We start from the raw sequence: 121,896 nt of genomic DNA, 5'->3' as shown, positions 1-121,896 counted from the left end.
ACCTCACAGGGTTGTTGTGAGGATAAAATGGAGGAGAAGAGATCGATGGAAGCCCCTTCGGGTCCCCCTTGGGGGGAAAAGGAGGTGAACAAATTGATTTTTTTTTTTAAATTAAACCAGAATCTAGATGAACTTCTGTGAAGGTTTCAAGGCCGGACCAAGCCTAGATTCTAGAAGTTGATCCAATGTAAAAGAAACAGTGATGCTGTCAATCCAAAGCCAAATACGGGGTTATCTTTTAAACACGAGGTTCTCACAAGCAGGTTATTTGATTTAAAGAGCAGATGATAGATACATTTCGTTGCTTTCGATTAGAGGATGTGAGCGCGGAGGGGGGCTTTTGAGGGCAGCATTTGTGTGGGGGGGGAGCCCTAGAAAATCCCTCCCCCCCGAAAACTAGTTTGGCAGACGGTAGCTAAAAGACAATTCATTAATCTCTCCCTTCTTTCTCCAACGAAACTCTTTAAAGCGGCAAAGCCTAACCACTCTTGCTAGGGAGTAAATCCCGCTGGACTCTGAGCAAACAGCAGCAGTAATTCTGCCTGGATGCGCTGAGCCCACTCGCCGGTTTCTGTTTAAAATCGCGATATCTGTTTCCTCTCCTTCCTGAACTGATCCTTCTGCATAATGGCCAGCAGCCTACAAGAGTTTATGCAATCCTGAAGCCCCCTTTCTGCTCGCCAGTGAACCAGCAGAGAATTTAGAGCGGATTTCCATTCCCACTCCCCCCACCCCAAACCGTTTGAAACGACGGATTTAAGCACTTGGACTTGAAAATCACTTCCGTTGAAATCGACAAAATATGCTTGCAAATACGTGGGGTTTAGGAGCATCTCGGCGGAAGGATCCTTTCCTGAGCCATTTCCATTATATCCTTTGCCTCCCAAGGAGAAGCCGGCAGCAACAGCTGGTCTACTGAAGTTTCTAGGACGCTCGGTTCGCGGAAATCGCTTTCTGAATAGGTGGACGCTATTTCCGAGAACTGAAGCATCTAGATGCACCTACACTTGGAACTGTGATATGAATCACAGGTTGCCCCTCAAGCCTGAGTGTTTTTCTTTGGGTCCTTATCCCCGGGGAAGATCTCCTTGATTTTGCTTCTACCAGTCCCCGAGAATCTGGGTTGGGCACACGGTATTAGACCCAATGAATGTGACCGGTTTATGCCTCCACCGAATACTTCAACCAGCCAGACCCCCCAATCAATGAACCCTGCATCGGGATGGATGGATTGGTGTGGGGGTGCGCTGGAGGTTCGCTGCTGTCCCTCTCCTCTCCGAAATCTGCGCCCTCCAGAACTGCCAAAAGCAGCAAAGGGGGGGAACTCCTGAGCTCCTGGCAGGAGCAGCGGAGGAATCCAGCTGCTCCTTTGCTGGGCCCTCTCTTGCTCCGCCCGCTGCTCTGCTCTGCTGGGGGGGGCAGTGGGGGGTCCTCTCCTCTCCTCTCCCCTCTCTAGAGCCGGGGGGCTGGGCGCCCGCGGTCCTCGGGCGGCCGCGAAGGGGAAAGGGGGTGTGTCGCGGCGGGCGGTGACGTCACCCCTCCGCCCAGCCAGTGAGAGGCTACCCTTTGGGAGGCCGGTTCCAATAGGAAGCGAGCTGGCGGCTGAGTGGCATTCAGGCCCGGCTGGAGGGAAGCTGGACTGAGGCGTGAAGTTGCGCTGAAAAGCCCCTTCGGCTACCCAGAAGTTTCTGAGGCGTCGCTGCGAGCGCCGTTCGGGCTGGCGAGAGGCGCGGATCCCTCCCCAGCAGAGGCCGGGCCAGCCCGACGGACCCCGGGAGGGAGGGAGGCGGGGGTGGGCGGGGCGAGGATGGGGAGGCCCGGCGCGGGGGCGGGCGAGGAGAAGTTGGCCACCTTTGGCGGCGCCGCCTCGGGCTTGTCATGAAGAGCCTCACCTCGGACGCAGGTAGGTGGCGGAGAGGCCAGGTGGGGGGACTGAGGAGGCCGGGCTCAGCCCCAGCGAGGGGCCGGGGGCGGGGGAGGCGCCTGCCGCTCTCCCGGGGCTCGTCCACCTGTAAGGCAAGCAAGAGCCACAGTCCGGGAGCGCCGTCGAGGCTGAGGCCATTGGGGGCAGGGAGGAGGGGAGGGGAGGGGAGCCAGTGGGCGAGAGCGCTCGCGGAAGTTCATCCCCTGCAGCTGCTGCCGCTGCCGCTGCCACCGACGTGGTCCTTCTCGAAGGCGCTCCCGGACCCCTGCTCTTCTCCTCCCTTAGGGACAGGCGCCGGGCCCAGGGCTTCCGGTCTTGAGAGGTCCTCATTCAGACCCGTCTGGGCGGCCCAGGGCCGGCATCTCCACCTTGGATGTGCTTTGCGTTGCCCCCAAGGGCCCTATCCGCAGAGGGACAGCGCTGCCATTCCCGTGGCAAAGGAAGGACTGGCTCGCCCTCGGTGGCCCCTCCAGCTGCTTGTTGTGGCTCCGGTGGCGGGGCAGAAGCCAATCTGAGGGTTAGGCCTCTGTCTCGAGAGCTAAACGCAGGGACAAAAAGAGGCGCCGCCGATCGTATGGTCCACAGGGGTCGCCGTCCTCAAGGCACTTAAGCCAGAGAGCGCGACTTTCAAAACTCAGTTCAGCTGAAGTCGAATCAAAGCAGGCCGGCCAACGGGGGCTCTCCGGATCTGGCGCAGTCTTTGCCCCCCCCCCCTTTGCTTTGTTACAATTGAGGGTGAATCCTTGTGTGCCTGTTTTTCTCCCCAGGACCTTTCTGCTAGGAAGAAGCGAGAGAACCCCTCTGACAAAAAATCACGACCTGTCAACGAAGTTAAAACGTTATAATAACGATGGGGGGGGGGGGGGGAATCCTCGGGGAAGTAGCTCCTGCTCCTATAAAACGGACGAGAACCGCTAAATCATTTTTGTGCTCTTTCAGGAGGGGATCTGGGCGGATTAGGTCTCCAATACAGTATTTTTAAATATATATATATTGCGAAACTGAAATTAGGCTTTGTGTTTTGATGGAGTTATAAGGGGACTGTTGCAACCATTTGTTTTCCTCCAATGTCCCCCCTCCTCATTGGGCACTTCTTGAAGGGATCGCCCTTAAAAGACCAATTAGCATTCTTTCTCCTGTTGTCCATTCCCTTTCCTACAGGTGGGGGGGGGGAGGGGAGGGGAGGGGGAGACCCATCTGCTGTAGGAGCCGCTCAGTCCTCCTGTGCCTGTTTGTTTGGGGAAGTAAGCCCCTGCCAGGGTTGCCGCTTCAGTTCCTCTGGGCCGGGTCTCCCTTAGGCGTCTCAGAGCCCGCGTTTCCTTGAGCTCTCCTTTCCCTGATGCCAGTGCTGTTGTCTTCGCAGTTGCCCGGAGGAAGCTGTCATGGTCGCCTGACCTCCCAAGGCCGGTCCCTTTCTGCAGCAAGCCTGAAGATTGTCAAGAGAAGGATGAGTCAGAGAGGGCCCGGGTGGTGGTGGCGGCGGCGCTGCTGCTGCTGATGTCTCGTTTGCAAGGAGTTACATTTGCAGCAGCCATGTGGGGCAGGAAACCCGAAGGAACCACCTCCTGGTTGGGCGACTGAGACCTAACTCAAACTTGAAGCTCTGCCGGTCGCGGCTGGAGTCTCGCTTTTCCTGCTCCTCTATAATCAACTCCTACCAAAAAAAAAAAAAAAAAAACCCGAGGGTTTTTATTACTCTTACTGTTACCAGTTCGTGATTGAGCGGTTCGTTCCCTCTGCATTTCCCAGCCTGGCCCGGCCTTCTCCCAGATGACTTAGTGGTTGGCGTGTTGGGTTTAACACACATAAAATGGTTTGTTTGAACTGACCATCGCTGGCCTCTTTTGGATGCCTCGGTGGAGCTTAAGCTGTCGGAAAGAAGGGGGAAGAAACCACCATGAAAGAGAAGTCCAAAAATGCTGCCCGGACGAGACGGGAGAAAGAAAACAGCGAGTTCTACGAACTGGCCAAGCTGCTGCCTTTGCCGTCGGCCATTACCTCGCAGCTGGACAAGGCCTCCATCATCCGACTCACCACCAGCTATTTAAAAATGCGCGTGGTCTTCCCAGAAGGTAGGTGCTTCATTCGGGAGTCTCCCCTCCACCGCACTTTGGGGAGCCGCCGGGGAGATGGTTTCTGGAGCGCTCCCTCCTTCCCGCCCCGGTAAACACTTTCCCCTTCGGTACATAGAATGTGTTTGGCTGGGGAGCCACCAGCGCCTTTGTCAACACGTCAAAGCTCAGAGCTCAGCTGCCGGTTCCTCTAAAACAAACAATGTGCGCCCCACTCCCCCCCCACTCTGCCTGCCACACACCGCCGCCGCAGAAAGCCGGGCATTCCTGGCCCAGCCACGTGTATGGCCCAAAAGGACGCTTCGCCCATATTTATTATAGATAATACATGAAGGGGGAGGGAAGAAGCGGGCAAGGAATTAATACAGCGCTAAATATTTACTTAGAGCTGAGCGCAGTCCTGCTTTCTGCACCGAGCCACACGCAGAAGCAACGGCGTTCCGGGAGGGGGGGCGGGAAGGGGCAATAAAGTCCTCTAAATATGTATGAACTCGGCGCATCTGGATCTGAGGTTTCCGATTTCGACTAGGAATGAATCGAAGCGAGCGACAAAGGGACAACCCCACTCTTGCCTTCGCCGCCAAATTCTGCCTTGGGAGCGGGGCCCCGTTGGCCTGAAGGTCTGGGGAAGGGGAAGGAGAGTCAAAGAAGGCAGAATCCCTCGCCCTTCGCCGCCTGTGGTCAAACACCTCGCAGACCACGCTTACTCGGAAGTTAAGTCTCACGGAGTGCCGTGGGATTTACTCCCAAGTAAGAGTGGGTAGGCTGGCAGCCTCGCGCCGGCGTTGAAGGCCGGAGTCTTATTTCAGATTAAGGTGTAATTTTTCGATAATGCGCATTTGGGGAAGTCTGATCTCTTGCGAGGGTCTTCTGTGGAGGACCCAATCCGAAACACGTTCGGAAGGCATCTCGGCGCACATTTCCGTAGGAATGAAACGTATTAAAATCGGTGGGTCTTACATGTGGGCTTTGACCTAGAATGACGATCTCAATCAGGTTCTGTTGAAGCCTCCCCCAGCCTCGAAAAGGTATGTGTAGGATCGGGAGGTTAACATATTTCTCACTGTTGTGAATCGCTGTGAATTTTCCGACAAATGAGAAGCTAAAAGACCTGGTTAATGCCCCAGGATCCGTGAATTTAAAAAAACAAACAAACAACCCAGTGTGGGAGGAGTCAATAAATACCAGCTGGGTATTTCATATTAAGACTGGAATCACAATAGATTTAGGGAAACATTTTGTACAGAGAAATTCTCCCGGTGGAATTAAGGAAAACAAATCATTAGGACACATGCAGCGTTAAGGACAAAAGCGGAGTTACACGCCAAAAAGCCTAATGTTTGAAGCCGCGGACATTTTTGCAATTAATAGGAAAGGAAATACCGCTGGGCTAGGGTTGGTTTTTCTTTTTCTCACCCCCCCCCCCTCTTGTTAATCCAAACTTTAACCAATGACTTCTTAGGAGCCTTATTTTAAGAGCCTCCGTCTCCCACGTTCGTATGTATATAGAAGAAAGTTTAAGCAATGTAAGCGTAGCTTACTTCCAAGCAAGTCTGCAGGCCTAAGCACACTTACTCGGAAGGAAGTTCCACGGAACTCAGCGAAATTATCAAGTCAAATGCGTTTAAAGTAGTATACTTAAGTATACTAAAGTAGTGTAATAAAGAATTGCAACGTAGTTAGTGCTATACAATATAATTTCATAATGATAAGCATGTTATGTTTTAGCATCAATTATTTAAATCCCTCAGCTTTCGAGGGGAGAGAGGAGTAAAGAGCACATTTAAACGTCTTGGTGAAAGCGCTGAGAGCCTCGAACCTCTTAACATTTCCCTGGAAGGAAGTTCCATGGAGCTTACTCAGGAGTGCAGGATAAGATTCCTCTGCAAGGTGCTTAGCTTTGACAGGATGGTGCCCGTACTTAGACCTGACAGTTCCCTTACTCCCATACCTATCTCTGATGCCATTTATGTTTGTTTAGCGACGCTCAGAGCCTTTTAGAAGGAGGTCCCATTTCTTTAGCATTCCGTCGTTTCCAAACAGCGAGATTTTTTTATATACATGAGAGAGACTAAACCAGTCTACTCAGAAGTAAGTTCCATTGCATTCAACGGGCATTACTTCCGGGGAAGCGCTTTTAGGATTTCAGCCGTCGTCTCCCGAGCGCTGTGAAATATAAAGGAAAGCCGTGTGCGTGGGAGGAAGTTCCTTCGATTTCCAGGGGATTTACTTCTAGGCGGGAGATCCAGACCACTTTCTCTGTGGATTTCTTCCGGACAGCCAGCCAGCGCCTTGCTCTCTTGTCGGAATCGACGGGATTAAACGAGGGCTGGATCATGCCCTCTGCATCGGGAAGCACCGAGAGAGGACAAGCGCGCGAGGCGCGGGCGCGGGCAGCCACGTGTGGTGTGTGGGATCAGGGACTGTAATGACAGGGCCTGACGCTGCCGAGGCGATTAAGTTGTCATGTGCGGAATCCCCCTTTCGAGACCTTTTCTGGTGGACGCAGTTTATTTTTTTAGGGCATTTCCCCCTAATTGTCCGCGCGGGCCGGCTGGCGGCGAGCCGGTGAGACCCGTGGGGTCTTACCCCGGCTGATGAGCCTTGCATGCCCGCTTCCGCGGCCTCTGCGGGCCACCTTCAGGGCGTGCTTTGCAGCAGGTCTGGTCAATTACAGGCGCCTCCGTCGCGGGCGTGTTTGATCAAAAGAAGCATATGGTGCTGCTTGTCGGCGGCGGGTAATCGGGGGCGGGGGGAGCCAAGATCTTCTGTCCCAGCTCCCCTTGGCTCCCGCGCGGCGGCCGGCTGCCTGGAAAAAGAAGGCACCAGGGAGATTGTGTGGCCAAGTGCAAAGACAGCCAGAGCTGGAGCTGGCAGCAGCAGATGCTGCACTTGGCGCCTCACGAGAAGCAGCAGCGGCGTGGTTTTGGGCCCGGGAGGCGCTTGGCCTGGCCCAGGGCTGGCTCAGGAGAGGCTCCGTGGGTTCTCCTGCTCTCCCCCCTCCTCGGACGAACCCTTTTTTATTCCTGCCTTTCTACCCGAGCCGCAAATCCACGGACATAATTTGGCACAGAATTAGGTACCTTTAGGCGCCATCCTAAATGCACAGGGCAGGTAAATCTCATTGAACTCCGCGGAGCAAAAAGTGTCAGCTAGGGCTGTGCATGTGCCGGGACTGAGACGCCTGGCTGTTTCCAGAGAAGTGGGTGGGACATGCGCCTTGCAACGGGATCCTAGCCGTGTTTACTCGGAAGTAAGTCTCAGGGATTTCAGAGGGCTTCTCTTGTTTCCAAGGACGGTTTCAGCCTTTGGGCTGTTTTTAATGTCTGGTTTATTTACCTAAGAAAGTCGCGAGGTTAGAATCTGCCTGGGTGGTCTGGAGGAGTAAGGAAGTTTAGGAAGGTCACTTTAAACCCCAGGATGCGACCCGCAAATTAGTTAAGTAATAATTATAAGCCCATCTGTTCCATTGAAGCAGAGGAGGCCGTCGGCTTCAGTTCGACGACACCTGGCTTAATAGGTTTGAGGACAGCTGAAACCGCCCCCTCTCCTGTTATTAGGCAGTCTGGGCCTCTCCTCTTGCACCACCTATCAAGAGCAGCCTGACTGAAGGTTATGGAGGGAGGCCAATACATTTATCCCTGCGTTTCAAGGGACTGTCTTGGATCGAAGTTTCCAAACGCTTCAATTGCCAAAAAATTTGATTTGGAAGCAAAGGAACTACGGCTTACTGGGTACGAATTTGGGTTGTTTGGTTCTTGAAGGCAAGCCAGAGAGTTTGTTGTCCCTCTACCGAGGGCCTAGCCCTGGTGTTTTGGTTTTTTTAAAGACCCATCTGAAACGGACCGAATCTGGAGTGCTCGGGTTGGCAGGCGGTAGACTGTGGTAGTTGGAAGCAGCAGTTTCAGGACAGATGGACTGTCTGTGGCGAGAATAAAGGGGCTTGGCAAAGGGTCATGCAGGGCAGGAATGGAATCCCAGGCCGCTTGAATCTACCGTCTCTTTTCCCCAGTCCCGAGCTGTCTTAGAGAACGCGAATCCACACCGACCTGCTGCCGTAAAGTCACTTCAGAGCTGAGTCGCTCCTTATGGGAAGATGACTTGATCCTATTGTTAGTGGAGAAGGAGCCTTGCCGAAATCTGTTAAGTAGGCTTGAAGGTGAGGAGCTTTGCCTGGCTTCCTCCTTTGGGATGGGCGATGACGCAAGGAGCGGATGGAATTGGCAGGCGGGACAAGAGGATGGCGCAACGGTGACGCCAGGCTTGGTTTCCTACGTCAGCGACCTCTTAGATGACCACCTGTTTATCTCTCTGGCCCGCCTGTTAGGGAGCCAAGGGAGCAATAACGGGGTTTTTGAGACAAGAAGAAGCTTCCCATTCAGTTGTACGCATGCGATTTGTGGGTCCATCCACATTCTGAACAGGCCACCGAGATCCCCCTCATTAATTAATTAATTTATTCTCCCCTCTTTTGAACTGAGCGTTGAACCTAAATTATTTTAACATAATTTTTATTTGAAAAAAAAGGGGGGGGGGAACCCACTACGGACAATGTGTTCATTTTGAAACCACTCACCCTCGACAACAAAAGAAAATTGTGATCTTTACAAATTATTACACAGCTCTCTGTTTAGGGCATAGTAATCAGCGTCTTCAGAAGGAGAGGTCCCAGGATATATGTCCACACGGGTGTTGTTGCACCTGTTAAATTGAGCAGGCACTGGAGAGCGAAGGGTCAGCACGCCCTAGAAATCCCACAACCCCAGAGGCGTCGCAGTGGACTGGGCTCGAGGACGGGCACTGAGCTCCTGGGTGCGTCTACTCAGAAGCAAGCAGCACCCAGGATTGACCCTTGACAGCGTTGCTTTAAACGGACGCGGAGAAGTTTACAGTGTGCCTGTTTAGGGGCAGCAGGCGGAACAAGGAGCCCGTGGCCTGTTCTTATTAAGGGCAGGTAGAGGGGAGGCTGAGCAGGCAGGCGAGCCATGCCCAGCCTTTGTGCGGGCGGTTCTCCAGGTGGCCTGGCCGGGCTCTGAGAAAGAAGCGTCCATAGCAGAGAAAACCCATTGAGATCTCAGGGGCGTGCGTATTTCCTCGTCCTTATTGGCCTGAGATGAAGGAAGCATTTCCCCACCGCCGCCATCCACTTTCACGATTGCAATTTCATAATCCTGTAACGGACTCCCTAAAGACGGAATAAATAAATAAATGGGGTGTGTGGGTTTGTTGTGTTTTCTCCCCCCCCCTTGGTTTTGAAGAATTCTGGAGGCCGGAATGGCGTGACCCGGCAGGTAGCCCTCTCTCTTGAAAAACTTCCAGATGGATTGGGGGAGGGCGGGCACGTCCCCTGGGATTAAAGGAAAATGCCCTTGGAAGCGCCTTTACTGATGAATTAATCGCTCCGAATTTGGTGGAGCTTCCTTCTACATCCGCCTAGCTGATGCATTTTCACTTTCTCGTTAGCTTCGAAGCAGCTAAAATGACGCGCTAGTAATTTTAGCAAGGAGAACAAGTACAGTCCACCGAATAAGCTCCCCCTCTCTTCATTCCCTCCCCCTTCCTTTCACCTCTCTCTAAAAAAAAACACAATAAAAACTAAATAAAACTCATAAGGTACCTTAAAGATCAGCAGGTTTGGAGAGGGATCTTAAATCGTTCTGCTCAGGTCTATTCAGCTCTCAGGAAAGTGCTGATTATTGTGGCAGAAACTTCTTTCGAAGAGATCTTTCATCAAGGCTGTCTTTCAGAAGAATAAAAGCGGGACAGGTCATCTTCATTATACATTATTTGACGCGTTTTTTTAAAAAGTTAACTACTTACGGGATGTTTGTTGTTTTAACGTATGTTAGTTGGTGCTCAAAATTAATAAAAGTTCTTTTAAAAACACACAGAAGTGAAAGGGATTTTTTGGCTCCATTCCAATCTTCAAATAAATCCGATTGATTCCCTGCTGGTCAGATTTGCCTCTTTGTTAAGGAAAGGAAGAAAGGACCGCGACTGAAATCCACCCAGCCTCACTCCAAAGCATTTAAACATGCGCTGGGGGCTTCGTCTTTAGTTAAAATAAAAGGGTGGGGTACGGACTGAACAAGAAGTCTCTCCATTGGGTTTGATTCCTCCTTCTTACAGCCAGGCCGCTTGTTACTATGCAGAGGCTGAAGATCGTTTAGCGTTTCAGTAGCCATAATTGTGTTTTATTTTCAGAAGTAAGTGAGGGGGTGGGGAGGAGGAGAGAGAGAAGAAACCTGTTTCCCACGTGGATCGGTGATTTAATGCTGTTTTTCCTAGCTGCTAGGGGGAAATGATTGAGCATTGGGTTTCAGTGTTTATTTTCTTGCAGACGTTTTTCTCATTTGAAAGCCTTCAAGCTGCCTGCCCTTGCTTAATTCTGGTTTTGATGTGGCCTTGAAATGCGAAATGCAGAACAAAAGCCCTCGCTTAACTGTTGCAAAAGCAGATTTATGGCGGAGAGAGGAAAAGAAAGAGAGATCGGATTGATTGGCCGAAGCGGCAGTTTCTTTGGAAAACGCCGCCCGGCTCATCCGAGTCAAAATGAGGATCGTTTGATTATTTCTGCGGATTTGGAGTAATTAGCACGTGGGGGGGGGGGGTGTTGATTCATCCTGCCCCTCCCTCTTGACCGATTTTTGGGCCAAACGTGGAAATCCCGCATCTGTTGTTGTTGTGAGAACCGCCGGATGAGCTGTAACATTTTATAGCCCGATGAAATCGGCGTTTGCCTGTTCTCCTGAAATACCGCGCGCCTCTCTGATGAGGAATCCATCTCGCTTTCTCTGCTCTTCTCCTTAGGGCGTTGTTTATTTGGATAAAACGGATGGTATAGAAACATTAAATGGGGGGGGGGGCGGGTTTGCGGCAAATTAACCCATTCGGTTTGCTTTGGTTTTCAGACAAGCAGTTGAGCAGGATTTGTGTGCGCGTTCCACGGTTTTTCTCTAGGTAGGAATGGGTTGGCTTTTTCTGGGAAAGGGTGACCACGTCGTACCTCCCTGGTTGGAGAGATACCGGTAGGCTGCAATCAGGCACGCTACATAATGCAGTTTCAATCCACTTTCAATGCAGTTTCCAAATGGAATTTAGTGTGTGAACTGGCAGAATCCAGTTTGAAAGTGCAATGAAAATGGACTGAAACTGCTTTAAAATCACCTGTTTTGAATCACCTGGCTCGGTTTAGAGTTGAAGGTGCTCCCAGTAAATCTCCCAGTAAATCTTACCCTGATTCTCAGCACAACAAGAAATCTGGTGTCATGACTGAGGTTATTTGCAACATAAGTTGTATGGAAAGGGACAGTCCGAGCCAGTTTGTATGATTCTGCCGGGCTTGAATCGGGTCAGAAAGCTGTTGAGGCAGGCCACCTCAGACTTGGCCTAGCTGTGTGGGCTTCTCACTGGTCTTTGGATTGGTCATCACCGATCTTGGATTTGTGTCCTAGATTTCAAGTCGAGTAAAAGTCAAGTCCTTGGTTTTCCTGCTTTGGGTTCTTGGTGGGTCAGATAAGAATGAATCTGAAGAGATGAGAAGGTTTCTCTCTGGGCACCAGAAGGGTGATTTCTTGCAGCCCAAGAACTATCTGCCCTGAAAACAGCCTGAAGACCAAGTTCAACTGGTAGAGCTCGGGGAAGGTGCTCTTGGGTTAAATGTAAAACAAACAAATAATTTGCCTTGGAAACACATAAGCTTTTTCACAGTATCCCTGACCCTCTGCGTTTCCTTGTTAAGAGGGAAAAATGCTGTTCAAACAAAACACAAAGATGATCGGACTCCAATGGTAACAAGAGAAAGAAATTTTACTTACAAAAATCGAAGCACATCAAACGTGACGTATTTTTTTTAGCTACATTTGGTTTTCAATTAACTTCAAAAAGGTTAACTTGCTACAACTCCGAGCCCAGGGAAGAGAGAGAAAAGAGGTCCCATATAAGATAAAACACAGAAGACAAGCAATAGCCAAAGAGGCTCAAAATCTAACCGATGAGAGGGTGGAGCCAAATGCCCAATATACCTGAGTGAGAGAATTGTCTTAACCCTTTCCCTCCCAGATACCCTTGTATACAGAGTTACAAATATCCAACATCCTTTCTAAAGGTAGCATGCAAGAGTTCTCAAGATTCAGCTTACCTAGGTTTTCAAATCTATCTCTTGGTAGATGCTTGGCCACTATCTCTTCCGTTGAACAGTACTCCACCTGGTTATGCTTTTCTCACTGAGGTAATGCACTAAGTGAAATTTCACTCCAATGTGCTCAGTGCATGTGGCCATTTTTTTTTAAATAGACAAATCTTAATACAGCTCTGGCTTTTGCTCATCAACTCCATTGGTAACTGGTCTAGCCATAACAGTTCTCTGTCATACAAGTACCCACTTGTGGATTTATATTCTGAGCTGTTTCCTGCTCAGTCAGCATCCATGTAACCAACCAATTGCTTTTTGATTGCTGGTGGATGACAATTTAATTTCAAATCTAAAATTCCTCTTACATATCTAGCCACCCTTTTTACTACAGCCTACTCTTTCTAGCTAGGTGCACCTGTCTTTCTACTAAGGATGCATTAATGGGTCTTAGTGGTGCTTAGGTGCAGCAGTTTTCCTATGGTGAGTCTGTACTGATTGTCAGAGGTTCATTTATTTAGTGTTCTTAAGAAAGTCAGTTTCTATACGTGTTGTCATTGTGTTGACATTTTAGATCTTTTTTTTTTGTTTCACTCATGTGCTGTCTGTTTGAGTCTATACAGCCCCTTTGGCAGTTTGCAGACTAAATTCAACTGTTTTGGGTCTATAAAACCTTCTGGATACTCCATGTACAGATCTTCCTGGAGGCTGGATCTCCCCATGAAGAAATGCTGTCTTCACATAGATGTTTGACCTGCATCTTCTTGGACACTGATATGATCAAAAGTAATCTGACTGTACTGTTTCACTGCCAGTGCAAAGGTTTCATCAAAGTCCTCCTGATCATATTTTTGTGAAAAGCCTTTAGCAAGTCATCTTACTTTGTAGCATTCCACATTTCCATCTGCATTTTGTTTGATTTTAAACACCCACTTGCATCCAATAAGATTATTTCCTAGTAGTTGCTTTGTCAAGGTCCACATTTTAATTTTGTGTAGAGCATCAGTCTCCTCTTGTGCTGCCTTCTTCCACCTACAGGCTTCAGCTGGTGGCATCTGTTCTACTTCCTTCCAGGTGGAAGGTTCAGATGGTAACAACAACTTTGTAAGATAGGATGAGCACGAGGTTGGTATGCCTTTTGATCATGATGAGCATCAGAGGTGTTGTCCTGGATTTTCATCTGCTGTCATAGAGCTGTCCTGTCCACCAGTCTTCTCATTTGCTTCCTCTTCCTGTATTGTAGTGCTCTGAGTCTCTGGCATGACTGCTTCTGAATCTGAGTTCTTGGTTTTTGTGTTTTGTTCTGATGTTTCATCTCTGCAGGGGAGGGATGGTGGCTCATTGGTAGAGCATCTGCTTGGGAAGCAGAAGGTCCCAGGTTCAATCCCTGGCATCTCCAAAAAAGGGTCCAGGCAAATAGGTGTGAAAAGCCTCAGCTTGAGACCCTGGAGAGCCGCTGCCAGTCTGAGAAGACAATACTGACCTTGATGGACCAAAGGTCTGATTCAGTATAAGGCAGCTTCATATGTTCATATGCACAGTGGTTCAGGTCCAAGAGCTGGCACAATTATCCGCCTTTTCTGAGTCACATTATTCAGTCCTTCTCTACTGGCTCCACTTCCATCAAAGTGAATCACATACCTGATATAGACTTTAGCTGTTTTGGGGTCCAGGCAGCACTCCATCATATCCCACAAAAAAAACACTTTCTCTGGTTCTGGGATCTAATTTTTGTCTTTCCTCCTTGGGTTCAAACATTAAAGCCTTGCTACCAAATACTCCAATGTGTCCCTTGCCTGGCACCTTGCCATGCCATATCCAGTAAGGTATATGTGTGCTCCTTTTTGTGGGCAGTCTGTTCTGGAGATAGGCTGCAGTCAGAATTGCTTCATCCCACCATTTATTTGGTAAATCTGCATGCATGAACGTCCATTTGCTCATCTCCAGTAAAGTTCTCAGTTCCCTTTCAGCAGTGCCATTCTGCTCAGGTTTAAAGCTAATGAACTTCCTGTGCAGGATGCCTTTCTCTGCCAAGAAGGTTTGTGAGTGATGCAATATAAACTCACCTGTATCTGCCTGTAGCATTTGAGACTTTCTTCCAAAATTGTTAAAAACCATAGCAATGTCTCTTTTGAGGAATTTGTGAACTTTACTCTTTTGCATCAGAAGATATGCAACTGAACACCTCAAGAAATCACCAAGAAAGTTTAAAGATATCTATTTCCACCATTTGTTGTCTAATGCAGATGCAATCAATAAATTAAAACTTGGTTCAGGCATGTACAGGACATCTCCAACTTCATTTAGGAAATTTGTGTAAGGTGTCCTACAGCATAAAGTACCTTGAATCTGTATGCATTCGTCATGAGTAATTTTTATTTCCACTTTCTGACTTTAAGTTTAACGAAGAAATCTTTGCAGTGTGTGCTGTGGCTAGATGTTCCACTGCCTAATAGTGTGAATGCACAATAAGGCTTATACTCAGAATTAGACTTTGTTGGTCTTAAAGGTGCCATTGAGTTCAAATTTTGTTCTGTTGCTTTCTTCAGACCAACATGGCTACCCAACTGAATGCTTATTCTTTTTCAAGTCTGATTCAGCATCATCATAAATAAGGCTTTTCTGGTCAATTAGGTTTGTTTTTAAACCCCCTTTTTTTCTTGATATGACCTATCATGCTTTTTGATTTTTAAAAATGCCTGTCTGTTTACAGGTTGTGTACTGTTCCTGTGCATCTTAACAAAACTACAGTTAGCTGGTGGCTCTCTACAGTACTTTGCAAAATGATCCCTTTGGTTGCAATTAAAGCAACACAACAGTTGGTTTTTCTCCCTTTCTCTGAGTGGATTACTAGATTTTCAAACACCTGTCTCAGTCACGATATATATTTTCCACAATTTTCTCTGTTAATGTAACCTCATTTTGCAAAGTTTTATTATCTGTACTCCTTATAGTTTAATACTAGTAAACTCAAAAGACTCTTCTAGCCTCTTAAGCATTTCTTTTGTTGTCTGGGAATCTGAAACAGGAAAGTCTTACTGTCGTCCAATGATCCCATAGTAATGTTCTTGGCAATCCCATTTTTGATTATTCAAGAATATAATTACTTGCCTTTCTCTGTTGGTTTTTCTTTCTCTAGGATTCTAGCAGCTCCTTTTGCTTCAAGGAGTATATGAAATCCTTTAAGCCAGCTTCTATAATTCCCAGCAGTAACTTTTGGGATCTCCAAATATCTGCTTGATTCAGCCATCCTTATAACAGCAACATGGAGAAGAACAACAGAATATTTTAAAGATTAAAAAAAATAACAAATACTTAAAAACCTTTTTAAAAGTAAGCTTAATCTAAGCTTCTGATAGACTCTGGGCCTATAACCTATTAGGGTAAAATTTAAAAAAAGTATTGGAAGCAGTTTTTCCTCTAAGCTGAGTCTGTGAGATCTAGCTCACAGTTTTTTAGCCTCTGACACATTTTTGGCTTAGCTCAGAAAAAATGGCCCCAGAGCAAACTAATATATGCAGTAGCCAAATCACTTGCTTACAACTTTAATGCCAGTAGCTCATGAAGCAGAATTTTTGCTCACAAGTCTTAGAAGGAATACTGTTTAGAAGAACAGAAGCTTTTTCACAGAATCCCTGACCCTCCACATTTCCTGATGAAGGAGAAAAATGCTGTTCAAACAAATCACAAAGATGATCTGACTCCAAAGGTAATAAGAGGAAGAAATTTTACTTAAAAAAATTGAAGCACATCATATGTGACATATTCATTTACGTACATTTAACTTAATGTGAACAATTAACTTCAAAAAGATTAACTTGCTACAGCACCAATCCCAGGGAAGAAAGGGAAGAGAGGTTCTATATAAGATAAAACACAGAAGACAAGCAACAGCCAAAGAGGCTCAAAAACTAACTGATGAGAGGGTGGGGCCAATTGCCCAGTATACCGGAATGAGAGAATTCTCTCAACCCTTCCCCACCCCCCACAGATACTCTTGCATGCAGAGTTACTATAACCAACAGGTGACTCACATGAATAAGGAAGGGGGGGCATGCCTCTGCAAACCTAAGGGTATCACAAGCCTTGCCTACATTTGTGCTCTTAGAGTGGCTGACCTGAGTCTGTAAGAGGAATCAGTTAGCTAAGCTTCCAGTTCTCCTCCAGTCTGAGAAGATGAGAGGCACAGATCTGACTTCATACATTTATATTTCAATCAAAATGCAGCACAACAGTAACTCTTCTTTTAAAGTTCATGGTAGCTGGACTTCAGTCTCAGAAAAGTTTGTGCATGAATAAATTTGGTTAGTCTTTAGAGTGCTGCAGGAGTCCTGTGAAATCTATAATTTACTCAATTCCCTTTCTTTACCCACTGTGTTATCTTACCAGAGAGGCAGACCAATCCCATTTAGTTGGTAGGCATGCAAATCCAAGAGGGACCTTCCTAACATCACTACAGTCTTGCCTCCGGGAAAAAGTGGGCCATGTTGTTGGTGAGTCCCTGAAACAAATGTCTTTAAGAGGGACTAAACCCCTCTCTGGCACAGTAAACTCTTCGGCCGCAGGGAAGGAGAGACCTTGGTGGACTAACATCTATCTCCTGAGGTGCTTACCTCGAAGTAAACCCAACCGGACACAATGCAGGTGGAACTGGATGGTATGTGAATATTGGAGATGAGCAGGTCTGTGAATCCTAACCTTATGAACGGATCTGAAGAGCGCGCTGTTTGCACTGAAATCTGGATCCTTTGGGGCTAGAATGGCTGAATTTACGTCGAGGAGGCCTCCTTTCTGCCTCAAGACCTCGCAAAAGCCTCCTGGAGGTTCTCATCTTCAGCTCCCCACCTTAGCTAGCCTCATGTACCTCCGTCCAGACTGAGCTGAGGGGCGAGCCAATCTGCCTGGGCTGTGCCACTTTCCCACGTCCGCTGCATCTTCGTCAGAGACACACCAAGCGCAGCTCTGGGCAAGGCCAGGTGTTGGAGGCTGCCCTGCCTTGGAGCGGCCAGTCCGGGAGGAAGCCCTACTTTGGGGCAGAGCTTCGAACAGCTGGGCGGCTGGGCGCCGGGGGCCAAGGGCTGGAGAGGCGACAGGTCCATTCACAGCCCGCGTGGACTAGTCTGGAAAGCTTTCAGCCAGGGGCCTCTTCACCCTGAATCCCTCCGGGGGAAATCGGCTGCACTGTAGATCCCTGAGTCTGTTCCTCCACGAGCTGATGTGGAGAAACACACAAAAACGAAGTCTTGGTCATACTTCTTTAGAGCCCGTCTTTTTTTGGGGGGGGGGGGGGGCGCGTCAGATTGAAATGAAACAGCCCTGGTCAGTCTACCAAAAGGGGAAAAAATATCATACCTGACATATTCTTGTAGGTGCATTTAACTTACCTTGAACATTTAACTTCAAAACGGTTACCTTGCTACACCTCCAACACCAGGTAAGAAGTGGGGGGAGAGAAGAGAGGTCTTACATAACATGAAACAGAAGGCGAGCAGGGGGTCCTTTTATGAGGACCAACCAAAACGACACCACACCGTGTGCCCTCGGCGCTTTCCCTGTTGGCAAGGAGTGTTCATCCGGCTGCTTGTGTGTGTGTGTATGCTGCGGGGGGTTGGGGGGGAATGCAACGTCTTCATAATCCAGTTCGAGGGACAAATAGCTAATCCTGAGTGGGGCAGGACGCTTCATAGTAATAAATAGTTCTTTCCCTAAGACAATTACATCGAAAACAGAAATGCCGGACCAAAGGGTTCCAGCCCAGCAGTCTCCCAGCGGTGCCAGCTTTCCTATACGGGTGTGTGTTGCTTTTGATCCCCAAACAGGGCCCTTAGAACTACAGCAGCTAACCCAAGGCAAACGTGCAGGCTTAACTGTTTTGTGACTCGCCTGCCCGATCTGCTTACAATATTTGAGAGATTCGTTTCCGCTTGACAAGCAAGGCGTGGTTCGCCCGCCTCTTTCCCAGCAGGCGAGGCTTCCTATTAACCTTGACACCCTGGCCAAAACAAACAGACCCGAGGAGCACGGTTTTGCATTGCATACGCCTCGTGAGCAGAGACCGGTGATGCTTAGAAAATTCAGGAAGGTGCCAGTCCTCGACTCGATTTATTTGTCGCCTTTTAATACCTGTATTCAACGCAAATGAGCAAATGTTGATTTTCAGGAGTTGTGAGACGAAGAAGGTCTAAGAGCCTATAAGAATGCGGAGTCTTGCAAAGTCTTACTTGTTTCAGTGTAATGAAGTATTTTTTGGGGTGTGTGTGTGTGTCCAATTTCGCACTAGACTTTTAACCCTGGTTTAGCCCTGTCCCCAAGCTGACATTCTACGCTAAAATAATAGAATCAGAGAGTCACAGAGTTGGTTTCTCTGATTCTAGTGCAGAATGTCAGTGTGTTGGGAACAGCTCGGACCTGGCGGGCCAGTTGGAAGCGGCGTGGGAGGAGGGGCTCCCTTCTGCTCCGGGGCCAGTCAAGGAAGAGTCGAGCCGAGCCGCAGCGCCCTGGCGTCAGCTGGAAAAGGCAAGGGGAGGCAGGCCCTGGATGGCCCAGGCAAGCTCGACCTGGTCGGATTTCAAAAGCGAAGCAGAGTCCTGGTTTGTGTTTGGATAGGAGACCACCAAAGAAAGACGCGGGTAGCTACGCAGAGGCAGCGAATGGCAACGCTGGTCTCTTGCCTGTCTTGAGAACACTAGTTGGCAAAAAGAACAGACCCCTTCTTGAGCAATAATGACTAGAGAGTGGTTTGTCTCGTGCATAGGATTCCGTCTCAGGCCGCTGCTTTTAGCCTCTTCCGGGCAAGAAGGGGTGGGGGGGGGGAGTGATTTCCATCGCAGAGTTGTTGTGGGGCTTCGGTCCCTTGAAGTGCTGGCGCGGGAGGAGGAGGGCTGCTGACTCTTGCCTTTCATCTCAGGCTTCGACCTTCCGTCCACTGGAACTGCGAGCCCTTTAAAAGGCCTCTTCTCTGAAAACGGAGCCCTTGAAGAGCAGAACGCTAAAAACAGGGCTCTGGATCTGCTTCAGAAACGAAGCAAAAAGCGCCTTTTAGCTGTTCGGGGTGTGTGTGTGTCTTCCGTTTGCCTCCCAGAATCCAAGGGATAGGGCACTTTTAAATCCAGGAGGTGATGTCGAGAGAGAGGGGGCTGGCGGGCTGGTTGGCTGGCTGGCTGGCTGGCTGCAGATCAACCAGGCGGCCTCCTGCAAATCAGCATTGCCCTCGGCAGGCGCGACCCCGGGAGGAGATGGCGCGCTCCCGCGCAGGCAGCCGGGTTGACTTCACAAAGGCTGGGGATGGGCAGGGGCGAGCAACCCTAAAAGGTGCGCCTTTCCCACGGCTCCTGTTGCAAGTTGGAAAAGCTCAAAGGTTCCGTGCACAATGCTCGGGTTCTGGGGTTGGTTTTGTGTAGGCTCCCCCGATTCAGCGAGGTTGTGGACTACCCCCCCCCCCTTAGCCATCACGATCTGCCAAGCTATTCGATTTAAACTTCATTGCCTCGAATGGGATTTAATTCCAAGTAACGGATTTGCAACCCTAATGTTTAGAAGGACTGCGAATCTATTTGCTGTCCTGTTTCTTGTTTGTCCGTTTGGAGGGAAAACAAATAAATCGGTTTGTTATGGAAGCCTAGAAATGAACGGTCTAAATGTCGCTGGTCACTGGAGTCAAGGCCTGGAGCCTTGAATTACTTGAGGGGAGGGGGTGGGGGGAATTGGGCGTCCAAAACACAGAGAGGAAACCGATCAAGGGACGTGTCTACCCCCCTCTCCGGGCGGGCTTTGGGGTGTGACAAAGAAGATAGTTGACTTCAAATGCACCCCTGTGAATGGGACCGGTCGTTTGTCAGCAAGAATCGCCACGTGGTTGCGCTGCAACTGTGATCACTGACACCGGCCGCAGTCAAGAACTGTGGTGGAGTAAAGGTTTTCCCGCATGATTCCTGCTGGGGATGTTGCGGCTGACGTGAGAACACAGAGAAACATTTGTAGCTTCTCCGCTGCTTCATTCATGTGGCAGTGCGGTCCTAGGCACACATCGCTCGGGAATAATCCAGAATGAACTCCGTGGGATTTACTAAACGGCCACAGGACAGGCCTGCTAGTAGTCCGGGGCAGAGCACGGTGAAAAACCTGGTCCGTTCGTGCAGTAACGCAGAGGGACATGTCTCTCGCGTTTGCGACTGGCCTCTACCACCGCAGTAAAGAGCGGGTGAATTTCTAGATTTAGGCAGCATTTTGTGAGGGGGGAGGGGAAAGAAAGAAAGAAAGAAAGAAAGAAAGAAAGAAAGAAAGAAAGAAAGAAAGAAAGAAAGAAAGAAAGAAAGAAAGAAAGAAAGAGAAAGAAAGAAAGCGTTATCAGGCCCCTATTAACTATTATTGCCGCGACCATTGCATTCTGTCCAAGCCTGCGGCTGGGATTTAACATCACAGGTTTCCCCAGAGAATAAAGCACTTTGAAGGTGGGGCGGTCAGAGGGAGGAGAGCGAGGTAAGTAGAAAGCAAACTGCTTGGTGAGGGCGGAACCGGACTCCACATCATCCTGCCTGGACACTTGAAGATCTGGAGGGGAATTTGCCAGTGGAGCCAGAAAGACAGGAAGGCGGCGTCGGCCTAAATCAGATCTAGCGCCAGCCTGGTCTGCCACCCGCAACCTACTTTAAGAACCCCCCCCCTCCCCGTTTTTCAGCCTGTTTGGGACACCTGGCTCCCGGGGGCAGAAACGCAAACCCGGCGGACGATCGTTCTCCGCCCGGCGAAGTCTTCGACATTTGCTCCGAGGTAAGCCTGCTGACTTTGCAGGCAGCTCAGATAGGTTTGGCTTCGGAAACTGCCGCTGGGGATGAACAGAGCCCCGGTGAATAAAGCCAGTGAGCCTCCAAGGGGCCCCTCAAACACTGCAGGACAAGTGGTGGTGGGTGAGTCGGAGCTCCCTCCCTCCCTCCGAGGCCGCTTTCTCCAAAGAGCAATTCTTTGTCTTCCACTAAGAGACAGAGAGATCCAGGTGAGCAGCCGGGATGGGCTGAAGCCGTAGAACAGGTTGTGAGTCCACCAGTGGCAACGAAAGTTTATTCAAGGGACGAGCTGTCGTCTGCAGCTGAAGCAGTGCTCGTGGCCTGCTGCACCCTGAAGCTCCCCGAAGTGCCACTGGGCTCAACAGCTGTTCTTCCCCTAAGGGCGCTAACACTATTCCCTGCTGTCTTGCAGTTGCAAGGCTGAAAGAGCCGCGTTGGAAGGGTGGGGGGCTCCCCGCAGGGCCAGGATCGCCCCCCCCTTTTGCCCGGCCTCGAGGCGGAAACCGTAGCGGGCTTCAGCGCCCCAGCAGAAAGCGGGGGCGGCGGCCTGGGCTGGCGGGGGCGCCTGGTTCCTCCTCCGCCTGATCCTGCCGGGCTAGCCGGCGGCGGGGCCTGTGGGATTAGGGCGAGTGGAGTGGATCTCCTCCTCCTCCGCCTCATTTGGTTACTAATTGGTTTCTTGTTTTAGAAGTCGAAATCTCATTTTCAGGAAACGACAAAGCCGCGGCAGTCAGTCCGGGGAGGTAATCCTGGTGCGGGCGGGGAGACGGGGGAGTCTTTCAAGGGAAACTTCGCCCGGCTTGTCCAGAGCAACGAGAGCTTGAGGAGGCTCCTCAGATCCATAATAGACACATCCCCCCCCCCCCGCCCTTCTCGAGCGACTTATGTAAATAGGACGAAGTCAGGCGGAGGCGCGGAAAGGACCGTTTTGATCTTGGGAAGGTTAATGTAGTAGAGCCTGGAAAGCTTCCAAAAGAGATTCAGTTTCCCCTTTTTTCTCCCTTTCTCTCTCTCTCTTTTACTTCGACCACTTTAGCCGGGAAAAATCCCCTTTTCAGCCGGCCAGCGCTCCAAGCCCTACTTCTTTCCCACTTGTCCATTCTTCACCGGTTCCCTTCTTCTCTGGCCCTCTCCAGATCACAAGAGAAGCCTTTAGATCTCCTAATCCCAAAGCAAAAGGGAGATATGAGCGCCCCGATTTTTTTTTAAAAAGGCAATTAGAGGATTTGCAAAAATTTGGCTGTGGTAGGTCAAGTGCAAAAAAAAAAAAGTCAGTTTAGTTCGCTGGTTAAAACGAAAGTTAGGCACGAAGAAAGGGGCGCGCAGATTTTAAAACACAACACCGAAGCTCGAGCCACAAAAACGACTGCAGGCAATTGCAGTCCCGCAAGCCTTTCCTTGCAGTAAGAAAGTGCGGCCGACTCCCTAGTAAATATGTAGCAGCTCACGCAGGGGAAAGGGGACGCAACCCATCGGTTATCTACACAGCTGAGGAACCTAAAAGAAACGTCTTTCGAAGGAACTATTCCTAAGGCTCAGGGTAGCTGCCCACCCTGCGGTTTACGGGCGGATCACACTTGCCACCGAGTAAACTGTATTGAGCTCGATGGGTCTTATTGAGGAATAAATGCGCTTAGAATCTGGCTGCTGAAAACCAATCAGTAGATCTGAGACTCGAGCGTCTGTTGATTTGAATTGAAGTCCTTCGCCTCAACTGGATTGAGGTTTGCCCTATTGGGAAGACCCCCCCCCCCCAAACAGAAGCATAATGTGAAGGAGATAGGAGTATTAGGGGGGAGTCCTCAGCGAATGCGAAGAGCTGGCCCTTAGGCAGGACCGGAACATCTGGCAAGTGCAGACCTCCCTTCTCCCCTCCTCACGTGTCAGGTTGGGGAGGGGGAGAAGCTTTTAAGACGGCGTGAGAAAACATTTATTTAGCAAACATTAACTCGGATCAAGCTGCTTGGTCGGAGGAGCGTTTCCACCGAGCAGCGAGCTCAGCGCTGCGTGACACAAAAGAATAACAAAGGGGGTTCCTGGCTTAAAAGGGAAGTGGATCGGGCGGAGAAGCTGTTCATTAACCCGCGAGGGCCGCTTCTCCTCTTTCAGCAGCCCACGAAATGGGAGCCCCGCTGTCGATTCGGATTAATCAACAACCGGGGGGGAGGGGGCGAGAAGAGAACCCTCCAGGGAACTCGCCGAGCTGGGAACTGCAGTTCCTCGCCTTCGAGAGGAGACAGAGAGCTCCTCGGCTCCAAGAAAAACAACCCAAGCTTCTTGGCTTTCCCTTGCTTGGCTCCCTTCTTCAATTCCCCGCCTGGGTAGTCAGAAAGCCCGACGTCTCTCTCCCCCCACTCCCCTCCCCCGGTCTCCGGCTGAGCTGCAGCGCAGCCCAATTGGTAAGGCTTGGAAGGCGCCTAGCCTTCTCCCCCCCCCCCCCCCCCGCTTGGGAAGCAATCGGGGGCGTCTGCCGCTTGTCTGGCCCAGGAGCTACGCTCGGACTCTGGGGCTGGGGGCTGTCCCGGGAGGGCTGCAACCCAGCAGGAAGGGCTGATCCGGCGCCTGGGCCTTGGGCCGCTGCAGCCAGGGACTGCTGAGGCTTGCTTTCCCGGAGTTGTTCGCCTGGCTTGAATGCGGCCGGCCCACAGCGAGGCTCTCGGACAAAGGCGTCTCGCAGGGGGAGCCAAAAGGCCCCCGCCCCGCCCCGTCCCGCCATGCTGATCTGACTTCCAGCGTCCAAGAAGGAGAGCCCCACGTTGGCTATGCCGCTCGGCGATCCGCGGCCTAGTTAAGCTCCACCTCTAAATCCAGGGTCGACGCTTAACTGAGCTGCCGAGAGGGCCCTCGCAGTGCAGCACAATCCTACTCCGCCCGAGCCTGGGGGAAGCAGGCGCACACCTGGAGCAGGCCCCAGCGAAGCCCCGCTTTGCAATGGAAGAGCAGCGCCTCATCCCCTCTCCAGGACTGGGGCTGGGCGGGGAAGGAGCTCAAAGGGCCGAAACAGTTGATTCCGCAGGCCAGGATTTGGACCGCTGCCGCCCCCCCCCCCCCCAGGACCTCCTCACCCTCTGTAGAGCGGCCTGGCTGGCTGGCTCACTCTGCTGCCTCAGGGCAAAACTGGCTTCCCTCGCTCGCCTCAGGGGCTTCTGGAGGCGGCCCCTCCAGAACCCAGTGACTGCTTGGACGCAAACGGAGGGGGCCGATGTAGGACAGTACCTGAAGATTCGTTCTGTATCTCTGTCCATGCAGGGTCGGGGCAGAGGGAAACTTTCCAGTTAAAGATCCCAAGGCCTCTGGGATAGCGATGTTGGTCTTCCGGGTTTAGTGAGAGAGGTTTCTGAAGATGCAAAGGAATCAAGTCTTGTACACAGCTGTGATTAGACTAGCTATATACATTTATTTACAACTATAATACACACTAGCAAAATGCTCCGCACACAATTCACCATCCAACCTCCAACAAGTAGCAGAGTACCACTGTACATTTATACATGTCCTCTAGGTAAGTGACCAGTCAGGTTTAGTGCTGAGTCATGGTCACATCACTCTGGCTGATGCAATCTGGCCATCTTCCAGATGCGCCTGTCAGCCAGATCATCTAATGTCAATTAGATTCTTTGCTGTCAGCAGTGGTCTGTCGCCTGCACATACACTGACATGCAAAGGGTCATCTCTTGGTTTATAACACTTTCGCCCCTTCTGCCTAGGCGCCCAATCGACCACCGTTCTGTTTGTGGCTACCTAGGCGTGGGTGTGTGTTGCGGGGTTGGGGGGCGGTGGCTGGCTGGAGGGAGGTGATGCGACCAAGATGAGGCCAGATATCTGTGTGGTGCTGGGGCGTTGCTAAGCCAGCTTGGGGCACCGCCTCAACCACCCAACCCAACTCCCTGGGCGGCTCTTTTCGATCTTAGCCAGCCGCTAAGACCTCTGTGGGATTTTACCTTCCATAAGAACGTAAGAGAAGCCATGTTGGATCAGGCCAATGGCTTATCCAGTCCAACACTCTGTCACACAGTAGCCAAAAAACCCAAAACAAAATCCAGGCGCCATCAGAAGGTCCATCAGACGGTCCACCAGTGGGGCCAAGACACTAGAAGCACACCCCCAGCACCAAGAACACAGAGCACCCCCAGACAGAGAGTTCCAGCAGTATGCTGTGGCTAATAGCCACTGATGGACCTCTGGTCCAGATGTTTATCCAATCCCTTCTTGAAGCTGTCTGTGCTTGTAGCCGCCGCCACCTCCCGTGGCAGTGAATTCCACGTGTTCATCACCCTTTGGGTGAAGAAGTGCTTCCTTTTGTCAGTTCTAACCCGACTGCTCAGCAATTTCATTGAATGTCCACGAGTTCCCGAATTGTGAGAAAGGGAGCAAAGGACTTCTTTCCCTACCACCTCTATCCCATGCATAATCTTGTAAACCTCTGTCATGTCACCCCGCAGTCCACGTTTCTCCAAGCTAAAGAGCTACAAGCACTTTAACCTTTCTTCAAAGGGAAAGTGTTTCAACACTTTAATCATTCAAGTTGCCCTTTTTCTGCACTTTTCCCAATGCTATAATATCTTTTTTGAGGTGTGGTGACCTGAATTGTACATAGTACTCCAAAATGAGGCCGCACCATAGATTTATACAGTGGCATTATGATACTGGCTGATTTGTTTTCAATTCCCTTCCTAATAATTCCCAGAATGGTTTTGGCCTTTTTTATTGCAATCGCACACTGTCTTGACATTTTCAGCGAATTATCTACCACACCCCAAGATCCTTCTCTCTTGGTCTGTCTCCGCCAGTTCACACCCCATCAACTTGTATTTGTAGCTGGGATTTTTTGCCCCAATGTGCAACGGGGAGGGACGGTAGCTCAGTGGTAGAGCATCTGCTTGGTAAGCAGAAGGTCCCCGGTTCAATCCCTGACATCTCCAAAAAGGGGTCCAGGCAAATTGGTGTGAAAAATCTCAGCTTGAGACTCTGGAAAGCAGCTGCCAGTCTGAGTAGACAATACTGACTTTGATGGACCAAGGGTCTGATTCAGTATAAGGCAGCTTCATATGTTCATATATGTCCATATGTTCATATTATTTTGCACTTGGCCACATTTAACCTCATTTGCCATGTTGATGCCTATTCACCCACCCTCCACAGATCCCTTTGGAGTGCCTCACAATCTTTTCTGGTTCTCACCACCCTGAACAATTTAGTAACGTCACTGCTTACTCCCAACTCCAAATCATTAATGAACAAGTTAAAAAGCATCGGACCCAGTACAGAGTCCATTTCTATTTACTTCCTTATACCTAGCAGGGACACAAAGCGGCATCTCCCATTTCATTCCGACAACAGCCCTGCGAGGTAGGTTAGGATGACTGGCCCAAGGTCTCCCAGCAAACCTCCATGGCGGAGTGGGGATCCCAACCTTTAGGTCGTTGCTCTTGCATTTCAGCAGGTGGAACCAGCACTTGTTTGCCCCTCCTAGTTCCACCAAAGTGACATGATCGGATTCCTAGCCAAGGAGTGTGCCGCCCTAATTGCTCTTTCCTGGGGGTAAGCCATGTGTAGGATTCTGGGTCGACCTGCTCAGGCTTGGTCTCTTGATGGAGTAGAAGCTACACGCCAAGGAAGCTCATCCGCCTCTTCTGTGTTGAGCCGAGAAACCCCGGAGAGGTTCAGGAAGCTCCAGGGGCCGCACGCAGGACGCCAAAGCTTAAATCGGAGACCCTTCTTTGGGCCACGTCTCGCCCCAGGAGAGCAAGGCCAATTCCCTTCCGTATGGGAGAGGGGCAAGGGGGGGGGACTTATTTTTCAGAGAGGGAAAGTAAGTTGTTGGATGAGAGGACAGTTTTCCCCCGAGGAGAAGCCCAGCCCAGCTCCTTAGCGGCTTTCACATCCAAGCTGTTCTCTCTGGGAAGGAATGGGCAGCGAAATTGTGTGTGTGCGGGGGCGGGGGGTTGGGGGGTTGGAGAGAGAGATACATGAGACCCGACCCTGCCAGGTGTTAGCAGAGTAATTAACACAGCAAGGGTACTCAACCTGTTTAATTGTAGATAAAAGTTTCTTGATGTAAAGAGGAGTGACAGAGGTAGGGTCCTAACTACCTCCCTGGCTGAGAGAGAGACTAAGTGTGGAGCTTCCCATGAGGAGGAAATTACCCTAATAGTAGCAATTTAGAGACAGCCAAGGAATGACACTTCGCAGGAGAGAAGATGCTAGCCTCATTATCCTATCTGTCTTCTTGCTGCCCCCTTCAGGGTAGTCTTCTCTTCTTTGTACACCAGGCATTGCCTTTTCCAACACCTCTTCTCAAGGTTAGGGTACAAAGTCCACAAGATTCATATTACCTAGATTTTCAAACTTTTCTCAAGAAAGTGGTCTGGTGAGTGCATCTGCAATCATTTTATCTGCAGGACAGTATTCCATCTCAGCAAGCCCTTCTTCTTGCATGTTTCTTACTAGGTGATGCTTCATAGCCATGTGTTCTTGAGTTGATTTAGTGAAGAAGAAGAAGAAGATATTGGATTTATATCCCACCCTGTACTCTGAATCTCAGAGCAGTTACAATCTCTTTTACCTCCCCCCCCACCACAACAGACAGCCTGTGAGGTAGGTGGGGCTGAGAGAGCTCTTATAGCAGCTGCCCTTTCAAGGACAACTCCTATGAAGGCTATGGCTAACCCAAGGCCATTCCAGCAGCTGCAAGTGGAGGAGTGGGGAATCAAACTTGGTTCACCTGGATAAGAGTCCACTCACTTAACCACTACACCAAACTGGCTCTCTGTCTATGCAAACTATCTCTGTCTATGCAAATTTTTATGCACCCTGGGTTGTCTTCAAAGAACTGTACCTCTATCCTAAAGTCTTGCATTAGTTGCAGTATTTCAATTGTCTGCAGGCTTCTGCTATGGATACATACGCAGCTTCAGGTGAGGATACAACTACAGTTTCTTGCTTTGTACTGCTCCAGCTGACTACTCCATCATCATAGAAGAATAAGTGTCCACTGGTTGATTTTCTGTTTGGTCTCTCCTGCCCAGTCTCCATGTATCCCTCTAGTCAGGGATTGTCACTTGTTGACAACTTTAATTTCAGATGTTCAGTGCCATGCAGGTACTGCATTCCAGCCCCTTCTGCTTGGTGATTCCATCTTCCTGCATAACATGCCACAGCTGCTGTGATGTCAGGATGCTTCAATGTGCTTATATACAGCAATTTTCCAATTGCTTCTCTGTATTGCTTGTTATCAGGCAGAAGCTCACTATTTTCTTGCTGGTTTAGATTGTTTCTACAGGAGTGCTTGTGGTTTAGCTCCTTTCATATTCATATACTCCAAAAATTCTAGGATTTTCTGCGATCCTGTGCTATTTGAGCTGTACTGGCTTCCAATTGAGTACCAGATCAGTTTCAATTTGGAGAACAAATGTGAATGAAATTAGCAGAGATATTTCCGCATAATGCATTATGAATGAACGAGAAAGGCAAAATGAACTGAAACCTACAGAATATCTGAAGGTGTATCTTGACACTACTTATCTACTGTACAGTACACTGGCAACAGATGGTCCCTGGAAGAAGAGCTTTAAGCCTCAAAATAACTTAAGGACCGGTTTTTATGAGCATTGGATTTCAGCTAGGACAATCAATTGTTGTGGATGTTGTTCACCAAAGAGTCAGTAGGAATAAGAGTGGTTTGTGGTGGATGGTGATTTTTTTGTATGGTTTATCATGATTTGTATGGACATATTATTTATATTGAATTTTGAATTTGATACTGAATACAGACTGGACTGCTATAAGTCTCTCTACATAGGCCTGCCCTTGAAGCTGACTCCAACTAGTACAGAACACAGCTGCACAGGTTCTGTACTGTGTGAGATGCGCTGGCTTCCAGTGGAGTACCAGATCAGGTTCACGGTCTTGGTGCTGACCTTCAAGGTCCTACAAATTTTGGGACCACCTCTCCTGATGTACCCCCAAGAGAGCAATGTGCTCAGAAGATCAAAATCTGTTGGTGGTCCCTGGCTCAAGAAATATCCAGCTGCCTTAGCGCCAACCTGGTGGAACTCTGCCAAATAACATCCACACCCTATGGACTTGATGCAGTTCTGCAGGGCCTCTAAGGGAGAGATGTTCTGCCAGATGTTGATTGAAGACAGTCTTCTTGGCACTCCTACCCCCTGCTTGCCGATGAGGCAGTGGCACCATTAGAATTGTTAGCCCCGTTTTTAGGCTACTTGCTGTGTTTTGTTGGTTTTGAATAGTATTTTATATGATACTATGTTGTACACTGCCCTGAGCCTGTTCTTTGGAGGAGAACAGTTTAAAATCAAATGTAATAAATAAACAAACAATAATAAATCAGGTCATCCACATAAGTAAAAATGTAAGTCCATTTGTTGTTTCTATATCTTGAGTATAGGCAATGTTCCGCCTTGCCTTGCTCAAATCTTTCCTTGGTTAGCACTTGATAAAGTTTCTAATTCCAACATCTTGTATCCAGTTTCAGCCCATAGATGCTCTTTTGCATTTACACAAAAGTTGCTTGTCTTTGGATTGTTCGAATCTTGGTGGCTGTTTCATGTAAACATCTTCCTTAATTTCTCCATGTAGAAAAACAGTCTTTATGCTCATATACTCCACATACATCTTCCTGACTACTGCTATGCTCAAGAGCATTCTTATTGAAGTATGTCTCACCCCTGGTGCAAAAGTTTTGTCATAGTCTTCTCCATATTTCTGAAAGTACCCTTCAGCAACCAATCTGACTTGGTATCTTTATATTTTCCCTTCTGCATCATGCTTGGTTTTGAAGGTCCACTTGCATCCTATTGCCCTCTTTCCTGGAAGTAGTTCTGTAAGTGTCCATGTTTGGTTCTTGATAAGAGTTTCAATATCTTCTTCTGCAGTTTTTCTCCATTTTCTGCTTCTTTTGCAGGCATTCTTGCTATGTTGTCCCATGAAGAAGGCTCAGGCAGAGCTTCTGCCTTTGCTAGATAAGGAAGTCTTCTTGATGGAACGCCTTTGTTTGATCTGGTTGGCTGTCTGATACTTAATTCTGCAGCCCAATCTTGTTATTAAGCTGTAGAAAAAGAGATTGAATCTCTTATCAAGAACCAAACATGCCCAGCGTGCTCCAGGTTCAGAGCATGCTGGGCAGGGGAAGGCTGGATCTGGTTGGTTTTGGATTTTGAGGGATCGGGGGTGCTCCCCCAATCCAAGAACACTCAGCACCTTCTCCTGCCCAGCGTGCTCCAAGTTTGGAGTGGGCAGGGGAAGGCCAGTTCTTTCTGGGCTTTGAGGGATCGGGGGAGCTCCTCCAACCCCTCAGAGCTGAGAAAGGCTCAGGGATGGTGCGAGTGGGAAAGGGGAGGGGGTGCCTGCCCCTGCTGCGAGCTGGCACCCCAGGTGGTCACCTAGTTCTCTGACTCCCACACGCCAGCCCTGTATGGGCACAAACCTAGCCTGAGTTATCTAAAGGTGTTTAGATCTTAGAGCAAAAGAAGGCATTTTTGTAGGCTGGGATGCAAAGGATACAGAATCCTTAACTCAGAAACAAGAACAGTCAGGATCTGCAATGTAGTCTGCAGTGATGAAAGGAAGAAATCAAACAACATAGAGAAAGCAGGTATCAGTGAATCTACATGAACAGAGAACAATTAAGCATAGCAAACAGGAAAAGGGCATCTGAGCACAATGGAAAACACACATTGCTCCTCCCCAGAACTTGTCGGGTAGCTCTGCCTCAAGGAGGGTACATCTAGACATCTCAGTTGGAGAGCAATTTTTTTCCTTTCTTCTGTACCAGGGGTGTCAAACTCATTTGTTATGAGGGCTGGATCTGACATAAATGAGACTTTGTTGGGCCAGGCAAAGCCATGTTGGGCAGGGTCAGGCTGGGCCATGTGTGTACCTATTTAAGATTAGGTAGCAGAGATATAAACTTCTGCTCTGGACTGTATAGGACTGTAAGCTACTGCTCTGTTCCTTGATCAATCAAATAATTCTTCATTTCACGTCTCACATATTCCCCTCCATTATCACTGCAGACTGCTAGTGGCTTTCTTTGAAATATGACCATTGCCACATATGCTTTTAAATCAGAGGTGTTGAACTAATTTGTTACAAGGGCTGGATCTGACATAAATACCACTTTATTGGGCTGGGCCATGCATGCCATAGGATGGAACATGACATACCAGAGATATAAACTTTATAAAGGTGATTTCAGATATCAGTAGCAGGTAAATGACAGTAGCATGCTTGACTGGATTAGTTGTGATATGCAGAGGGGTAGTAGACATGGATCTACCAGCATTGGTAATGAGATAGGAAACCTGGGTCTCAATTCCATCCAGGAAGATTCCATCTAGAAGGATGCCCAAAATAAATGTACATAAGTCTAACATTAGAAGCCACAGCATTCAGTTGCTGACCCAAGAGTAGGAGTGCTCTTACAAAGGAATTTCAAAAGGAGATTAGAAAGGGAAACTGCCGAATTGCAAATGACAATGAAAGTCAAGACAATGCATCCTCCTGGACTGAATTGAGAGTTAGTTTTCCTGTCTCATTACCAATATGCGCTATTGTCATCTGGCATCTGGAATCACTCAACTTTCCAAGATGTAAGGACCAATCCAAGTGTTCTAATTCCTAATCAGGGTATTTTTGAAAGAAAATAAATCCAGATAGGAACAGAGAAATCCTATATTTTAAAAACCAAAAAACCCCAACAACTTTTCAGAATAAGTCAAAATACTTTCCTCAGTCTCAGTGCTTGTCAGAAGAATCCACCCATAAACCCTTCTTCCAAAGAAGTGTGCTTGCACACAAAAGCTTATACCTGAAATAAAATATTGTTGGTCTTGAAAGCTGCCATGGGACTCTCTTTCCTTCCCCTCCCTTCCTCCACAAAAGAGGAGGAACAGCCCTGGAGAAGGAAGCAGAAGCGGTGTGTGTGCTTGCCAGAGCCAGAGAGGCTTGCTTTTATATCTCTCCTGCAGGAAGCAGTCACAGAGCTCTCTGTGTGCCTGTGAGAGAGAGGGAGAGGGAGGGAAGAGGCAGGAAATTGGAAGCAAAGAGCCACTGAGGGAGTTTGGGAAAAGCAAGCTATGGTGCGGCTGCAGTAGTGGCCATGGGAAAGGAAGGAGAAGAAGGAAGTTGCTCAGGGATCTGATTTGAACCCTGTGCAGGTTGGATCTGACCCTCAGGCCATGTGTTTTATATCCCTGCTTTAAAATTTTCCAGCACTTGACTTTTCCCTTTCATTAGGTAGGTCACAGTGTAACTTGAGTAGTCATCAGTAAAAGTCAGCACATCTATTACCACGAGGAGTGTTTTCATTGGTCCACAAATAGCTGTGTTATCAGCTCTAGGGACTGCTGCATTTGGCTTGTGCCATGCTGCTTGTTAAAGGTAGGTTGCCATCTTTTTTGCTTGCATACAGCACACACACCTTTCTTCAGGAGGACATCTGCTTATTTGCATGCCTTTAGCTAAATTCTGGCTTCAGGATTATGAATCATATAACTGTCCCTGTGTCCCAATCACCTGCAACATAGTCTGGAGCAATCTTTGTGTTTGCATTGCTTTGCAAGGTTTCCTTTTTGCATATAAGTCTTGGGAGTATACGGATCTTGATTCACACTTCCAGTTGCAATTAGTTCTCCGGAACATCTATTCCCAAAAGATGCTCTAATTCCTTGCTTTGTCAATACTCTTAAAGAGATAAGATTATTTGCTAGCTTTGGAACATTAATTCAGGTGGATAGCTTGTTTGTCTGAATCACCAGAACAAACTTTGAGCCCAGTGGCATCTTTAAGACCAACAAAATTTTATTCTGAGTATAAGTTTTGTGTGGACACACGCTTCTTTAGTTATATTGAAACAGAAGTCACCAACTATTACACATAGGTAGAGGGAGGGGAGGGTGCTGCCAGGAAGGGCTAATTAGAATCAAGATACACAAGTAACTGAGCAACAAATATAGCTAAGACTGGATGAAGGCAATTGATAAGACTTGTGAATAGCAGCAGATTAGCATAATAAAAGAGTTTACAGACAGATTCAAGAACTGAATGACTAGCATGTGTAGTGACATAAGAAACCAATATCTCTGTTAAGCCCTGGAGGATTCCATTGTCCTAGAATATTGCCTTTTTCCAACACGAGGAAGTAACCTTTGCTTAGTGGAGAAGAAGGTTCTCCTGGAATCCAGACTGCAACGGAAAGCATAGTTTAGGACTAAGGAACTAACACAATGGAAGAAGCAACCTGTTGAAGTGAGGGAAATGTACTTGCGTCATCAGCTCTGTCATCATCTTCTCATCATGCCTCTTTCAGAGGGAACTGTGACCCACATCTCAGTCCTTAGCAAACTTCAGCCATCAATTCCACAGTGTTGATTTGCAGTCTGATCAGAAGTAAATTCAGTAACTTGTGATAGATTGTTGGGCTGCCATCTGATATAGTAGATTGACTGTCAGGTTTTTAACTGTAATATTTGTTTTTTAGACTGTAAAATACTGGTTTTATTGTATAAAGTGTTGGAAGCTGCCCTAAGCCCTGCTTGGCTGGGAAAGGAGCAGGATACAAGTTGACCAAATAAATAAATAAACAAATGTTGATGTATTTATTTCCAAACAAGTGAGCAGATCCCACCCCATCCCTTCCTGGCATTCCTCACCACCAAACCAAAATACCTTTAATATGAAACCACACAGATGTTTTCAAATGATTTATTACCTATTGCACCCCAACTAGAACATTATGATGATTTATTTTGTTCACTCTGCTTATTTTATTTTGATAGCTGAATGGGCATCATAAAAGGCAAGCCTATGACAGGGCTTGGCTTTTGGGATCATCTTACTTAATGGTTTTTTGACACTTTGTTGGGCTTTAATAAGTTAGAGACACTTCAGTAATTATAGAGTTAACAGTTTGTTGGTCAACAAGAAGTGACATATGTTGATTGTAACCAGTCTGTTATCTAGAGAGAAAATCCACATATGTATGTAGGGGGTCTTAGTTAAATCAACTGGAATTGAGTGTTGTGATTGGAAATCAATGTATTGGCTATTCTGCATTTTATGGCCTCTCTTCCTCTCTTTGTCTAAGTTTCGAGAAGAGAAACCATTCCTAGAACAGTTCTCCAGCTGTAAAGATATAGAAGTCAGTGTCTGCTATCTTCATCCAGGTTTACTCTTCTTTTGTAGTTTTTAGTAAAGCAATCCTACCCTTTTAAACCACACACATGGTTTTTGTGCCTTCCTTGATGCTCTGCTAATTTTAAACTCTGCTAAATAATAATTTTTCTCTAAAGTATCTAACACATTTAAACAGCAGATCTGCCACTACAAAAACTTTTTTTGGGGGAGAGGGGATATTGTTTCCTTCCATGATCAGTCTTTGAATGGAAATTGATTTTGTTGGCTGAGAAATATGGAAGGGGGGTAATTTACTACAACTTGGGCTGAAAAGTTTGACTTGTAGGGACTGGGAGAGAATATGATTTTTTATTTTTTTAAAAATGACAGAACCCCAAAGGACAAGGATAATCCACCAGTCCAAGGTTTGAAAACTGCACGAGAAACAGTTTTTAGGGATTTCCATGGCATTTGAGTTCACCAAAGTGTCTTGGGTATGCAGCTGGGTCTCCAGCATGCAAACCCAGGTGAGCCCATGGGGAACTGGGAGAATTATGTTCAGCTGTGGATTTTGTTCTTGCTTTGTTTCATTTAGTGTACTTTGTCCCACTCTTCCTATCACCGCACCTTTCTTCATGACAATCCTGTGCAGTAGGCTAGGCTGAGAGAGTGGCTGTTCCAAGGCCACTCTGTGAACTTTATGACAGAATGGAAATTTGAATCTAAGACTCCCAGAGCCTAAGCCAACAATTCCATCAGGTTGGTTTACACTGGAATGTTCCCCTGTCGGCCAAAGACTCTCCGGTGCTATATGCCCCATGATCAGCAACCATCCTTTAGGACACCTCCACCTGGATCTCGCTTTAACTTGCTGTGTCTCTTTCCCAACAGGGCTCGGAGAAGCGTGGGGCCACTCGAGTCGCACTAGCCCCCTGGACAACGTTGGTCGGGAGCTGGGATCCCATCTCTTGCAGGTATTGGCCCCTGAAAGTATGGATTGACAAAAGGAGGCTGGATCTCAGCCCAGTTGAGGTGCAAGGTGCAGACGCAAGGCTCTCCAGTCGTGTAGGAAACATCAGCTGAGTTCCATGTTCCCAGGGCCAAACTCCTGAACCAAAGAAACCCTTACGTTCCAACGAAACTACGCCGCCTGCGTGTCTTCAGACCCCCAAAGATTATGTTCCTAAACTTGTCCAAGGTCCATCGAATGCAGGCAGGCCGGTTTCAAAATGCGAGGGCAGTTTTGTGGCATCTTCCCACGATCTGACGAAAAACTGGTAGCGCTTGTTATTACCCTCCCGGGTCATGCGTTTCATTGTCAACCGATAGAATTACATGGCAAGCAAGGCTGTACAAAGCCAGGGCGAGGTATCCAGACGCTCTCTTTCAACTTCAAGCTGGTACCGATTTAAACCAGTTTATAGGAGGAACTAATCTCATTCCAAGAGATGGCTTCAATTCAAATCAGACTGAGGGGGTATCTCGGTGGAAGCGGATCCTCCCGGATGTGTGCTTCCCAAGAGACTTTTAAATAGCGATGGCAGTTGAATGTTGTGTAAAAGGCAAGGTGCGTTTTTGCGTTTCTGGATCTATCGACTTAGGTTGCTGGGGACTCTCTCCCGTCCCATTTCCTCAGGGGTCCAGGGGAAGCGTCAGCATTGGCGGTCATGCAGGCAGCCTTCACTGTCCTTTTGTGTCTCCTTTCCTTGCAGACTCTGGACGGATTTATATTTGTGGTGGCTCCAGACGGCAAGATCATGTACATCTCCGAGACCGCCTCGGTCCATTTGGGCTTGTCGCAGGTATTCAATGAAGGGATGCTTTTAGAACCCACTCCCAGTTGGGAATGTGTGCTATGGGCAATATTTCACTGTGGGCAACTATGCACGCCGCAAGTCCCTTTACAGTCAACCGGAGATCCCTATGATCCTGAGTCATCTTAATGTTATGGTTATTAATTAATTAGACTTCTGCTTTGCGGTAACAAAAGCATCGATGTGCTCCCGAAATAGGGTCTTCCAAAGAGCAATTCTAACTATAGCGAGTAATAGCTGTCTAGTCGTTTGAATTGGAACAAGTGCTGAAGGGGACTGTCCCTTTCTCCCCCCCGGGCTCCAGGCAGCCCTGTTTAGCGGTAAGCAAAAAGCCAGAGGCTGCAGACACGGGCCTGCCTCTTGCAGCTGGAAGCCTGTCTCTCCGCTGCCCGGTTTCGGAATGCCGATAGGGCCTGGCGCTTGGATGCTTCTCGGTGGGAAGCAAAAGGCCCTTCAACTAGAAGCTCGGCCTTCCATGGGCAGACGGTGGCTTTCTTTTTTGGCGGCGGGTGAGCGTGACTGGGGGCTGCTCAGACCCTCTGCGGGCCTTTCTGGAGCGGGGCAGACTGGTGCAACAGCGTCGGCCTGCAGGCCGGATGACCTGGGACCAGTCCCCGTTTGCAGTGCTTAGGGAAGGGGTTCCCCGTTCTCCCACTTCGGGTGACCCCTCCTCTCCCTCCCGGCTCGGCTCCTGTGCCTTTAACAGCTGCAGGATGACAAGAGGCAATTTACTGTAGCGAAGCTTTTCCCACCCCCGAAGTCTAAAGAAACCTTCCCTCGGCGGATTTCTGCTCGTCACGCTTAAAGGCACAGGAATCCTGGCGGACGGAAGGGACTGGCAACCGTATTTCTTTGCATACGAGGGATGGCGTGGAATGTGCATCAGCCTGCAAGTGGATTGCCCAGGGAAGAGATCCAAACCACCTGAAATGCACACGCAATGTGTGAACGTCTTCCGATGGAGGTTTTAAGGGGGAGAGGCTTAGGGGGCAGGGAATGGCTGAAACGGAATGGGAACACGTGGTGTTTATGGAAAGATACAGCGCCGTTTCTCTCCGGCTCTGGTCCCTCTCTTGCAGGTAGAGCTGACCGGCAACAGCATTTACGAATACATCCACCCCGCCGACCACGATGAGATGACCGCTGTCCTCACGGCTCATCAGCCTTACCACTCCCATTTCGTACAGGGTAAAGTTCACCGGGTAAAGCAGCGGGTGGGCAAGAAGGCAGCGGCCGGCGTCAAAGAGCAGCCTCTTCCCTGACATGCGCATTGTGCCCCTTGTCTCCTAGAGTACGAGATCGAGCGCTCCTTTTTCTTGCGCATGAAATGCGTCTTGGCTAAGAGGAATGCGGGGCTGACCTGCGGAGGCTACAAGGTAGGTGGGTGCAACAGCGCCAATTAGTGGCAGGTCCAAGAACTGCGGGCGTCCGGCGCTAAGAACAAAGACGGCTCTTTAACCGTCCCCGAAACGGGCCCTGCATGCTAGCGGTTAGAGACGACTTATCACTATCGTCAATAATGCTGAATCTGATTAATTTTATTAAGCACTCCAGCACGTTTCCGCTTAGATTTCAAACACATTTGCTTAGAAATTAGCCCTAATATTTTCAACCAGGCAATGCCAAACTGGATGGGGACTCTGAGCACTTGTCAGGGGGAAAACCCTATACGGGATGGGAGTTACTTTTGAGTAAACATACCGAGGATCGGACTGTGCAAGATTATATTCCTGAACTAATCAACGTCGTTTAAATTCTATGGATTGTAATGGAATTTATTTTCCTGCATGGCTTTAATCCTGAAGGGACAGAAAACAAATGCTTTTGGCACAGGCAACGCCTACTTTTTGGAGTTCGGCTCCGGGGAGTTCAAGGGGATTGACTCGCAAATCAGTGAATGCTTGCGATTAAAATTATTTAGGATCTGGTCAAAGGTTGGCGCACGGCGGCAACCACAAAATGGTCCTTTGATGTAGAGCAGTGCAGGAAAGAGCGCCTGGCGAGGACCGGTTTCCTTGCTTTCACGGAAGAAATCCCCACCGATCGCTCGCGTTGTTTCTCCCAGGAGCTCTTCCCGTTTTATTATTTCCCCCCTCCTTCCCGAGGTAAATTAGACTTGAAAGAACGACTGCGCCAAAGTGACTCTGCGTCGTCCCAGCCGCGATTCCAAACGAATTGAATCGATCGTTCGTTTGTTTCCGATCACATATGCGCAGGATTCCTCTGCGGAAGACATTGTGCCGGATCAACTGTAAATGACTACTGGAAGGGAGAGGATTTGCTTTGCCATCTTACTTAGCTCCGACTGGCTTGAGGCTTGCTGTTTCTCCCTCTGTGCTTCCAGCCCTAATAGCGGAATCCGCTACGCCAGACCCATAGAGGTGCTGGAAACCGAGGAAGCAGCAGCAGCAGCAGCCATGCTGAATTTCCCTCTCTGTCCCGTAGACACAGAGATGTAACGATCGGGTTTGGGAGAGCAAATGGAGGCGAAAAGCCTCCACCTGCTCATTGTTCGAAATTGATTGATTGAGAGAGAGAAAAGTCCAGAGAAGGGAAGTGAAACGCCTTGAAATAAGTCATGTCACGACATGTTGGTGTCCGAAGGTCTGACTGGTTTATAATCTGCGGCCAAATCCAGCACAGTTTAGACCCATGGATGCGGGAGTGGCCTTTTGCGCTTAGGCGGGAATCGAGAAAGAATCCCGTTTCTAAAAACAGGTCATCGGAGGTTCCCTCGAATCAACGGCTCTTCGGACCACCAAGTGCTAAAGATGTCAGGGGCAAGGACTGAAGGGAGCGTAAACCAAGCAGTTAGGTTTGAATGGATCGATCCAGCCCGCTCGGCTGTATATGTCCCGCCTATTTCAAAGGGGCTGCCTCATAAATCAGTGAAAAACGGGATTGCCACCTTAGTTTTCATGTCCTTCCTACTTAATAAGTAAGCAGTGCTGAATGTGGAGGTTATATTAAAACCGTGGGATAAATGTTTTTTCTTGGATCTCGTATTTCCCGCCTGTGGCTGGAAAGGCATGATAGAAACCACACGCATACAATCTCCGTGTGGCACTGTTCCAGCAGTTCACCCAGTAAAATGCATTAGAAGTGTATTGAAAGTGCATTATTTAGTGTGTGTGTGATCACAGCAATTCGATTTGCTCCAGTTGAATGTGCTTAGGATCGCAGCGTTACGCGATAAAGCGCTTGCCCCTTGGGAACTCCTGGGAGGCCACCGTGTGAACCGCTTCTCCTTGAGGGCCGATTCAAACGTGCGCTAACAGAGTAAGGCAGGTTCAGGTGGGGGTAGCCGTGCTGGTCTGAAGCAGCATAATAAAATGTGACTCCAGAGCGGCACCTCTAAGATCAATCCGATTTTATTCGAGGCATAAGCTTTCGTGTGCACGCGCACTTCTTCATATATAGGGTAAAGCGGCTGAGCCATCGAACAACTCAATCACCAGAGCCAACTATTTCTATAGTGTCCAGGCAAGATGGTGCTTTTCTCTGGAGCCGGCTCACAGCACGGCCATCATCGGGGTGGTGCTGAGTCGCACCTCAACTGCTCTGCATTTGAACGCCGCGCACTGCTGACGGCGCAGTTCTAAGCAGAGTCACGCCTTTCTAACCTTATTGACTTCAGCAGCGGAGGGTGTAATTCTTGGGACTCCTCTGCGAAGGTGTGCTCTGACTTAGCTGGCTAGCGTCATGTAATGCGAAGTGCTAGAGAGGTCCGTCTGTGGTGTTATGCCTGCGGCGTCCCATTCACACGTGCGACTCATCACGATGTTAGCACGCAAGTGACGAATATACCATTGCCTATGTAAACCAAGGCGGCGGTCGAGGATCTCACGTGATTGACGTGGACTTCGAGTGATCGCTGTCTCGAACTGGAAGAGTCCTATTGACTTTAATGGTTCTCCGTGTCATGCCAGGTCATTCATTGCAGTGGCTACCTAAAGATCCGCCAGTATAGCCTGGACATGTCCCCCTTCGACGGCTGCTACCAGAACGTCGGCTTGGTGGCCGTGGGTCATTCGCTGCCCCCCAGCGCCGTGACGGAGATCAAGCTGCACAGCAACATGTTCATGTTCCGCGCCAGCCTGGATATGAAGCTCATCTTCCTGGACTCCAGGTAGGGGGGCGGGCTGCTTGGCCAGGTGGTGAAGCACACACTTTGCTTGAGGAAGGGTCTCCTTCAGTTCAGTCCTGGGCGTTTCCAGTCCCAGAAGTTGGGCCAGAGGTCTTCAGGTAACGGGGGGCCAGGTGGGCTCCCCTGCGAAGGAGGGATATAAAACAACAAGCAAGAATCTAATTTTTTCAGTGTCTGCTCTTCTGGCAGAACAGATTCTCTCCCACCCCCAGCAAGCAACTGACAGCACTCCTCTCTCTCTCTTTGACAGGGTGGCTGAACTCACCGGATACGAGCCTCAAGACCTGATCGAGAAGACGCTTTACCATCACGTCCACGGCTGCGACACCTTCCACTTGCGCTGCGCTCACCATCTGCGTAAGGAGCCTTTTATAGTGCGTCCTTGCAGTCTGAGTTTATGCAGGTTTTCTCGGGAGATCGACTTACTCCCCCCGCGAGGCTTGTCCGGGTGGGCTTGGACGTTGCCTAATTGGCGGCCCGCGATCCCACGCAAGTTGAGTTGAGAGCTACCCCCACCGAGCTACGTAGGGCTAGAAAAGTAGGCGCGGGATTGTAGCAGCCTTAATAGAGCTTGGAGAGGGAACCCAAAAGAGTGTTTTCTGTCAGGCTCTTGAGTAAAGGAGGCTACATTGAAATCGGAACGACAAAGAGGGAAGAACAGGAAGGCGGACATATCCCCCCCTCCATCCTCCCTAACCTACCCACCCCATCAGGTGGTTGTGGTCCAGGTATGAATGGATGACGTCAGGATTCTATCCTGCTTTTAACACATTTGAGATCTGAACCTGTTCCAAAATCATTAGCGTGGAGTCCAGTGGTGTGGTCTTTTATATGTAATGTAGAAGGTTGATCACACCCCTTCTGGATGGTTGACCATTAACTTTGTTATTTGCCTTATAGTTCATCTTTATCACTGAGACGGAAGGCAGATTGCACAGTACAAATTGATAAAGTCGATATAGGATTATAGTAATTTGGATCAATGCATAGCCATGGTAGCATTAAACAATTTGTTTTATTTTGTTTTACTTATATCCTGCCCTTCCCACAATTAGGCTCAGGATGGGTTCCATTGGACATTAAAAATTAAAATAAGATTAAAATTACAATATAAAAAAACACTAACATGCAGATTTAAAAACTCCTTTGGACCAATGGGTAATGACCAAGGGGTAATGGTCCAAAGGTCCATCAGATCCCAAGGTCTTTGGCAGGGGGAGGGGAGGCCTAATAAAAGACAACATCTGCTGCCTCAAGTGATGGCCCAAAAGGCCCTGCAGAATTGCAACAGGACCCAGACGGCCCTGATCTCCAAGGGGAGCTTATTCCATGAAGCAGGAGCCAGGGCTGAGAAGGCCCCTGGCTAGGATAATCCATACAACAAAAAAGATAAATGTACTATACAGGTCACAGTCTCCCTCCCTTTCTAAAAGCACCTTCCAGAACCATTTGTTTGATTATAGCCTTGTTACATTTATAAGTGCCCTCTTGAATAATTTCATTTTGAATAGTTTGCAGAAAGCCAAGAGAGTGGGAGCTTTCCTGAATTTCTCAAGGTGAGGGCTGCGATACAGAATGTAGGCTTTATGGGCAGTTGTTGATCTTGCCCATTTGCAGGTGGTACCAGCAGAAGGCCTGGCTTAGATCAGTGAAGCTATTCTAGAGGAGCATAGAGGGAGAGATATAAAAGGAATGAGTTGTTCCTTCTTGCCATTTGTTTTAAGAATGGTAGTAACATTTGAGTATTGTTTTACTTTGTATGCATGCTATGGCAAGCATAGCATCACAAAAACAAAAGCTCCATTATTAACACTTTACTTTTTACTTCTGGAACAGATACTGTCACCAACATACTGCTGCTATAATAATAGTAAAGACTATTTAATAAACAATTCCTCTTCTTAACCACAACAACTACTAGTAGTTATCTTCATTAGTAGTAAGTCATTGTCATGGTTTTATCCATATTTTTTATTTATCTATAACTCGTGATCCTAAACAAACTGGTCTAGAAATTAACTTACTAATTGGTTAACAAGGTTAGCATAAACAGGACAGGACTAAGTATTTTAGAATTAAGATCTAGAGAGGGTCTCTTAAAATCATACAATTGGGTTCCTAGCTCAGAAACAGGGCTCTCTGAACTGTTGTTAAATTAAAGATTTGATTTAGCAGTAATTGGTATGATTTTGTCTGATAGACTGGTTTGCCAGGTCTGCGTTGGAAAATACCTGGAGATTTTGGGGTGGAGCTGGGAGAGAGTGGGATTGGGGGGGGGGGGGGCTCAGCATGGTACAATGCCATAGAGTCTACTCTTCAAAGCAGCCATTTTTTCCTGGAGAGCTGATCTCTGCCAGCTGGAGATCAGCTGTGAAAGCAGGAGATCTTCAGGCCTCACCTGGAGGCTGGCAACTCTAAGTTGTTATTATTATTATTATTATTATTATTATTTTGCGGATTTCTAGTCCACCCGTTCCCAAGTTGGACTCAGGGCAGATAAAAGTGGGAGATCTCCAGGCCCTACCTGAAGGGTGGCAACCCTAAGGGGTGGAAGATATTTGCGCATTTGTTGCTGAGGTTTTCTTAACACATTTAAAAAGAGACACTATGGCCTAGTAAAGCATAAAAATAGGGGAAATAGTTTACATTTATCAAAAGGTTTATTTTTAGATAGCTAGGGGGTGACATGTGGCCTCCTTCCTAACTGTTTAATAATGTGTTAATGGCTAGTGATGGAATAGACTTGGCATGAAGCAATGACATTATTTGGGAAGGGGCTGATGTGGAATATCCTTCCAAAACTGATATCAGTGGGAATGAACAGCAAAGCACTTTGGGTCCCATCCAAACTCCTGGGATTGCAAAACCCACGGAGCTTTTGCAAGAGACTTCAGTAGGATAATCACTGCTCTCTGGCTTACAAATAGCACTCCTTCACCCACCCACCCCAAAAAAACTACGCTTGATCTGGATTATTCTTGTATTTTGTTTTTAAATAGCCAAGGGAAAGTAACTTTTAGACTGGTTTACTGCTAGGTTTGTGTCATTAGTGGGAAAACCTCCACTGGTGTAATTTTTGTCTGCTTCAAAGTATAGCAGGACTCCTGCCAGGAAAATAAAGTAGCAACTTTGTCCAGGTCTCAAGCATCATTCCTCTGTAAACTGTAACCCTCCCCAGCCCCCCGCCAAACCATAAACATGTTCTGTTATGCAATCTCAGGAGGGAATAAAAATGTTATATGTCTGAAATGGTAGTTAGATGTCTACCCCACTCCCCAGGCCCTGGGCCTTTCTGAAGTGTCACCAAGCATATGACACCCCCCACCCCAGCCATGGCTACTGACTGCAAAAGCAGACAACATTATAACCCAACTGCTATTTTCTAATGCAAAGGCAGTCCACAGAGTTCCAAAGCAGATGCTTGGATTTCCATTTTAAAAGTAGAAAATCTAGTGAATCCTTGGTGTGTGGTTTGTGCCCCCCTCCCATTTTTTAGCACTAGCCAAATTTAATCGATGCTCAAATATTTAGATTTCGGTTTTAAATTTTAATAACTGCTGTCATAAGCACCCTTACTTGGAAATAAGCTCCAATGAAATAAATGAGACTTCTGCAAAAACACTGTGGATTGGAAAAGCCTCTGTTTTGATTGAGCCCCTTTGGTCCCATGCAGCAAAATCTGCTTAAATCTTAGAATTTCATTTTAACTAGCTTTGAGACCAGTGTTTGTTGCTCACATCTACATTACACATTTAAGCCAGCTTTAAACAGAGTTAACCTACTTAAGCCTTCTCCCAAGGAGCACTGGAAATTGTAGTCTGAGCAAGCGTTGGTAATTTACTATCAGAAAGCCTTAACCCCTTTAGGGAACGATAGGCCCTTTGTATGTGTTGGCTGGGTAAAGAAGCCATGATTGAACATACAGGCCCTGCAAATCATTTATTCTCACTAGTTATTGCCAAGAAATTACATTTTCACAAGAGATCTTATAGATTCTTCATAACCTAACAGTTACCATTTGTGAACTACGGTGAGGTAATTTATCACATGCTTGAGATTGATTTGTATAGGGCAGTGGAGGGATTTGGTTGACCCTGGCCTTGCCCGTACTGCAGGTTAGTTTTGCCATTGCCATTTGAACTTTTGTTAACATTAGCTAAGCCAATACTCGTGCCCACTTCTTTCTTCTGACTGACTGGGGGGAGGCAATGGTGCTGTTACCCAACAAAATGGCCTTGTGGTCACTTGCGAGAACACTGAAAACATTGTTTCCCATTGGTCCAATGAATGGTTAGAAGCAGCCAATGTTGCTTAGCCTTGTTGATGATAAGAGGGTGTAGATATCATGCATACTTTGCTGCGACCACCTGGAATCCTCTTAAAACATCCTGTGCTTTTTAAGCAGCAGGATACACATTGAATCAATGGATTAAAATAGGCAAATGATAAGATGCGTTAGCATTTTGCTGGTATTCTTTCACAGGAGTACAAACCAGGCTGATCGTTTACTAGCTAACTGTCATTTACATTTGTCTTTCAGTGCTAGTGAAAGGTCAGGTTACCACAAAATACTACCGCTTCCTGGCCAAGCAGGGCGGCTGGGTCTGGGTGCAGAGCTATGCCACCATCGTTCACAACAGCCGGTCTTCGCGGCCTCACTGTATCGTCAGTGTCAACTACGTCCTCACGTAAGTGTCAGTGCTGGAAGACATTCCAATGGGGTGCATCAATCAGGATGCAGGATTGTTGGGTCATCATGCTCCTAGGTTTCAGTCCCATGGGCACTAACAGGGGCGGAGGGGGGAGTGCTTGATGGATTGTATCAAAGGTGCCCTTCTTTTCTTGGGCCTGTCATGGAAGTGCTTTAAGTGGAGTCACAAAAATGGCCAATATTTTAGTCCTGTCAAAAAAAGAAGAAGAAGAAGAAAAAGAATGCTTCCTTGGGCCAGGGCCCATTCTTTTCCGAAGGATTGGTAGGAATCATACAGAGCTCTTTCATCTGCCTGAAAGCTTTCCCCTCCTGTATTCTTCTGTTTCCCTAGAGGGGAAAGAACAAGATTTAGGGCTTTTGTCACCCCACGATTTTGCTCCCTCTCTGCCTTTTTACAGTTGAAGGGGCACCCTGCATTAAATAAAGTTTAATGCAGCGTAAAAGAAAGGTTTCAATGTACTGAGTTATTTATACTTAACAAACAGGACATCTGTTTTTCTTTTTCTTCCAAAAAAGGGGGGGGGGGGAAATCCTAAGAGTTTGAAGTTCTTAATTTTATCCAGAGTTTCTATCAAAGCCCCATGATTTCTTTCTTGTTCAAAGGGATGAAACCTACATAGAACCAGGGAGGGGGGGGGGAAGGACTGGAGTGATCAGAATGGGTTCAGTTAGCAAAAAAAAAAAAAAAAGAAAAGGGGGGGGGGGAGTAGTGATGAAAATGTTGACTTTTGCCCCTCACTCCTTATCCCACCACTATTAATATTAAGGCATTCCTGAGGCTGAAGTCTGCAAGAATAGTAGGAGGCTGAGCTGTTAAGGCCTTTTATTCTGGATTTGTTACCTCTTAGTAGCTTTTCTGTTCCCATGATCAGGGCTGTATATATAGGACTGCTGTAAGGTACTATCCTTTCCCTCTGTAATGCATGTTTGTTGATAAGACTATTAATGAATTTAAAAGTATCCTGATGGCTGTAGTAGGTACCAGGCTTCCAAGTATCACTGAATCAGAGCTTGCAGGTTACTTGCATGGTACAGGTGTTGCCCTCAAACTTTCTCCCCATGGCTAGTTTCCAGACTGCACTTGCAATAACATAGGTGACCCACATGAGCAGAATTTTTAGCAATGAAAATGAGGAGCTGATGGCAGGCAAGCAAGTAATCTTAAAAGAAAGCAACAAGGGAGGGATTTTGTTTGGGGAAGCAACCAATACACCCTGGAGTAAAAGAATATTTCAGAAAACTGCGCTGTACCACATATCCCTTTTTGTTTGGATTATCTCTCTGTGCTCATTAGTTCAATGCAAACTATCCTTTATCTCTCCTTGCTGAAATTATTCTGTTGTACTTGTAGACTGAGGTTAGAAGGAAAGATGTTCTCAGCTGTTCAGTGGGTAAACTTAAAAGGAACAGTTTAGATACTGCAGTAAGTCAGAAAAATGCCATGTTCATTTCAGCCATTTCTTAACCTCTACAGGTACTAAATTGCTTAATATCAGTAAGTAGGCTGTGCTGTTACCAATTTCAGTTGTTGTTAATGGTCATTGCATGTATTTTGTGTACTGCTGAGTTCCCCTCTTGTGAATATATGTAAAGATCTACCTTTCTGCATCTATATGTCACTTCATACATCTAATAGTACATTAAAGTATATGCAAAAGAGCAATCCTAAACAGGTTTACTCTGAAGTATGTCTCATTTTATTCAGCATGGCATACTCTCAGGAAAATGCTTTTAGGATTGCTGCCCAAATCTACTAGTCTAACATGCCAAAAGACTTCTTTTTGTTTTTCTTGTAACAGACTAACATGGCTAACCCGCTGACATTTGTAACTATGAGTGAAATAAGAATTCTAATCCACTTAATTCTTGTGTAAACTGAGCATGGGTACACATCTATTATGCTGGAATTAGCGAGGTTAGAATGCTCAATGTACATTTCAACCAGAACTGATTCTCATTCCCTGGTTCTGTTCTCACAATAACTTAATTCAGATTCCCCTCCCACATAAGGAGCGGGAATAATGAACTTTTGTCTAACCACTATAAATGTAAAAAGCAATAGTTAAAGTTGACTGACTTATGGTGACCCCAGGAAGGGGCTTTCAAGGTAAGTGAGAAGCAGAGGTGGTTTGCCTTTGCCTTCCTCTACAGAGCCTTCTTTGGTGGTCTCCCTTCCAAGTCCCAATCTTGCTAAGCTTCCAAGATCTATAAGGCCGTGCCACCTTCCTTCATCCATAAAAGTGTACTTTTTTTCCCTAAAAGCCCAAAAGATTTGTCACCAGTTGGACAAGAAAGTATAGGCTTATACATAGAAAGATAATAGAAAACTATTCAGTTTAAAATATTGCTCAAAATTATTACTAATTGGATAAATTAGTGGTATAATCTAATGGTATTCAGAGGACATCGACCCATTTTTTTTTCTTGGAGCATAGCCAGAGTTGGAATTTACATAATATATTAACTTTATGTGGGAGAGATGAAAAGTTTTGAACTTTCTGGTAGACTGAAGAAAACATACTTGTATACATACAAGTTTTAATGAATCTCTGAGTTACTTGAACTTTGGAACCTTGTGAAAATATGTGAAATTTATGGGTTACTTTTATCGTCTGGCCATTTTCTTTGAGCTTGCAGTGGTCTAATTAGAGATTTGGAGTAGAAAAGGTTTTCATTTTAAAAATTTTTAAAAGGTAGAATATAGAGTCTGCTCATATGATTGTGTTAGTATTGGTAGTTGTGTGTGTTTGGAGAGGGTTGGTGGACAGCATTCCTGAATTGTCTTCTAGCTACTTCAGCCTGAGTCAGACCAGTCATATGGATGCACAACTACAGGTAGGATTTCTTCTGATGCATTAATGCAAATGCTACTTTTTAAACAGTTAAACAGTTTAAACATGTTCAAAGATGACTGCTACATATGCTGGTTCATGCATGTGACCAGCTTGGCATGACTTCCAGCCACTAGGAGACAACATGAGTAGGATGTTTCCTGTGCCTGTCACATGCTGAATCATATGAGTAGATCCTAATTTATTAAGTGTTATGGACTATGTGCCCTCAGGCACCAGTGGAGAGAATAATGAATCATATTAAAATACATGATAATACTATAGTAACTTGCTAGCATTGCCATTAACAGACAATAATTATCATCTATTATATCATCTGCATTTATCTTCACCATAACCCCATATATTACAGATATAAGAAGTGCTGAAGCTGAAAGACTTGTATATGATTGTGGGCCTGTAGCTCAGTGGCAAGGGATCTGCTTTGCATGTAGAAGATTCCGGGTTGAATCCCCAGCACTTCCAGTTTGAAGGATGAAGTAATAGAGGATGTGAAAGACCTCTGCCTGAATCCCTGGAGAGCTGCTGCCAGTCTGAGTAGACACACTGACTTTGATGGACCAAGGGCTTGACACGGTGGAACACAACTTGATACATTCATCGCCCAGTATCTTTATGACTGTTGTGAGGCCTGAGACTTCTGAACTCAATGTTCATTTTAAAAACCACCCTACTATGCAAGTTCTGGCCCATTTTATCCCCATGATACTGGCTTGCATAAGGTCAATGTGGATCATGTACCCTGCATAGCTGGTTGCCTGTGCTGGGTGTCATGCTTCACTATAGGAGCTGAGCAGGGGTTGTTTTGTAAAAAAATTAGGTGGCGGAGTTCATTGGTATAACCCCCCAACAGCCAAAAGCAACCTGATGCAAAAAGGAGTGCCCCAGGTGAGCGAGGCCTACTTGGACTGGCTAGAGATCCAGCCAGCCCAAGCAGGCCTTGCTCACCTGGGGCTCTTCTGGGTGCCCCCCCCCAAGTCAAAAGGCCAGCAAGCCACCCGCTACCCAAAATCACATAAGAAGTTGAGAAAGGGTGGTGTGGGCTTCTCCAGGAGTTAATGAGGGCTGCTGGAGTGTGTGGCAAAGCCTCTCGTGGCTGGCTGCCTGCTCTTCTAATCCAGGGATTGTTATGCAGCTGCATCTACTATTCAATGGACAAGGTAGGTGGGGATGAAGAGGGGGAACCCTCAGAAAGGGCTCCTCCTGAATCTGAGGCCTGAAGCTGAGGCATAAAGTATGCTCATAGGTGGTCTAATGTAGATCTCCCTGGGCCTAATATGAGCTGTTTGCATGATGACTGTATGAAGACAGGCTGAGGTGTAAGCTTCTTTGGAGCCAATTTTGGCTGGGTCACATGTGTGTATTTCAGTGGATGTTGTATAACTAGATGCCACTTGGCTGAAGACATAACTGCTTGGTAGCAGACAAGTTCTGGCTGTGGTGTTTGATCTTTGCTGGATGTTTTATACAACCATGGACATTTCCTGGAGGACACTTTGGCCCAAGACCCATTCCAGTCCAGCTTCTACCCTGACCATGGGATGAAGATGGTGCTGGTTGCCTTCACAATCTCTGCAGACAGATGGATTGAGGCAGGTTGGTGCAGCTGTTGTTACTAGAACTGACAGCAGCATTTGACACAGTTAGCCAGAATTTGTTGGCCCATCACCTCACTGACATAGGAGTGCATAGAGTAGCCTTGAAGTGGCTCACTTTGTTTCTCTAGGGTCAGGGACAGAGGGTGGCACTAAGAGAGAAGGTGTCACCTTGACACCCTTCGGTGTGCAGGATTCCCCAATCCTCTCTCCTATGTTGTTTAACATCAATATGTGCCCCCTTGTTCAGTTGTTGTAGCGTTTGGGGCTGGATTGTCACCAGTATGCTAGTGACACCCAGCTGTATCTGTTGATGGACAGACAGTCACCCCATCAAATTTGACTGAGAGATTGGAGACCATGGCTGGATGGCTGAAGCAGAGTTGGCTGAGGCTGAATTTTTCAAAGAAAGAGGTCCTGTGGTTGGGTGGGGGTGACCCAAGGTTGGGGTGAATTCCCAGCACTTGATGGCATGCTGCTAATACTTGCACCAACTGTCCAAGTACAGTCCTGCTCCTGGATACATCCTTATCTATGAAGGCCCAGGTTTCAAATGTTGCCAGTCTGGTGTTCTACCAGCTGCGCCAAGTCAGGCAACTGGCACCCTTCCTCTTTAGCCCTGACCTTGCCACAGTGATCCATGCAATGCTCACCTCAAGGCTGAATTACTGTAACTTGCTCTATGTAGGGCTGCCCTTGAAGCTGACCTGGAAATTGCAGCTTGTTCAGAATGCAGCTGTGTGGGTACTTACAGGTACCCCAATGACAGTACACATTCAGCCAGTGCTTCATCAGTTGCACTGGGTCCAAGTTTGATATCGGATCCACTTCAAGATTTGGTTCTAATCTTTTAAACCCTTGCCAGCCTGGGACTAACATACCTGTGGGATCATGTCTCCTTGTATGTCCCCTATGCTTGGAACACCCAAATCTACTGGTGATCCCTGGCCCAAAAGACATCTGGCTGTCCTCAGCCCTGGCCACAATTTGGTGGAACTCTCTACCTGGTAATGTAAGTGCTCTGTGGGACCTCACTCAGTTCCTCAGGGCATGTAAAACAGAGATGTTCCACCACGCCTACAGGGAGGACAGCAATGTCCTCTACTATGTCCAGCCTATAATCTGTCCCTTAGAGAAGAAGAGAAATACAGCATATGCCATCAATGATCAAAGATTTCAGGTTTTCATGGCTGGTAACATCATTAGGGTTTGTAGAATCTTTTGGGCTCAAGTGCCGTGTTCTACTGGAGAAAGTTTTCCTTCCAGACATTTCATTCTCAGCTGCGGAGAACATCCTCAGTGGCGTTGCAGCCGGAGCAGGCGCTCTGACCTTCTTGGCTGCTGTGCATTGAGTGGGGCCAGGGCTGCTGGAGAGCTGCTATTTCTAGGCTGGAGGGGGTGTGGTGAAAGGGCAATTGGTTTGTGGATGTGCCCATTGTTTGGTGGGGCTTCCTGGAAGGGTAATGATAAGGAAACTGGCTGTTGAATGTGACCATTGTTCTGTGTCAATTGCTGGAAGGGTTGGAAGGGGTGTGAAGATAAGGAAGATGGTTGTTGACTGTGCTGATTGTTCTGTGTAATGTGCTGGTTGTTCTGTGACTTTCTGCAATTTATAGTCTGTGGGTGTTTTGCAGAGCTGGGTACCAAGATTGGTGGATGAAAATGCCTTCTTCCTTTCTGTTAAAATGGATCTGGATGATGTTTATTGATTCTATCTGTAACTAACTGCTTATTTTATATCTTAATTTACTGTATGTTTCAATAATGATGTACACTGCCCTGAGCTCTCCAAGAAGGGCAGTTTATAAATTGAATAAACAACAACAATAATATGGGAACTCATAGGCTGATTAAAAAAATAATGCTCCTCAGATGAACAAATGTGACTGCCTTATACTGAGCTAGACTATGGTCGATCTAACTCAATATTGTCTACTTGGACTCGCAATGGTTCTCTGGGTTTTCAGGCATCCATGTGAAGTTTACTATGATCCACTGCCATATGGGATATCACATAAGTGATAACATGTTTCTATTTTGTGTGAAAACAAAATGGAGGTTAAACACAACTATGTATATTTTGCCAGCTCCAGCTAGGCCACAAACATGGGGGAAATGGATGGACACACATAAACTGGATCATGGTCTGCTAGGCTGAAGCTGGAAATATACAAATTTATGACCATGCATGTGATTTTACAAATAAAACACACACTTTTCCTTTCATGACTCATAAAATTATGAGATGGGATCATATGTGGGCTCCTGTTATATGTCTGGGCTGAGTCCAGAAAAATAATCCCTTGTTTAGATCTGAACAGATTAGGGGGAATTGTACTGTTCTTGTCTGGGATCTTCCAACCTTTCCTAAATGTCACACTTTCCTAAATGTCACACTGTCTCTTTTTTTGTCTTAATTCTCTCAACTGTTTGCTGCGTAGGCAATGTGATGGTGTACAAATAAGTATGGAGAACATCCAATTCAATTCCAATAACCTTGAATGGCATAACTATGGAGAACATCAATAGGGGGGGTTGTTTGTGATCGGAGGGCAACACTTTGATTTCACAGCTGATAGCTGTAAACAGCATCACTTTAAAGATGGTTGCACTCAGGTTCTTTTGAGAGGGATGAGGCTCTCATTCAGAGCACTGGGGAGCGGCAGTGGCCAGGTAGCATGTTTTTAGGACTAGAAATTAGAATATTGCCATTGCTGTTAAAACAATCGAAATGCAAGTGAAAGAATTGGATGAAAGCTCTTTGATGCTTTTGATCATTGGTTCTAATCCATCTTGGTGTATGTCCTACAGAAAGGGAATGGTAGTTATTTGACATTGATTAATCCGATTTGTGTGTTCCCACTCCTCGGGGTCACTCAGTGGCTGCTTGTTGTGTCTGTAATAACGTCGCTGGCTGCTGCGTCTGCGATGATTAAAGAGCAGCATCAGAAGTTTCTGAAGACCTATTGGCTGACTGAGCACACCAATAGGTCGCTTGTTGTTTGTTCTTCTGGCCATCGTGAAGAGGGCAGAAAGAGCTTCCCTTCGTGCTTTAGTTTGAAGCCGGAGCGCGTGCGCCGAGGGCTGGGGAAAGGAGAGGAGGAGTTATAAGTAAATTGCCCTCGGCTTACCGTAAACCTTTTAGAGCTCGCACCTCTTACAAAACCAAGTTATTGAACATTTCTTGTGTCCTTATCTACTGTTACTGTACCGTACTGGATAGCGAATCGCTGCACTTCACCCTATAAGACCTTGTGCATTTCGTTGTATTCTACCCAAGCACTTCAGCCGGACTGAATTGCGAAGTGGATTGCTGGTTCGATGCTTGAGCCGAGATTTGCTTGTTCTTTATTTTGCCCCATCAGGGGCTCAGAAACAGTACTCAGACGCATACAGCAATACATCTTGCTTTCCACAGAACCTCTTTGCTCAGTCCGGCCCGTTGCTACTCGGAATCCTTGAATTGTCAGTGCTGCCCTTGAATGTTTTATCCTATTCGGTGCCTTTTGGGGCACTGACTGGAGTAGATGTTTCGTGAATCTTCTGGGGCCCTCAGGCTTTTTACGTTGGTCTTCTCAACCTCCCCTATTTGTACGAGTGCCTCTCAGTCCTTCGCTCCTACACTGCCAATCTCAAAACTGTCCAACAAAGTCTCGGCCAACAAAGGCATATTTCGATCCAGGACAGTTCTCAAACTGGGTCTGGAATGTCGATTAGTAAGAACTTCAGTTGAACTAGCCGGCAGATCAGGATGAGTCGAGGAGGGAAGTAGAGTCGTCAGCATTTGTGGGTAAGGAGAATAGGTCATACTGGCAGGAAGCTCATCGCTTGGGATAGATCAGGATTATATTTTTGTAAACTCTACCTAATACCTTCCGCAACTGTGCTTGGTCAGTTTTGAGAGCAATGTTCCCTCCCCGGACTGATTCTAACCCTCATCTAGCCCACAGCACAAGCCATCCATATAGTCTCCTGACCCCAGTCAGCACACCCTCCCCTTATCCCTCCCTAACAGGATCTTTCCTTAAACAAAAGCTGTATGTAGGTTGTAGTCTTCCAGGCTACAGCACAACAGAAGTATGATAGCTAGTAATTCACTCTGCATTTACCAGGAATGAGATTTTAGCTGGTTTTCATGATGTGAGCTATTTTGAGTCTGGTTGATTGGGACAAAAGCAAGATATAAATAATATGCCTACTCCAGACTCATGAGAGTAGACTGCACTATGCAGAACGATCCATCCACAGCAGAGGGTGGTGGTTGAGTGGAGGCAGCTGTCTTTAGAAATTGCCTTTCAAACAATATGGCTGGGGATAGGATTGTTGCTTCCTGGCAGATCTCAGAAGCTAAGCAGGGTCGGCCTTGGCTAGTATTTGGAAGGGTAACCTCCAAGGAATACTAGGGTCATGATGCAGAGACATGGCAAACCGCCTCTGGAATGTCTCTTGCCTTAAAAACAAGTCTAGCTCACCACCCAGTGGTGCATAAACAAGTCTAGCTCACCACCCAGAGCCAGTTTGGTGTAGTGGTTAAGTGTGCGACTCTTATCTGGGAGAACCAGGTTTGATTCCCCACTCCTCCACTTGCACCTGCTGGAATGGCCTTGGGTCAGCCATAGCTCTGGCAGAGGTTGTCCTTGAAAGGGCAGCTGCTGTGAGAGCCCTCTCCAGCCCCACCCACCTCACAGGGTGTCTGTTGTGGGGGAGGAAGGTAAAGGAGATTGTGAGCCGCTCTGAGACTCTTCGGAGTGGAGGGCAGGATATAAATCCAATATCATAATGCTGAAAAAGCTAGAACTTCTGGCTGCCAGACAATCTTAGGATCTCTTGGCTACACTACACACTACTATGCCATATTATAATAATAACAACGTCACACAACAACCAGGTCTGTAGCAAGAATGCTCTTGTTAGGGAAGGCAATTGAGGACAGTAGTGGGCAGCCCATCATTGTTTATTTACTTTAATGATAGTCCACCTTTCTCACCGAGACTCAAGGCGGATTACATGGTGTAGAACAATCATATAGCAGGAGAGATCTAATAATCAACACAATAATATGCAATACAAGAGTTACGCAATAGCAATGCAGAGGAGGAAAAAAAATTAGAAAAAAATGCAAAAAAGATCAGACATGATATGCAGAAAATAGAATTACAACAGTAGGGGGAAAAACACAGAAGAGCATGATAGTACATAAAATAGGTAGATAATACATAGCATATATAGTGGCATAGGTTAGACTATAGTTCTGTTCTCTATTGTGCCTTATAAAAATGTCCTCCCAACCAACTCCATTTTGTCTGGTTTATAGAATTAGGAAGTGTGGGAGGCTTTCTTCTAGTTATTGAAATGCCAAACTGTAAATGTAACATCCTTTTATGTGTCCTTTTCTGCAAGGGAAACAGAATGCTTTGTAACTTGAAACAGAGTATTCCAGTCAAGAACACCCATCATACCAGATATGCAGATGCAGACAATGGCAAACACCTTGCCTTGAATACTCTATGGAGTCAGTATAATTTGGCTGTGACTTGACGACACAATCCAGTACCACCAACAGACTGGGCTTGATGAGTGGCATTGTCCCCAACTGTGAGGGAGGAAGAGGGCTGATATGGGAGAACTAAGCAAGAGGGAAAGTATGTGAATGAAGTACGTAGTTGGATAAGGATATGAAGAAAAAGGAACAGTAGAAGATGAGGAACATTGGGGACAACTGAAACCTCGTTTTCATCTGAAAACTTCACTGGATAAGCTGCCATGATGACGCAGCTTCCACCTATATTTATGGAGCCTGTGTAGGGGACTGTGCCTTTCTGTCTCATCATAACGAAAGGGTTATTTAGGCCCTGCTTAGTATAACTGTCAGTGCAGACTGTGCTGCATGAAGGACTCTTTGCAGGCATTATGTAATTTGAAGGTGGCATTAGAAAATATTCTTTAGCATTATTGGCTGTTGTATGTTGAACTTCTGTTGAAGGCCCCCAAAGTATTTAGGTTTTAGGTGTAGACTTTGTCTTGAAAATTTTGCCTTAAAAATCTAGATCCTGAAATCTACTTGAATACAACAAACGCTAATCCTTAAATGCTGTTCCTAATCTTTGTTTCCACTGCAAAGTACATAATAACAATGGCATGATTTGTATTGATATTCACAGAATGAATCTTCAATTTATTTTTACCAGTTTAAATAAGGGTGTTGAATGTATACTTAGTCAAGCATTACAGCCTTGCAGGCTTAAGCAGATTAGAAATGAACAAATCCAATTAAAGACCATGTCTGTGAAATTTGATAGGTCATCGGCATGAATGAACTGTTTGCATAGTGACAATAAAGAACCCATTAATGATTAGCAACCTGCGAGAAGTTTAATCAAGGATAAAATATATAGGGTGGAGCAAAAATATTTAGGTTAAACAGAAAGAGATTTTGAGTATACCTCAAAAATTATGTCCGCTCATGACTTCTTGTCTCTTGGAAGTCATAATGCTATTCTTTGTTGAATAATTGCTGCTCATAGGGGGTGCACATGTTTTTTCCACTTAATGTTAGTTCTGCAACATTTCTTCTCTTTATGTTACTGCATGAATTTGTTTCCTTTAACTTGTTTTCCATTTTCATGAGTTTCAGTGGGTAAGCAATTTCCAGCTGTAGCTTTTGTTCCTGTTCAGCTGGAGCAAAATTACCGTAAACTGTATCCTCACTCAAGGCATTATCCTTAGCAAATTTCAGAAAGATAAGAGAAAGTGTCTCCTAGAAGGCTGGTAGAAAAATGCTTTCAGCAGCAAATGCTTGTTTCTTTAGCAGGGCTAAGAGCAGGCAGGCATGGGATTTTTTTACTGGGGAAAAAGTATGGGGGAAATGGCTCATCCCTTCAAATCTGGGGACAACTCATCTAATTGGTGTTTCCACCATGACCTATCTGCTGAATTGTTCTCTCATGTTCCCCCCACAACAACTATAAACTAGACATCATGTTGTCAAAATAATTGTCAGATCTGATTGGTTCTTAATATTAATGGCTATCATTAACTTTTCAAGTAAGATTAGTTATAATCAGGGGTCATTTTGTAGAAAAAGAGGTGCCAGAGCTCATTAGCACAACTCATTTGCATATGTCACACACCCGTGACATCACCAGAAGGTGTACTAAATTATATCAGCTCAGCATCTACCTTACAAACGCTTCTTGAATTATAATTGTCATAATAAAACCGTACTCCCATCCTACTTTTAAAATTACTTTTTCCTATGTGACCACAGCGTCATGATGATTTCCATCTGTCTCCTTTATATGTTTTAGTTATTTCCCCATTTTTGTGGGGTAAAATATTAGAAAGTTTGTCAAATCTTAGAGTTCAGCAAAATTCTCACAGGGAGTTTGAACAATGGAGCCCAGAAGCAAATATTCGGGAGGGGGGGGGTAAGAAAGAAAGAGCAAAATAAAATTTAGAGGTTCCAGAGCTCTGCTCCTGTGAGCTCTTGCCCAAAATGAGGCCTAAGTTAATGGTTTTTAGTTAATTTTTTGGTTAGTTAATATTCAAAGGCAGATATTTAGTTACTCATAAACTGGAATGGACTGCTGGGGTTGACTATTCTGAATCCTTAGCTAAATGAAGTCTGAAAGATGTTTATCCAGTCATGTTTTTTAAATGGCCAGGAGGGAAATCCCACAATTTTCTTAGGAATTGTCTCTTTTCTGTTTTTCTGTTCCTGGATCTTAAACACACTTTTCAGACACCTTAACCCAGGGGTGTCAAACATGCGTCCCATGAGCCAAATCAGGCCCCAGAGGGCTCCTATCAGCCTCCCCCCACCCCCTTGAGCAACTGGCTCTTGTCTGCTTCCTTCTCCCTCTTTATTGCTTCCTTTTGCATCTCAGCTTGCTTTGCAAGGCTTGTTCAATCGCACAGGAGCTACAGAGCAAGAACTCAATTTTCTCCATTAGTTGAGGCTCCTCTCCCTCTTTGTTCCCTGGGAAGGGAGGGAAAGAGCCAGAGCTTCCTTTGCCCAATTTCCTGGATCCCATGGGAGAAATACAAAGAAAGCATCTTTAAGACCAACAAGTGCTAATGTTTTAAGCCTATTTTATTTTAAGTTTTTTTAAAATTATTTAGTCACGCTTGTCTGTGTTCTTAAAAGGTTTATATCTCTGCTACCTAATCGTAAATAGGTACAATTCAATTCAATTTGCTTTATTACGGTCTGTGATCAAATACACAGTACAATGCAGACCAACAACACCCCCAGAAAAATTGTAAAAATCTAGAGGGACCCAAAAAGGTAAACACATGGCCCGACATGGCCTGATGTGGCCTAACAAGGTCTCATTTAGGTCAGATCCAGCCCTCATAAGAAATGAGTTCGACACCATTGCCTTAACCATTATTTGTTATACAATTATCAGTATATCAAGAGATATCTTCCTTATTTTAATTAAAGCAGACCCTTAGATGTTTATGTTTGTCCTGTTTTTTGGCTAGACGAAAGTTGCAGTATTAAGATACAGGTTTAGAAGTTATTGCATTTGAATTCAGGCTGTATTTAGCTATCATTAAGAAACTTCTAAGATGAGTACAATCCAGGTTTGATAGCTCCCTTTCTCCTTTACTCATGCAAACTGTGGACTTTCCAGACCTCTGTGTTTGGAACTAACTGCAGTCTGCTGTGAATTAGGTTTATATGCAAAGTGTGGTTTGCCTGCAGATTGAAATTCTAAGCCACAGTTCAATTCTGATTTGAAAGCAAGAGAAATGAAACCTTGTCATAAGAAACCCCAGGACAAATTCTTCAGTTTCTGTACTGTATGAAAAAGGAAGAAGGAATAGGGAGAAGAAGATGATGATATTGGATTTATATCCCGCCCTCCATTCCGAATCTCAGAGTGGCTCACAATCTCCTTTAACTTCCTCCCCTACAAAAGACACCCTGTGAGGTGGGTGGGGCTGAGAAGACTCTCACAGCAGCTGCTCTTTTAAGGACAATAGCTGCCAGAGTTATGACTGGCCCAAGGCCATCCCAGCAGGTGCAAGTGGAGGAATGGGGAATCAAACCTGGTTCTCCCAGATAAGAGTCTGCACACTTAACCACTACACTAAGCTGGCTCTCTCTGGGAGGGGAAGGAAGCACATTGATTTATTTTTGGGAAATGTATACGCTACCTCTCCAGACCAGTTTGAAGTGGCTCAAACAACAGAACAAAAACCAATCAGTACTATAGACAGTGAACTAGAATCAAGTACTAACACTGCACATAATAAAACCACATGACCCAAGGACTTCTAGTTCGTCATAAATCAGGCTTGGTCTTCATTCCTACACAGAATCAGGCTATGTGTGTACCAAATTCCTTCAGTATTTCCCACTGTATTTTTTTATTCACAAGGTGAACTCTTGATCCATTATTAATCATGGATGAACCAGTGAAACTGCCACATCAGAGAGATTTTGATCTTCAGTGCCTGAAAATTGCAGCTATTTAGTAGTTTATTGTTGTATTTTTTTCAGCATGGGTACTATTTTGGTTTTTTTTTTTTTAAATCTGAGTGATCTGAAATATTTTGACATGCCTTAGAACAGGGGTGTCAAACTCATTTGTTACTAGGGCCGGATCTGACATAAACGAGACCTTGTTGGGCCAGGCCACGTTGGGCCAGACCATGTGTGTACCTATTTAAGATTAGATAGCAGGGATATTTATAAAGGGCACAAACAAACACAATTAAAGATTTAAAAAAAACTTGGGAGCCTCAGCCAATAGAAGGAAGCGAGGCTTGCTCAGTAGCTCTGATATGCAATTGTGATACCCTGGCAAAGCAAGCTCTTCCTTCCTCCCCTTCCTCCCAAAGGGAGGAGCCTCAGAGGTTTTAGAGGTTTTGCTCTGTAGCTCCTGTGCAATTGATCAAGCCTGGCAAAGCAAACTGTTACAGTACATAGAAGGAAGCAAGAGAGCATGAGAAGTAAGCAGATGACAGCCAGTTGCTCGGGGGCCTGTTAAGAGCCCTTTGGGAGCCTGATTCAGCCCCCAGGCCAGATGTTTGAAACCCCTGCCTTAGGACATTCAAATTCTTGCTCCCCACCTTTAGATTTTTGGTTTTTTAAAATAGCTTATGCTCCAGTTTGGGAACTATGGCTTTCTGCTGCTGGAATGCTGCCTTTCCACTCAGTGGAAAGTCAGTGCTGCACTGAAAGGCAAAAACCAGAGGCTAGAGTGCCACTTCATTAAATGAGGTTGGGGTGGCAAGGAAAGAAAGTTTGCCTGGGACGGCAAATACATTATTATTACCATTACTGTTCTTTTCCAGCTATGTGTTGCACCTGGCTCCAAGCATGCAGCTCATACAAAACTACATGATGCTTGCACTCACCTCAGACTGAGTCTTCATTCAGTCAAGTGGCAGATAATGTTGAGATGATCATTAATATAAATATTACAGATTACTTTAAGAAACGAATCAATGGATTTATGGAGATTAACTCTATACGTGACAAGTAACCAAGAGGCCTAAGAAAAATAATGGAAGGCATTACACATCTCTGATTGCTAGACTGTAAAACATCTTGAGCAAGACTCTGAAAAGGCAGCATAGAAATATTCTAAATAAATAAATTCTGGTTATAAACAATGGATGATGACTGTCACTAATTTTGAGAATAGGGACTGAAACTGAATACAGTCCATTTAAAGTATTTGGATTTAAGCAAATTTAGTCCTAAATAAATGAGGCCATATTGCTTTAAATCTAAGTATTTTGGATTTAGGGGATTATTGATTTGGGTGTAAAACTAAAAATCTTAACATCAAACTACTTACATTAAAATATTTCAGTTTTATGCTGAACTAATCCAATTGGGATCAAACTGATTTAAATACTGCTATTTTGGTTTAATTGGGATAAGGACTCAAAGGATAGAAAGATTAGAAATTAAATATTAAAAAGCATTAATTAATTTTATCTCTCTGCTGCTGGTTAGTTTAAGCTTCCAATGCAGCTTGTAACTTGAGAAAATAAAAATGTTCTGGAGCACTGTGTCAACTCCAATCGCATTAAAGGCAGCAGTAAAATACCCACCAATGAGTGGGAATTGTCAACTATGATGCAGCCCAGGTTTGGTTTATGTCAAGTGTTTCTAAAAATCCCACACAGAATGAGTGGCCCAAGATCATCTAAGATTCTTATCACTGTAGAATAAGAAATTGAACTCAGATATTTTGATGCTCATCTAGAATCACTGGTATTAATGTCCCCCCCTCCCAACACACAGAAAAAATTGCATTGAAGACTGAGGTGAAATTCTTCAGTCTGGGAAGCAGTCGGGGGTCCCTATTAATTTTGCATATAATGGGGGATGTTCTCATACAGTGGTATGAGGATTTATATTTCTGTGCCATTAATACAAATAAGAGATACTGTTTATGCATAAATCCTCAGATATAAAATTAGAAATGTAGTGCAAAGGCTGACTTTTAGAAGAAGCATTCCAAACCGGGGGAGGGGAATCCTCCCAAGTCGTTTTACTTCCCATCTAATAGGCTTTCAGCCCATTCTCAGCAGACATGCTGCTAAAAAGCATCCATGAATTTAAAGTAATGGAAAAAGATGCTATTGAAAATAAATCAACACACTAGCATGCCCAGTGTTGACACTGCTGGACTGTGCCTTGGGATTCAGTATTGTTAAATGTCGCATATTTCAAATGATACATAGACTCAAGTTCCCTACTTTATGTCTTTGGTGTCTATCCAGGGTGATGTTGAGAGTTCTCATGGTACTTTTCAGGAAGCTTCTCTCTTAGCCAACTTTCTCATTATTGAGTGAAGTCTTACATTTAATTGCCTTTGTGAGTTCTTGCCAAGTGCACATTGTGTATTTATTGATCATTACTGCATTTATAGCAAGCATGGATTTGGCCCACTTACTGGAAGATGACCAAGTTGAGAAGCTATATAATGGAACATACACTACTGTGAAATTAGAATTGTTGTTTTAATTACCTTTCATTTTCCAAATTCAGTCCAACTCACAGCAATAAGTAGTTGAGAAATCTGGACACTGGTTGTTTGGCACTGTAGTGCCTTGCAACTGAGGATGGAACCAGATGTTAGGGGAGACATAGGGTTGCCACCAAAAATTGTATCTCTGTGTCAACATGTCTCTTCCCATAACATGGAATAAAGAATTTAGTAATGTGTCATGACATTATGATGTGTACATTTTCCCACCTCCATTCTATATCATTGGGTGATACTGGTGTGTGTGTGTGTGTGTGTGTGTGAAATTCTTAGCATTACAATGTCTGACTATCATGTAAATCTTACTACACATCATAAAATGTGGGCATATTACATAGAAATGCTATTCTTGGTTGGACTAGATGACCCTGGAGGTCCCTTCCAACTCTATGATTCTATGATTCTCCCCCCGCCCCCCAGTCCTTTTGGACCTGTGATGTAGATTATCTCTTGTGGGGGTATCTCCCTACAACAATACTGGAATGTCAGTGGTGTAGCATTATTTCATTTATGGCTGTATGCTACATGGCCATTGTTAGAAGTTTTCTTGTTTGGGCTGCAGTAGTAACAGGGCTTCCATATGGCATGCAGCCACTCATTTCCCCAGTCCCCCTGCAATGACTGTTTCCCCCCTGCCACCTGAAAAGGGCTTATTTTAAATGGTAATTGACAAATCACTATAGCAATTTGTCAATTACCAATTAAAACAAAAATGAGCTGGGGCAGAGAAAATGGGGCAGATCAGGGAAAGATCTGGACTTTCCCATCCAAATAGTAGCCACCCCATATGCACTGTGATCTTTCAAAAAAGATCTTTCAAAAAAGATCACAGTAAAACAGTTTTAGGGACAATTGCTGAGAACCTGGGGTGAAGAGCCAGAAGGTGCCCTGTGAGGATTTGGGAAACTCCCTGCTTCATATTAACTTCAGATCTAGACCAGCTACTGGAGATGGAAGCAGTCATAGTCTTCCTGGTTGAGCACATTTGTATAAGTGCAACAAATCTCATATTCTTGACTATACACATTTGCTGTGATCCAGCAAGGGCTTCAACACATATGGAAGGAGGATACCACATGCATATACTCTGCTGGACTGAGAAATCTACATGAGTAAATGTAAATGAGCTGAATGTCTGCATGGTGCTGTTCCTCATGCTTCTTGGATCCGTGGAGCATTTCTGCAGTTAGAAGGATTTCTGTCAACAGAATGTAAGTTTCTCATTCCCCTCTCCTGCTGTAGCACCAAAAGCCCCACTGAAGTGCTGCCATTTTGGGGAGCAGTTGGATTACAGTGGGGAGGGGAAAGAAAATTGCAACCTGCTGTCTGCAGACATGAGCCATGGAATCTAATTCAATGAGTCCCTGATAGCTTCCAAAAGCTAGTTTGAAGTAGGCCCAACCATTCAAGGTGCTACAATGAACAGAGTGCAGGCATGCTTTTAACTATCTATCCCATTATTCTAATGTATGGGCCATTTTAAAACAGGCACAACTGAAGTGATTATAGGCTGCAGCATGCCAGTTCTGCCATGCTCCACATGCTTTTTCTGAGAGTGAGAACATTAATTTTTGTGTTGGATTTCACAGAGGCCTTCTGTGGTTTGTACCCTTCTTCACGTGTATACAACTTTATAACTGGTCTTTATAATCCTGAAATTTCCATTTGTCACTATCAGTTTTTGTGACCAGCACTTCCTGTCAAGGTTTCCTCTAACTGACTGAACTGTGGCCCAGTAATACAATCCTTTTATTTACTGAGCATTGCTTTGGTGTGAATTCCGTCTCCAGTCTGCAGACAACAGTGTTTCTGGAAGCACAATCAATGATATGAGAAAGGCAGAAAGAAATATGCAGAGTGCTTTGGTGATCAGTTCACTAATTCACCTCAGTTTATTCTCTCATGGGATGAGCAAAAAATTTTTTACCCTTTCTTCCTATACATGATCTCATGAGGGACTTTAGAATGAGTATCTGGTGGTGAAGGGAAAAGGAAGGCAAAGAAGTCCATAGGCTTCCAGCATCCTTCAAGGAGAAACACCCTCAAAACAGAGGAAAATGCTAGGCACAGCTCCAGATGATGGAGGAATGTGATATGCAAAAGCTACATATTACCTGGCTTTTGTTTTTATCTGTTAAAGTTCATTTTAATTCTTGATAGTCAAAGGAAGGTTGTATAAAAATAACAACAGCCAAAATTCTCTTCCTGCTTCATTCCAAACAAATAACAATATGCTTCTAAGAGACCTTGTCAACATGGTCAGGAAGTTTCTGATTTCTAGTATTTGCAGTTATAGCCAAGTCTAACAGTTTAACACTGCAACCTGAGAATGCTAACAGAGTACTTGGGGAAAATTGGTTGTTTGCCCTTCTTGGCTGAACACAGCTAGCTGGAGGAACGTGGCAAGCTGGATATAAATGCCTCTTTGAGAAAAAGCAAGCAGTCCTAGATGCCATGAAAGAGGGAGAATGTGAGGTCATGCCTAAAGAAATCTTCTATGAATTATAAAGATAACTCCGATCATCAGGTTGCAAAGCTTCCTTTTTTAGGCAAAGCATATATGCCGAAAGTGATGGTTCACCTCCACTTATTTGTAGATGGCGGCTTTTTGGGGTTCATTTCAGTATGGACTCAGGCCTTTCTTTGGCACTGAAAATGTTTTGGCTGCTCTGACCATTACTGACATGACTTGGTTTCCCATATGGACTTGGCACACTCTCAAATCCTCTAAGAGGGCTGGATAGGATGATCAGGGATAGAACCTTTTTTGGCTGTTGCCCATCAGGCTTGTAGAATCTTTGTTCTGAAAGGGCTGCTTGGGCCCTTGGTAGCATCTCTCGTCTTCCTTCTGCTCAAACATTTCTCTTTTTGACTGATGGAGCTTGTTGATTGTTTATTTTGAATGAATACTATTTTGAAAAAAGTCATTTATGTAAAGAAATAAATAAAATCAAACTAAGCATATTTTTGAAATTAATCCTATTGAAGCAAATGGGGCATGTGAATAAGCAGACAAAGCATAACAAGCATACATAGGACAGGGCTGAAAGACTTCATAGAATATTCAAAAGCTTGAACCAATTCCCAGTGATTTTACAAATTGGGTATTATTATTGCCCAGGAAAGCCAAGCCATTGACAGATGTGACCTAGCCATTAGCTGCTTTTTCTACCTCCCAGCTCAGCCTTACTACTTTGCTGGACAATATTCACAGATTATAGTATATAGCTGAGTTCAGATACAACCCTGGCTACTTCTCTAGCCCTGTTTAATACTCCATAGGTTGACCCCCACAAGAACCAGGGCCATTTCCACTGAAACTCCGTGCTAGTTATAATTTTATTTGTTTTAGGTGACATTTAAAATTATTGTGTTGACTTTAATTTTTGTATACCACTTGTAATTAAAAAAAACCATCCTGAAATCCAATATAAACAATTCTTTGAGAACTAAATAGCCATAGCTTTGGTGGGCACTTGTGGATCTTTTCTATGGAAACCTGCCTACCTGAAGGACCGTCTCTCCCCACATGTTCCCCAGAGAGTGCTGAGATCGGGAACCCAAAATCTTCTCGCTATCCCTGGGCCAAAAGAAGCCCATTTAAAATCCACTAGAGACAGGGCCTTCTCTGTTATGGCCCCTACATGGTGGAATCAGCTGCCGGAGGAGGTGAGGGCCCTGCAGGACCTTGTTCAGTTCCGCAGGGCCTGTAAGACGACCCTCTTCCAGCTAGCTTATATCTAGCTGAGACGAGAAACTCAGTGTAGCTTTGCCAGACTCCTGTTCACATAGCTTTGGAATGTTTAATGGTTTTAATGTTTTATCTGCTCTAAATGTTTTAATTGTTTATATATTCAAATAATTGTTTAATTTTATGTCTGACTAATTGTTGGGAGCCGCCCTGAGCCACTTGTGGGAAGGGCGGGATACAAATAATAAATAAACAAATAAACAAATAAACAAATAAACAAATAAACAAACAAACAAACAAACAAACAAACAAACATCTGGGATCTGATATATGACTGTGAAATGATGGCAATAGCTGTGGCTGAGATCCAGCCACACAATTTACAGATTATATTGCATACTTATTGCATAAGTATTCTCAAGTAACATCTGAACCGGCCTAAGAAAGTGAAGCACACAGAGAGTTTCCATTGGAACAATGCAGCTAACAATCAGTGTTTTGTGGTCCTCTGCCCTCCAGGTTTGAGCAGAGCTAGTAATTTCATGAAAGATGGAACTGCTTCCTGTTTCTCTATCCTATCTTCCTGGTAATATCTAGCAAGCATTACAAAACAATGATGTCATATGTGCTATGCTTTATGTTGCTGGTGGGAGAGAACAAAGAGACACCATATCAGAGTTCTGACTTCTGACAGCACCAATGCATGAAAAAAAGATGTAAGCAATCATAGTACAAACACAATGATCCATTTCACAAAGCACTTACTGCTCTCTGTCACCATTTTATAGTGAAATAAATATCAGAAAAACTTGACAAATGATCATAAGTGTTTGTATTTTCACATTAATTATAACTCATCTGTGCAGTTATATAAACAAACATTTTGACCAGATACATTGATTTATAGTAGGGGTGGCCAATGGTAGCTCTCCTGATGTTTTTTGCCTACAACTCCCATCAGTCCCAGCCTGCATGGCCAATATAGCATTTCCAGTTTTTGTACATTGCACAAAATAGACATGTTACTTATATATAGGAAGTCAGACTTTATGCAAGACCATGTAAACAAACTCTATTCCTGGCTTGTCATTTTGTTATAGTGTTAGTAGTTCATCATGGGCAAAGTCCCCCCCCCCCCGTATGATTAAAGTTCTGCAATGAAAACTACTGGGTTGAGGGTTAATTTATCTTAATATACACAGACCACTACCACAAACATAGATCTACTTGAGCAAATCCAAATTTGGAGCTAGGCTCCAAATGTCTAGTCATTTCAGAAGTTTTCCATGCTTGTGGACTGGATCCACTAGTGCCCTTCTATTAATGGAAGACCTTCTATTAGCAGAAATAGTCCTTCTGTGAGTGAAAGAACTGCCCATTCATGTGAGGATTCTTTTGGATTCATCCTCGGGTATAAGAAATCTCAGGACTTTCAGACATTCTTGAGAATTGTACATATTTTCTTTTATTAATTGGATGGATTAACAGAGTTTAAACTCTGAGTTTTGCTGTCTTCTTTAACAATTGCACTTTTCATTGACATAATTTCAGTGATTATTTTTATTGACTAAAGGCTCACACTCACAGATTGCCACTGGTCTCTTCTCAACTAGTGCAATCAAACTTCAAGCTTGTACCTTCTGATAATTACTATATGTAATGGTCATGTGAATCTTGTTCTTAAAAACTTTAAATTCCCATAGGAACGGTTTAAAATGATATATCACTTTTATCCTTAAGTTGAAAGCAGGGCCTTATTTCATAAAATTTAATGCTTTCTCTAGCCGATTTGTCCACCAATACTGAAAAGTCTTTTAAAAGGTATTTTCAGATGGTTTAAACAGACTCAGGTACTCCATCATTCAGTCACCAAGTTGCCACATGTTTTCTGAATCCATATAGCCAAAATTTTGGTCTGCATACATACAACAAGGGCATGTAACCCAAAGGCTACATATATTGTAAAGTAGAAAACTATTTGACTTTTGAAGATCCTGACTATGATTGTGCTGTTTATATTTGCTTGCAGCATAGAAAGAGATTCATGTTTATTATAGCTTAATATATTCTATGATACAATTTCTTACAGAAGAGTTCAAGACTTTGCATAAAAAGCAATGTGTACATGATCAACATTAGCTGCCCGGAATGACATATGTAGTTTAAATCTTCAACTTCTGCCTTTTATCTAGGGATACGGAATACAAAGGATTACAGCTCTCATTGGATCAAGTTTCAGCAACCAAGCCATCATTCCCGTATGCAAACTCTACTCCAACTATAACTGACAATAGAAAAGGAAGTAAATCACGTCTTTCAAGCACCAAGTCAAAATCTAGGACATCACCCTATCCACAGGTATGAGCAATGAGTTTATTTTTTCATTATGCTTGCGTAATGTTTGTTTGCAGAATACTGGAAATGAACCAGGTATTAAAGGTTGCCATTATAAGACCCTATAAAATGTTACATAGAACTGCTGACAGAAAATGCATGAGTAGTACTTCCTACATTTGTACCTCCTAAGTAATTTTTGAAGGAGGATTTTCCACATCTTATGTTTGGTGAGTTAGGTAAGTTCCAGATGCACATGGAACACACATAGACCAGTCAGGGGGAGATGCACAGTTTTTTGCTTTAAACATTTTGCATAAAGTATAAACACAGCCTTTGGGGAGCCTTTTTGTATTTTCTGAAGGTACCCGATGATTCTAAGCAATATCCACAGATTTTGAAGAACTTTCAAGAGATGTATTTGGATCAGGGCACAAGTTACAAAAGTCTGAGTGCCAGAAGCTGTCATTTGATACTACTTCTAAAAATAATGCACACCTTGTAGTAATTTCCACAGATTTTTGCTAATGTCCTGAAAAAGAGTCGAGGGAAGAGATTTGTAATTTATATATTGGCAACTCTCAAATTGTGTATAGATATGATTTTGGGGACACTTGCAAGTATAGATATGAAATGGACATGCTGTTATTCACCATCATTAAATATACCATCATTTTTAAGATTGATTGTTATAGCACCTGTATTATCTTAATGTTTTAATGTATTATTGTTTATATCTGTTTTAATTGATTTTATGTGATGTTTTATTGATATGTAAGCCACCCTGAGCCTACTTTGGCAGGGAGGGCAGAATCTAAATCTAATAAATAAAATATCTATCATCCATACTTCAAATGAAAGTATATCTAAAATCCGCCCCCTCAATCATTACAACTACCCATGTTCAAAGTTCTGTATGAATAGAAGGCTTGTGGCTATCTCAGTCTTTATAAATAGATACCCTAATGGGCCTATTTGGAAGGGGCCAAGTCAGCCTTGAAGACCTTATTGTGGAAAGGCATGACAGGGTTGGATTGATGTTGCTCAGGACCATGGGCGTACACTCTTTTCCTGCCATAGGAAAAAATGATGGGGTTTTCTTGAATGATCCTCCATCATGTTTGATGGGTCAAGGTGCTTATCAATTTGCCCTACATGTTATTAGCAACCTACCCTACACCTGCCAAACTAATTATGGCCTAACCAGTCATAAGACCAGGGTTCTTTATTTCAACTCACAACTGGACAAAATGGGAACAAATGTAAAACGGTTGTCTAACAAGTCAGATATAGACATTCCCCCCCCCCCCCCAAATTAAAGCTTGGCCGAGGCCTGGAAGCAACCAGCTGATCCCTTGATGCCTGGGGCAAGGTGGTTTGGTCACCAGCATGAAGAAAATGCCTAGATGGGAAGGGCAGAAAGACACACTCATATGGATTGCCTCTTGCCCCTTTCCATAGGCTGGGCAATAACTGTCCAAATCAATTAGGCCCTGTAACTTATTTGAAAATAGAATGGGCAAGGACAATAGAATCCAGGGCCTCAGTGGCCACTGAATAACAGCAGCAGCAGCAAAATAATAATAATAATAATAGTTGTTTGTTGTTGTTGTTATTATTATTATTATTTCAATTTGCTTGATAATCCCATCCCAGCCTAAACCAGGCTCTGGGTGATGAACATTAGATTAAAAAAAATCACATTTAAAACAACACAACAATGGCCCAGAAATTATGGAAACTGGTCAATAGTTGTGATGCTAACTGAATATGTTGTCCCCTCCTCTGTGAGGAACTGAGCAATCATGACTTGCAGCCACTGCGGCATCTGAAACATCTTCTTACACATGTTTATTGTAACATGTTAATTTTCTTATTGATTGTTATAATAAGTAAAATTTAATTTTAAAAAATCTTCAAGAGCAGCTTCCTTTACAGTTCAATATAATAGTCAGTTCAGAAGCTTATAAAGGTAGAGACCGATTGCCAGAAAATCATGAAATGGGAACCTATTGACAGGTCTGGGTCTAAGAGCACTTTCAGACTGCAGTCTTGCTTTGACAGTTTTGCAGCACTCCATTTATCACTGGTATATATATCTCAACTGACAATAGGCATTTAGGAATTGGCATGAACAGGGGAAATGGTGGTTTGTGTGGATTCATGGCTTGTATGGTTGCCCAAACTGGTTCATGCTTAATTGGTTAATTTGCTTCAGGAGACGTAAAACTCACCAGGAATCTTCAGCAGGCTCTCCTCCATCTTCCAAGTTTGGTGAAGATTAGATTTAGATTGTTCAAGTTATAGCCCTCCAGGAAAGCTAAGCTTCAGCTCTCATGATAACTAACTCTTCTCTCTTCGTGCTGCAGAATTTGAGCTCTGTAATTGGCTTATGGAGCTGCCAATCAAGCTATGGACAACAGGTGTTTCTAGGGCTCCCAGAAGTCCACCCCCAGCATTTTGTAGGAATTGATTGAATCAGCACCAAGCTGTGTGGAAAAATGAACCAAATTAATCACCAAGGGCCGAACCAGTTTTGAATAAATCAAGAATCTGGTTATGAGTTCTTAAGAATTGTGATTCATGGATCAGTTTGTGTCCATCTCTACAGGCATCCTTAACCATATTGATCTATCTGTCTCTTTGTCTCTGTGTCTCTAGATATATATCCAAATGAGAATCCTCTAAATAGGCTTTGTTTGCTGTCAGTGACATTATCATACTTGCGTAAACACTTGTTTTAAAGTGAATTGCTGTGATTCAAGAAGGTTTTCCTTCACTCTGAATTGGGGTCCCCCCTACCATCACTGTGCCTTCATTATACAGCCAAAATTGATTGACTACTGATGATGTAATTACCCCCCCCCCCAAAAAAAAAAGGAAAATGACCCTGAAGCAGAATGAGATTGGGAATAAGCAGGTTATGAAGAAGGCATGAACCAATCCAGGAAAGCAGGTTTTTGAGGAATAAGTATTCCTCATAAGTATTATACTTATGTATTATAATAAGTATTTTCATAAGTATTATACTTATGAAAATGTTTGCAGGTGAACATTCAGTGCAGTTCTAATTTATGCTCTTCCAAATAGCATAGAAAGGGTCCTGTTGCATGCTATTTCTGTCTGTCCTCACTGTCAGTTAATTTCTCCTTTATTAAAGTCTTATCACAGTTGATAAGTTGATACAATTGCAACACAATATAAGATTGTAGAGTCCATTGTTTTAAAACTTACTGTATTGCTCCTTTTAATTTTAACTTCTATGTTTTCATCTTCTCTGGAAGCAAAGATTTTATCAAACCTAAGGAAATATTTCTGTTGGTCTTTTGACAAAAAGGCATACCTTGCATCAGAGTGATTCTTCTCAGCTTTTTAAACTTGTTTTTACCAGTTACTTATTTTCCTGACTGAAAACTCTTCTCAAAGGTTACTGTACAGAAACTGTAAGTAACTTATAGCAGATGGGTTTGCTTTACCTCCAGCCTTTAATTTGCACCTCATTTGCATTGCCATTTTGTTCTGGGAACTTGAGCTACACAAAGTATTGTAAAATGAAGGTAGCAGTTTTGCCTGTAACACAGAACACATTTAAAAATGTTTCCTTTAAAGCTGACACATGGTAGTATACTTTATGGGAGATGAGTTCCTAAGACCTAAGGGGCCATTTAGACAGATTTGATTAAACATTTTGCCTAATCCATCATCTGGTTAACCAGCAGACTTAAGCTGCACTCAAACATTAGGAACAAACAAACCAGTTTGAGGTATTTATTCATTTAGTTAGTTGGATTTTTTTTGTATATCTATCTCTCTATATATCCTGTCCTTGTCATTAAGACAAAGTATTATAGAGTACAGAAAGAGGGGAATGTATGTATGTAGTCATACATACAGTATAGGACATTTAATGAACACTGCAACAGCAAACAGCCCAGGTGACATAGTGTGAGCAATGCGGACATGTGGGATTACAAAGGTTTAGGCAATGCAGAACTCAGTCCTCATTCCAATATGAAGGCACCAATACTTCCTCTAAACTGTAGAGTCTTGTGAGAAAAAATTCTACTTTGTGAGCTACTGACATTAAAGTTGTGACCTACTGCATAAATTAGTTTGCTATGAGGCCATTTTTCCTGAAGAAAGCAAAAATGTGTGATTTGGAGCCTTAAAATTGTGCGGTAGCTCACATTAACTTAGCTTAGAGGGAACACTGCAAGGCACCCTTCTGGACCATTTATAGTTCTCATAGAACACAAAAATGGTGGTTCAGTTCATGGTTCATTGGGTTGCCCAGATTGGTGGTTCATTTCATTTCATTTTTTATTCCAGTTTCCTGAACAATATGTGATTTGTTGGTTCATTCAGTTCAGGAAGATGTAGTGTGGCCCCCAAGTGGGTTAGAGATGCCAAACTTGCAGCAAACTTTTCAGTGGACCTCTCCTCTACCTAAGTTGGGTGCGAATTGGATTTCAAGGGGCTGAGCTACAGCGCCCCAAAGCATGTGCACCCAATAAACAGCTGTCAGAGAATATGTCAAACTGGGGAAAGAAAGGGAAGCCACCCTGTAGCTTCCAGTCAGTTTCACCCCCAGGAAGCTTGGGAACTGACTAGACACAGCAGCTCTGCTCTCCTAGCCCCTGCACTTCTGTTCAGTTTCCAGTGAAACTGACTAGAAGCTGCAGGGTGCTAGGGAGAGTACAGCTGTGGTGTCTAGTTAGTTTCAGTGGAAGCTGACCAGAAGTACAGCCCATTGGGGAGACCAGAGCTTCAGCGTCTAGTCAGTTTCAGTGAAATCTGATCAGAAGCGCAGGCTGCTGGGGAGAATGGAGCTGCTGCTTCTAGTCAGTTTCACTGGAAACTGACCAGAAGTATAAGGGCTGGGGAATCATGCCAGTTCCAGGCTGGCTGGAAAAATAAAGCAAACATGAACCAAACATGCCAAGAAAAAAGGCCAGTTTGTTTCATGTTCAGGTGTGGTGGGATCAGACGAACCAGTCCTGAATGAACCATGATTCAGCCATTTTTAGCACAAATCATGATTCATGGTTCAGTTTGTGCCCATCCCTAGTGCCTTCCTAAATATTTCTGCTCTGCACATTTTGTAGAATGACAGTGCTTTGGGAGCCTTCCTGACCTCCTCAGTTTGTAATACTCAGGCTCATATGCAGCCTATAGGTGGAGCCTAGACTGCAGCATCTCTAAATTAGGAAGTCTTTGATGTAACCTCAAGTAGCTGTAACTTCTTAATTTGGACAATTTGACCACTAGGAGTTTGTTTCTGGCTCACAGATCAGGTTTCTAAATTAGGAGCAAACCATAGCTTAAACCCCACTTTGTTAAATTTTCCAAATTCAGATTTGCAACAAATTGTAGTTGGATGAAAGACATCCTAAACCAGAAAGTGTTCAGTCTCAGCTCTTAACTTGAAGAGGGACATGCGGGAAGTAATACAGGACCCTGAGGATTTCAATCTCATTTATCATCTCATGAACCAGTGACTTGTGGTGTCTACTACAGATGACCATTTTGGGAAAAAAAAGTAAAAATTGAATTTAGAATGGTAGGGGGATCCATTAATAGCATAGTCCTGATTTTTTTGGTATTACTATGCCAGTTTGGGTTTACTTTTGTGTTTTTTCCAGAGTTGTGGATTTATGGATCTATAATTTTCTATGGGGAGATGTTTTTAAACTAAATAGCATCAAATTTGTTGGAATGAAAGACTGGTCAAAAGTTCAGATTTTATGGACCCCTGAATAAGGTGCTGCCACCCACCTATATTGATTCCTATGGGAAAAATGCTATGTTTTCTCCAAGGTAATGTCAAACAGCAAAAGAGAAAAACTCCGCCCCCCACAAGAGAAACAGATCACTCCCTGCAGACAATAGTGACCGTTTTGTTCAGTCCCCTTCAAGCTTTGGCGATCTTTACAGAAGAGGGTGGGCTTTATTCCCTGTGAATTTAATGCCATTTGTTCTGAATGCACCTGCTCTGGACCCTCAGAAAGATCCATTTTTTGTTTTTATTTTCCTAATGCCAGCAAATTCTATAATCTCATTTTTTTCCTTAAGTCATAGAACAACCAAAAAATACATTTTGGATATATTTTTGTCTCAGGAATTTTGGTCCTGTAGTGACTATACAGCTTTAAGAGCAGTTTGGTCCTATTAAATTAATGGATGTGTGCATATAAAGTGCCATCAAGTCACAACTGACTTATGGTGATCCCAGCAAAGGACTTTCAAGGCAAGTGAGAAGCAGAGGTGGTTTGCCATTGCCTTTCTCTGCAGAGGTTTCCTTTGTAGCGTCAACTTAATGGGCATAGACCGCTTAAATCCAAACAGATAGAATCAAGTGGGCAGCCATGTTGGTCTGAAGCAGTTGAACAAAGCAGGAGTCAAGTTGTACCTTTAAGAGTTTGTCTTTTGGACATCATCATAGTATTATTATTTATTTCATTTATACTCAAATCAGCTTACACTCAACTTCTTTCTTCAATTGTGTCCTCCCAATAACCCTGTGAGGTAGGCTAGGCTGAGATGTAGGATTGCCAATCCCCAGTTGGGGGCAGGAGAACCTCTGGTTTGGAGGCCTTCCCTCCAATTCAGAGTTATCAGAAAGCAGGGGAGGGGAAAATGTCTACTGAGCACTCCATTATACCCTATGGAGACTGGTCCCCACAGGGTATAATGAAGAATAAATCTGTAGGTATCTGGTGTTCTATGGAGGCTGGTTTTTTTTAGGTAGAGGCACCACATTTTCCGCATAGCATCTGGTGCCTCTCCTAAACACCCCCCACAAGTTTCAAAAATATTGGACCAGGGGGTTCAATTCTATGAGCCCCCAGATAAGGTGCCCCCATCCTCCATTATTTCCAATGGAGGAAAGGCATTTAAAAGAAATGTGGTCCCTTTAAATATGATGGCCAGAACTCCCTTTGGAATTCAGCCAAGCTTGTCACAACCTTGGTCCTGGCTCCACCCCCAAAGCCCCCAGATATTTCCTGAGTCAGACCTGGCAATCCTAGCTGAGAGTGCAGGACTGACCCAAGGTCACCCTGCAAATTTTCTTTCCCAGAGTGGGGATTTTGAAGGTAGGCCTTCTGGATTCTAGTATAATGTCAAACAACCATATCACACTAGCTGTCCTATATACTAGCCTTTCTATGGGGACCAAAATAAATTTTGATTCTTTTAAAATCTATAGCCAATCCTGTATTTCAGGGGTGGCCAATGGTAGCTCTCCAGATGTTTTTTTGCCTACAACTCCCATCAGCCCCAGCCAGCATGGCCAATGGCTGGGGCTGATGGGAGCTGTAGGCAAAAAAACATCTGGAGAGCTACCGTTGGCCACCCCTGCTGTATTTTATTCATCATGTACATAGGCAATAACAAAGCAAAATGTAAAAAACAAAGAAAGAAAAAAGCAGAAGCAGTCATGATCCGTGGAATATTATTTTAAAGTTTAATCATTCTCTGTAATAACTGTGAAAAGTATTCTTTTTCTAGTGGAAACACTTGGGAATTCCCTGCTATCCTTAGAATTTTTTTCATAACTCATACTTAAATGTCTTGCAGAGTTAGTTTAGATTCCATCAAATGGTTGAACTCTTATTTACAACTGTTGAAATGCAACCTTATTTATTATTATAACCCACTACTATGACTTTCACTGAAATATTGCTAAATTGCCATGCATTGAATATTGAGATCTTCTCTCCCCCCCCCCCCCTTTGTTATCTGCTCAGAAAGAGTCAATCTAAAGTCTATTCCCTTAATTCAGGCAAATCTCTCATTGATTAAAATGATTGTATTTAATATAACAGTGTTCATATCAGTGGGTGTTAATATACTGGTGTATATTTAATATATTGGTGTTCATATTAACAGGCACTGGCAACTTTTCTTGGCTTTTCAAGTATATCCCTTTGCATTCCAAAAAGTAATTCCTCAACTGGTATAGACTCACCAGCTACAGAGGTTACTTTAATGGTCATGCTGTATTACTTTAATCTAAGCCTTTCACCATCTGTTCTGCCCATAAGAATGAATGCAAAAAGAACATATTTTACATTTCAGGGTTACATTAGTGAAAAGCAAGATAAAAGTGTTTTAAAAGCATGCATATGTTCTCAGTACAATGCAGACTGCATCTGTGATCTCCCTCATGTTTAAAACACAAATCATGAGGAAAGATGCTAATGCTCAGTGCAGCCGAAGTTTTTGATAGCTCAGAAGACTTTAAGGAGGAAGGGCTTCTCTTTGCATGATCTGAGCATGACACCAAAATAGAGATAAGAGTAACATACATTGTTAAAACATCTGGCACCAAATATGAAGCCAGCTATTGTTCTCTACAGTAGAATAGATGTTGAGATCAACAAGATGACATGAAGGGGGGATATGAAAAGGTATATCTGCTGTTGCTAAAATTATCCACCATTAATGTGGTGCTGCTTAGCAGCTTTATGAAGCCACCATTCACAATGCCAGGCATGGCTAACTTCCTCAGAAGCTGATGTGTGCTGAAAGACACCCTAGGTTTTCTTGGTGTCTCTTATTCACTTAAGCTTTGTAACTAGTAAGGTTATATGTGTTTCCCATTTTGCTGAGAAATGAAAATTTCCCTTGGATGAGAGAGCAACTAACCATCTTAAACTATGAGCCAGTAAACTGTAAAATGACTAACAAAGGAATGATTAGCTCGCAGTTTGGCCTCTCTTTTTAACCTAAGTGTTATATAGCTTTTAAACTGGTAAATTGATACATTCTGTCAGATTGCCTCTCAGTGTTCAACTTTGGAGATCCTTTGTGTGTGGGGGGGAACTAGTCTAATAAAATGTATCAGCTTTCTTATTTTGACTATTTATTTAAAGCTTAAGTGAAGAGACACCATGAAAGACTTTACCACATTTTGGCTGCGGTTCAAAGACAATGAAGAGCAGAGTCATGTGACAAATTCTATAACTGCACAGGGACTTTTTGTAGTTTACCAGAGGGATCTACAAAGAATGTGATTTTGGCTTAAATAAAGTGAAACAAAAGACCTCAGTCTGAGGAAGGATTCAACCTAAAAAACAGCTTTTAATCTCAGGATTCCCTATAAGCCACTTTAGCCAGAGATGCTTGGGTAGCTCAGAGTATATGCAATATAACATCAGTATCTGCCCAGCTAAGACTGAAGGCAATTCACAGGGTTGTGAGTTGAAGGCAGGACTGACCCTCAGCCAGCTTTTTAGAACTGACCACGAGGGCCTCAGGGGCTTGAAAGGACCTCACGTGGAGAGCCAATGCATTTGTTCAGGGTCTGGAACCCTCTTCAGACACAGGAAGGCATTAAGAATGTGCAACAGCAGCCCCAGTGATTGCTACTCAGTGCAAAGCTTTTGATATGACCAAGACTGACACATATTCTAAACGTCTAAACTTCTGCCCTTACCTGGTCAACAGAACAATGATTCCTTCTGCTTTTAAAATTTTTTATTTAAGTATATGAACAGCAATTATAGTATTGTAAAAAATAAAAATAATAATGGCAGTTAAAAGAACAGGGACTTTAAAAACTACGAGCCAAATCTATAACATAGTTAATATAGGTAACCCATCACTTTTAATATAATTGCATGAATTCGAAGTGATTATGGTTACTATAAAGGAGCTTGTACCCTGTGTAGTTTGGTTTAATTTCTTTATTATAGGTGACCATTTTGTTATATATTTAAGATATTCCTGCTTGGGAGATACCCACAGTGATCTGGGAGATCTGCTTGGGAGATACCCATAGTGATCTTATGATTCCTTCTGCTTTTCTTGCTCCAGCCAAATCTTCAAGCATGACTTCAGGCATCCTGAGCTGAATGACTGAACCTCTAGGTCTAGATTTTGGTACATCTATCCCACCTGGTCCTGATATAAGCCCCTGGCTCAACATATTCAATAACCATATGCAATAGATATGGTTGCCAGGCCCACCCTGGGAACCAGAGGAGATGGGGGATGACATAGCGGGGGGAAGGCTGTTGGTGATGGCATGACATCACTTCCAGTTTCCCCAGATGTGATGTCAGTACTTTCACAGAATTGCTGAAAACTCTGTGGTAAAAACAGCAATTCTAGAGAGACATGATGCCATTTCCTTTCCCTGCGGGAAGTGATATCACACTGTGACTGATGGCATTTTTTCTCTGACACCAGTTGTGGGAGTGCTGTTTGGCATGACTGCTGGTGGCAAGAGATCTCCCACTCCTAGCAGGAATATAATAAAAGTTGAGTCCAGTGGTACCTTTAAGACCAACCAAGTTTTATTCAAGGTATGAGTTTTTGTGTGCATACACACTTCTTCAGATACAATGAAATGGAAGAAAACCATTCACACTTATAGACAGAGGATGAACAGCAAATTAGCAGATAACAGGGAAAGCTGACAGGAGATGAAATGTCTCTGGTTCGGGAGGACTCATCTCATAGAGATGAAGGGTTAGCTGTTACTCTTCTACCGGGTAATGGATCAGAGTTGTCCACTGAGATGGTGACAAACAGTATGGACTGTCTGCCAAAGTCTTGAGGCGACAGGAAGAAGGTTGAGCGCCTAGCTTGCCTGGGAAATTATAGATGTTTGTATGCAAATGCTAGAAGTGTTCGAAGTAAAATTGGTGAGTTGAGAATGAGTGGGACATGGTGATTCATGGATATAAGTTATATCGGAAGGATAGGGAAGGCGGGGTTGGAGTGGGGTGGCTCTTTATGTCAGAGATGGTGTACGGTCCAGTAAGACTGAGGTCAGAGAATTAGATTCCCTTCTAGAAATGCTTTGGGTTGAAACAGAGGGCCCAAAAGGAAATTTAACTATGGAAGTTTATTATTGCCCACCAAATCAAAAGATAGAGGACGATTATAATATGATGAAAGGATTAAAGATAGTGGCTAAACGTAAAAACTGTTTCGTAATAGGTGAATTTAATTACCCACAGATTGATTGGGTCAATATGTGTTCTGGTCGAGAGAAAGAGATTATGTTTCTTGATGCTCTTAATGACTGTACTATGGAGCAGATGGTCTCAGAACCTACCAGGGGTGGGGAAATCGTGGATTTGGTCCTAAGTAATGCCCAAGACTTGGTGAGAGATGTAAAAGTGATTGCATCGCTTGCGAGCAGTGACCATAACGTTATTGATTCCACCATTTGTATAAATAGGGAGTTGCCCCAAAAGACCAGCACAACCACGTTTAACTTTAAAAAGGGGTAAATTCTCTGAGATGAGGAGGCATGTGAAGAGGAAACTGAAAGGAAAGGTAAATACAGTCAAAACCCCTGGGGAAGCTTGGAGGCTATTTAAAACTACAATCCTAGAAGCTCAGATAAAATATATACCACAAGTTAGGAAAGGCACAAACAGGTATAAGAAAAGGCCTGCATGGTTAACAAACAAAGTAATGGAAGCTGTAAAAGGTAAGAAGGACTCCTTTAAGCGGTGGAAAGCTAGTCCAAGTGAGATTAATAAAAGGGAACACAGGCTGTGGCAAATCAAATGCAAGACTGCGATCAGGCAGGCAAAAAGGGACTATGAGGAGCATATTGCAAAAAACATAAAGACCAACAATAAAAATTTCTTCAAATATATTAGAAATAGGAAACCAGCCAGGAAGCAGTGGGACCCTTGGATGACCAAGGGGTAAAAGGATTACTGAAGGAGGATAGGGAAATGGCTGAGAAGCTGAATGCATTTTTTGCTTCCGTCGTCACTTTGGAAGATGAGAAGTGTTTGCCCGCTCCAGAACCACTAATTTTGGAAGGGGTATTGATAGACCTGAGTCAGATTGAGGTGACAAGAGGGGAGGTCCTACAACTGATAGACAAATTAAAAACTAATAAGTCACCAGGTCTGGACGGCATACATCCAAGAGTTCTGAAAGACCTCAAAGTTGAACTTTTGGATCTCCTGACAAAAATATGTAATCTTTCATTGAAATCTGCCTCCGTTCCTGAGAACTGGAAGGTAGCAAATGTCACCCCCATCTTTAAAAAGGGTTCCAGAGGAGATTCGGGAAATTACAGGTCAGTCAGTCTGACTTCAATACTGGGAAAGTTGGTAGAAACCATTATCAAGGACAGAATTAGTAGGCACATTGATGAACACGGGTTATTGAGGAAGACTCAGCATGGGTTCTGTAAGGGAAGATCTTGCCTCACTAACCTGTTACAGTACTTTGAGGGGGTGAACAAACATGTGGACAAAGGAGACCCAATAGATGTTGTTTACCTTGCCTTCCAGAAAGCTTTTGATAAAGTTCCTCATCAAAGGCTCCTTAGAAAGCTCAAGAGTCATGGAGTAAAAGGACAGTCCTCTTGTGAATCAAAAACTGGCTAATTAATAGGAAGCAGAGAGTGAGTATAAATGGGCAGTCTTTGCAGTGAGGGACGGTAAGCAGTGGGGTGCTGTAGGGCTCAGTACTGGGTCCCATGCTCTTTAACTTGTTCATAAATGATTTGGAGTTGGGAGTGAGCAGTGAAGTGGCCAAGTTTGCAGATGACACTAAATTGTTCAGAGTGGTGAGAACCAGAGAGGATTGTGAGGCACTCCAAAGGGATCTGTTGAGGCTGGGTGAGTGGGCGTCAACATGGCAGATGAGGTTCAATGTGGTCAAGTGCAAAGTAATGCACATTGGGGCCAAGAATCCCAGCTACAAATACAAGCTGATGGGATGTGAACTGGCAGAGACTGACCAAGAGAGAGATCTTGGGGTCGTGGTGGATAACTCACTGAAAATGTCAAGACAGTGTGCGATTGCAATAAAAAAGGCCAACGCCATGCTGGGAATTATTAGGAAAGGAAATGAAAACAAATCAGCCAGTATCATAATGCCCCTGTATAAATCGATGGCACGGTCTCATTTGGAATACTGTGTGCAATTCTGGTCACAGCACCTCAAAAAAGATATTATAGCATTGGAAAAAGTCCAGAAAAGGGCAACTAGAATGATTAAAGGGATGGAACACTTTCCCTATAAAGAAAGGTTAAAACGCTTGGGGCTCTTTAACTTGGAGAAACGTCGACTGCGGGATGACATGACATAGGTTTACAAGATAATGCATGGGATGGAGAAAGTAGAGAAAGAAGCACTTTTCTCCCTTTCTCACAATACAAGAACTCGTGGGCATTCAATGAAATTGCTGAGCAGTTAGGTTAAAACGGATAACAGGAAGTACTTCTTCACCCAAAGGGTGATTAACATGTGGAATTCACTGCCACAGGAGGTGGTGGCAGCTGCAAGCATAGACAGCTTCAAGAGGGGGTTAGATAAAAATATGGAGCAGAGGTCTATCAGTGGCTATTAGCCACAGTGTGTGTGTGTGTGTGTGTGTTTGTGTGTAATTTTTTTGGCCACCATGTGACACAGAGTGTTGGACTGGATGGGACATAGACCTGATTCAACATGGCTTCTCTTATGTTCTTATGTTCTTACTTTAAGATATGTGGAGACAAAATAGGAAAACATGTTAAGTGTATAGGGTTAACAGCTGTATGGATTTAATTAAGATCCAAGCAATAAATATGTCAAGATATGAGGTAAATGTGTAAGAAAATCCTTTCTAATTGTGGGAAGTAAACTGAAATTTCTTTGTGATGCCCCATTCATCTCCTCACAAGCATGACGGTAATAAACAGCATTCCCCCCCTTTTGTTGGCTGGGGTGCAGTGTTATGCAGGGAAATATATTTCAATTTTCATTGCATTACAGTACAATGCAATGAAAATTGAATATGGCAGGAATATGGCAACCTCACCAATAGACTGCACATAATTCTATAAAGATACAGACTTGCTAGCTTAATGTATGATGGACTCACTAGTTTAGATTATACTGTCTTCTGAAGTGCCTTCTGAAAGTTATCTCACAATAGAATTAGAAAAGTTATCTCATAATAGATAGGTGTGTGAATCCCACGGAAAGCCCTCATGGTTGTTTGGTTGAGAAGAAGAACAGTCTGAACTGTTTTGTTTTGGATTACCCCTAACATAAAGGTGTTTTGAAGTTTTTCCTGAGACAAAAGAAACATCAGTGACCCTCATAATCACTTCCATTTTTCAGTGTTGACCTCCCCCCTCAAATTATTATCCCTTTGCTGGCATACTGTATTTAGCTAGTTGGATGTCAGCCCATCCAAAAAGTGCCAGTCCATATTGTTCAGGATCTAGCAGCCCATAAGGAAGCACTGGATAGATGTAGACGGTCAGAAATAGATCATATGAATCCTCGCTTTCCCCTTTACTGCCAGTAGTCCTTTTAGCTGCAGAAGGTGATGACTGATTTCAGGCAAAGCTCCAGGACGAAGAAGCTCTTCATTCCATCTCAACCTTTCTCTTATAATTCAAGCGGTCAGAATTGCATTGTGAGCATTAAAATGGACAAAGAGCAGAAAAAAATTCCAAATATGGTTGAAATAGTTTTCTCCTTTCCACCCAGTGCTATCTGCCAAAAGGAAATTCTAACTCAGTTTGGTAACATATGGGTATTTACTCCTTGACCCGGTGAGCATACTTCTACTTCAAGAGCCCAATATTTTTCACTTCTTTTTTTAAAAAAACGTTCAATTAAAAACAGCCTTCCCACCTTTTCCTTGGAGAAAAGGAAATCTAATGTTAAGCCTTGTTCAGTGTCACAAAACCTACACCCATTCAATGTTCTTATGTACATCCCATTCACTTTACTGGGCATTGCGAGGCTGAAGATCCCAATGGATTGCACCCATCAGGAGGCCAGCTAGATACTTAGATGCAGGGGAAAAATGGGATAATCCCAGACTTTTGAAATCACATTTTGGGATCAGGCAAGTCTTGTGCATTCAGGGAACAGTAATTTACATCTGGAAACAAGATGTTTCTAAAGATGTCTCAACCATACAGCAGCAGTAGAGTAGTTTTGGTGTTGATTTTGCATTAGTCAGGGAAAAGGGAACAAGGCTGGGTGGGAGACCCAGGGTAGTGAAAGTGTGTCTGCTCATCATCCGAGCCTTCTACTGTTTTCTTTGGTTAGTTCTCTAACTTGTTTTTTTCTGTTCTTCTTGCCCTATTTGATATCCAAGAAGGTCTAGCAGGGAGGTCTTTGCTTTCAGCATTGCAGCATCTTCCCTTCTCCTAGTTCTGCACAACAGACATTATTGCACCTAGCTTACAGATTGCCATCAGTGAGGTGAGGCTGGAGGACCTAAAATATAAATATGTGATTAAAATTTTGTTTGCAACTGGGTTTGGATTGATGTTAGTAGAAATTTCTGCTCAGTTCAGTTTCCTTAGATAGACCAAACAGGTTGCACCTAAAATGGGAATGCTCTGGTTTGCTGAAAAGAGGAGAAGTATGTAAGGAAAGTAGAGAGAGAGCATGCTACCTCAGCAGCTGGGTTCCCATTGATAATGGTGTCCTCCTAAACTGCCTATTTTATAATGGGAGAAATTATATCTTTGTTTCCAGAGTAGAATCTAGAAGGTGGCACTAGGAGACTGATGTTGCTCCCATCTCTGGGGTCAGCAGCATCCCTGACCAATATCACTTCTGTCATGTCTGGGTTAGGTTACTGCTTGCTGACCCTTGTCCCATCCATCATTTTGTTAGATGCTGAATAAGTTCACTGCTTCCTTGGGATCTGACAAAAAAAGAGACCTGGTGCTGGTTTTCATTTGCATCCTGGTAACACTGTAGCCCAAGCCTCTAGTGATTTTATGTATGAAACAAGTATAGGGAACAAGATAGGACATTGTGGAACCACACAGATCAAAGGAAAGGAAAACAAACAACTCACTAGTCAAGCAAGCAAGCAAAACAAATTGGGACCCATCTCTGAGGGTTGTTGCTTCTGGAGCTGCTTTTGTAAAGTTCATAAATGTTTTGGGATCCAGTTTGAATGTCTGATTATGATCTTTGAACCCTACATGGTTTGCAACTAGGGTAAGAACATAAGAGGAGTCATGTTTGATCAGGCCAATGGCCCATCCAGTCCAACACTCTGTGTCACACAGTGGCCAGAAAAACCAGGTGCCACCAGGAGGTCCATCAGTGGGGCCAGGGCACTAGAAGCCCTCCCATTGTCCCCCCCCCCCCCCCGCCAGCACCAATGATACAGAACATCATCTTCAGAAAACCTCTCATGTGGGTTTACTCTTTGCTCTTCTTTACTTCGGAGGTTTGGTAGATGGATACATGAGATGGGGATTTGCAGCTGGTGCCAAATCTAGGGCTTTCCTTCCCCTGTGACGCTGCCCTTGAGCTCTTTTAGTATTTAGGAAACTGGTTAAAAGCATTCTGTTTAGGCGGACCTTTGAGCTGCTTTGAATCACCATTTAAGAGAAAGGTAGGTTATAAATAAAGCAAAGTAAGAAAGAAAAGATCTGATTTAAGTTAAATCTTATGTTATACTTCTGAATACCAGTGTGGTTATATTTAACTCTGCTGCGTTGTTGTTGTTTTTCCTCCCCTCGTTTATGCAGCTGGTTTCTATCATTTAATTTTGTTTGTTTGTTGTGATGAAATGGCAACTAATGAAATATAATTTATTGCAATTTATGCTGTATTTTAATTGATTAACTTTATTTCAAGTGTTTGTGGGATCTTGTGTCTAAAAAGCAGGAAAGAAATATTTCACTCTATAATGGGTCAATTATATTTCTGTATATTTCAGTCTTTGTAGTGGTACTGCAAGTGGACAGAAAATAGGGCTCTGTTTGACCTTAATGATTTATAGCATTATTTATTAAGATGTATTTTAATTCTGCTTTTCTTCCAAGAAGCACAGGGCAAAATCCATTGTTGTCTCAAAAACCCTGTGAGGTTGGGTAGAATGAAAGATAATGATTAGAAATTCACTTTATGGTTTCTAGTATACCAAGAACCCTGTTCAGGTTTTTTCAAGTGCTTATATACTATTCATATTGAGGGGAGTGGGATTGTGTTGGATGTCCACATATATAGTCAAACATTTGCAGTAAGTTCTATGGATGAAAGTCGCCAGGTCCTTACCTCTCACTGCAAAGAGAGCAAAGGAACCTTCCAGGACAGGGGCAGAGCTCCACCCCAAGCAGCAACATCATGTGGAAGTGATGCCATCACATCGGGGATGCTCTAGTTTGAGAGTAAAACTCTATGGTAAAATGGCCTTCAAACCATAGAGTTTTGCTCTCAAACCGGAGCATCCCATGTGGTATCCCCAGTGTGATGATGTCACTTCTGCATGATGTCATTGCATTGGGGCCATTATACAGGAACGTTGCTATTGGGGGTCAGGATTTCCCCTGCCAGCCAGCTGGCCAGTAGCAGGAAGCCCCCAAAAGCCAGGAATCCCTTGCTCAAAACTGGGGGCTAGCAACACTAGGATATATAGATGTTTATTCATATGGTTTGTACACATAATTGGGAATGTTGCAAAAATCAGGGTCTGTATTGTTTATGCAAAACCTATATGCACAAATTTTATGCACGTTTGGTTCACTGCAGATATTTGACTATATACATGTGTCCATATGTGGGGTAGCAGCTACAATCCTACTCCACCCTGTGCAGGTACTGTGTACACATTTTTGAAGCCCTGAACAGGAATACATTCTGGAGCAGTTCCCGTCTACTTACGATTGTGACTCAGGTGCTGTCTTCTTCTCTCCTTACAGACTGATACTGGCCAGTCATGAAAGCCCTTTAAAGCCCTATGTAGTCTGGGACCGACATATCTGCAGGACCATCTTTCCCAGTATGTCCCTCAAAGAGCTTTGTGCTCTACTAACCTTGTGATCCCCAGCCTGAAAGACCTAACCTCAACCAGAGTGAGAGCTTTTTCAGCTCTGACACTGGCTTGGTGGAACACTCTCCGAAGTGAGAGCTGGGTCCTGCAGAACCTAATTCAGTTTCACAGGGCCGGTAAAATGGAGATGTTCTGCCAGGCCTATGGTTGAGGAGGTGATAGCTCATCTATGCAATGGCCACCCCTGCCCTGTTCTACTTTACTTATTTTGATTTTCTCTCCTTGTCCATCCACTAATTCTAGTATTGTACCATCTGTGGATGCATATAAGTAGAGTTTTTTTGGGACTAGCCATTAATTGTGCTGCAGAATACCATCTAATGAGTGTATTAATTGATATTGTATACAGGTTTTTAATGATTGTGCTATATTTTAAATTCTCAAGTTATTATTCATTATTGTAACCTGCCCTGAGCCTGCTGTGCAGAGAAGGGCAGTCAAGAAATCAATCAAACAAACGATTCACCTACCATCATAGCTTTATTACCACCATATTATGGCACTCTGATTCTTTTCCTTCTCTGGTCTGGCTCACTCTGGCCTGCTCTCTCACATTCTTGAAGTTCAGTCTGCCCTGTCCTCTCTGGCCAGCTATGGTGCCTTCTGTTTTATAGGATTCCCTAAACTCACCTCACCTGGCCGGTATGCAATCCAATCTACTTCCATCTGCTCCATCTGGGAGGCTATAAAAGGAAAGGGAAACTCCTGCTTTTTTCACTTGCTGCCTGCACTCTCACCCTGCTCTTTCCTTTTGCTGCTCAGGACTCACTCTTACTCTCTCCCATACTGGCCTTTCCCCAAGTCCAGGCTTAGCCTTGCCCTTCTGGCCATGCCCGTCTCTGTCACTGCATTCTTGGTCAGGCTGAAGTGCACTGCATGGGTCCCAGCTGCCTACCTCCTCACATGGGTTAGTCAAGCCCCTGGCATCCTTGGGCAGGGCTGGCTGGCCCAGAGGGGTTTGAGTCAAGGCTGGATGCCAGCTCCCAACACATAGAGTGAGTTGCCAGCAATCAAGCAGGCGACCTGGTCCGCAGATAATCTAAGTGAGATTTATTTATTTATCTTGTATTTACAGAATTTATATCCCACCTTTCTGCCTTCACAAGGGCCACCACTTAAAAATATACATGATATAATCATCACATTTTAAAACCAGTATAATCAGCACCCCAATATCATTGAACCAAATTTAAAACAGAGTTAAAATATGTGTAAAGACATCAAACCAGCAATTAAAACATTGCTCAGGATCACTGAGAGAACGTCAAATGAAATACAAGTGAAAAATCTATGTATGTAAGATGGCTTAGAATCAAATTAGATGACTATGTAAAATGGCTTAGAGCCAAATTAGATGGGAGAGTGCCCATGGGTCCAACTTGTGGACACCATTGCCATTTTAAAAGGATTAAAAAATGTCATGATGGGTCCTATATTGATTGTGGCTCCAGCGCAGCAGACTGAGGAACTTTTGTTCCCCTCCCCATTTCCATGCCTTTTCATGCTGAAGTAGCTACAAACCCTGTGGCCATTTTGGCACTTGAAAAGGTGTGCATGGGGGAGGGAAAAAAAATAGCTCCTCAGTCTGCTGCACTGCAAACCTGATTCCTCACAGCCTTTTAAAGTCCCTTTGAAATGGATGTCATCACATCTAGTTTGGCCCATTTGAGTTCTAGTTTCACTGGCTTGAGGATTGCAATGAAACTCTCAGCTCTTAGTGAACGAAATTGTTTTAAAGTCTTACCTTGCCCTTGATTTCTTTAGTTTTCTCTTCTTTTTCCTGCAGTATTCTGGATTTCATACAGAAAGATCTGAATCAGACCATGAAAGCCAGTGGGGTGGAAGTCCACTAACTGATACAGCTTCTCCACAATTAATGGACCCTGCTGAAAGGCCAAATGCCCAGCATCATGATGTCTCCTGTGCCTACAGACAGTACTCAGACCGCACCTCCCTCTGCTATGGTTTTGCACTTGACCATTCCAGGTTGGCTGAGGAGAGACACTTTCATACCCAGGCCTGTGAAAGTGGCAGATGTGAGGCTGGCAGATACTTCCTAGGCTCTCCGCAGTCTGGAAGGGAAACATGGTGGGGTTCTCGAACTGCCCTTCCTCTAACTAAATCGTCTCCTGAGAGCAGAGAAGCCTATGAAAACAACAGTATGCCTCATATAGCTTCAATTCACAGGATTCATGGTAAGTATTTTTTAAAAATGTCTGGAAGCACTGAGCCAGAGTTTCAAAGGCTTCTCTGGAACATTCTCAACTTGCTTGTTTATCCTACAGTAAAGTCAGGAGATATGTTCATTTCTTCAACAGTAACTTATCAACAAAGAAGACTTTGGAATGTGTCTGAATGAACATTGAATGGAATTTGACCTAACATGTTTGGATTGGACTTTCAGCACTGATTCTTCATTCGTTTGTTTTCCAAAACCATAAATGCTGTCATAGGATATCCCTTACGTACTGTTCCAGAACAAAAAAAAAAGCCATTTAATTTTTAATTCACTCTTTTACTTTAAACATATTTTCTTTACTAGCTATTCTTCTGCTAATGTGTTCCAACAGGATTCCAATAATTTAAGAGTTATGAGTTACTTGAATAGCGGTTTCAAACATACATTGGATAAGAGAGGGAACTAAAGGTCCTAGGTTTGCTAGTTTTATGGTCTAGAACTGGCGACTTCTACTAACAGTGTAACATAGCTTAGGCTCAAGGGAGGAACTGGCTAAGAAATAATGACCAGTAATGGTTGATTTACAGCAGGGGTAGAATTCTAGCAGGAGCTCCTTTGCATATTAGGGCATACATTTCTGATGTAGCCAATCCTCCAAGAGCTTACAAGGCTCTCTCTCTCTTTTTTTTTTTACAAGGCTAGGGGTGTATGGCCTAATATGTATAGGAGCTCCTGCTAGAATTCCACCGCTGATTTACAGTATGTTAGTGGTAGGCTTCTGGGTATTAATTTTTTTCCACTTCAAATAGGCTCTGGCTGTTTTTTAGCCCTAAGAGTGAAGTCCAAAGCTAACTACTGGTTTCCTTTGTTTATTTCTTTTCTAGGAAGAGGGCACTGGGATGAAGACAGTGTTGTTAGTTCCCCAGACCCAGGTTCAGCTAGTGAATCAGGTGACCGCTACCACTCTGAGCAGTATCAGGGCAGTCCACATGAGCCCAGCAAAATTGAAACTCTAATAAGAGCAACCCAGCAAATGATTAAAGAAGAAGAAAGCAGGCTACAGTTACGTAAATCTACTCCTGATCAGCTGGTTTCCATTAATGGAGCAGGGAAAAAACACTCTGTTTGTTTTGCAAACTACCACCAGCAGCCACTGAGAGGAGACATCTGCCGGGTTCCTAATGTCACCAATACATCCCCCTGTGAACATGGACAGCAACGAGATGGAAAGATATTGAGCCCTCATGACAATGACTATGACAACAGTCCCACAACACTGTCTAGAATGAGCAGTCCCAATTCTGACCGAATTTCTAAATCAAGTTTGATACTAGCAAAAGACTACCTGCATTCAGAAGTGTCTCCCCATCAAACTCCAGGAGATAACCCAGCGGGTTCTCCAAACTATTATAGTTCCCATAGGCAGTACTTTGATAAGCATGCATATACATTAACAGGATATGCTCTGGAGCACCTTTATGACAGTGAAACCATAAGAAACTATTCTTTGGGTTGCAATGGATCACACTTTGATGTGACTTCTCACCTACGGATGCAGCAAGATCCAGCCCAGGGACACAAGGGGACCTCTGTTATAATAACCAATGGAAGCTGATGGGTGTTTTTCCTCTCTTTTTTAAAAGTTTGTGCTAGGAAAAAATATCTTTGCAGTAATAACAGTGTGCATACGTGCGCGCACACACACACACACATGTTTTCATCCCTTGTTATTACCAGCATTTGATAAACTACAATGCACTAGAGAGAATATGTGTAAGGTGTTGGAAAGTTGTTGGTTTACTCAAATTACCATTTAAAAATGCACTGGTATCAAGGTTTCAGTAAACAGAGCTAGCTCCACATTGCAAAGCACTAAATTTGGAAATATTTGTGGCAGTGCCAAGTGAGGAATTTGTGTCCATTGTGCAGGAAATGGATGATGGTTAAGGGCAGAATTCCTAAGCTGCCTACACCTCTCAGATCCTAGAAAAAACAAAACCAGTTTGTATTCCTTAAATGCACAAAATACATAGCAACCTGTGTTGTTCTATGGTTCACCACAAATGAGAACTACAATATGGTTATTAGCTGAGATACTGGCAATTAATTGTATCTGTGCATGACTTGAAGGCATATCTGCTATATGGCAAACATCACCAGATAAGTAACTGCTTGCTTAGGCCATATTGAAAAGGAAAGAACAGAAAGGTTGGTGGAATTCTTAGCTTTCTCTAAGTATGAGAAGTAAATGCATAGATTTAGAGAACAGGGCACTTTGAATAGTGATCGTAGTTATGAAAGAAAGTTTCCTTCTGGAGAAGGAAATAGCTGAATGGAAGCAAGAAAGGAAAGAACATTCAGTCCCATGGTTGGTCATGCAGAAACCTCCTGCCCTCAATCTAAATTAATTTTGTAAGAAAGGTACAGCTCCTGTTTTGTAAAACAGTCAACTTGGAAAAGTCCAACTAAGTATATATACAGGAGAGAGGGTCAGAATCACAGGCAGCAAATTATTGTCAATTTTGTAAGAAGGACATGAGACTAAGTTATAGGAATGAAAAGCCCCCTAGAGCTGGTGTGCTTGCTTTCAAAACAAACACCAAAGAGATCAGAAGGAACATGCCAATGGAAGTAGTAGGACTAGGTCTAAACTCAGAACCATTTGCCCAAGCCTAGCGCTGTTTCTTGGAAGCCATTTATTTGGATTACATTTGCTCCAAACTAGTGTATTTTGGATCAGGTTTTTAATATGTGGACACAAACTAGCACTTTCTTTGTTCATTATTGTTTCTATGGTGTTTGAAAGAAAAAGAGTAAGATTCATGTATAACAATCAAGGGACAGCATTATAACATTAAATCTACTGGAATTAATCTGGTTTTTCATGGCCTTTTAAGATTTAATTTTAGTTTAATTTAATTTTTGGATTTATATCACGCCCTATCCTGCTAGCGAGCTCAGGGCAGCTTACAACATAAAATCAAACATAATTAAAATAATATAAAAACAGGAATTACAAAATCAAGAGCAGCACAATAAACAATCTTACAGACATAGGTGGCAAAACCACCCAACAGCATGTGGCTGATGACTAACAGCATGACATAAACACCATAATGGTGAAATGCTGGGGGAAGCGATTACTTTCAAAGGATGCCCACTGGATTAATTAAAAGCCTGGCAGAAGAGCTCTGTCTTGCAGGCCCTGCAAAACCTTGATAAGTCCTGCAGGGCCAGGATCTTCAGCGGGAGTTCATTCCACCAGGTAGGGGCTCGGACCAAAAAGGTTGTTACACATTTGTTGCTTTGAATCCAGGCATTTCCCCCTAAGCCAATGCTTCTGTTTCAAGGATACCCCATTTTCCGAACGCCACGCATTATTTCTGGGTAATTGCTAATCCCTCTGCTCAGTTAACAATAGCCTTAGTAGGCGCAGTACAGTAGAGTAGGTGTGTCAAAAATAGAGTTGTCAACCTCCAGATGGTGGTTAGAGATCTCCCAGAATTACACTGATTTCTGGGGAACAGAGATCAGTTCCTTGGGGGGAAATGGCTGCTTTGGAAGGTGGACTTCATGGCATTGTTATCCCTCCACTCCCTAAACCCCACCCTCTGCAGACTACTCAAATCCTCAGAAATTTCCTAATTTGGAGCTGGCAACTGTAGTCAAAAGGGGATTATGAGGACAGCAATTCCTATGCAACCTGCTTGTTCTTTTTGTGGGATAGGATCTTGTATGGCTAACACTACACTGGGACTATTTTGCATTTAACTCTATAGGCAAAGCCAATTGAATATTTCAATTTTTAAAAGTGAACCTGCCCTGAGACAGAAGGTGACTTTGCATGGAGGATTTGGAGAGAGACACCAAAGAAAACAGAACTTTCAATAAAAATAAATTTAACAATCTGGCTAGCAGAAATGTAATATACAGGAGGGCAAGTTAACATAGACATATGGGAAATACTGCAGTCTTTTGTGGACTAAGTCAACTCCTGCTGGTTTGTCTATGCAACTTCATGTATAATGTTGTGGTAGAAATTTCAGCAGAGCAGCCTTGCATGTCATGAAAAGTGGATGTGTGAGTGTGTTGTGAAGGTACACATTTGAAGACACTTTTGGACAGCTAGCACCGTGGCTGTTGTTCTAGGCTACTAAGATGAGAGCAAGTCTCATTGCTATCAATAATATTACAGATAAACGTGTTTATACCTGAATAGTTAGTTGGAGCAATGCAATGAAATAAGCACTACCTGACAAAAAGAAACGATTCTGTAGAAAAGAGCATAAAGCTAGAAAAGTTACCATTTACATTTTGATAACTGTGTGCAAACGGGGGAGGGATATGATACGTTAAAAATCAAGGGAAGAATCCAGTCAAAGTTAAAATACATGAAAGTCCCATTGCTTTAAATGAAGTCAGTATGGCTTTAAAATGCTTGCTTTTGACTGGACCATACACCAAAAAATTCAGAAAAAGGAAAGTAAGGGGATGTATCTCAACAAAGCTATGCTTTGAGAAGTGTCTGGGTGAAGTTTCAAGAATACAACAAGCTGAAATTAATGTAACTTAAACGGCAAGAAACTGCTGCATAAATTCTTGTTTAGAATTAGAGATGTTTTTGCTATTATGAAATCAACTATGCACAAGATTGGTTTTTGGACTCTGAATTTTGACAGAATATCATTTTCGTTTCTTTTGTGCCTGCTTTTTAAAAGTACGCTATCTAATGGTACCCTAAACGCACTGCTGACTAAAAGCGCAACAGTTCAAGCTGCATTCTGGTCTTAGAAATATTGATAAAAGCCTGGATGCAAATAATACGTTTTTACAAGTACTGCTTCATAAAACATGGAATCGATAAAAAGAGATCTTATCCAGATGAACATTTCCAAAACTATTATCTCAAGACCAGGATCCCTGATTACAGATGTAAATGGTGAAATAGCATTTTAAGATTCATTCCATGTTCTATGAACTGACTTTGGATGGTTCCACAGCATGACCTTCTAGTACTGCTGAAGGATCCCTTTCCCACAGTAAGCTGCAAGAGTTCCACTCCACGCAACACTTAATGCAGTACTGTAGTCCTTTTAAAAGCCTGCTTGCAAGGACAAAAATCTTCTATATGTCTACTCAGATGCAAAACTTTCCAACAAGAATCCTACTCTCTTTGCATTGTTTCTTTCATTTATTACAGCCACCAAAATAATGAGCCAAATTCTTTATACTTTTATCGTTTATTATTGTAACAATGAAATTATTTTTAAAAATTATCATGAAACTGTGCAACTACTTGTTTCAAAGTATCTCTCCCACAGTTTGTTTAGTCTCATCCAAACAGGAATGGGCAATAAAACATTCATTCATGAGTGTCATGACAGAAACTTTGAGCCTGCAGAGAACAGGAAGTAGCTAACCTGGAAAGATGAAGACTAGGTAATATTTTAAAAGAATAGTAGTATTGTGGAGCCTCAAAAGCACTTACTGTCATTGCAGTTCAAGACTAAAAAATTGTCACAACTCAGATCTGAAAAAAACCACAGATATATTTCCCTTTGGTTGTTGTAGGTTTTCCGGGCTGTGTGGCTGTGATCTTGGCATTGTGAGACATGACGTTTCACCAGCAGCTGTGACTGGCAACCTCAGAGGTGTAACCCAGAAAACTGGAGTTTTCTCTGAGTCCCATGAAAGCCTTTGACAACATATTATATTTCCCTTCCTTTGACAAAATATAGAACTGTAGTGGATTGATTGTGATATCTGGACTATATGGGGGGGGGGGGGGAAGAATAAAAGAAATTCAGCAAGGAATAACTTCTGTGGAACTAATATTGATCTTAATCAATCTTTTTGACCTGTTTAGCCATTAAGGGATATCCAGAAAGTCTTTGGTCCCAAAGTGTCTTATAACAGGAGAAAACTCTGAGTCCCGCCATCTCATGGACCCTTTGCTAGTCCAGCGGGGAGTCAGGGAACATGCTGCAGCACTGCATCAGCAGGTGTGTGAGTTCCTGTTTTGTTCCCAGCTGCACTGATGTTCTCTTTGTCCATTTTTTACCCACTGAAGCTAAGAGCAAAGCAGAAATCAGGGAAACAGTACAGAAAAGGTTTCTTTTATTATTATTAAAAGAGTCCTCCTTCAGTGCTGTGGCCTGATCCAGCTCTCTCCCTCCCTTGGCTGCATTTCCAAGCTGGAACTGGAGATCTAATCCCACATTTACTGTATATCATATGGTGTGACCCTTAATCATGCTTAATTTTTTTCTGCGCCTGATCCATAAAATAGGGTGCTGGTATCCAATATGCTTGCTCCCTTGCTGCATGTTATGGTGAGAAACATTACGCAGTTCTCAATGTATCATTACTAGTCGCTGAGGATAGTTGTGGTTTAGCTTTCTGATTAATACTTCAGAAGTTTGTTCCATTGACTGCAAAGAGACTTGCCTAAAAAAAAAGTGTTCAGGATTGCAGCCTTGGAATGCACATGATGCTCACAGCAATGTTACATGTTTGAAACATCTCCCCTCCCCTTTTTGTGCATGTCATACTTAACTGATTTTTAGTGAGTTATCTGTTATAAAGTTTTTCAGCATTTCTCAGATACTATAACTGGGGTGGGGGTTTTTTTTTGGACAAATTAGATAAGCTATTTTGGAATACTTGAAATTATTTCTGTTACTATTTGTAACACCATATTAGCTTAAAGCTATTATTACACAGCAGAGGCTTTGAACAGGAGGCAACAAAGATATTCCATTATGCACATTTTCTGTATTGCACTTATATCACATTCACATGCACGATACTCCAAGTGAATATGTAATTCAAAACTGCCAAGCTTGTATATCTTTATCTGACCTTATAATACTTGCTTCTCATGAATACAAGTCACATTGAAATGCAGTCAAGAAGTACTGGTCTTGTACAATCCTAATTGAAACAAAGTTGTATGTGAACAATTCTTAATGGGTTATGCCTTAATGGGTGTGGTCAGAAACTCAAAACTATACTTAGCCTCCAGCAAGGATCATTTTGTAGAAAAATAGGTGGTGGAGCTCATCCAGGGATTGTTATGTAGCTGCACATACTATTCAATGGACAAGGAGGTGGAACTCTCAGAAAGGTGCAGGAGCTGTGCTCCTGTGAGCTCCCACTGAATCTGAGGCCTGGCCTCCAGAGACCCCTATAAGCATTTTTCTTCAATGGACTTTAGTCTAGGCTGATCAAGTAGCACTTTTTTTTTTGTCAGCAGTCTCTGTTATGGCACTAGAAATACACGGGGGGCAAAATGTTATCATGTGGAAAAAAGAATAGCAGCTTGCATCTCTTTTGGAGTCAGCTTTAGTTCTTTGTCAGCTCAAATTGCAATTTTCTTTTTGATATAACCATAGCTACTATGCTTTCTTTTTCTAGTGGCCAGACTGTCTTTTAGAGGTTTTGGAGAAAAGTCATCATTCAACTTTACAAAAGATTCCCCTAAATGCCAAGATCCATTATACTTGCCTTCATAAGAGCCCTATTTGTGTGAACTGGTGTCTCCCCCTGGGAAGTATAAACCCATTGCCATGAAACCCCAGAATTACATAAGTAACACATGGAAATACTGGTTCTTACAAAATGTTGCTGCACAAGTGTGATCCAGCTATAGCATAGCACAGCAGTTAAGTCTTATGGGGACTGGGTTCTATAACTCAGCTAAGTGACGAGCCTTCCTTGAGAGGGCGAGTCTGTTGTGCTGGAGGAAAAGACTTTTCTGCCTGAGGAAATCTCCTTACACCAGATAAAGGGTCCACATATAGAAGAACAGAATGGAAGGATCCAACACATTGCTTTTAGCTAGTGCTTTATTTTGGCATGTGGCTAAAAAGGATCCCTTAAGACATGCAATAACAAGCAAACAAAAAGTATATGGTGAGGAAAATAAGGAATGCAGACTGCAAGTGAGAGGTCTGGGGGGGGGGGGGGGATGCACAGACTCAAGCCAATGGCAAGTATGCATATTAGTAATACAGACCTGGCCAGCTTGCTTAGTGTGAAATCTCCATTGCTAGAATATTATGAGAGGGAGGACTACAGCTAATAAATCTATTACTCTGGTGTATGTCTGAGTCTATTAAAATGTGATTTTCAGAGTAGTACTGAACTGTGGTTCTTAGGGTTTCCCAGAGGCAGCTATCCTTTATGGAGATATTAATGTACAATTAAGTGGTGACTTCTTTCATTGTGCTAGTGGTGCTATGGTATGAATATATACATTTGAAGAACATTCATGTGGCACAGAGCAACTCCAGTCGTCCTGACACTTTAGGTACCAGCACTGCAGTGGGCTAGCAATTGTAGCCCACTACAGTGCATGTAGCATTTTTCAGTTGCACAACAAATGATAGTGCAATTAGAGCTGAAATGAATTCGAGAAGAATAATTCTCAAATTAATAGCATAATCCTACATGGGTTTATTTGTAAGCCTCTCTGTGTTCAAGGAGGTTCACTCCCTGCCTCAAACTTCGGCATCATTCTTTTTGCTTAAATATTTGAATGTATATCCTCTTAATTCACATGTCATATAACTTTGTTGAACATTGATTCAGTTGATTACAGGAAAAATTGTAAAGTATTGAATGTAGCAAGCTGATATGCAACATAATTAAAGCGTATTATATTAAATTTTCAAATATAGAAAAATTATTTGGAAAAAAGAAAATTTTAAGACATCAAATGGGTTTAATTTTAGCTTTCAGACTAGTTCTTATAACTGATATGAATTTATGCAAGCACAGATTTAAGGTTGTTACATTAGAGTTATCATGCCATTCATATCTGAAAAGTACCCTCATGGATTGTGGCTTTTCAATGTAATGCTCTTCATATAATTTACATTGTTTTTGAAATCTGTACTGATTGCTGTAGTGCAAATGCTTGCACCAAATGCATGCATTGACACAGACAATAATCATTTCTAAGATGCTGTGAAATGCAACATGTTCCTTCACACCAGCTGAGTTGGTCAAGCTAGTACAAGAATCAAGACTGCTGGTATTCATATTCAAAATTGCCGGCCAGGACTACATAAACTATCACAGGCTTAGGAAGATTCATGAATTGTTGCTTTCTGGATCTTTAGCAAATGATGTTTCACCACATTTTCAAGCCAAAAGGATGAAATAACTGTGGGGTTTTGAAGGCAAAAGATGTCCACAGGTGATTTGCCATAGCTTGTGACCCTAGTATTCCTTGGTGGTTTCCCATCCAAGTACTGACCAAAGCCAGCCTGCATAGCTTCTGAGATCTGATGAGAATGGTCTAGCCTATGCTAGTCAGGTCAGGGCACAGATATCATAGTCGTTGCTATTTTGTGGGGTTTGTCATATACAACTGAATTGTCTGAAAGGTCCAACCAGTAAAAGACTCCAATGCTCCTGTGTTTGTGACTAACTTTGAAATTGCACCACCACAGGGACTTTGTGCAGACACTTGAAAAGCTCCAACCAGAGCATTTCTGTGTATACAACCAGACAAAACAAGCAATGACTGACCTGATGCTACTGCTATTAACCTCTCTTTACAGTGACCTGATGCTACCATGCTGGTAGATTCTGTCTCCTGATGGTAATTTCTTTTAAAAAGTTATCTGATGGTACCCATCAGAGAAGTCCACTGTGTTGAATGTGGAACCAGTCAAAGAAAGCATGCCAGGTCAAAGGTTGCTTCTTCCACACAACAGTGTACATGGAGATTATCTGTGTAGAGTGTTTCAAAATGCCTCAACTATGTTAGGGTAACATTGTAAGCCTAGTCCATTGTTTGTTTCAGGAAACTGTATTTAGGATTGAGGTTTTGATGAAACATGATATTCAAGTGGAGATAGCTCAGTGGTAGAGCAAATATACAAAATCCATCCTCAGCACCTCCAGTTAAAAGGAGCAGGTAGTAGATGACGTGAGAGACCTCTCAGCTGAGACCATGGGAAGAGCTGCCAGTCACAGTAGATGATAGTGACCTTGATAGATCAGTAGTCATAATCAATATAAGGCAAGACCTAAGAGTTGGCAAGCCTTGGTAATGTGCTTTAGGATCTGCGTGATGTCTGAGAGACAATCCCATTTTGTGCAGCCATTTAAAATTGCTAGACCTGGACACAAATCTCTGTTTAGAACTCATCACAATAGTCATATTCTCCTTGATTCTGAAAATTACCAAACATTAATCTTGAATAATTGTGCTGTTCTAAAAATTCTGAATACCAAATGTAGTGTTATAAAAGACACAGGAACACTGAATAGGTGGGCTGTCCGATGCAATGATTTTCTTGATCTCAATCTCAGGGGGTTTGTTTTATTTTATTTTACACCTGATCTAAAATTTTGCACTCATGCAAAATACATTTGAATTAGAATATCCCAGATTTGTTTTGGCACTGAACAAATCTTACAAAATAAATGTTGCCATGATTTTCTTCCTTATATTATTTCATATTATTTAGAAATGTAGCTCAAGCTAGTATTTGGTGAATAAAGTAGAGGAAGAAACTGATATTTCAGTTTCAAATACTTGCTTTCTTCATTAAAAATCATTTTTTTTATTACAGTTTGAACATTGATAGACTCATATGTCAAATGCTGCAATCATTACTAAAGGTATAAATATATATATATTCATGAAATGCAGACTTACGTCTTTCAAATATACAGATACAATTTTCCCCAGACTTTATTTTGGTGTGTGTTTTCCCTTATGCAACACCATTTTTTAAAAAAATCTTTGTGGGATTATTTGGTTCCACAAACTCCAGAAACTCAAGTTTTGAACTGGTTGATTTCTGATAGAAAATAAATATCAGTTAATTTTTATGTACAAATTTTCTTTCTGAATCATGTGACCCCCCTGTTATTTCTAAAAGAAATGTTAATGAGGCAGCTAAAACAGCAAAGTTATTCTCCCCCCTCCCCCCCAAAAAACATAACACTTATAGAACCTGTTATTCATTTTTTGTAATTCTTGTTATTTAGGATTTGCCTTTGGGTAAATAAAATATTAATTCATGTGTGTGTTCCCACGGAAATTTAAATTTTGGAGTCAGAGAACATGAAAAAAATTTCTACAGAAAAGGAATTTTGTAATGCAATTCTGTGTGTGTGTGTAATAAACCATATCCATGTATTTACAATGAAGACTGCCACAGGGCACCCCAGGGTAAACTGATAGTCATTTCATGTATGTAGAAGGCATATATATGAAGGAGGGCTTCAGAAGTGACAACTGTTCCTCTTAATGAAAGAAGGTTCATTTATTACTCTTGAATGCTGCATAGAAGGAAAGCAAAATTTGTGCTGCAAATGAACTAGCTGATCTTCTACACAAACCCATTGATTTCAATAGTGGAAACATTCCCAATTTGGCACAGGATAGAGCTGAAAAGGAAGGAATGCTTTCATCAATGTAAGGGCACCTTGCATCCAACTGAAAGTGTCCACTTGTGTTTACTGCTATTAACCTCTCTTTACAGTGAAAACAAATAGGTCTAATTATTGTTATAGTCATTTAAACTATTTTTTTTTTTAAAAAATCTGTATTGTTTATTTTAATGCATGTGACTTAGTTTTCAGGTGGAAAATTGTTCTAAAACACCTAAGCTCATTATAAAACATGCCTTTACATTTTTAAAAACAAATCATCCACAAAAATTTTCCGTTAAATATTGGACACGGGATATCTTTTTTCAAAGACCTAAAATCTATAGCTGTAGTTAAGGGCACTTCCAGTGTAATGATACATTTCATGTTTGTTTTTGTCTGATACATACTCAGCCTTCTCCTAAATGAATTTACTTTGTAGCAGGTTCCATTGATTTTAACAACAATTTCCCCCTAACGGTATGCTTAGAATAACAGTATACAGAGCACTTAATGGGAAATAAATTACACAGAAGTTAATAGGCCTTTCTTCTAAGCGAGGGTTCTGATCCAAGAGTGCTGTGGCTTCTTCAATGCATGCATGGAGCTCTTCCAGCTATTGGCTTTCTTTCACTTCAATGGAAGGAGTTGCTCTATGAATATAAATGGAATATATGCCACCTCAATTGAAATGAATGTGGCAATTCTTCTGCAGGAACTCTGTAAGCACCTCAAAGGTTTTGTGCAAGCAAGACAGTTATGGGGCTGGGGATAATGGATCCAGGAGTGAAAAGGGGCAAGATGCTTGTATAAGGGCAAGATTGCCAAACATTATGAATACCATCATGCCTTGCAAAGTTCAGGTTCTAGTGACATTGTAGAATATCATCTGTAATTTGAAGTTTTCCTTTGGAATGTAATGTAGGAAACTCAACTTAGCTATGTCCACAATATCTTGCAATGTTCCCATTTATAATTATTTATATTGTAAATAGCTTTCTGAAGTAAATTTGAAGTCAATGTGTATAAGATGTATTTATTATGTGAAGAATTTTTTTCTTTAAAAAATATAGCTACCATTAAGTAGTCACTGGCTGGCTTCTTGATTCTGCTTGAACTTGATAACCAAAACATTTTCATCAGATTTGGTGGCTCCTTTCATCTATTCAAATGACTTGGCCAAAGAAACCTAGTTAGAGAAAGGTTAATTTTTTTCCTATAGTGCACTGAAACACTTCTGGCTTCCTTCAGACTTTGCAAATGTTTCACCCAAGCAGGACCTGCATATTTGCTTTAAAGATTTGTTTTTAGCAAAATTTAGCAGCAGCACAGAAATTCCAGAAAATCTGGTTAGGATGGCAGTTTTGGAGCTGCTGTGATCACAGGAAGCATTTTAATTGCAGATGACTCTGTTCATGATTAACACAAGGCTTTCCTAATATAAATATGGCTGTGTATGAATTTCATGCCATTTAGTAGAAGAAAGCCATGCCATGTGTCTGAATGAGCCATTTAAGCTTGCCCATTGCCTGATAATGCCTCAGTGTGGTACTGATCAATGCATGCTGTTGATATGAACCATCAAATGATAAATGACCAAGTGATGAATTATCAAGCTGTGAACAGGCATATGTGACTCAGACCAAGCTGACAAAAAAAAAAAATCAAGGCCTGTAAGAAACCTGCTACCTGATATGAGGTCCACTATAACCATGATGCTGAGCATGCATTAAAATCACAGTAGTGTGGCATCTCATGCATCCACATCACTTCTAAACCTTCTCCCCGTAGGTGAAGCATTAGCACAACAGAGCAATGTATGCTCATGTCATGCCTCTGTGGCAATGTAATGCCGCATACACAGTTGAGATCATCTGTGATGCACCTCTGCTTAGATAAGGCTGTTAAGGAAAACATCTGTGGGATACCTAATTAACAGTCCAATCCAAAAATGCCTTCTTATTATGATAATACAAACAGTGGTTTGCTCCATGATAGCCACACTGGCAAGCAAGAAAGAATCATAATATGTTGTTGTTTATTACTAAGGAATTTGTGTTATCCTATTGGTAAGGTGCCCTAGGGATGCTGTGCTAAACTCTCCAGCACAGATGCATTTAACACAAAAGAAAGTCTGTTATTAGGCAGACTGCACCAGAAAACAGCTGAATCTGATTTTTTAAAAGCATAATAGCCTTGGCTTCCTGTGATCAATCTTCTGGAATATGGCAGTAACTATGCTAAACTGCAGGTGCCAGCAAACTCAGAAACAGCCTGAGTCCAAATAACAAAATAAGGCTCTGCTTTGTAGTGTTGTCAAGATAGTCAACCCACAAGCACAACTACTTGGTTATTTCATAGTTTCCTTTTTAAAATGAGTATGGATGATATCTGCTGTTGGAATTTGATACAACCAGTGTGGAAAAGGCACACACAAATATCACTGCGGAATTTAAGTAATAATCTCAGCTTTATTGTTTTGTTCCTGGGCCAAGATGTGAATGGAGTAATTCCATATGGCAGCTTGATTTGAGGCTACCCTAAAATTAACTTTATAACAGATCTTGGCAAGCTGCAACAATTCAGAGATCATTCTCCTTTTCTGAGAATTTCTAGGACACGGCAATATATGTGTTAAATTAGATTTTATTAAATAGTGGATCACCATCATAGTGAACCAACCTATCCACTCAGTTTGTAAGTGGAGGCTGCAACTAGGACAGCCCACTGCATAGTAATGTCTGGGCCACGCTGCCTTGGCTACAGACTTGGCCAGCAGTACTCTGAATTTGTTATCAGAGCCAGGACTTTTTTTCTGTAGAAAAAGCCCAGCAGGAACTCATTTGCACATTAGAACACATTCCCAATACCAAATCAGTCGGAACTGCATTCCTGTTTAAAAAAAAAAAAATCTGATCAGAGCATGTCTATTAACTGTACTGAGAGATGTCTAGTCACATGCCTTCCCCCAATACGCTACTCAAGCTCTTAAGGGTGCTCAACATGAAGGACATGCCTCCCCAACCCACCCTGCCACTGAGATGCATGGTGAATTGTTTTTAGAACATCTCCAGCATTAGAGACCTCGGGGTGCTACTCACCAGTTAGTCCTTATCTTTTGGCATTCTTCTGGTTATAGTCTCACAGTTGTTCTATAATTGTTCTTAATGTCTTTCTGCGTTATGTTTTCGGGGAAGTGGTTTTGTGAAATTTTGAGGTGTTCCTCTCGATTTTAAAAATGCGATTGTTGCAGCTGATTGTGAAGAAAATTTCTAGTTAGGTTTAAATAACTGCTACTTGTGGGCAAGGGTTTTGGCATTTAAAAACAGAATAAGGAGAAGGAAGGAAGGAAGGAAGGAAGGAAGGAAGGAAGGAAGGAAGGAAGGAAGGAAGGAAGGAAGCAGACTTTAGTTAGTCTTCCTAAAATATAAGAGGGTTTTTAAATAATTAATTGGAGCATAGGCTTCACTTTTAAAAAATAGGCTGGACTGGGCTTCAAAACCACTGAATGATCAGGCTGACCTTTTAATCATTCAGGGATAGAAATCAGTTTTTCAGAAAGACTATTTTGGAAATAGAAGGTTTCACTTGGGGAGAGGCAGAAATGGTTCTGTGAACCAGAACTGTTTCCTCACAGTTCTTAACTCCTCCCAATATTTCTAGTGATCATGTGCCTCTTTTTCACCCTACAGGATGCATCTCCTCCTCTCATCCAATGCCTGTTAGGATATGTAGTACATTGTGAGGGGAAAAGGCTGCTTTTTTAATTTTGTGTTGCTGTGAAAAGAGAATGGTGCAACTTCAACAGCAGATAGATTTTCTAAAGAAAGCTTCATCTGTGCTGTTTGCTTCATTTTAAAAAGTGTATTGAACAGCATGTTTGGCGTAGATTCAAGCCAGGGAGGATTACAACTTGCTGAACACAAAAAAGATTCCCACCCCCTCCTCTTGATAGCCAAAATGCCCTTTTCAAGTTCATTTGGGGGATTTTTAGTAAATTAGGCAAGATGGCATAAATATCACAGAATCAATAACCTATGTCAGTATTTCCCAGGAGCCCTGGAGTCAAGGACAAGATTGTTACTCAAGGAAATTACCGTATTTTTCGGTCCATTGGATGCTCCGGACCATTAGATGCAGGTGCCTGGCTGGGAGACAAGTGGCGAGATCGCTCCCTCCGCCCCCACCGCAAACCCAGCACTTTGCAGGGAGCGATCTCACCGCTTGTCTCCTAGCCAGGCACGCAGGCGCCGGCATGCTTCCCCCGCGCTTGCGTGCCTGGCTGGGAGACAAGTGGTGAGATCGCTCCCTGCGAAGTGCTGGGTTTGTGATGGGGGCGGAGGGAGCGATCTCGCCGCTTGTCTCCCAGCCAGTCACGCAGGCACAGAGGAAGCAACCGCCCCCTCTGCAAGCCCAGCGCTTCCCAAAGCGCTGGGCTGTGGAGGGGGCGGCGTGCTTTCCCCCTGCCTGCCTGCCTGGCTTCAGCTGCTCTTACAGCAAGCACCGGGATTGTTCCCTCCACCCTGCGATCCCAGCGCTTGCTGTAAGAGCAGCTGAAGCCAGGCAGAGGAAGCACCCGCCCCCTCCGCAAACCCAGCGCTTCACAAAGCACTGGGCTGTGGAGGGGGCGGCGTGCTTTCCCCCTGCCTTCCTGCCTGGCTTCAGCTGCTCTTACAGCAAGCACCGGGATCGCTCCCTCCACCCTCCAATCCCAGCGCTTGCTGTAAGAGCAGCTGAAGCCAGGCAGAGGAAGCACCCGCCCCCTCCGCAAACCCAGCGCTTCACAAAGCACTGGGCTGTGGAGGGGGCGGCGTGCTTTCCCCCTGCCTTCCTGCCTGGCTTCAGCTGCTCTTACAGCAAGCACCGGGATTGCTCCCTCCACCCTGCAATCCCAGCGCTTGCTGTAAGAGCAGCTGAAGCCAGGCAGAGGAAGCACCCGCCCCCTCCGCAAACCCAGCGCTTCACAAAGCACTGGGCTGTGGAGGGGGCGGCGTGCTTTCCCCCTGCCTTCCTGCCTGGCTTCAGCTGCTCTTACAGCAAGCGCCAGGATCGCTCCCTCCACCCTGCAATTCCGGCGCTTGCTGTAAGAGCAGCTGAAGCCAGGCAGAGGAAGCACCCGCCCCCTCCGCAAACCCAGCGCTTACTTTCTCCCTGCCTGCCTGGCTGGCTTCAGCGCTGATGCTTAAAGCAAGCGCTGGGATCGGAGGGCGGAGGGAGTGATCCTGGCGCTTGCTGTAAGCATCAGAGCTGGAGCCAGGCAGGCAGGCGTGGGGAAGTGCCGGGACGGAGGCAGTGGATCCCTTCCCTCCCGGAGGAAGGTACGTACGGTACCTTCACTCCATAAGACGCACACACTTTTTACACCACTTTTTTTGGGGGGGGGAAAGTGCGTCTTATGGTGCAAAAAGGTATACTTTATTGGGGGAAAACTTCAAGCATACAAGATAAAAACATACATTCAACACAAGCAATTCAGAACTAGGAAAAAATATACATGAAAAGACAGAGACATTTGCATTAGCAGGAAATATCACTGCATTAGCATTAGCAGGGGATATCATTGAGGGGTTATACTTTACTTGTCTTGAAGAGAAGCAGAGGTTCCACAGCGAGGATGAAAGAGGGGGAAGGTAGTGACACTCAACCAGTGTCACTCACAATAATGGACCCAAACTGATCAGGAATGAGTATGGCTATTCCAGCAAATTGGGGTATGGAAAGAGTCACACTTGAATGGCAGAAGGATTTGCCTTAAATATCCAAATTCATAACCTGAGGCAGGAACCTATGATGAGGCTTCCTGGCAGATTAATGGCTCCAAGAAATTTAAACAAAAAGCCAGAGATTGTTCCTCTAAGTGGATCATACATTAAGACTAAGAAAACTATGTTGGGTGATTTATGGTCTAATGTTTGTTATTGTAACACCTCTTGGGAAAACATAGGGAAAACAAAGGAATCAGGAAGAGAGGAGATGGGTGACAGGATCTGGATGACTGTAAAAGATTGGTCCAACAAAGATCTATTGACAGAAGTGATCTATTGAAGAAGAGCCAGCGTGGCGTAGTAGGGAAGAGTGGCGGACTCGGATTTGGCTTTGATTAACTGGGTTCGATTCCCCATTTCCCACCCATGAAACCTGCTGGGTGAACCCGGGCCATTCAAGTTCTCTCAGCTCCACCTACCTCACAGGATGCTTGTTGCGGGGAGAGGAGAGGAAGGTGATTGTGACCCGCTTTGATACTCCTATCGGCAATGAAAAGTGGGAAACAAGCGCTAACTCTTCTTCTTAAAAGAGAGCCTGTTTGGTGTAGTGGTTAAGTGCATTGACTCTTATCTGGGAGAACTGGGTTTGATTCCCCACTCCTCCACTTGCAGCTTCTGGAATGGCCTTGGGCCATCCATAGCTCTTGTAGGAGTTGTCCTTGAAAGGACAGTATGCTGTAAGAGCTCTCTCAGCCCCACCTACCTCATAGGATTTCTGTTGTGTGTGTGGCGGGGAGGTAAAGAAGATTGTGACTGCCCTGAGACTCTGAAATTCAGAGTTTAGGGTGGGATATAAATTCAATGTCTTCTTCTTCTCCTTCTCCTCCTTCTTCCTCTACTTCTACTTTTTCTTCCTGAATAGGTGACAGGAAGAGTCTTTTGTTCATCTGCATACATTGCAGATGCTCTTTTGTTTTCGGCTGGGCAGCTCACATTTACATAACTAAAACTTATGCAAGAGCACTGGAATGCAGGATGTGGTATAAGAGCAGCTTCTTCATGGCTGCCACAGGGAAATATATTGTCCTTTTTAAAAACCTCCAGACGCATGGCTTCCCCTTGGTCTGCTGCTAATCTTGTCTCCATGAAGACAGGGTGGCAGTTGTACATCTGTGGTAGCTATACAGTTGGGGGATGAAGCATGGTCTGAAGTAGATGTGGCTCTGTGAACAGGAGCTACCAGCAGCATAATAATCCAAGCAGGAGTATTCTGAGCCTGGCTTGGCCCAGCACTGTAACACTGTACTGAGCCTGGCTTGGCCCAGTTCATAAGGGCCAACTTGTTCATAACTAGCATGGCACAGATGCCGATCTGTATACAGTCCATTAGAGACCATTGTACACATGGGGGTTTATTGAGAATCATAGTCCTTGAGCAATACTCTGCTTGGGGTTTGGGAAAAAATAGGAGAGCAGAGGAACATGTGAGTGTCCCTGCCTTGCCTGCATGGCTGAGTGCCAGAGACCCAGCAAGTGAGCTAGATATGAGGCAGGGTTATCTTCTCTCCTCTCAATAACATAAACAGATGAAAGAGAGGTGCAAGCTGAGAATGTAGAAAGACTGGGAAGGAAAATATGGACTATTCAGCAGCAAAATCAGGAACAGGGCAAAGCAGCTGTGGGAAGGAAATGTAGAAAGGGCCAATGCTTGTGGACTGACTGACAAGAACAGGTAGACATGTAAAGTGTGTGGGGAAGCCCTGTGTTCTTAAAAAAACCTTTTCAGTTCATTTGGCTTTGATTCTCTTGTTTGACATAGGTTTTGCTGGGCTAGCCACACTGGCCCATAGTTTTGAATCTTCTCATTTTTTGTTGGTACCTTTGAGCTGGTTGGTGCTGCTTGAATTTGCAGGTTTTTGGCCAGTGATTGCTATGATGATTTCATCCTCTTCACTGGATTTCCCTTTTTCTTGTTCTTTGCTGAGCAGCTTCTTTTTTTCTTCTTTATTTTTCCCTGGCTGTCCTATCCAGTTTTTTTTTATATTGTTAGATGCTGACCTAGCTTAGGGAACTGAGGGGAGATACTAAAATCCTTTTTTGTGTGTCCTGATTTGATAATGCCACATGAGAGGCTGATGGTAGTTGTAATGTACTCAGTGACGAGACGTGTAGAAGGCAACATACTTTATTGGAAGGTACATCACAGAACTGAACACGCGGGCTGGGACCCGCTTTATATACGCTTTTCCCGGAACAGCCCTCTAGCTGGCCAGCCCAATCCTGGCCAGTTAAACTTCTCGCCACAGATCGTGATTGGCGGAGTCCATTCGCGCACTGTGCTGAGTGACCAGGGGACTTCCCCTGGTCGTCTCTGCTGCATGTCCGTGCGGTGCGTTAATAAAGCACAAGACACTACAGTAGTTCAAAAAGAACAAAGTGTTTAACCTTGAAGGGAAATGCCAGGTAGGAATCATATAAAGGAATTATGAGGTGAACAGGCAACAAGAATGAAGTAACTTTGTATAAAAATAAATGCCAGATAATTCGTCACAAACAAATAACCATTTCTGTTTTTCAGACAGGTCATTAAAACTTGAGGACAGAGATTTTTTAACAGTCTCTGCTTACATAAACAAGCATAAGCTCCTTGGTATCACAGACATTAAAGTTGGTGAAGGCAGAAACAGTCAAACTTCCAGTTTCCCTTCTTAAACCACTTAATAGGGATCACACACCCCTTCTCTAGAAGCCATTTTCCCAGGTTTGAATGAGGATCCTTCTTGATTCTTTCACTCCCTTAGCCTTCCTTCTGCATCAGGTGTCCTAATCGGCTCTCTCAAATGAAGAATTCCATTTGAATCCCCTGTCACTCAAGGTTCTCAGACTAGGTTACAGCATTAACCATTTATTGTCCACCACAGTTGTGTATTTCATTATTAGCTTCTCTACTCTGAAAAAAAAATCATGTTTTCTCATAGGAAACAAGGGAGACAGTGGGATGGCTGGGCTTACCTTGTTTAGGGGTTCAGAGAACTGGACCCCTTGATCCAATTCATTTAAAACTTGGGACTAGTGGACAGGCAGGACTAGGTTTCCAGACATTTTGGTGCAATTTGCTTGAGAATCAGCCACTCCAGCCTCCTTAAAATGTCCCCCATAGGAAATAATCGACCCTATTTTTAAAAAAATTGGGGGGAGGACTGAATACAAATGCCAGAACAGTATAGGGGAACCTGAACATTCCAGATCTCATAATGGAATCCATTGTGTAAATCCAAATCTGAAAAATACCAGTTTTTTTTTTTCAGTTCGCATCCCTTTTCCTGAATGCTAGTCTTCAGCAGTGAAATGCCCTAATAACTGGGAAGTTGGGGTGATGAAAGTTACCCAGAGAGAGAGAAAGAGGGGAAGGGAGAGAGAGAGAGAACAAGAAAGAGTGTGAGTGTAGAGGGGGAAATGCTGGGATGGGCAGGAGACTTGGCTAGGCCTAATAACTTCTTCATTTCCTTGAGGGCAGATTGAAGGCATTTGAGTCCTGCTCCCACAAACCTCCCCCCCCCAAAAGTGAATATTTAGTACCATCTAAATAATTATTGTAGCAGTATTCTTAGCACTTCTATGTGAACTAATATTAAATCTCACTTTGCTTCCAGGACGCTTAGCACCTCTCTGCAGAATTTAATCTGTATTACCTGCAGTCTGAAATCTATTTTTTAATTACCATGTCAAGGCTGAGCTCTAGAACATGTAAAGTAATACTAGAAGTATGTCTGGACATGGGAACAATAGCTTTCTACTTTTCTCCACTCCTGGTGGCACTGCCCAATCATAAATAGCTTTTGGAGACAAATCTATCAAGAAGTACAAGAACTCACATCATACTCTCCTCCATTTACGCCCGAATTTGCCCTTTTAAATCTTCTAGATAACTCAAATATCCCCGAATCTGCAGAGGAATTGATCTCACTCATGTTTGTGGCTGCTAAATTTGCAATAGCTCTAGTTTGGAAACAACACTCCCCCCCCTCACGACAAACTTGGTGGTTAAAATTGTGGGATTATTTTGCACTGGATAAGCTCACTTATGACTTAGGCCCTCATCGTTCCCAACAAATTGCTTCCTCAAATTTTATAGAAAAATGGCGACCTTTCATTGATAAAGTTTATGCTGATAATAGAATCCCCAATGCCTCATACCACACTATATTGATGTCCTGTCAATTACTTTCGTAACTGCACTCTGTAATATTTCATGGTGTCATGTTTTGATATTTGATATTTGATGCATACTCATGGTTTTCGTTTGTTATATCTGTATCGCACTTCTTAACTCAATAAAGCATTCTTAAGTTTTAAAAAAAAAACCAATAGCTTTCTCAATTTAAGATTCTCCTTACACTGTGTTGGAATTAATGAGCAGGGCTCTCAGGGCAGATGACACAATTATGCAAGGCAGCCATGTTTTTTGCAGCATGAACATTGAAGTTTTGGTATAGTTCTATTTGCAATGATTGTATAACTTTACACAGTTGTCACTATTTAACCTCTGTCATTGAATTTAGAAGAAAAGCAACATTAATTGACTTTGGCATTTATGGAGGATGGTTCTTAAAAGGAGACTCTGTGACATCACTGAAAAATTAGATCAGTTTCCTCCAAACATAACAGCACACCTAAATTAATTTTTTAATGGTAATAGGAATTGTAATCCCACCTCTTCCACCTATTAGGTGTTTGTATGCTTCCCCCAAGGACAGGAGGGGAACTGAGATCTAGCTCTCAGAACTTACTAACAATCCCTGGGCCAAGAGATGCTAGGTTGAAGGCTACTAGGGAGCAGGCTTTCTCAGTGATGGCCCCTCGTTGGTGGAACCACCTTCCAGAGATGGTGCGAGCCCTGCGGGACCTGAACCAATTCCGCAGGGCTTGCAAAACATTTCTTTTCCAGCTTGCCTTCGAGATGGAACCCGATTAATCTGACGTATGCACATCTAGCCATCTTATAGATATCATGATCATAGTATTTTAGCACCCATTTTATATATTTTATCTATTTTAAATTAATTTATTATACAATTGATATATTAAAATTGTTTACATTGTTTTATATGAATCATGGGATTTCCATGTCTGTTAGCCGCCCTGAGCCCGCTTCGGCGGGGGAGGGCGGGATATAAAAATAAAGTTATTATTATTATTATTATATTATTATTATTATTAGGAGGAGGAAAACTGGGAGAATGCTCCACTCATCCCTGCTGGAAGCTTTCCTCTAACTAAAGCAGCTGTTCCTCTGGTGAAAGAGCCACTTAAGTTAAAGGAAGCCTTCTACTGTTGCTGAGCAGAGTGGAAGGATATAGGAACACCCTAGTCCTTATCTAGATCGTCCCTCTGGCTGCTTTTAGCATACTTTAAAAAAAAAGTAGGCATTTTGGTCATGGATCCATTCTTGTATTGTTTGGCACTAAAAGAGCAAATAGATGTGAAGATACTCAACTCTCATCTAAAAGGAAAGAGCAAAATAAGAGAAAGAAGAAAGGAAAACCCATTAAAATCCCTCTTATATCATTTAGCAAAATAGTTTCAAATAGGAAGGACAAGCCTGGGCTAAAACTAAGACTGAGTGACTGACTGTGTGTCCAGGTTATTTCTGAAATGAGGCTCTTAGGGAAATCTGCCAACTGAAATCTATCCAGTGAGGCCTAGAATTTGAAATAAACTATTCCTTGAGACAATCCTGGAGCTTTATGGTATTCAGAGCATGAGACTGGCTTCTTATTACCCTCATATTTCAGGGTGGATTAGGGAGAGAAACACTAAGCATGAAAGACAACTGGTTGCCTCAGGCCACCTATTGAGCTTGTGGCAGAGAAGAGATCTGTACAGCAGCTTTTTAGTTTGTCTGTCAGTCTCCTAATAGCTACAGTGCTGCAGCAAGGCAGCAGTTGCGAAGGCCTTCACTGATATCATTCTAAGACACTGCTCTAGATTCATGCGTGCTTTAAGGGAAGAAGCAGTGATTCTCTCTTGTGTCCATACCACGGCACCCAAATCCTTGAGAAATGAACATTAAGTGAACAAGATGAAGGGAAAAGCCTTGTTCCCACTGGCCACAGAGGATATCTTCAAAGGCATCGTGATGTATCACAAGATGTTCTCTTTGGCAGGCCTTAAGTTCTATTTTTGTAGAACCCTCAATACATAATATGGCACTTTGTTTGGGAACAGAATCCTGGGCAATCATGTTGCTTTCACAGAAGGTGGCAATTCATTTAATTATAGGCAATACATGAGACAGAGAAAACTGCAATGTGGTTTGTGTTTTAAATAGAATATGCAACCCTCTATCTGCATATGAAGCGTTGAGTGAGAAATTAAAGTTCCAAAGAAATCATGGTCAGGAACATGAATGGGTGAATGAGTGAGAAGGGATAAATTTCAACTTGCTAAAATGATTAGCTTCCTGAACATTAGCAGAAACAAGTGTCTGCTTGAATTGCTAATTTGGATGACTCAGTCATTTTTACTAGTAGCACAAAAATGAATGTTATTGACTTTTACGGAGTTCTTAGTGTGTGTGATGAGACCTGCATACAAGTATATAAGAATAGCTCTGCTGACTCACACCAATGTCCAATTCTGTTTCCCTATTGTCCCTGGAAGGCTTCTAAGCAGGGCTGTCGAGAGCCATCAGGCAAAGAGTTCACCTGCCCCCCAATGACCCTGATTCAAACCAAAGATCATAGTAAAAGAAATCATTTGGCTGACTGTTACCATGAATCTATAGTAATAAAAGAATCAGCCTGTGTGTCCATCTGTTTTTATGTATTTACTTTATTTATAACTTGCCCTTCTCCTCAATGGGGACCCAATGCAGCTTACATCATTCTCTCATTCTCCATTTTATCCTAGCAACAAACATTTGAGGTAGGTTAGACTGAGAGTGTGTGACTGACTCAAGGTCACCCAGCAAGCCTCCATGGCAGAGAGGGGATGTGAATCTGTGTTTTCCAGATCCTAGTGTGACATTTTAGCCACTATGCCATGCTATCAGGAATAGCTCACTAGAGAATAAAGCAGGGGTGGGGAACCTCCATCCTGACTGCCATATATGGTCCTCGAGATCACTTGGTGTGGCCCTTGGGGATTCCTGGACCAAACTGAGCCATGTGGCAGCCTCTCTGGGGCCTGGCTGGCCAGTGAGGATCCTGGGGCCCAGCTGCACTGTGCAGCAGCCTCCCCAGGACTAGGCAGGGATCACAGGGCTCAGTTGTACTGTGCGGCAGCCTCCCTGGGGCCTGGCTGGCCGGCCAAAATTGCTGCAGGGCCTGGAAAAGTTACTGTCACAGTTCAGTTTGTACTTGATTATCCCAGATGGTGTGGCTTAATATGCTAATGTGTGTGACCTAATATGCTAATATTAGGGGATGTGGTCTAATATGCTACTGAGTTCCTGCTGGGCTTTTTCTACAGAAAGGCCCTTGACCTATGCATTTGCCTAGGGCTGGGGGTTCTGTGTGTGTGTGTGCAAGATTAGGCTCCCCCCACATGACTCCAAATAGAAAAAAATGATTTGCATTAATTTTGCTGACCTGAATCATTCTCCCTTGGCGGAGCACTGTTTTTTAAGTTGATGATTTTATATGGCCCGTGAATGATGTTATAAATATCCATATGGCCCTTGGCAGAAAAAAGGTTCCCCACCCCTGGAATAAAGCAAGAAGACTCAAAACTGGCCAACAGCTTCAGGAGGGTTGTTGGGGTTCCAGGGCGAAAATGCAAAGGCATGGGGAAATCCTAGTTCAGGTGAGACAAATCACTACCATACTGTGCTATTTGCAATGAAAGTGCAGGGTCTCTGTCTGTGGCAGCCATAACTAGGGACAGGGGTGACTCTAGGGCATCTGGCACCCTAGGTGAGGCCCCATCCCCACTGCCCCTGTCCCCGCGGGCAAAGGTGGAGGGTGGGGAGGGTGTGTGCAACAGCACAGCAAGGCTCTGAATGTCACAGAGAGGCCACGTGCTGCCTGGCCACCATTGTTTCACTTTCTGGAAGCAGAAACTGAATGAGAGCAGCTGGGCAGCACGTGTCTTCTCTGCACTGCTCAGAGCCTTGCTGTGCTGCCGTGCATGTCCTCCACACCTTCTGGTATTGCCTTTGGAGGGGTGGAAGGGTGTGGGCGGTGGGGTGGAGCAGGCATTGTGGAGGAGGCTAGATGGCAGCCAGGCAGTGTACAGCCTCTGCTCAGCTCTGAGAGGGCCTCTCCTCCCAGGTAATGTCAATCACCTGAAAGCAGGGCTGGATCTACGGATTTTTTGAGTGGGGACAAGAGTAAAAAATGCACCCCCAATAAAAAATGGTGTGGAGGCAGCATCAGCTCTAGAATGCTGCCTTCCCCCATCCAGGGGGAACCTTGGTGCTGCTTTCGTGACTCTTCACCTTGAGGAGAGGGGTGAAAGCAACCAATCTGCCTCCCCCTCATTTAAAGACTTTGCCAGCTACGGTCTTTAAATGTGGAGGGAGGCAGATCGGAGCTGCTGGGCTGCTTTTGTGCCTCTTTGAGTGGCTGAGAAATGGGGAGGGGGAAGCAGCAGATCTGCCTCCTTCCCCATTTAAAGATCCTGGCCGGTAAAGATTTTAAATGGGAAGGAGGCAGATCTGGGAAGTGGGGCTGCTTCTTTTGCCGCCTCTGCACCTCGTGGCGAAAGAAGAAGCAGATTTGCCTTGCTGCTCATTTAAAGATTGCCGGCGGAGTTTTTAAATTGGGAGTGAGTTAGATCCGGAATGTGGGGTTGCTTCCTCTCTCTCCCTTGCCAGGCGGAGAGGCAAGGAAAGAAGCAGCAGATCTGCCTCCCTCCCCATTTAAAGATCCTGTCAGTCACCTGACCAGCAGGGTCTTTAAATGGGGGGGGGGGGGTGGAGGTAGATCTGGGAAGTAGGGCCACGCTGGCCAGCTGGGGTCTTTAAATGGGGAGGGAGGCAAATCAGGGATGTGGGGATGCTGGTTTGCTCCTCCCCCCATGAGTGCCCAATTAAATGTCCCCCCAGATGGCACTGGGGGCAAGCCATCCCCTCTGACCCCCAATAGATCTGGCTCTAGGAGGCAGGGAGGCAGGGGGAGGGCCCAATTTAGAGCTCCCTGGCCCCATACCCTAGGCAGCCGCCTAGGCTTGCCTAGTGAATGGGTCACCTCTGACTAGGGATGGGCACAAACCAAATTATGAACTGGTTTGTAGTTTGTGAGCACTTGGTTTGTGCCATGCTGTCCTTGTGAGCCCCATGAACCTCCCAGGTGTCAAGTGCCTTGCTGTTAATCATGCTGCAGTACCAATTGTTAATTGTGGTATGCTTTGCACCGCTGCTTCTGCCTCTTTATCTATGTAATGAGTAACAAAATTCCTTTCCACTAGCCAGAGACAGAACCTTAAGGCCAGGCTACTGACAGCACAGCACCTGTCTGGAGAAGGGACTGGACAACAAGGGAGGGGTTAGGTTTCCCTGCATTTTATTTCCCACCTTTCTTTGAAAATGTAACCATTATTCTAAAGTATATATAAGGGGGCCATTGCCTTGGCTCACTAGTCTTAGCAAAACTCATTTTGCTACCAGTAGCATCAGTGACTGAATAAAACTGCCATTCATTAAAGTGGACTGTTTGCATTGCTTGAGTTACTGGGGTCTTGACACCAGGTGGGTTCATGTGGATGGTGTTGGCAAACATGCTGGCACCACTGGTGGGGCTTGGAGAAGATGCACAGCTTATAGAAACATTTAATGGGATTCCATGCACCACTGTGGTGCAATTCATAAGTGAACAGAGAAAGCACTTAAACATTCTCTTTAAATGGGTTTTGACAGTGGGCGCTGAATGGGAGTAAAGTCTAAGCAGCAAATTCAACATTTCCAGGTGAATTTGCCTCTTGGACTCAACTCTCCATGTGGGACCCACTGTCAAAACCCGTTTAAATGGGACATTCCCTTTAAATGGGTTTTGGAAGACTCTCCATCTCCCTTCTATTCTGCTGGCCTCAGGGAGTGCCCCCAGCAGAAAGGAGGGAGGGAAGATCCATGAACCTCACAAACCCGAACCAGGTCATAAAGTGAGGAAGATTCACTCCAGTTCATGGTTTGTGGGACCTTACAAACTGCAAACTGGGATGAACCTCCAGATTTCCAGATTCATGCTCATTCCTAATTTGGCAAGGGGCAAAGACTCCACTTTGCATTTTAAGAATTCCTCCCCCCCCCCCAGGCAGAGGAGGAAGTTGATCGCCTTATTCCTCAGCTGACCTTCATACAAATGGTAATGGGTCTAGACAAAAGGTCTAGAACAGCTCCAGGCATAATCTCCAAGAAGGAGCTGGAGGAAACATGGAAGGGAAGCTGGAAGTCCTGCTCCTCCCATTGGGCAATTTCTTACAAAAGGACAGGTGGTGGCGGCAGGCTACCTGAGAGGTTAAGAAAAGTCCCTCCAGGGAGTTGGGAACCCCTAGGAGGCAGGGCAGAAATAGGACCTGCAGGTCAGAGCAAGCTGGTTCTACAACAGTATTTGTTATAGATCTAATTTTTAATGATATTTAAAAGATACTTCATTTCTCATATAGCAAAGTAGCTTTACAAAGGACTAATAGGTTTTCCACCAACATAGTAATATTGATAACAACCCAGTGCCTGAGCTGGGAGTTCTAACTTCTGTTCCACAAGTATAGCCACTAAAAACAGATTAATGTTTCATAACCATGCATGTAAAGGGTGGAAGGGGGAGATCATGGGGAAATATTGACCCCTCTTCTGTTCATAATATTAACAAAAGCTTGCTATTGTACTACCAGGGTTCTGGGGTTTTTTTTAAGCAGGAGCCTGCTTTGGCGGGAAGGGTAGGGTATAAATAAAATAAACCTAACCTAACCAGTTCTGGCGGGCAGCATCAAGGGGTGTGGCCTAATATGCAAATGAGTTCCTGCTGGGCTTTTTCTACAAGAAACCCATGTGAAACAATTGTGACATCAGGGGCATGGCCTAGTATGCAAATGATTTCCTGTTGGGCTTTTTCTACAAAAAAAGCCCTGTGTTCTACTATTAAGTACATTCTGTTGCCATGCAGGGATGAAAAGAGTCTAATAGAACCTTAGAAACTAATAGAATTTGTGGTAGGGTATGAGCTTTTGTGAGTCACTGCTCATTTCTTCAGGTACAGCTAAAAAGAGAATCCATCTGTCCTATATATTGGAAAGTGAAGTGATTTCAGATACTGAATGATGATAGCAGGTAAATGATAACAGCATGGAGTAGGTTTGATATGCTGTGGGGGAATAGGTATAGAGAGATCAATCATCATTGGTAATGAGATAGGAAACCCAGGTTTTGATTCAGTCCAGGTGAATGTATTGTCTTGAGCTTCATTATCAGTTGCAATTCAGCAGTCCTTATTTCTAATCTCCCTTTGAAATTCCTTTGTAAAAGAACTGCTATTTTTAGGTCAGCAACTGAAAGGTGAAAATGTTCCCCCCACTGATTTTGGAATGCTGTGGTTCCTAATGTCAGACTTATGTCCATTAATTCTTTGTAGAAGTGACTGGTCTGTTTGTCTAATGTAGAGGGTGGATGGCTGACATGTGTTGGCATAAATCACACTAGTAGAGGATGAGCAGGAGTATGAACCTGAGATGGTATTGCTAGGATCTATATGAAAGCAAAGTTGGCATCTTGGTTTGTTGCAGGCCTTGGTACCAGAGTCCATGTTATTCTTCAGTAGTTTGTCATTGTGGTTGAGAAGTAGTTTTAGGTTAGGCTGTCTGTAAACAAGAAAAGGTTGGCTCCGCAGTGCCAATGTGAGGGAAGTGTCACTATCCAGCATGAGTTGCAGGTCATTAATAATACATTGAACTATCTTGAGCTGTGGGCTGTATGTGACCACCAGTGGTTTTCTGTTGTCATTTTTGGGGGGCTTGTCTTGTAGCAAGCTGTCCCAGGGAATCATTCTGGCCTTTCCAATCATCTTTCTGACTACGAGGAAGATATTGTAGTGGCAAAAATGCCTGCTGAAGATCTTTCAAGTGAATATCTCTGTCTGAGAGGCTGGAACAGATGCAACTATAGTGTAGGGCTTGGCAATACACAGTGGATTGTTTGATATGGTTCAGGTGGTAGCTGAAGGCATGTATCTGAAATGAGCAGTGACTCACAGAAGCTCATACCCTACCACCAATTTTGTTAGGCTTTAAGTTGCTACTGGGTTCTTACTCTTTTCTACTGCTGCAGACAGACTAACACAGCTACAGGACAGCGATGAGAAAGACTCGAGACCAAGATATGAAAATAAAGGAGGGGGGAAGGTGGAAAAAGTAGGTGGATTGAGGAAGAAATAAATGAGAAAAGAGTGGGAAAGAGGGAAAGATATTAAGGAAAAGAGAGAGAAAAGTTGCTTTATCTTTCTGCAACTTCCTAACTATTGCTTTGCAAGGCATGGCTGATCTGGGTGCAAGGAAAAGAAGTGACAAAGGCTAAACTACAGAAGAAAATGAACTGCAGTTATTGTATTAGCCATCAGCGTGGCTTGGTTGATGGGCTTGGCATGATCTGCTAGGCTTCAATCTTGGAGAAAGGAAGGTCTAGCCGATAGTAAAGTGCCTTTTATTGTGCTCAGACTTTCCTGCACCCCCAGCAGCTGCAGCCAGATCTGCATTAAAGATAAATGGAAAGATGCTGGCTGGATGCAGCTTGATGCTGGCTTTAAGGAGCCTCCAGCTGACCCCCCCCCTTAATTTTTTTTGCCCCCTCCCAGTTCCACCCTGTCAACAGCTGTCAAGCATGCATATTTCTAAGCACAATGGTGGGTTCTTAAACAGAAAGGAGTCCGTTAGTATCCACTGCCTCCCTCCTTTTCCCCCCAAAGGTTGGGCAAACAGTAATTCCATGTAGCCCAAGGATGTTCTCGCTGCAGCTGGGCTGTGAGGTGCCTCTCCCCCACATTCACACAGACAGCTCTTATAAGGTCTGGAAGAACTGTGAGAAATGGAGATGTTTTTAATAATCTACATTCCTTAGTAGTAAACTAGATACTATGTACTAACCTTTGTACCCGTGACTCAAAAAGCATCTGTATGTTATCCTTGGAACTAATCCTATATAGTAACAGTATAATCATGTATACGTCATTACTTCCAAGGATTCTGTCCTTGGTAAAGCTTCAGAGTTTCTACAATAAAGCAACTCTTGATTTCACAACAAAAGACTGATTTTTGAGAAATATCGGTGCTTGACATTTTGGAAGTAATCACACTTGGGGACATAACCGAACTGGAAACTTTCTAACCCTATGGCAGAGGGTGCACCAGATAACGGAGAAGCCCCTGACAATCCAGAACAACCGATTGGGGATGGTACTGGCCCTAAGCAGCCTCCGTGGCACATACTCAACGCACGGAGAGCAGCAGGGAGAGAGTCTCCGCTGTACATACAGCGACTGTTCATCACCCGCAAAGCGTGGGTCCCCCGAAGATCAACTAGCTTGATGGATGAAGCACCCACTTGGAGAAAGGCGATCCTGGTGTTGCCTTCCCTACATTCAAAGATGGGAGAGGACAGTGACCAGGGTGCCTCGAAGGCAAGTGGCGGGAGTGATCGGGATGAGAGGGGAGGACCGTGCCCCAACCCAGACGAGGAGGAAGAGGAGGATTCGGACCCAGACCCTTGGAAATTCCTCCAAACGGTGAGATTCGAGATGGCGGAAATAGTGAAAGAGTTGTGAGGGGAAAAGTAAACCAAGGGGGGGGGGGAGTCACCAAACCGACTACCCCCAGACATTGCTTTCGATGTGGCGACCTAAACCATCTGGCCGCCAATTGCCCTGAATGGCCTCGAGGCCCGCCCTTCCTCTGAAGACCAGCGTACCCAGGGGGAAAAAAACGGAAGGGCAAGCGAGGGAGTCGGTGAAAGGCAGCTCAGTAACAGCAACCCCTCTGGAGGAGAAAATTATCATAGTGGATGAGTTGGGAGAAGACGCCTGGGAAGATGAGCCGGTGGGAAATGGGGATGACCTGCATTGAAAGGTGCCGAGCAGCAAGTTGCGGAATTAACGGCACCATTGAGGGTGAGAATAACGGGGACTTTATTTTTCATCCCATTGACTTTATTGAACCCTAAACTAAAATGGTTTATGCATGCCCGGGCCTTACGAGACTTGGGATGCACAAGAGATATAATCACGCCCAAATTAGTGGAAGCCCTGGGACTCACTACAAGCCCCGTACCGCACCCCATACAATTTGAACAAATGGATGGGACAGTGAAGAGAGGAGAGCCTTGCACGGAACAAACCCACGAAGTGCCAATAGGAATAGATGACCATTGAGACACAGAATGTTTCGTAGTGGCCCCCTCCTCATCCTTTGACATTGTTCTAGGGGTAGGATGGCTAGCCAAACATGAACCAGACATAAAATGGGGCAACCAGATTATAGACTTCAAAGATAGGCATTGTGAGCACCACCTCTGGAATGAGGGCTGGGGTCCGGAGCCACCTCCAGTAAATGAAAAGCTGTGCCTCACCATAGAAGAGGTGAAATCGATCCCTAAGTGAAAAGGAGGCCAACGAGCTCCCTCCTCATCGAGACACTGACTGTGCATTAGAATTGATCCCGGGGCAAAGCCTCTCGAAAGCCAAATTGTACTCCATGGGGTGGGCCGAGAAAGCAGAGCTGCACAAATTTTTGGATAAAAACTTAAAGTGGGGGTTTATAAGGCCAGCCACAGTGCCACATGCTGCCCCAGTACTCATTAGGAAGAAGGACGGGGGGCTCAGGCTTTGCACGGATTTTAGGGGGATCAAAGCGATTTCAACCTTGAATGCATACCCCATTCCATTAATAAAACATTTATTAAGCACGGTATCAGAGGGAAAGATTTTCACAAAGCTGGATTTGAGAGACACCTACTTTTGGGTGTGCATAAAAGAGGGGGATGAATGGAAGACGGTGTTCAATACGCCAATGGGACAATTTGAATATTTAGTCATGCCATTCGGATTACAAGGGGTCCCTGAAGATTTCATGAACTTTATCAATGAAGTGCTATGGAAATATTTGTACAAAGGAGTAGTGGTGTACCTGCATAATATAATTATTTATTCCAAAGACTTACCATCTCACGTGAAATTGGTCAGGGAGGTTTTAAAAACCCTTTACAAGCATCAGTTATATGCCAAACTATCCAAATGTGAATTTCATCAGAAGGAATTGGACTATTTAGGTTTCAGGGTGTCAGGAAAGGGACTGGCCATGGACCCCACAAAAATACAAGCTGTATTAGATTGGGAACCCCCGAGGACACGTAGACAGCTCTAATCATTCATCGGATTTGTGAACTTTACCGTAATTTTATACACGGTTTCGCCCAAACCATGCTCCCTCTGACAGACCTTCTCAAAATGAAAGGGAAGGGTCCAGAAGGCAAACGGCTGGGGACCAGATTAGATTGGACAGCCGTGTGACAGGAAGCATTCAATAAACTGAAGGGATTGTTTACCAGTGAACCTATTTTGATTCACCCCAATGAATTAAAACCATTTGTGGTCCAATGTGATGCTAGCAACGTCGCTGTGGGGGCAATTCTTATGCAACCCGATGAGGAGGGGGCTCTCAAGCTGTGTGCCTATATTTCCAAGAAATTTTCCCACGAGCAGAGGAATTGGTCCGTGTGGGATAAGGAGGTTTTCGCAGTGACTTTCACTTTAAAAACCTGGTGATCATGGTTGGAGGGTGCAAGAGTCCCCTTTGAAATATGGACAGATCATAAAAACCTTGAAGTCCTAACGGGACACAGAAAACTAATGGAAAAACAAATAAGACGGGCAGGATTCTTTGCCAAGTTTGACTTTAAACTAAAACATATGCCTGGATCTAAAAACCTTTTAGCAGATGCCTTGTCGAGACTCCCTCAGCACAATAGTCAAAGGGAAGAGGTAATCATTAGGGTTTGTAGAATCTTTCGGGATCAAGTGCCGTGTTCTACTGGAGAAAGTTTTCCTTCCAGACGTTTCGTTCTCAGCTGCGGAGAACGTCCTCAGTGGCGTTGCAGCCGGAGCAGGCGCTCAGACCTTCTTGGCTGCTGTGCATTGAGTGGGGCCGGGGCTGCTGGAGAGCTGCTATTTGAAGAGGTAATCGATTCCCTCATATCCCCTAGCCAGTTGGGGGGAGCTGCAACTATGCGCTTGAGAGCAAAGTGAGAGAAATTAGAAGAAAAATGGGAGAGAGACTGATTTCTGAGGTGGAAAAAGAGGGAACCGCCATACTGAAAGGGGTAAAGAAAGGCGAAGGGGGTTTTGGTACATGGACAGTAAACTTTAAGTGCCCGAGAGCCTCCGAAAAGAAGTACTCCAGTTCTATTATGACAGCAAACTTTCGGGGCATTTTGGATATGTCAAAACCCTACATCTAGTAAACAGGCAGTTTTGGTGGCCGTTCATGAAGAAAGATATTTCCAACTATGTTGCTTCATGTCCAATATGCTTAATGGCCCAAAGAAGGGGGGGCCTCCTGGATTGCTACAACCGCTAGAAACGACAACCAGACTGTGGTCAGTAGTCTCACTGGATTTTATTGTGGAACTTCCTCCTTCTCAGGGAAGGACCATAATTCTTGTAGTAGTGGACACCTTCTCTAAACAAGCCCATTTTATTCCATGTTTGCAAATACCCACTGCCAAGAAATTAGCCCAATTATTCTTTCAACACGTGGTGAAACTACACTCATTCCCGGACAAGTTAATTAATGACCAGGGTGTTCAGTTCATTGCCAACTTCTGGTGGGAGTTTTATAAACTGACTGGGATTGAGGAGTGTTTTAGCTCGGCGTATCACCTGCAGACAGATGGACAGACGGAGAGGATGAACGCTCTGCTGGAGCAATATTTGAGGTGCTTCGTGAACTATCAGCAATCCAATTGGTTAGACCTCCTCCCCTTTGCCAAGTATGGATACAATAACAGCATACATAGTTCCACTAAAACCTCTCCATTTTTGATAGTGAATGGATATGAGAGAAAACTGTTTCCGCAACTGCAAGAGGGAGTGAAACCAGAGGTACTATCCACTTCTGAACAGTGGTGGGGAAAATTGGGGAAAGCCTGGAACAATATCCAAGAGAATTTGGAGTCAGCAAAAGAGACTTACAAAAAACATTATGTCAAGCATCATTCTCCCTCTTGGAACTTTAAAATGGGAGACACAGTGTTCCTATCTACTAAAAACCTGCCTTTACCACAATCATCTAAAAAACTGGCATATAAGTTTTTGGGACCCTTTCGTATTAAGCGTATGATCAGTAAAATGACTGTGGAACTTGATTGCAGCCGGGCTGTGAGGTGCCTCTCCCCCACATTCACACAGACAGCTCTTATCAGGTCTGGAAGAACTGTGAGAAACGGAGATGTTTTTAATAATCTACATTCCTTAGTAGTAAACTAGATACTATGTACTAACCTTTGAACCCGTGACTCAAAAAGCATCTGTATATTATCCTTTGAACGAATCCTATATAGTAACAGTAAAGTCATGTATACATCATTACTTCCAAGGATTCTGTCCTTGGTAAAACTTCAGAGTTTCTACAATAAAGCAACTT

The 121,896-nt window shown here is 44.0% G+C and overlaps 1 protein-coding gene across 1 annotated transcript; it reads left to right on the top strand.

Moving 5' to 3' along the window:
* The first annotated feature begins 3,740 nt into the window (after positions 1-3,740).
* SIM1 (SIM bHLH transcription factor 1) lies at positions 3,741-89,015 on the top strand. The gene is made up of 11 exons (XM_060237500.1): positions 3,741-3,996; positions 34,939-35,021; positions 35,760-35,849; positions 36,941-37,049; positions 37,152-37,237; positions 39,791-39,990; positions 40,259-40,365; positions 44,549-44,696; positions 67,067-67,232; positions 86,783-87,191; positions 88,060-89,015. Exons 1-11 carry the CDS (start codon positions 3,822-3,824, stop codon positions 88,788-88,790), a joined length of 2,304 nt encoding a protein of 767 aa, XP_060093483.1. The 5' UTR covers positions 3,741-3,821; the 3' UTR covers positions 88,791-89,015.
* Positions 89,016-121,896: the final 32,881 nt, after the last annotated feature.

The sequence above is a fragment of the Heteronotia binoei genome, chromosome 1, assembly GCF_032191835.1.
Source record: "Heteronotia binoei isolate CCM8104 ecotype False Entrance Well chromosome 1, APGP_CSIRO_Hbin_v1, whole genome shotgun sequence".
NCBI lineage: Eukaryota > Metazoa > Chordata > Lepidosauria > Squamata > Gekkonidae > Heteronotia > Heteronotia binoei.
Note: the sequence above shows the minus strand (reverse complement) of the source record. Positions and strands in the feature narration are given on the sequence as shown.

Excerpts from the sequence above, each read along its gene's own strand:
- SIM1 (XM_060237500.1), top strand. The coding sequence starts at position 3,822 with ATGAAAGAGAAGTCCAAAAATGCTGCCCGGACGAGACGGGAGAAAGAA. Across the intron at positions 35,022-35,759 it reads TGGGATCCCATCTCTTGCAG|ACTCTGGACGGATTTATATT; the intron begins GTATTGGCCCCT and ends CTTTCCTTGCAG. Across the intron at positions 39,991-40,258 it reads CTCATCTTCCTGGACTCCAG|GGTGGCTGAACTCACCGGAT; the intron begins GTAGGGGGGCGG and ends TCTCTTTGACAG.